Below are 144,179 nucleotides of genomic sequence, written 5' to 3'. Positions count from 1 at the left end.
ATTTAAAAGGTAGGACATGTACTGGTGTGTTTTACATGTCATGATAGTGAAATACTGCTAAATTTGGGTTTCAGTATTGCAAGGTCTGTCTCTCCCGTAGGGTAACATGTGGATTGCCTTGAAATATATTTTAAGTGAAATTTCCCATTGGGAACAGATAGAGATATGTAGTTTTGGACCTCTGAACTGACAATTTTAAAATACATCTTTTGGTGAAGGTAATTTTTAAATTGTAAGTTTGAAAAATACCACTTTTAGAAAGTGGGCATTTTCTTGCTTTACCATTCTGTGCCTTTGCCTGGCTGTGGAATACACGCCAGGGTCAGGATTACAGTTGGGCTGTTTGTGAATTCACTCTAGACAGTCACACAAAGGAAGGTGAGGTGTGCCCTACATATCCTGATGGGTCTACCTGAGCTTGAGTGGTGGGAGGAGCTGACTCTTGCACCTGAATAGGGCTGTGCCTGTCATTACACAAAGCAGTCTCCAATCCTCTGGTGTGTGTCTGAGGCCAGGGCAGGAAAGGCAGGGTCTTGTGCACTACAACGACTTTTCTTTGAAGCTTGCCTACTTCACAAGCAGAAATAGGTATAAGTACTGGACCTCTGGCCCCACAAAGTTAGAATCCTTCTGGACTGAGGACATTCTACCAGAAAGAAGAGGTGGATGCTGCAGGAGGGACTGCCTCTCTCACTATTGCTTTGCTGTTCTGGCCTGCTGCTTCCTGCTTCTGTACTGGAAGTGAAAGGACTACACTTTGCTTTCTACACCCTGCTTCCAAAGGTTCTCTAAGGGCTTGGACTGAAATTACCTCCTGTTAAGCAGTCTCAGGGACAGTACCTGGACCCACTTGCTGAGAGACCTGACTTGCCAAGTGGTGCCAATTCCAGAGCCCTTGGGAGTGAGTTCTGGTGCAGCCAAGAAGAAACCAAGGACATTGACACAAGCGACTTCGGAACCGGCGCCGCTTTCTGACTTCGCCCCACTGTTTGCACTAGCATTGCCGCAGCGCCTCCGAAGTCTCGCCACAGCATGAATCCTGACTGCTGTGTCACCAATGTCCATGCCACCCTACTCTGCTGCAGCACCTGCGGACCCGTGGTATGATCACAACACCACAAAGTTGATGCCTTGCATCTTGACCTGCTGGATTCATCTACCCCGCTGGATCGTAAGGAACCGATCAAGTTCTTCCTCTAATTCATCTCTGATACTGACAGAACACCTCTCAACTTATGCTTAAACGGTCCAGCATTCTCTTTGACCTTGATATTATGTTTGAAACCTTGAATTTTCCCCAGTTCACCAGAGAACACTTTAGGAAATTTGTTTAACACATTTTCTACTTCATCTGTGTCCCTGACCAAAGCCATTTGTTCACTAGTGCCTGGTCGTAACACCTTTCCAAATAAACCTTGATGAAACCACCCAAGAATGTTTAAGCCCTTTAATGCTACATGAATTTTTCCAAAAATGCATCTTCCCCTGAACTCCATAACTTCCTCAAAAAAAACCCTGGAGTTCAATCCTTCTCCCTTCATAGGAAACAGGGGCTCGGTCCGGAGGTAACAGGGTGCGCCCTTCCCATGTCTGACTGAAAAGTTCTTGCATGATCATGGTGATCCTAGCACCAGAATCAACTAACAGACATAGGGGGTCATTACAACATTGGCAGTAAAAGGTGCTTACTGCCGTGCAGAAGACCGCCAATACACAGCGACGACCGCGGAATCCCGCCACAGCTATAATGACCCACAGCACAGAATCCGCCGAAATTCAGACACCCACACAAGTCCGCCACACCAAAGGTCAGTGTTAAACTGTCGAAAACAAAACCTCCACCTCCACGCCAACAGAAACACGCCCATGCTATTACGACCCACGAATCCACGCAGTGGTCTTTCAGCCGCGGTATTCCATTGGCGGTACACACCGCCGCGCTCAAAATACACACACATCTCCAAAACACCGCCACATTGGACAATTCCAAATACACACACCTGATACACATACAAACAACACTCCCACACACCCAACACAATATAAAACACACACCCACATCACCCACAAACCCCTACGAACAAAAAATAGAGACGAAGGACAGAGAGAGCACAGAATAGACAACCCCACCACACAGAGGCACACAACACCATCACCCACACAACATCCACGCACAAAACACCACACACCACTACACATCACCACACTCATCAACACATACACCACCCCACACAACACCTACACCACCCCATGTCACGCCAAAGACACCCCTGGTTTTCCGAGGAGGAGCTCAGGGTCATGGTGGAGGAAATCCTACGGGTAGAGCCACAGCTATTTGGCTCACAGGTGCAGCACACATCCATAGCCAGGAAGATGGAGCTATGACGCAGAATCGTGGACAGGGTCAACGCTGTGGGACAGCATCCAAGAAATCGGGAGGACATCAGGAAGAGGTGGAACGACCTACGGGGGAAGGTGCGTTCAGCGGTCTCCAGGCACAACATCGCGGTTCAGCGGACTGGCGGCTGACCCCCACCTCCTCCCCACAACTAACAAAATGGGAGGAGAAAGTCTTGACCATCATGCATCCAGAGGGCCTCGGAGGAGTTGGTGGAGGAATGGACACTGGTAAGTCAAATCTTAACTATTATATCCCCACCCTACCTGCATGATATCACACCCCCCACCCTCAAACCCTCCCCTATCACTACAACTCCTCACTAATGTACTGATAACACAAACCACACATCCCAACACCAAGCCCTCAATGACACAACTAAGCATGGTCACCCATCACTAAAGCATGCTCACTGCACATACCCCCCAACCATCATCACACAAGCCCCCCCACAGGAATGCTTGCACTGGTGTACACGGTGAGACACCCATTGCACACCATGACACACACACATGCAATAATCATGCACTTATGCCCCTGCAGGATCACGAAGGACCCTCACCACACCGGAGGGTCCAGACAACTCCACTCCACCCACAGAAGAGGCCCACAGTGATGATAGCAGCTCTGCCCTACTGGATCCTGATGACCAGCCCGGACCATCGTGGGCCTCGGACAGTCAGTTCCCCATGCACGGGCACAGCCCAACACTGACCTTCCACCCTCTGGTAACACCAGCACAGCACCCACCCAGCGGGCCCATACCTCCCTACCCAGGACACGTCAATCAGCGGTGTGTCTACCACTACAGGGAACCCAGGAGAACCCACTACCCCAACAACAACAGGGACCTGGGGGCAGTGGTAGTGGGCACACGGTCCAGGGGACGGAGGCACAGGAACACAGGGGAACTGGGTGGGCTGCTGTGCGATAGGGGGCAGACAGGCCAAGGGAACCCACTCTCCATGAGGCCCTATCCTCCATCATGGGAGCATACCACCACTCCCAGGAGACAATGGCGACGGTCCTGGCCAAGTTTCAGGACACCCAGCGCCTGTAGGAGGAACAGTATTTGGGGTTCAGGGAGGAGCTCAGGACCATCAGCTCCGCCCTGGGCACCATCGTAGGGGTGCTGAAGGACATAGGACACCGTGGCACTCCAAGGGGCCCCTGACACTAGCCGGGACGATGAACTGCCCACCACCTCCGCCGGCGCTAGTGGACAGGACGCCCCGCCACAGGACCACCACACCAGCACCCCACCCCCTGCAGACGGAGAGCCACCCCGCAAAAGGTCACTGAGATCCAGGGACAGGACAGAGCAAGATGGCAAGACCCCCGCCAGGAAATGAGACCACCCTGACTGTCCTCCCACTGTCCCACTTTGTTACCCTGTCCATACTTTAACTGCCCCAGCTCCCCTTCCTTTGCCCATATGGCCAGTGCACCTGTGTGACCAATGGACTGGACTCTGCCATGGACATTCCTCCACCGTCCCCCATCACCATAGTACAACCCCCCTCCATTTTTTAGCACTTCAATAAACACCCTTGAACAACAAAAAAAATCTGGAGTCAGTCTGTGATTTGGTAAAATGTATTATCAATGCCAGTGTCAAAATGCGTTTCTAGTTGTAAAGCCAACATACCTATGTCACCCATCACAAGCCCTTGAAGGATGCAAGCAGATAACACACGTTGGTAACCACACCTGTGAAACCGTAATCGAAAGGTACAACTCAGTTACCAAATAATGCTATGAAGTTACACACAGGATAGAGGAAGACGTGTGACAGTGAATGTAATGGTAAAAATTAAAATGTTCTCACCTGTGTGTCACTGGAAATATTGCTGTATGACTGACTCCCTGTTGTCGTTGTCTTCTTTCTCAGCTTCCTCCTCATCACTGTCCACAGGCTCCACATACTCCACAGCTGCCACAACACCGTCATCTGGACCATCCTCCTGCAGAAAAGGCACCTGGCGTCGCAAAGCAAGATTGTGAAGCATCGAGCAGGCGATGATGATCTGGCACACCTTCTTCGTGAGTAGAATAGGGAACCACCTGTCATATGTAGGCACCTGAATCTGGCCTTCAGGAGGCCCAAGGTGCGTTCGATCACCCTCCTAGTCCGCCCATGGGCCTCATTGTAGCGTTCCTCTGCCCTGGTCCTGGGATTCCTCACTGGGGTCAGTAGCCAGGACAGGTTGGGGTAACCAGAGTCCCCTAATAGCCACACACGGTGCCTCTGGAGTTGACCCATCATATAAGGGACGCTGCTATTCCGCAGGATGTAGGCGTCATGCACTGAGCCAGGGAACATAGCATTTACCTGGGAGATGTACTGGTCTCCCAAACATACCATCTGTACATTCATGGAATGATAACTCTTCCGGTTCCTGTACACCTGTTCACTCCTGTGGGGGGGGGGGGGGGGGGGGAGCAGAGCTACATGGGTCCCATCAATAGCACCTATGATGTTGGGGATATGTCCAAGGGCATAGAAGTCACCTTTCACTGTAGGCAAATCCTCCACCTCAGGGAAAATGATGTATCTCCTTACGTGTTTCAGCAGGGCAGACAACACTCTGGACAACACGTTGGAAAACATAGGCTGGGACATCCCTGATGCCATGGCCACTGTTGTCTGAAAAGACCCACTTGCAAGGAAATGGAACACTGACAGCACCTGGACGTCAGGGGGGATTCCAGTCGGATGGCGGATTGGTGACATCAGGTCTGGCTCCAACTGGGTACATAGTTCCTGGATTGTGGCACGGTCAAACCTGTAGGTGATGATTAAATGTCGCTCCTCCATTGTCAACAGGTCCACCAGCGGTCGGTACACCGGAGGATTCCGCCATCTTCTCAATTGTCCCAGCTGACGGTGCCTAGGAAGGACAACTGCGACCACAGAGTCAACAAATTTCCAGGTATGTACCCACAGATACACAGAACACGACACCAAACGCAAAACCATTCCTGTATGTGTGTTGAGTTTAGGCCTAGCTATGTGTGACGCAGAAGTAAATGAAGCCATGTGGTGTAGGAGGCTGGACTGGCTTGTAGTGAGTACCAAGGGGTACTTGCACCTTGCACCAGGCCCAGTTATCCCTTATTAGTGTATAGGGTGTCTAGCAGCTTAGGCTGATAGATAATGGTAGCTTAGCAGAGCAGCTTAGGCTGAACTAGGAGACGTGTGAAGCTACTACAGTACCACAAGTGTCACTTGCACAATATCATAAGAAAACACAATACACAGTTATACTAAAAATAAAGGTACTTTATTTTTATGACAATATGCCAAAGTATCTTAGAGTGTACCCTCAGTGAGAGGATAGGAAATATACACAATAGCAAAAATATGCAGTATAGTCTTAGAAAACAGTGCAAACAATGTATAGTTACAATAGGATGCAATGGGGAAACATAGGGATAGGGGCAACACAAACCATATACTCCAAAAGTGGAATGCGAACCACGAATGGACCCCAAACCTATGTGACCTTGTAGAGGGTCGCTGGGACTATTAGAAAATAGTGAGAGTTAGAAAAATAACCCTCCCCAAGACCCTGAAAAGTGAGTGCAAAGTGCACTAAAGTTCCCCTAAGGACAAAGAAGTCGTGTTAGAGGAATAATGCAGGAAAGACACAAACCAGCAATGCAACAACTGTGGATTTCCAATCTAGGATACCTGTGGAACAAGGGGACCAAGTCCAAAAGTCACAAGCAAGTCGGAGATGGGCATATGCCCAGGAAATGCCAGCTGTGGATGCAAAGAAGCTTCTACTGGACAGAAGAAGCTGAGGTTTCTGCAGGAACGAAAAGGGCTAGAGACTTTCCCTTTGGTGGACGGATCCCTCTCGCCGTGGAGAGTTGTGCAGAAGTGTTTTCCCGCCGAAAGAACGCCAACAAGCCTTGCTAGCTGCAAATCGTGTGGTTAGCATTTTTGGACGCTGCTGTGGCCCTGGAGGGACCAGGAGGTCGCAAATTGGACCAGGAGAGAGAGGGGACGTCGAGCAAGACAAGGAGCCCTCTCAGCAGCAGGTAGCACCCGGAGAAGCGCCAGAAACAGGCACTACGAGGATGCGTGAAACGGTGCTCACCCGAAGTCGCACAAAGGAGTCCCACGTCGCCGGAGAACAACTTAGAAAGTCGTGCAATGCAGGTTAGAGTGCCGTGGACCCAGGCTTAGCTGTGCACAAAGGATTTCTGCCGGAAGTGCACAGGGGCCGGAGTAGCTGCAAAAGTCGCGGTTCCCAGCAATGCAGCCCAGCGAGGTGAGGCAAGGACTTACCTCCACCAAACTTGGACTGAAGAGTCACTGGACTGTGGGGGTCACTTGGACAGAGTCGCTGGATCGAGGGACCTCGCTCGTCGTGCTGAGAGGAGACCCAAGGGACCGGTAATGCAGCTTTTTGGTGCCTGCGGTTGCAGGGGGAAGATTCCGTCGACCCACGGGAGATTTCTTCGGAGCTTCTGGTGCAGAGAGGAGGCAGACTACCCCCACAGCATGCACAAGCAGGAAAACAGTCGAGAAGGCGGCAGGATCAGCGTTACAGAGTTGCAGTAGTCGTCTTTGCTACTGTGTTGCAGGTTTGCAGGCTTCCAGCGCGGTCAGCAGTCGATTCCTTGGCAGAAGGTGAAGAGAGAGATGCAGAGGAACTCGGATGAGCTCTTGCATTCGTTATCTAAAGTTTCCCCAGAGACAGAGACCCTAAATAGCCAGAAAAGAGGGTTTGGCTACTTAGGAGAGAGGATAGGCTAGCAACACCTGAAGGAGCCTATCACAAGGAGTCTCTGACGTCACCTGGTGGCACTGGCCACTCAGAGCAGTCCAGTGTGCCAGCAGCACCTCTGTTTCCAAGATGGCAGAGGTCTGGAGCACACTGGAGGAGCTCTGGACACCTCCCAGGGGAGGTGCAGGTCAGGGGAGTGGTCACGCCCCTTTCCTTTGTCCAGTTTCGCGCCAGAGCAGGGCTAAGGGGTCCCCTGAACCGGTGTAGACTGGCTTATGCAGAATTGGGCACATCTGTGCCCAAGAAAGCATTTCCAGAGGCTGGGGGAGGCTACTCCTCCCCTGCCTTCACACCATTTTCCAAAGGGAGAGGGTGTAACACCCTCTCTCAGAGGAAGTTCTTTGTTCTGCCATCCTGGGCCAGGCCTGGCTGGACCCCAGGAGGGCAGATGCCTGTCTGAGGGGTTGGCAGCAGCAGCAGCTGCAGTGAAACCTCAGGAAGGGCAGTTTGGCAGTACCAGGGTCTGTGCTACAGACCACTGGGATCATGGGATAGTGCCAACTATGCCAGGATGGCATAGAGGGGCCAATTCCATGATCATAGACATGTTACATGGCCATATTCGGAGTTACCATTGTGAAGCTACATATAGGTAGTGACCTATATGTAGCGCACGCGTGTAATGGTGTCCCCGCACTCACAAAGTCCGGGGAATTGGCCCTGAACAATGTAGGGGCACCTTAGCTAGTGCCAGGGTGCCCTCACACTAAGTAACTTTGCACCTAACCTTTACCAGGTAAAGGTTAGACATATAGGTGACTTATAAGTTACTTAAGTGCAGTGTAAAATGGCTGTGAAATAACGTGGACGTTATTTCACTCAGGCTGCAGTGGCAGGCCTGTGTAAGAATTGTCAGAGCTCCCTATGGGTAGCAAAAGAAATGCTGCAGCTCATAGGGATCTCCTGGAACCCCAATACCCTGGGTACCTCAGTACCATATACTAGGGAATTATAAGGGTGTTCCAGTAAGCCAATGTAAATTGGTAAAATTGGTCACTAGCCTGTTAGTGACAATTTGAAAGAAATGAGAGAGCATAACCACTGAGGTTCTGGTTAGCAGAGCCTCAGTGAGACAGTTAGGCATCACACAGGGAACACATACCTATAGGTCACAAACTTATGAGCACTGGGGTCCTGACTAGCAGGGTCCCAGTGACACATAACAAACATACTGAAAACATAGGGTTTTCACTATGAGCACTGGGCCCTGGCTAGCAGGATCCCAGTGAGACAGTGAAAACACCCTGACATACACTCACAAATAGGCCAAAAGTGGGGGTAACAAGGCTAGAAAGAGGCTACTTTCTCACACAACCCCCCCCCAAACGAAGGACAATAAGGCTAACCTTGGCCAGTTGAGACTTTATTGTCTAAGTGGTGATAAGTAGAGAGTAGCTCTGCAATAGACTGGTTACTCCCTTTATCATCCACTATATGGTTACTTCCCTGTGGGGATGTAAACCACCCTGTTTGAAGTTTTTTAGCTAAGCAACAATGTGAAGATGTATTTTCAGAGTTTCTATCAGTAAGTTTTAGTTTAGAGCAGTGGGAATTGTCCACTGAACCTATTTGTAGTGATGGAAATGCCAGACAGGGATGCTGTCTCAGAAAAGCCATAGCTGGGCTAAAACTTTGTCCATATGGCTGGAAGAGAGAACAGGGATGCTGTTTCTCTTGAGTTGGAGCAGGGCAGGGATGCTGTCCTATGAGCTCCACACTAGGACAGGGATGCTGTCCTAAGTGTTGTGAGGCAGTGCAGAGTTTCTGCACTAAAGTTTCTCTGGGAGGGTTGGAGGGATGCTCCATGTTAACTAAAATGGTGCTCTTTTTCTCACCAATGTTAGTTATCCCACAGAGAGGTACTTCTACCTCAGGGAGTACAGTTTTGCCAACTGATGATTCCCTTGGAACAGGTGCCACCCCAGGAGAGGTTTCTCCCACCACAGGAATGGTATCCTGAATGGTAGGGTGGTTAGGGGATACTGTGATACCCCTTTTACCTGTTGTTGGAGAGGGATCCTGAGTTTCCAGGCCTTCTCTCCTTTGCTTTTTCATTTCAGTAGAAATGAGAGGGAACAATTCCTCTGGGATGCCCAGCATGGCTGCATGGGCATAAAACTCTACATCAGCCCAACCTGAGGCCTCTAGGTCATTACCTAAGAGACAGTCTACAGGTAAGCTAGGTGATACCACCACCTGCTTAGGGCCAGTAACTCCACCCCAACTAAACTGAATTATAGCTAAGGGAAGAAACTTAGTGGAGTTATGGACATCAATAATCTTATACTGTTGTCCAATGATGTGTTGATCAGGGTGCACTAGGTTTTCAGTCACCAAAGTGATACTGGCACCTGTGTCCCTGTAGGCCAAGGCCTCAACACCATTTATTGAAACTGTCTGCCTGTACTTATCCATTGTAAGGGGACAAGCAGCCAGTGTGGCAAGGCCAATGCCACTAGGTGTGACAGAAACTGTCTTGGGACTGACTACCCCAGTTTCTACTATGGACCCATAAGTGAACCCAACTACACCCTTAACTTGACTGTTGCCAGCAGTCCCACCACTAGTACCACTACTGCTAGGGGCACTAGAGCTTGATGTATTAGTGGTGGTAGGCTCAGGGGGTTTACCTGGACAGGACTTATCCCCTGGCCTATGGCCTCTGTTTTTACACACAAAGCACCAAGGCTTTTTAAATTGTGTAGGTTGAGAAGAAGAGGAAGAATTTGTTTTATCCCCACCCACTGAAGAGTGTTTAAGATTTGAAGTGGAATCTTTGGTTTTACCCTTATCCCCATGCTTATCTTGAGATTTTTTACCATCGTTCTTCTTGTTGTTCTCTTTGTCACCCCCTGTATGAACTTTTCTGTTCACCCTTGTTCTGACCCATTTGTCTGCCTTCTTTCCCAATTCTTGGGGAGAGGTCAGATCAGAGTCCACCAAGTACTGGTGCAACAAATCAGACACACAATTATTAAGAATATGCTCTCTCAGGATCAAGTTATACAGGCTGTCATAATCAGTAACTTTACTGCCATGTAACCACCCCTCCAAGGCCTTCACTGAATGGTCAATGAAATCAACCCATTCTTGTGAAGACTCCTTTTTGGTCTCTCTGAACTTTATCCTGTATTGTTCAGTGGTTAAGCCATAACCATCCAGGAGTGCATTCTTAAGAACTTGGAAATTATTGGCATCATTTTCTTTCACAGTAAGGAGCCTATCCCTACCTTTTCCACTAAATGATAGCCATAGGATAGCAGCCCACTGCCTTTGAGGGACATCCTGTACAACACAGGCCCTCTCAAGTGCAGCAAACCACTTGTTAATGTCATCCCCCTCCTTATAAGGGGGAACTATCTTGTGCAGATTCCTGGAATCATGCTCTTTTGCAGGATGACTATGGGGAATACTGCTGCTGCCACCATGGGTATCTAAACCCAACTTCTGTCTTTCCTTCTCTAGTTCAAAAGACTGTCTATCCAAATCCAGCTGTTGCTTTTTAAGCTTCAGTCTGGTTTGCTCCACCCTCAACTTATTGAGTTCCCTCTCTAACATTCTGTCATCAGGGTTGGTGGGAGGGACATTCCTAGATACAGAGGTATGATGGGAATGAACAGAAGGAGACCTGTTCCTTACAGAAGCCACCCTAACAGCTTGGCTAACAGAAACATCACTACCAGTATGGTGAGAATAAATGCTTTTGCTATGATGTGAGACAACACTATTTGTATGGTGTGGCTCATCATCATTACCAACTATGCTAGACTGTCTAGTAATGGGCAGGCTAGGAAGTTTCTTTCCTGAATCTTTTCCTGGGGGAGTCCCTCAATCAGATTGGGAACTATTAGGTACTTTTTCAACAGATGGGGCACTTATAGCCTTATCTTGTTCTCTAAGCATGTTAAGTAACAATTCCAAGGAAGGATTCTTCCCTACACTCAAACCTCTCTCTACACAGAGACTCCTTGCTCCTTTCCAGCTAAGGTGGTCATATGCAAGTTTGGACAGATCAACATTTTGACCTGTGCCAGACATTTTTAGAGAGAGTTAAAGTGATAGAAAAAGAGAAAAAAGTTTGTCAGAGCTTTTTAGAAAGACAGAGAAAAAAACTTTTTAAACTTTTAAGGACTTTTTGAAAGTTTAGAAGTACTTTTCAGCACTTAGAAAAGAGTGAAAAGAGGAAATGCAAAACTTTTTGACTATGTGTATATACACTGACCTTGTTTTGTATATTTTTCTCTTATGAAAAGTACAATGACAAGAGTGGTAAGTAGTCTCAAAGCACTTATCCCACCACTGCACAACCAATGTAGGAGGATGGACTGGCTTGTAGTGAGTACCAAGGGGTACTTGCACCTTGCACCAGGCCCAGTTATCCCTTATTAGTGTATAGGGTGTCTAGCAGCTTAGGCTGATAGATAATGGTAGCTTAGCAGAGCAGCTTAGGCTGAACTAGGAGACGTGTGAAGCTACTACAGTACCACAAGTGTCACTTGCACAATATCATAAGAAAACACAATACACAGTTATACTAAAAATAAAGGTACTTTATTTTTATGACAATATGCCAAAGTATCTTAGAGTGTACCCTCAGTGAGAGGATAGGAAATATACACAAGATATATATACACAATAGCAAAAATATGCAGTATAGTCTTAGAAAACAGTGCAAACAATGTATAGTTACAATAGGATGCAATGGGGAAACATAGGGATAGGGGCAACACAAACCATATACTCCAAAAGTGGAATGCGAACCACGAATGGACCCCAAACCTATGTGACCTTGTAGAGGGTCGCTGGGACTATTAGAAAATAGTGAGAGTTAGAAAAATAACCCTCCCCAAGACCCTGAAAAGTGAGTGCAAAGTGCACTAAAGTTCCCCTAAGGACAAATAAGTCGTGTTAGAGGAATAATGCAGGAAAGACTCAAACCAGCAATGCAACAACTGTGGATTTCCAATCTAGGATACCTGTGGAACAAGGGGACCAAGTCCAAAAGTCACAAGCAAGTCGGAGATGGGCATATGCCCAGGAAATGCCAGCTGTGGATGCAAAGAAGCTTCTACTGGACAGAAGAAGCTGAGGTTTCTGCAGGAACAAAAAGGGCTAGAGACTTCCCCTTTGGTGGACGGATCCCGCTCGCCGTGGAGAGTCGTGCAGAAGTGTTTTCCCGCCGAAAGAACGCCAACAAGCCTTGCTAGCTGCAAATCGTGCGGTTAGCGTTTTTGGACGCTGCTGTGGCCCTGGAGGGACCAGGAGGTCGCAAAGTGGACCAGGAGAGAGAGGGGACGTCGAGCAAGACAAGGAGCCCTCTCAGCAGCAGGTAGCACCCGGAGAAGCGCCAGAAACAGGCACTACGAGGATGCGTGAAACGGTGCTCACCCGAAGTCGCACAAAGGAGTCCCACGTCGCCGGAGACCAACTTAGAAAGTCGTGCAATGCAGGTTAGAGTGCCGTGGACCCAGGCTTGGCTGTGCACAAAGGATTTCCGCCGGAAGTGCACAGGGGCCGGAGTAGCTGCAAAAGTCGCAGTTCCCAGCAATGCAGCCCAGCGAGGTGAGGCAAGGACTTACCTCCACCAAACTTGGACTGAAGAGTCACTGGACTGTGGGGGTCACTTGGACAGAGTCGCTGGATTCGAGGGACCTCGCTCGTCATGCTGAGAGGAGACCCAAGGGACCGGTAATGCAGCTTTTTGGTGCCTGCGGTTGCAGGGGGAAGATTCCGTCGACCCACGGGAGATTTCTTTGGAGCTTCTGGTGCAGAGAGGAGGCAGACTACCCCCACAGCATGCACAAGCAGGAAAACAGTCGAGAAGGCGGCAGGATCAGCGTTACAGAGTTGCAGTAGTCGTCTTTGCTACTATGTTGCAGGTTTGCAGGCTTCCAGCGCGGTCAGCAGTCGATTCCTTGGCAGAAGGTGAAGAGAGAGATGCAGAGGAACTCGGATGAGCTCTTGCATTCGTTATCTAAAGTTTCCCCAGAGACAGAGACCCTAAATAGCCAGAAAAGAGGGTTTGGCTACTTAGGAGAGAGGATAGGCTAGCAACACCTGAAGGAGCCTATCACAAGGAGTCTCTGACGTCACCTGGTGGCACTGGCCACTCAGAGCAGTCCAGTGTGCCAGCAGCACCTCTGTTTCCAAGATGGCAGAGGTCTGGAGCACACTGGAGGAGCTCTGGACACCTCCCAGGGGAGGTGCAGGTCAGGGGAGTGGTCACTCCCCTTTCCTTTGTCCAGTTTCGCGCCAGAGCAGGGCCAAGGGGTCCCCTGAACCGGTGTAGACTGGCTTATGCAGAATTGGGCACATCTGTGCCCAAGAACGCATTTCCAGAGGCTGGGGGAGGCTACTCCTCCCCTGCCTTCACACCATTTTCCAAAGGGAGAGGGTGTAACACCCTCTCTCAGAGGAAGTTCTTTGTTCTGCCATCCTGGGCCAGGCCTGGCTGGACCCCAGGAGGGCAGATGCCTGTCTGAGGGGTTGGCAGCAGCAGCAGCTGCAGTGAAACCCCAGGAAGGGCAGTTTGGCAGTACCAGGGTCTGTGCTACAGACCACTGGGATCATGGGATTGTGCCAACTATGCCAGGATGGCATAGAGGGGGCAATTCCATGATCATAGACATGTTACATGGCCATATTCGGAGTTACCATTGTGAAGCTACATATAGGTAGTGACCTATATGTAGTGCACGCGTGTAATGGTGTCCCCGCACTCACAAAGTCCGGGGAATTGGCCCTGAACAATGTGGGGGCACCTTAGCTAGTGCCAGGGTGCCCTCACACTAAGTAACTTTGCACCTAACCTTTACCGCCATTTTCTAACTATTCAATCACTCGATACCTGACCTTCGACAGGAGAGGACCTACACTGCAAGTGCTGCTGTGACCTCGGTCTGGAAGCAACGATGGCTGCTACGTCTGGGGAAAGGGCCCCTGCCTTCACTGCTCAGGAGTTGGAGAAACTAGTAGACGGGGTCCTCCCCCAGTACACGCTACTCTACGGTCCTCCAGACCAACAGGTAAGTACACAGGGAGCACGTTGTATGGGCTAGGCCTGGGTGGAGAGGGCTGGTTGTAAGAGGGAAGGGGGCAGAGTTCAGGGAACATGAAGGACTGTTAATGCATGTGCCACATGTCAAGGGTAGGGAGGGGGACACTTACATCGATGGTGTAGTTGGTAATGACTTCTCTTCTTCCCTTGTGCATGTCATGTAGGTCAGCGCCCACCAGAAGAAGGACATTTGGCGTGCCATTGCCAAGGAAGTCTGGACCCTGCGGGCCCACCAGAGACGGGGCACCCACTGCCGGAAAAGATGGGAGGACATTCGCCGCTGCAGCAAGAAAAAGGCGGAGGCTCAGCTGGGGATGGCCTCCCAACGTGTGAGGGGTGCCCGTCGCACCATGACCCCCCTGATGTTCCGGATCCTGGTGGTGGCCTACCATGAGTTGGATGGGCGCTTGAGGGCATCACAGGAGACACAAGGGGGTGAGTACCCTATCATTCTGGTGACTTTGCGCGCAGTTGAGGGGTCTAGGTGTGGGAGGAGGGCTGTGGGTTTCCCTAGGCCATGGCGACTTCCATAGGCTAGGCCCCTCCGTAATGCAGGCCATGTGGCACTCCACCCCACCGCAGTAGAGTGCCAAGTACAGGTATACATGCCCCTGTGGCATCCATGTGTGCAGATGTCCACCATAGCCATATAGGCCAGATCCCAGAAATTGCATCTGTAGAGGCCAGGAGCACGGCGTAGTGCAGGGGGCTGCTGTGTCTGTATTGTCCGCCAACGGTAGCGGTATGCCATGCACTCAACCTGTCTTTCTTCTGTCGTCCCCCCCCCTTTTTGTGCTCTCCCTGTTCTTTTGTGCATCAGCATCATCAGGCGGAGGTACAGTGGCACCGGAGCACGAGGGAGCTGCATCCCACATGGCCATGGTGGGCCACACCACGGACTCAGAATGCACCAGTGGGACGGAGGGCGAGGGGAGCTTCACGTCGGCCACCGGATCACCAACCAGCGACACAGACTCGTCCGCCGATGAGAGCTCCCTTGTGGTGGCGGCACCATCTGTGCCCCCCACTTCTACAGGTACAGCCGCCACCTCCCCTACCAGCACCGCCCTCCCAGCAGCCCCTCAGCGTTCGCCGTGTGCCCGCTCACCCAGGAGGGTGGGCATCACCTTCGCCCCAGGCACCTCAGGCCCTGCCCCAGTCACCCCTGCTGCCCTCAGTGAGGAGGCCATTGACCTCCTCAGGTCACTCACTGTTGGGCAGTCTACCATTGTGAATGCCATCCAGGGTGTAGAAAGGGAGTTGCAACACGGTAATGCATTCCTGGAGGGCATTAATTCTGGTCAGGCTGCCCTTCAGCGAACCCTGCAATCTCTGGCCTCAGCACTGATGGCAGCCATTGTCCCTGTGTCTAGCCTCCCCCCTCCAACCTCCTCCACCCAGACCCAATCCCCTGTACCCCAGCCCATCCCAAATACACCATCAGACCAGCATGCACACACCTCAACACACAAAAGTAGCTCAGGCAAACATAGACACCACACATCCCACAGGCACTCACACAAGCATCACACACATACAGACACAGCAACATCCACTGCCTCCACTGTGTCCCCCTCCTCATCGTCTCCATCCTCCCTCCTAGTGTCGTCTACACTCTCACCTGCATGCACTACATCTACAGGCACTAGGACTCGCTCCAGAACACCCAGCACCACACCCCGCTCACCTGCACTCACCACCCCCACCACCATTTACATGTCCCGTGTGTCCTCTCCCAGTGTGTCTGTGACACCCCCTCCCAAAGTACACAAACGCGGGAACCCACACACCCAACATCCATCCACCTCACGACAGCCTCCAGTACCTGCACCTGCACCCAAAACACCTAAAGTGACACCTCCTACAACCACCTCCTCTTCCTCCACTCCCAGACCCACTCCAGCTACCCATCCCAGTGTTCGTCAGAAACTGTCCCTCTGCAAAGTTGACCTTTTTGCCCCCACCCCTCCAATTCATCAGTCCCGTCGTAGCGCCTCAGCCAAAAAGCCTCCAGTACCAGTGGTGCGTGTTCAAGGTGTGTGGAGTGCACCGGCCACCAGGGCAGGCAGTGTGACACGGAGCCAAGGCACTGCCAGTCCACCCCCTGTAAAGGCTCTGAAGTTGGAAAGTGGACTGGCTGAAGACTCCTGGAGGCAAAACAACTCACAGGGGTCCCAGGGGGATTGCAGAGTCAGCTGTGACTCCTCCAAAGGTGGGGAAGGGCCAGAAGAAGTCTGCACAGCCTGGTGTGAGCATCACGGCGGAGAAGGGCGGCATCCTTCCCGGCGGCCGGGACGCCACTGCCAGCACCGTCGTCACTGGTCAGGAGGCCACCGCCAGAGTCATTGGCCAGGAGGGCCCAAGTAGCGTCACTGGTCAGGAGACCACTGCCAGAGTCATTGGCCAGGAGGGCACAAGTATCGTCACTGGTCAGGAGACCACCGCCAGAGTCATTGCCCAGGAGGGCCCAAGTATTGTCACTGGTCAGGAGACCACCACCAGAGTCATTGCCCAGGAGGGCCCAAGTATCGTCACTGGTCAGGAGACCACCGCCAGAGTCATTGGCCAGGAGGGCCCAAGTATCGTCACTGGGCAAGACCACCGCCAGAGTCATTGGCCAGGAGGGCCCAAGTATCGTCACTGGTCAGGAGACAATCGCCAGAGTCATTGCCCAGGAGGGCACAAGTATCGTCACTGGTCAGGAGACCACCGTCAGAATCATTGCCCAGGAGGGCCCCGGCAGCCACAGCCCTGCTGGGCAATGAGGGACCGTCATGCCACACACCAATGCCCAGTCCAGAGCCCGCCATGGCGAAGCACCGCTGAACAGTCCAGACACCGCCATGGCAAAGCACCGCTGAACAGTCTAGAGACCGCCATGGCAAAGCACCACTGAACAGTCCAGACACCGCCATGGCAAAGCACCGCTGAACAGTCCAGAGACCGCCATGTCAAAGCACCGCTGAACAGTCCAGAGCCCGCCATGGCAAAGCACCGCTGAACAGTCCAGACACCGCCATGGCAAAGCACCGCTGAACAGTCCAGAGACCCCCATGGCAAAGCACCGCTGAACAGTCCAGAGACCGCCATGGCAAAGCACTGCTGAACAGTCCAGAGACCGCCATGGCAAAGCACCGCTGAACAGTCCAGAGACCGCCATGGCAAAGCACCGCTCAACAGTCCAGAGACCGCCATGGCAAAGCACCGCTCAACAGGGCATGCACCGCAGAAGAAGGAAAAGACTGCCACATCAAGCATCATTATCCCATGTGCAGCTGGGACTGTGACGGGACAGGAACTGTCACGGGGAGTCTAATCCAGTCTGGGCACCATTCCCCCTCCAGAACCAGTGGAGAGATCAATCCACTACCTCTGTCCTTCACAGGATGAAACACTCTGGGCACCAGTCCCCCTCCAGAACCAGTGGAGGCTGTTATGTACTTGTGAGACTGTGGCTTTGCACTCCCCAGGATGAAACAGTGGGCAAACCACCCACTGTAGAGACTTGTGAGACTGTGGCTTTGCACTCCCCAGGATGTAACAGTGGGCAAACCACCCACTGTAGAGACTTGTGAGACTGTGGCTTTGCACTCCCCAGGAAGGAACAGTGGGCAAACCACCCACTGTAGAGACTTGTGAGTCTGTGGCTTTGCACTCCCCAGGATGGAACAGTGGGCAAACCACCCACTGTAGAGACTTGTGAGACTGTGACTTTGCACTCCCCAGGATACATCAATGGGCATGGAGCCCCATCGTGGATCTGGCGTGGTGCTGTAATCCGGCTGAGGTGCCCCCCCCTTCCCTTTCCCCTGAGGTGCCTGTTGTTTTTCTCTCTGATGCCCCGGCAGTGTTCTCTCTGTTTGTGGACAGGTTTCTTGTGTGGGCCTCGCCCATGCATTTTTGGCCTAGTGGTGCACAGACATTGAGATGTGCATATCTGCACTACTTCTCGTACTGTATATACCTTTGTATGAGTTTATATATATCTGTATATAATTGACACATGTATATTGATACATTATAATGTTTGCACTGATTTTGTTTTGTCTTTGCATTCTTCCGGGGGGGTTGGGGGTTGTTACTGTGATGTTTGTAAATGCATTGGTGTGTGTGTTGGAATATGCGAGGGCGGGGGTGGGGGTGCTGCGTGTGTGTCCCCCTGACTTTTGCCTCCCCCCTCTCCTATGTCGTAGGTGCAGTACTCACCGTTGTCTTCGCCACCGCAGGTCTTCGTAGATGAGTAGGAAGAGAAGGGCAGGTAGGATTTGTAATTCCGGCTCCATGGTGTCCTCCTTCCTCGTGGGATGTGTTAAGGTGAGCGTTTTCCCATTGCAAAAGCTGTTTCCGCCGTGTTTTTATCCACGGTGAATCCGCCCCGGAAAAGGTGGCAGATTGGCAGGTTGTGATACTATGGGCGGTACTTTGACTTCCGCCTTTCTGTTGGCGGTGACCGCTGCGCTGCTTGTCTGTACCACCGTGGCGGTCGGAGTGTTAAAGTGGCTGTCTATGTTGGCCATTTCCGCCACGGTCATAATTCCCTTTTTTTGTCCGCCGGCCTGTTTGCGGTATTACCGCAGCTTTAACACCGTCCACCAGGGTTGTAATGACCACCATAGTTGTTTATTGCCCACTTGTACATCTATGTAAGGGTCAATTCACTGTTTGGGATTCTCACTGTTTATTATGTCATCACTAACCACCAATACCATATCCCGCACCTCCTCCAATATTTTTCAGTGCTATCATCCTCTTCAACAACTGCCATGACTTCGTTGCCACTACGTTTCCCACCTTTACACACTTTGGCAAAATGACTATTTTTTCCACCACACCTGCATCGAACATTCAAAGCTGGACAAGATTTGATCCCATTTTGATGCAAAGCATTACCACACCTAAAAAATTTTTTTTGCTTGGTTAGTATACTTATTGTGGGACTGTTTCTGTATAACATATTGTAAGGATGCTTTGGTTGTCCTCTCCTGTCTTCCTTGGCCTTGACAATACTGACTTTACTGTCTATAGATTTCTCCAATTCTTTAGTCGATTTTATAGAGCTCTCAAAGCTTTTCACGATTTTGGTCATCTCTACCAACGATGGATTGTCCAAGGACAATAGCGTGTGCTTAATTGATCTTTCTCTACATTTACATATAAACTGGTCTTGAATCAGCTAGTCATTCAAAGTTCCAAATTGACATTCTGCAGCCAACGTTCTGAGGACCGAAATATAGTTATCCACATCTACACCAGGTCTCTGCTCATGTTTGAAGAATTTATGTCTAGATACAACTAAACTGGGTGGAGCATCAAACCTGTTGCTTAATTTTTTTATAGCCTCCTCATATTTATTCATTTCTTCTCCTTCGAAATTTTCAACATCTGGAAAATGTTTAAAAATAGCACGCCCTTCAAAACCAATTGAATGAAGAAGGAGATATGTTTTTGTTCAAGTCTAAATCGTGCTGCCCCTATTGCTCATACCATTGTTTCCACTGTATGTGCGGTTCTCCAGGACTATCAAGAAATGGTGGTGGAGGGTTTACGGACTGCATAGCCTGGATAATTAAATAAATCTCCTAAGTAACTAATATCCAAAACAAATTTACATTTATTAAATTGCCCTCCTCCACTGCATTCAAATATTTTTTGTTATGTCTGTGCTAGTCAACTGTCTCTGAAAAAAGGCTCAATGCATAAATGATGTGCACAATCACATCACAAAAAAAAAATGAATGAACAGTGACCAAAAATAATTAAAATTTATATTGCAAAACTAATGATTGAGCCACTGAGGTTGATTTCAGTAGGAAATAGTATTGTCTCATGAAGAGTGAAAACACGCCCCCAAAATGGCTGCCGTTTGCTTACTGTTCCTAAAGTGAGTGGAGCACAGAAAATCTCCTTGATGCTTGGTGTTGCAGACAGTCAAAACGGACGGTATCCGACATATCCACGGATGTTTCTAATGCCAACTAAATCTGAAGGTAACACTCGGATCCGCGTAATGTAAGTTGAAAAGGAAAAAAAACCTCCTTTGTTGCTCCGTCGCTCCGTTGTTTCGATCATGTTTATACGATACAGCATACACGGACTTGCTGGTTGCTGGGTTCATGTTCCTGAGGTGACCACTCATCGCCAAAAATATAGCACAAACACCATCACAACGCCATTTGATGAAAAGATTTATTCTAAAAACAAGATACAGACGTCACTTCAGAAGGGTTTTCTTTTCTGCTGCGTCCTCTCGTAAACCGTCATTCTCACACCATTCAATCATGCACGTTTCAACAGAACATTCCCTCCTTCTGCAGTTCATTCTACATTTGCCTATCTATTACAATAAGATACTACACAGTCTTTCTTCTTCTTGTCACGTCGCCAGGAATCTGGTTGAGCTGAGTTCAGGGAGGCCCTTCAATCCTGGATTTAGGGGTGTTTCCGAGGTCAGAGGGCAGTAGCCAAAGGCTACTGTCCCTGAGGGTGGCTACACCCTTCTTGTGTCAACTCCCTTTGGGGTGGGGGACACAAACCTAACCCTATTGTTCCTGTGCTCCGAACCAAGATGGAGGATTCTGCAGGGAGGGGATCACATCAGCTCTGGACACCTTAGGGGTGATCCCAGCTGAAGAGGTCACTCCTCCTTGTTTTTCTTAAGTTTCCATCCGAACTGGCCACCAAAAGTGGGGCTTTGTCCAGGGGGCGGGCATCTCCACTAGCTGGACTGCACTGGGGCACTGTAACACGAGGCCTGAGCCTTTGAGACTCACCACCAGGTATTATAGTTCCTGCAGGCTGAAGGTATGAAGCACCTCTACCCAGAGCAGGCTTTGTTTCTGGCCTCAGAGAGCACAAAGGCCCTCATCCCATGGGGTCAAAAACTTGTCTGCTAGTGGCAGACTGGCACAGACTAGTCCGTCCTACACTAGAGGAGTGGGTAAAATACAGGGGACATCTCTAAGAAGCCCTCTGTGTGCTTTTTAGAATATATCCAACACTGGCATCAGTGTGGGTTTATTCTGCTAGGATGTTTGATACCAAACTTCCCAGTATTCAGTGAAGCCATTATGGAGCTATGGAGTTCGAAATGTCAAACTCCCAGTCCATATACGTAAATGGCCACATTGCACTTACAATGTCTAAGAATGGACTTAGACACTGTTGCTCATGCAGCTATGCCCTCACCTGTGGTATAGTGCACCCTGCCTTAGGGCTGTAAGGCCTGCTACAGGGGCAACTTACCTATGCCACAGGCAGTGTTTTGTGGCACGGCACCCTGAGGGGGATAGCATGTTGACTTTGCCTTTTTCTCCCTACCAACACACACAATCTGCAATGGCAGTGTGCATGGAGTTGGTGAGGGGTCCCTTAGGGTGGCACAACACATGCTGCACCCCTTAGGGATCCTCCCTGGCTACAGGGCCCTTGCTACCACTGGTACCTTTTACAATGGACTTATCTGTGTGCCAGAGGTGTGCCAATTGTGGAAACAATGATCCATTTTTAGGGAAAAAACACTGGTGCTGGGGCCTGATTAGCAGGATCCCAGCACACTCTTAGTCAAGTCAGCATCAATATCATCAGCACCAACCCCTTTACTAAAATACCCTTTTCAGAATAAACCATCCCAACCTCTACAGTCCTTCAAACAAATATCCCAGGATGAATTTATGGATTTGGTCAAAGCAAGCAGACCTTCTGGTTGCCCTTCTGACCCTTGCCCACCACAAATCTTCAAGAACATCCTGCTATGTACTCTGCTGCCACACCTGTAAGAAGAATCATCAACAAATCTTTAACTTCAGGAACTTTTCCTGCAGACCTGAAAAAGGCATACATACGACCATTATTAAAGAAAACAAACCTAGACCCGCAAGACCCCAACAACTACAGACCAATCACAAATGGACCTTTCCTGGGCAAATTGATAGAAAGAGCAGCATTCGCCCAGATGTCACAATCATTGAAGACAATTCTATACTTTCAGACTTCCAAACTGGATTCCACCCAGGAAGAAGCACTGAATCAGCACTCATGGCAATCTGGGACGATCTTAAAAACACAGTCGACCGAAATGGAGTTGCTGCACTACTTCTCTTGGACCTCTCAGCTGCCTTTGATACGGTTGACCATGACACCCTAACTCAAAGACTCCACGAAGCCGGCTTACAAGGGATTGCTCTCGACTGGATTACTTCCTATCTTCAAAAAAGAGCAAATATCATTCACTCGCCCCCCTTCTCGTCCGAACCCTACCTCACAAAAGCAGGGGTCCCCCAAGGGTCAATCATCTCACCTTTGCTTTTCAACATCTACATGATATCTTTACCAGAACTGATCAATGATTTCCATCTCACATGCTACAACTATGCAGATGACACACAGATACTACTTAAATTAGAAGACCCCTAAAACATTAAAAACTCACAAATCTTCAGTTGCCTCAGAGCCGTTGATCAGTGGATGACCTGGAGCCATCTCAAACTAAATACCTCCAAAACAGAAATACTCATATGTGGTGACTGGAAAAATGATGACCCTCTGTGTGTCTGGCCTGACTATCTCGGACCACTTCCTCAATTATCCAAGGAAGTTAAAAACCTAGGAATCACCATGGATTCCAAGTTAACTATGAATGTCCAAGTAGACAAATTAGCACGCACAAGCTTCATCACCTTAAAGACTCTACGACGCATCTTCCCCCACCTCGGATTTCCACACAAGGTGCAAGCTACTATCTCGCTTGTACTATCCAAACTGGATTATGCCAATAGCCTCCACCATGGATCATCTCTATCTGTTATGAAAAAACTACAACGTATCCAGAATTCCGCAGCCAGGCTACTACTACATATAAAACCGCAAGCCCACATCTCCCCTGCCTTGAGAACACTACACTGGTTACCCGTTGCCAGAAGATGCACTTTCAAGCTGCTTTGAATCACCCACAAAGCTATACATGGAACAGGACCGCTTTTTATCAGAAAGAAAATTACCAAATACATCCAACAAAGAACCCTCCGCTCAAGACTGGCACCCCGCCTTAGAACACCACCATACAAGAAAAAGACTATAGGTAGTACATCCTTCTCCGTCCAAGCAGCCAAACTATGGAATTCATTAACCCCAACTATAAGAGCCACAGATAACTTTCTTGTCTTCAGAAAACTACTCAAGAGTTGTCTCTTTCCTTCATAACCACCTTTTTCAAACAACTATGAACTGCATATGCCTATGTGGATAAATATTTTTTTCAGAGTATATGTATATTTCTATTTATTTATAGTTTCGTTGGAAAATATGTATTGCTACTATGTCATAACAATAAAATACACACACACTCTTTAAACCTGTCTGACTAAGTATTTTTTACCCATGATTCTAATTATGTATTGTATGTGCATATGTGTCTGTATTCATGTGTGTGTGTGTGTGTGTGTGTGTGTATATATATATATATATATGTATGTATGTGTATATGTTGTTTCTGTGCTTGGCATGTTTGTGGATCATTGCATGGCTCCTGGTTTTTGGGTTGTTATACTAGATATCTATGAATTCCTGCTCTCATCTTATCACACTTATCTACTCATCACTCTTATGTCATGTCTCTATCAAACTATCCTCCATTCTCACTCTGACTCATCCCAAATCCCATCTACCACTTTCATCTCCTAAATATCTCTGCCTAAGCTCTTCCCTCCACCTCCACATCTAACTCACCAAACCTCACTCTACCTCTGTGACCTCCCACACAACCCTACTAAATTCTCCTGCATTCATCTCACCCTGCTACTATGCTCTCCCTAACCCTTGCACATACTCTTCCCTCTCCGCCCCCCTTTACTCATCCCAAGCCTTTGGGTTGAGTAAATGAAGGATATACTCCCAATTAACACTTCTGGATTTCTTTCCTTCTCCACCCCTCCATTACTCCAGTCAATCTAACTAACAAACTCTCATATCCGCGGCTCAAATTAACCCATAATAATACTAAAACTGTACTCATTATTTAACAATACTAATCCATCACTAATTCTTGTTGGGTTCCGGAGTAGCGTGCTACTCATCGAAAAGCACTTCAACGCCTCGTCAGGGGTAGTAAGCGCTATATAAATACGATTACAATACAATACAATATCAGGCAAAAATTGGGGGAGGTAACTGCAGCAAGTGCCAGTTTCCTACTATAGTCAAGTCCGAAATGTCCACCAAAATGACAGGAATATGGGCTGCATCCTTAGTAGAGATCAAAAAGCTCATGGCTCGCTCCCAAATTCCTTGGTCTTTTGTAGTGTTTTTCACCGTAGAAAGTAATGGGGAACTGGGCATTCAGCACTGGATGAGCAAATATAACTTCAGCCCTGGTTGAGCAAATATAACTTTGTATCAAAAAAATCACAGTTCAATATAATAAAACATCATATACCCACACTATACTAGCACTGTCCAATGAAATTGATATATTAAACTCTCTCTGACCTGATGGCATCAGTGATGGCAAAGCAAATGTGTTTCAATAGAAAGTTGATTGGTTGTTCTGTCTACAGCGTGCAAGCAGGAATCACCTTGAAAGTAGTCGAATAATACTTTATTTGACCTACTGGCCACAAAAGTCATAAAATAAATGTACATTAAATTCCCTTCATTTGTAAGTACATGAAACATAGTGGAAAAGCTACCCTACACTGAATTATACATAGCCTGAAAAGAGTAAGATAACTTTGGTGTGTGGAATTCATTCTCCCAGGAATTTAGCAAATGAGAAACGGATCTTTTATTACTCATGTACAAGAGATCCTCAGCCCCGGAGGCCTGTTTTAATAGACTTTAAACTCTGCTTTACTCACACCCATCTCATCAATCCCTCTTGTTACCTGTATATTTAGTAACTTGGCACAGGCCAGAATTCTTCCTCTAATCCCCGTGCCCAAGTTAATTCACTTTGCAGTATCTCCTTTATACATAACTGGGAGATTTTCAATATTTCTGCGTTATCAATTCTTATTCAGAATTTTAACATCTCTGCACAAGCGGTTTGTGTCCACCCTAATGAACCTGTCTATATTCTAATCGCTTGCACCATGGTCAAGGTGGGGAGGCCAAGTAGCCTTTTCAGACACTTTCCTTCTTCCAAATCCCATCTATTCTTACCACCTCTATCCATCACCTCTGCTCCATACATAAATTTCGATCTTACCATAGCAGTAATACTGGTCAGAGAGAGAGGCCCCTATATCGTTTATCAAATCTCCTTAGGCCCGCTATTGACGCCAGTGCTTTTTCTTGCGAGATGGTCCTTCCAACCTAAACTATGTGAAAACCATACCCCTAGATATTTATATGTGCTCACTCTCTCTATTTTTGTATTATTAATTGTCCAACTCATACTATTCCCTTGCTTCCCTATTTTGAGCACTTTAGTTTTTTTCCATATGAATTCTATTTTTTTCCTTATGCAATAATCCCCAAATGTATTCAGTTTCCATTGTAACCCAATTCCTGACCGATCAAAAATCACCAAAACATTTGCATACAAAAGAGAATTAATATTTCTGCCGTTCATTTTGGGACTGAAAGCATTTGGCAAACTTAAGACTTCAGGTAAGTCGGAAAGAAACAGAGAAAACAAAGTAAGGGCCAATACACATCCTTGCCGTGGCCATTTCTTAAGCTGATTTTCCTCTAAAGTAAGCCTGCACTATCCAGCTTGACGTGGGCCCAATTGTCCTTGTGCAGTTCCTTGAGAATTAAAAGCAAATCTTTCGGTATTCCATATCCCTTCAATACCTCCCACAGCAGTACCTGATCAACTGAATCGAACATTGAGCTAAAATCTACAAAACAACAATAAAGTACCACCCTGCTCTATAGATTTCTTTGCAATGGCCCACAAACTAAAACAGTGATCATTGGTTGAGTGACTCTCCTTAACCGGTTCTGTGCCACGGACGTAACAGTTACGTCCTGTGGCACATTGCTCCTATGTCTAGGACGTAACCATTACGTCCTTTTACTGGAGCATTGGGGGAGCCCTAGCGCTCTACCAATGTGCCTTTACCCCGCAGCCCCCCAGGGCAGGGATGGAAGGAGAATCGCTTCCCCTTCCACCCCTCCCATCTCCCCCCATCTAATGACACCACCGTGCGATCGCGCACTGACATCATTAGAGGGTGCCGGTCGCACTGGAAGCCATTTGCTTTCAGCGCGTGTTAGGAGAAACAGGTGAGTTTCTCCACCGGGCGGGAATTCCTAACAAAGAGGCTTCGGGGTAAAGGATAGGGTTTTGCTTTTCCTCTGTCTCTTTTAGCACTCCTGCAGGTATTGTATTTTCTTGTGTATTTGTTTACATGGAAGCGGCCCCTTAGGCAAGGGTCACTCCCCTTAGGGGGGCATATTATCTATGGATATTTCTGCCCCTCTTGGGGTCAGATCGGCCTATTTGTCTTAGGCCCATCTGCCCCCAAGGGGGGCAGAAGCCACTTAGGCACCAGGGATACAGGGATTGTTTTATTTGGGGGGGCCCTTGGGAAGAGGTCGCTCCCCGTAGGGGGGCATATTATTTATGGCCATTTCTGCCCACCTTGGGAGCAGATCAGCCTATTATTTTTAGGCTGATCTGTCCCCAACGGGGGCAGAAGACACCAGGGATTGTTTTAGTTTTTTTTGTGTGGGGGGCCGCCGCTTGGGCAAGGTTTGTCCCCCAAAGAACTGGTGGCCATTAATACCTCCCTTTGGGGGCAGATTGACCGTTTTGTTTGTAGGCCCATCTACCCCAAGGGGGCAGAATCCACTTTATTCACCAGGGGAAATTTCTTAATGCTTGGTGGCGGGGTGTTTGTCAACTGGTGAAGTGTTTGAATTGGTGATTATAACAGTTTCTTTCTCCTTTTTGTTCTAGTTCAAAGCTTGCGCTTCCTTTGCTGTGGCTCCTTGTGGTTTTGGCAGTGGTTGACCTGCGGTTTGCATACTTGCATGTTTTAGGTAAGTAAAAACAATTTACTCCAAAGGAGTATTGTTGCCATGCATGAATAACATGTTTGTAGGTGGCATACTTAATGCAGGATTCTGTGTGAAATTGTCCTTAGATTTGTGCACAATTATATTTGTGTTGTCTTATGTCTAATTTGCGTTTTTTTTTTCCCTTTAGCGGGATATCATTGGTGATTGCTGTGTCTGTAATAGCAATGGCAACATTTCTGTTGATGTGGCAAGCCAATCAAATCTCTCAGTCCACAAAGCACCTGACTATAAAAGAAAGCCCTCTTGACCAATCAGATGGCTCTATTTTTTCAATTTGTGCTATTCCAAAAAACGCTGAATAGATTTACACCAAATCATAAAAGGTATACTTTTTGAGTAAAGATCTAGCTTTCTGCCAGATTAGGGTGAATTCTGTTCAAAGTGATTTATTTTCTTTATTTCTGTCTAAAATTCATAATGGAAACGCCATGGCGAGTACTTATTTCGGGACCCCCCCTCCCCACACACTTTCTCAGTTGCCACTTGATAGAATACCCTGTAATTTCCAGGAAAGAGCTCAGGTGAATGCATTTCTTTTTTGTTTTTGTGAAGATTCATTAAACTGCACCAGTTACTGGCAAAACAAAAAAGCTCTTCCTATTATAACTCTGACCTAAGTATAACTTAAACGCTCAGCTCATCACACCAAATAGCTGAATGGCTGTCACCTATTTGCATAGCCAACTGCTTGACTTTCTAAATTTAGGAAGTTGTTGTTCTTGTAAATATGTCAAATGTAGATTTTCCTAGTAATTTATGAAGGAAAGTCTTAATTTTAATAAAGACACGGAGGCGAGTATTATGCTTTGTCTTTTCTTTATTTTAAATAGCAGCTGCAGTCAAGAATAAAACTACCAATCCCATGAGGCGAAACAAAAGAAGCCAATGGGAAACAAACATTAGTTCAAAACAATGCACCAATCACTGTCCAACCGCACTAATAATACCTATCTTGACTGAGAACAGCCCTCTTTTCTTGTGCGAGGTTAATAAGTAACAAATAACAAATACAAATTGCCAAACAAAATGATAACATTTCTTGTAGAATGAACAAAAGTCTATAAACAAAGTCCGGAAGAGTGTGTGGATCTGGAAACTGAATGTTCCCGAAGGCAGGTGAGGTTGAAATCCTTGTAGTTGAAGGAATGATGAAAGGATCTCTAGGAAGAGGTCTGTTGAGTTGTTGAAGATGCTGGAAGGGAGGGAAATAAAACAAGAGCGTAAGTACTTGTAGAGGCGGGATAATACTCGCCTCTGTGTCTTTAATAAAATTAAGACTTTCCTTCATAAATTACTAGTAAAATCTACATTTTATGGCAAGACCGGAGGCTCCTATTATGCTGTTTTAAAGCGCATCAATAACATTTAAAGAGGCATGTTGTATCGGTTTACAGTAGAAAACCCTAAAAACATTGTCATTAGACTAGTCAGCCAATCTGAGAATATCCTCAAGGCGAGAACCAGCCCAAAAGGCTTTGGACGCCATGGCTCCTTTAGCTGAATGGGCACCAAAGGAAGAGGTATCAATACCAGCAAGAGACATAATCCAACGGACCCAGCGAGCCAGAGTCGGGGAGGACATGGGATTGAAAGGTTTTCTGAAAGAAATGAGAAGTTGGGAAGCAGAAGAATTTCTCAAACTGGCTGCCTGTTGCTCGTAGACTTTCAAACATTGGCCTACACATAACTTAGAATGATCAGGGAAAAAGGGATAAAAAACGGATGAGAGAATAGTCTTAGTACGTCTAAACACATTAAAGAGAACACCAGAAGGTGTGAAATGACGAGCTGTAATATCTAAAGCTCTAACATCAGATAAACGTTTGAAAGAAACAAGGCATAAAAGCATGGTAAGTTTAGCAGAAAGTTGTTTTAAAGATAACATTGAATTGTCCGGCCAGGAAACAAACAGGTTCAAAACAGCATTAACATCCAATAACGAACTGTATTTAGGTTTCAGAGGGTTGGAAACTTTTACTCCCTTTAAAAGCCGGCATACCAACGGATGTTCTCCAACCGGTTTTCCCTGGATGTAAGAGTGGGAAGAAGAGATCGCGGATCTGTACAAGTTGCTAGTGCGAAAGGACTTACATTTGCTGGCCTCTGCTGCCAGGAAGTTGACAATCAGGGTTACATCTGTTGTAAAGGGATCAACGTGTTTTCTCACACACCAGCTATGCCAGAGAGACCAAGCTGATCTGTATGCTTTTTTTGATCCTGGAGCTCTTGCCAGGTCAATGAAGTTTGAAGCCTCTGCCGAAATAGGTAGGAGAGATTGGTATTCCCCGATATTTTCCAAGCCGAAAGGGAAAGGACATTCTGGAGTATCAGACTGTGGCAGAGGCCGAGGGGGTTGGTCAAGAGATCCGGGAATAAGGGGATTAAGAATGGAGAGTCGATTGACAATTCCAGGAGAGTAGGAAACCACACCTGGGAATGCCAGAAAGGAACTATGAGCATTAAAGAGGCTTGTTGACGTCTGACCTGCGCCAGAACTCTGGAACTCATGATGAAGGGAGGAAAGGCGTAATTGAGGGAGGATGACCAATCCTGAGAAAACGCATTGAAGGCAAGAGCTAGTGGATCCGGGTGCCAGCTGAAGAACCGTGGAAGTTGTGCATTGAGATGGGATGCAAAAAGATCTATGTGGAAAGGACCCCATTTGCCAAGTATGGTGTTGAAAACCTGTGTGTTGAGCATCCAATCGCTGGAGTCCCGGAAGTGGCGAGAATGCCAATCTGCTACGAAATTGAGGTTGCCTGGCAGATACTTTGCTTGGACTGAGATCCTGTTTTGAAGACAAAACTCCCAAAACCCTTTTGCTAATTCCGCTAAAGGTTTGGATTTTGTGCCTCCAAGATGTTTGATGTAACGAACCGCGGAAATGTTGTCCATTCTGAGGAGAACCGAACAAGAAACCCTGTCTCTTGCCAGGCTCCTGATCGCAAAGGAGCCGGCAATCTCTAAACAGTTTATGTTCAACTTTGACTCCTCTAGAGACCATGAGCCTCCAGTCGAGATTGGACCACACCGGGTTCCCCAACCCAGCAGACTTGCATCTGATTCTAATACAAGATCTGGGGCTTATGCGAAAATAGTCCTGCTGTCCCAGGCGTCTAAATGATCTATCCACCACTGAAGCTCTGAAAGAGAATCTTGGTCTAGTAGAATGGAATCTGAATAAGCGAGACCTTTTTGAAGATGACAAATTTTTAGTCTCTGCAATGCCCGGTAATGTAATGGACCTGGGAAAATGGCTTGAATTGAAGAAGAGAGGAGGCCTACAATCCTTGCCAGAGATCTGAGGGATAGACGAGAAATGCGTAAGATCAGCAGGATTTCTGATTTTATGGTCTTTGAAGATGGAAGAAGAAGAGTGGCCGAAACGGAGTCCAGAAGGGATGTACGATTCTGATTTATGATCAGGATATCGTCCAAATAAATGATCAATCTGGTACCTCGAGCTCTGAGAAGGGCCACTACTGGTTTCATTCATTTTGTGAAGCACCATGGAGCAGATGACAGGCCAAAAGGTAGGGATGTGAAATGGAAAGTCTGATTGGACCATTGGAATTGGAGAAATTTCTGAGAATCTGGATATATGGGAACTGTGAGGTATGCATCCTGTAGATCTAGCCGTACCATCCAGTCTCCCTGGAGTAATGAATCCCTGAGATGTAGAATAGTTTCCATTTTGAAGCGGCAATATATTACAAATTGATTGAATTGTTTCAGATTGATAACCGGACGCATCTTTTTGTTCTTTTTCTGAACTAGAAAGACTGAGCTGAGATACCCTGAAGGATCTAGAGAACAAGGGGCTACTGCCTGATTCTGTAGAAGAGACCGAATTTCTAAAGCGATTAATTTTGTCACTTGAACAGAAAACTGAGGAGGGTGAGAGAACCTTGACTGAAAAGGCTCTGAGAAGAGCTTGATAGCATAGCCCTGAACTGTATTTAAAACACAGGGATCTGCTGTGAGCGCTCTCCATTTTGGAAGGTACAGAGAAATACGACCCTGTACAGCAGGTAGACAAAAATGTTGACTTACCAGGTTGTGCAGAGAATCTGGAATTACGATTTCCTTTGTTTCTGATGCCCCTGTTCCTTTGGGGATAGAATTGCAGCCTGTACTCCAGGTATGAATTGTTGCTGTAGAAACCGCAGGAACCTTGATTGGGATAGGAACGGCCGGCAAAACGGTTCCTGCCTCTGCCGAAACTGGCGAAAACCCGTGCTGAAAACATCTTTTTCAGGGATTGTTGTGCCTTGTTGAGGGAGGCGAATGTTGCGACGTATTTACTCAACTCTTTGATGAAAGAGTCCCCAAAAAGTCAACCTTCCGCCTTGACACCAGGATCAATTTGGGATCAAGGTTAAGCAGGAGTCCCTTCCTGCGTTCATGTGTAATGGAAGAGTTTGCATTCCCAAGTAAACATAAGGCACTTTGAGCTCACAAAGGTAGCTCCACAGGGTCAACGGAAGCATGTTCTAGTCGGGCTGATTCAGCCAAGTCAAAAATGCGGGTAAGGGGTCCGACAATATCTAAAAGTTTGTCTTGGCAAGTAGACCAAGCTTTGTCGATTCCTTTGCGCAGGTCTTTGCCGTATTTGGTAAAGAAAGTAATTAGAGATGAGTCAATTGTAGGAATTGCAGTGATTTTGGAAGGTAAGGCAGGGCGGGGGCATTCGGACTTGAGTTTCGCCCGTACCTGTTTATCCAAGGGAGTATGTAACCTGGATGTTACATAATCTGCCACATGGTCGGCGGGAAAGCACTCGGTAGAGTGTGGATGTTAGATGTCACTTGGGTCAAACATTGGAACCCGCTGTGCATCCAATATTGTGCATGACCCTGACAAATCTTGAATTCCAGATTTGGGTTTTTTTATGAGGAGGAGGGGAGAGAGTATCTCCAATCTCCTTGTCGGAATTATCCGAATCCGAATGAAGGTCATGCATCTCGCCGTCCGTGTCCAATATTTTAGAGATAATGATAGGGGAAGATAAATATTTTGATTTTACCATGCATTTTTTATAGGATTTAGATAACAACCCCTCCCTTAATGGAGGACTTTGAGGAGCCACGTCTTTAGTCTTTGAAGAGCTCGATAATGTAATGGGCCTGGAAAAATGGCCTGGCTTGAAGAGGATAGAAGGCCTACTATTCTTGTTAGGGATCTGATGGAAAGGCGAGAACTGCTCAAAGTCTGAAGAATTTCTGACTTGATAGACTTTATTTTTGCTGATGGCAGAAGAAGGATGGCAGAAACGGAATCCACTAGGAAACCTAAGAACTTGATTCTTTGGACTGGAACCAGGGAAGACTTCTCGTCGTTGATAATGAAGCCTAGATCTGAGAGAAGTGTAGAGGTTAAATGAACGTGATCGAGAAGAGTTGAATGATTTTGGTTCATAAGGAGGATGTCGTCTAGGTAGATAATTAGTCTGACTCCCTGAGCTCTGAGGGAGGCTATCACTGGTTTTATAAGTTTTGTGTAACACCAAGGGGCGGAAGACAGATCGAAAGGAAGGGATGAAAAATGATACGTTTGACCGAGCCATTGGAATTGCAAAAACTTTCTTGAAGTTGGATGCATAGGAACTGTGAGATAAGCATCCTGGAGGTCCAAACGAACCACCCAGTCGCCTTGTAGAAGAGAATCTCTGAGATGTAAGATGGTTTCCATCTTGAAGTGACGATAAACTACAAATTGGTTGAAGAGTTTGAGATTGATCACAGGACGCATCTTCTTATTTTTCTTTTGGACTAGAAAGACTGAACTGACAAAGCCCAAAAGATCGAGGGAACAAGGGGCAATAGCTTGTTTTTGGAGAAGCGATTGAATTTCCGCGGAAATCATGTTTTCCATTTCCAACGAGAACTGGGGAGGATGAGGAAACTTTGTCTGAAAAGGCTCTGAGTAAAGCTATATAGTGTATCCCTGAACGGTGTTCAAAACCCAAGGGTCTGCTGTGAGAGACTGCCACTTTGGAAGGAACAAAGCAAGACGACCTCCCACCGGAAGAATAATGGAATGACTTACTGGGTTGGGAAGAGAATCTGGAGCCTCTGTTGCCCCTGTTCCTGACTCCTCGATTCTTTTGGGGATAAAACTCTTGGTAGAAGCTGGAGTAGGCACCACGGGAACCTTGATTACTGTACGATCGGCTGGCAAAGCGGTTCCTGCCTCTGCCGGCGCTGGAGAAAACCCGACTGGAAAACATATTTTTTAAAGATTGCTGGGCTTTGTCCAGAGATGTGAACGTGGCAATGTATTTGCTGAGTTCTTTGATAAATGAGTCTCCAAATAGGAAACCTTCCGCTTTCCCCCCCGGGTCTGAGGTTGCCAAACTGACAAGCTTAGGATCCAGCTTAAGCAGCAATCCTTTTCTACGTTTGTGGGTTATAGCGCAATTAGCATTCCCCAATAAGCAAATGGCCTGTTGCACCCACAAGGGCAATTCAACAGGGTCCAAAACAGCATTATCCAAACGGGCTGCTTCTGCCATATCAAAAATAAGGGACAATGGGCCCACCACATCCAAAAGCTTATCCTGGCAGGTAGACCAGGCCTTGTCCACTCCTTTTCGTGGGTCTTTTCCGAATTTGGAGAAGAAGGTAATGAGGGAAGTGTTAATGATAGGAGTCGTTGTAATCTTTGAAGGAAGGGAAGGACGGGGACATTCTGATCTGAGTTTTGCTCTGACCTGTTTGTCAAGGGGGGAACGTAATCTGGAGGTCAAATATTTTGCCACATGATCCGCAGGTAGCCACTCAGTAGAGTGTGGATGCTGGATGTCATTGGGATCAAACATGGGTTCTCCATCTGTGTCCATAACTTTGCATGATTTGGAACCCACAAAGGATTGCATTTTCACTTTATTAGGAGGAGGAGAAGAGACGGAGTCTCTATTATCTTTGTCGGAAAGATCCGAATCCGGGTAATTATCATGCAAATCATCGTCATCAGTGTCTAAGATTTTTTAAATTACTCTGGGAGTAATATGTTTTGTCTTCGATGCGCATTTTTTTGACGACGATTTTTTAGAAAGTATCCCCTCCCTTAAGGGAGGCCTTTGAGGAACTGCATCCTCTGCCTTGTGTGAGGGATCCTCACCACTCAATAGCGTGGTTTTATTGTTTTTTTAAATTCCCGGACGCTCTCTGCTTTACCCCGCAGAGTGGGCCAAAATCGTATTGGACATTAATTGTACAACAGAATTATCTAATGTCTTAGATAATTTATCTAAAGAAGCAGAGACTGCTTGTTCCACTGATGATTGAATAAAATCATTAAGATTTTCTTTAATCATCTCCTCCTCCTCTGTGGCAGCATGAGAAAATGGTGAACTATGCATAATATAATGTAATATTAATAGAAACAAACCTGAAGGAGACAGAGCACGGTGAGGAAAGGGTTAAAATTGCTTCAGGAAACCGGAGAGGCACTAGTCCGAAAAAACACCAGGAACCGAAGGCTGAGCAATTGGCACACAGAAGAAGCTGTTGGAAGGTCCGACGGCTGAAAACCGGAGCCGGTACCAAGGAAATGGGTGAAGAACTCTTTACTGAGGTGAGGAGACTAAAATAAACGCTGTCTCTTCACCACGACCGCAGAAGAAAAATGGCAGTCGCGCTGAAGAGAAAACGGTGAAACGAACGTTTTCACAGAGCGCGCGCACCGCGGGGAGAATGTGCGGCTACAAGCCGACTCGATATATGAAATGAAGCGTGATAAGATAACGTGCGCAGCCAGACATACAGAAATGTGTAAAGACCAATAAGTTGAAACAATCCAGATGTATATTAAATATAATGAATGAAAAATACTTATCTTGACTGGGAGCAGGAAGAAAAGAGGGCTGTTCTCAGTCAAGATACCTATTATAGGGTCAGCCTGTTAGTGATTGGTGTATTAGTGGTGACTACTTGTTTATTCCCATTGGTCAATTTTCTCTGGCCTCATGGGAATTGTAGTTCTTGACTGCACCTGCTGTTGAATTAAACAAGAAAAGAAAAGCATAATAGGAGTCTCCGGTCTTGCCATAAAATTCAAACATGTATGTCATTGTATTTTACCCCATGTTATCAATATGCGTTTCAGCACCAACATTGAAGTTCAGTAACAGCCAAAATGTCCTACCGTTAAGTCTCCATTGAGACAGGCAATTGCCGTTCTAGTCTTCTTTCCTCATATGTTGTCACCTAATTACCTATGTTATGGTGAAACAAACGATCTTGGCTAAGTAACTAGGCTCTTGCTCTCTCCATGTTATCAGAACCGCATTTGCTATTAGGTGCAAGTCCGTTGTACTCTTCCTGCACTCCGGAATAATGAATTGTTAAATAGATGCAAATTCTTAAGTTCGAGCAGCAAAGTAAATATAATTTGTTAAGTAGTGTATATCTCCCTAAATAAAAAATAGGCATGAGTTATAAAAGGGATTAAAGCTGTATTATGGTATGGTTATACGAAAGTTTAATGTTATCTCCTTCTGGCAGTTGTTAATTGTGGTTGAAGAAGTGGCAATTACAAAAATCTTTCGGTTTCGAAAGGAAGCAGAGTCTGACATCCGCTTCCGCTCTCACGCCATCTTGGAATGAGACAGCAACAGCAGCAGACTCGGCTCCGGGTTTAGCGGTCGATCCAGCGCGGGGTCCAAGAGCTTGTGAGCAGCAAGGAAGCAGCGCCGGGTGCAGTGTGAGCTGAGGCTGACAATGCTGTCCATCCCGCGGCACGAGGAGAGTCTGCGCATGGCGGACTATCACTACAGTGGACCGGTAGAACACAGGTTTTCCCCATACACCTTCAACGGCGGGTAAGGCTTGGGAGAGCAGGGTGAAATTTGTGTATTCGCCCTGTCACTTATAATGTGTATTACATCACGGGAGGTGTCAAAGGGAGTGGCTGTTGAGATCTTTCCTGCTCCTATCCCCTCCCCAATTATACTTTGCCTCTTCAAGCCCCCGTCCATCAATTTAATTTGTCAGTATTACAAGGACATTTATTTCCTTCTGCAAACCATTGTGTGTGCTAGTTTCGTTGATGGTTGAAACGTATCCTTTTAGAAAAAGCCAGACACTACGATTGCTCAGTGTAGTAACCATACCTGTACCCCACTAAAGTAACTTGGTACGTCGAACACGTGAACGATTGAAACTACAAGGCGTCGATAAACATTTTGATAAAACTTGAAGCGAAATTTCCCTAGAATACACCCCACTAGCTAGCACACCCACTAGCTAGCACACCCACTAGCCAGCACACCCACTAGCCACGCTTTGCTTGAATTGGTCTGGGAAGACCTTTGACAATTATACTCGCTCGGCAGTGCAAAAGTTAGATACTTTCCTTTCCGATCTTTCTTTCTGTAGAGATGCATTTTGGGTTTGTTTTTCTAATGCAGAGGTCTTTTGCATTTTTTGCTCAGAGCGCCCCCTAAGTAAGTGTTTTGCTAGAAATGTATCGAAAGAATAGGAGCAACAGTAGGGGCAGGACTGAGCGCAGGGGACAGAGCTTATGAGATCATTTTAAGGATATTTTTCTGTAGCCCATAAGCCACACTGAATGTGATATTCACAAAAGTGTGTGTGTGTGTATATATATATCAAACAGAAACTGACAAAACACTGGGTTCCATATTTGGGGTGTTGCGAGTTGCTTCGCTTATGGTAGCTGCAGCCCTAAGAAGTCGACTGTCTCCTCTGCCTCTTTCATCCCCTCATGCCTGGCCATCACTCCATTCTCAAAGCAGATTATGGGGGGAAGGGCTTTGCTGTGCTGTGAAGACAAGAGAGGGACAGAGAGCTAACTAAGGAAGAAACAGGCCTTCTTACCAGGGTGCCTGATATCTTACATGAAAGAAACGTAAATGTGTGCAGTTGGTTAATCACCAAATGTAAAGGCTACGTCAGAGCCAGTATAAGCTCTAATTGATGGAGTCACTTGCAGCTTCGTGGTGACAAGGAGGTATTTGTTTTGATATGTAATGTCATTGTGTTATCAGCTGAATTCTAGAAAGTGTACTTTTAATATACAGTAGAAATATTTACACTAGTTACAGTTTACATATTACTAAAATACTTCAAAATCACATGTTATCTTAAAATACAAATTCATTTTGTAGCAGCCTACCTAGTTTATATAATAATGATTTGCATATTCACGGTGATTTCTGTTTCAGGTTAGGACCTCGTAGCACTAGCTCCCACATCTCAAGTGATCAGGTCCACCAAAACTATAGATCAGAATGTGAAAAAATGTATTTCCAACAGATTCGTTTAACTTGCATCTATTTTTAATTTAAGGTTCCTGCAATATCTTGTATGCAGTTACCTGAAAGTGAAAAACAAGACACAGAATAATTGTGGCTGTAAAGAACAACATATATGTCTTGATCACTTAACTGTATGTAAAATAATACAGAAAATTAAGTGAAAAAGAAATGTATGGTAAGCTAATAGGTTCGAATGGTGTTATACCATTTCCCATACATTATTTTAGCACTTCAAGGACTGCATGTAGTGAAGCCTGCAAATGTGCCAAATAAACAAAGTTGAGCTTCCAGGCCAACTTCATTTTCAAGTATGCGTTGAAACGTCCATAGATATATATTGGCATTTTATACAAATATATGTTAACATATGCCTGCATTTAAGGAAGTATCATTCTGTTTTTTAACTCCTCAAGATCTGTCTGCTCAATGGCTGTTCCAGAAGTTATATAGGACAGCATGGAGAGTCCCTCACAAAAGGACAATTTGTATTTTTCTGCTTTTAAAAATAAAACCAGACAGTATACACGCTATTTTCTGTCTGTCTTTAACTGTAAAATTCAGTAAAAACAGAAAATTGGGAGCTTTACTCATAATACAGTTCTTTCTCGGGGCTGTTATCATACTTATCTAGCCCAAGCAGTAAAGAAAGCAGAACGTTTTGACACATCTAGAGGAAGTTGACAAGGGTATGCCCAGACAAACCTATGTTGTACTTACTGTATGCCCAAGCTGGGTTGGATGTTTTCCTCTGACCCATGCAAAGCTCTCAAGTTTCCCAGGTCCACGCATGAGTAGTTACCTCAACCAAGTTTTGTATTGTTTTGCATTGTAGGATATGTTTTCCAGATTTTTTAGAGTTGTTAAAATGACTACAAATCCAACAATGCAAATAAAGAAACATCGATTGGGTGAGCTTTCCTCCATATGGAACTGGAAAACTAGCGAGTTTTCACAAAATATACCCTGACATTGTCAGATGCTTCTTCTGACTCGGACACTACAAAAACATAAACTATTATGGCGATTTGCCAGTTTCTGGCAACCTTTTGCCGATGGTGGATACATGATGATAGGCTGATATTAAACTTTATTTTTTATTTTATATTCTTGTAAAACAGTGGCGTTCCTTTCATGCCACTTTACAATGTTTGCGAATCACGTATTGTGGACTGGTTTGGTGAACTCCAGTGACACCCAAGCCCTGATGCTGGAAGGCTAGGGTGGCTTATTGTTTGTGGGTTCCTGCTCCAATTGGCGAGTCCTGGTTCCTTACAAGTTGAGGTGACTTGTATCGTTTTTGTATTATTGTTAACCTCCTCCTAGAGTCCCTTTTTTTTTTTTTTCGATTTTTGTGGCAGCACAGCAGGCTGACTTGACAAGTTAAGACTTTTCAGAGGAGGAATCTGCGCTTTAAGTGGAGTGGAATTTTACAAAATAACCCCATTCTCAAAGGACTTGATGCTTCAGAAAACTACTTGTCCCTCGTGGTGCCATTCAGTGTCATGAGAAACAATGGGAACATTCTCATTATACACAAACTGATTATGTCAGGGGTCATATCCTTGTTAGATTCCAGCAAGGCTCTGATTATACCCTTTTTCAAAAATAGAGGGCTGATGTAGCTCAAATCTTTGCTTACTCACGGGCTCTGCATTTGCTCAGGATTGGTTTATGAATGGCTCCATTTAGACTTCATTTTTTATTATTAACTGTAGGACTCTGAATATGCCACCACTTTACTAATGCTGGAATTCAGATTACAGCTTAGTTCATTATATATAATTTCCCTTTTCTGAGTAGAGCCTAGACAGCGAGTGTGCTGTCTCTTCTGAGACATGCTGTAATCAGTTCATGGGCTTTCAACCCACCCAGTACCTTTTTTATTTGTTATTTGGTGTGTCCTTGAAAAAGGCTTTTTTGCTATTGGGTGATTTATATTTTTAGTTTCCCCTTGTGCTCATTTGTTTCCTCCCCTGGAGCAGGGACTAACTACTTGTATTGTTCCTATTTATTGTTTTCTTGCACTGTTGGTTACTTGTCAGCTTCTTTACTGGCTGTATTTGGAACTCTGCCTGGCAAATAATCCCTGCACTGATTTTGTTTCTTGTTTTATTTGGCAACCCGAAATGGATATGCTGTTTAGTAGTACTGTTATGAACTTCATTTGACAAACAGCCTTGCACTGCATTTTGTTCCAGAAGTCCATACCGTTTCCATACCAAGACTCAAACATGTCTCTCTAGCTCCAAGGTCGGCAGTTCTGGACACACTTTCTTCCCCTTCTCTTCTATTGTCACTACTCTTGTTTAGCAATCATGGCTGAGTCACTTTGCTGCTGCGCCTCCCAAACCCCCCTCAGAACAGCCCCGCTCTCGGACTATGGCTCGTATCCTGAGTGCCCCCCTCGCATCTGCTGATGTTGTTACATATAAACCCTGTTGTATCTCTTGTTCCAGTCTAAAGCTCTCTGATACCTTAATTTGTGTTTGCGTGCCATTTGCAACATAGTTAAAAATATTAGCAGTCAATGAATCTCACAAAAGCAAATCCTTTTTTTTTAAGCTTTTTGCTTAAATTGTACAACAGTTCACCAAGCTACAACTTGAAACCAAAAACAGCCTATTCATAATCACATAGAGGAAACCCAATGTAGTCTAGGCCGGTGCTGTTTGCTCTCGCAGGTGGTCCGCTTTCTTCAACTGCTGCTCCATTTTACCTGGTGACGCAGTATTTATCCCTAACCCTGCAACTGTCACAGGTCCATTCTGACCCCAATACATTCCATATTGCACTGCGTTCATCTTTTTTGCACATGAAGCTTAAATGAATGCAGTGAAGTACAGTTGATGACCTTTCAAGGGGCACATGGGGGAGCTTGCCTGTTGGCCCTATTTTTATGTCCAAAGTTGTCAGATTTATAAGGACTTAAATTTGAGCATGCTGTGGCCCCCTCTCCTCTCTGCAGTCGGATTCCAGTGCATTTTAAAGATGTTTCGCAGCGTTGACAGGCATAAAAGATTCTACATTGGGCCACAAACGTGGGCAACAATATTTTCACAATTTCTATAGGCACAGAAGTGTGCATCATCAGGTGGCCACCCTCAGGATCAGAGTGAGGCTAGAGCCCAGACTCATTTACATCTAAGGAACACAATAACTGCAAAAAAATTAAGATCCAGGTGTTTGCTTCCAGGAAGGGCATGCATGAAAAGTAAATCTAATCCCCTACGGAACAAAGCTAATCTCGGCCCAACACTGAAGGGCAAGAACCACATTTTTGTCTTGTGGGGGAAAAAGAGAAAGCTTTGTCCCCCAGTGAGGGGCCAGTGGGAACCCCGAAGTTGGTGGGTCCAAAGGGGTTATGCCACGAAGGTGTCACCTTACCCCCTTTCCCTCAGGGAGGGCTCTAGCAATTACATCCACCCAAGAGCTCTCCCTGCAGAAAAGAAGACCATGGCAAGCTTTTGGGGCACCCTAATTTCCCCTCTACACTTTGTTTCCCTGCACGTACAGAGTCAGGCCTCTTTTTGCCAGCCTCCGAGGTGGTGGCTAAGCCCTCTATAATCACCTGGGATGGGTGTCCCTAAAGCAGGACCGAGGGAGCTCAGAACGCAGGTTGTTGGGATGAGGTCTTTATTTAGCCAGATCTGGACATAGATCTATGCAGGAGATATGGGAAACATAAGGATCTTGAATCACACCTTGGTGGATGGAGGAGGGGTGTTACACCGCCCCTGCCTTTATCCAGAGGAGTGCATCTTTTTAGTAGTAGGCCTTTAACCCACACATCACTGTATTCCCATCTGTGTGACTCCAGCTCTGAATTGAATGATAATTTGCCAAGTCAATCCCCAGACCAAGGAGTTAAGGTCTCTGCTTCGTTACCGAGTCTAGAAAGACTTAGTTCCTCAATCATTATACTGTTGGAGAAATTTGTAGGGGGGTCTGACTGTATCTTTGATACAGTGACGGCAGTTCCGAAAGCACTGACTAATGAAGATAAAACCAGGGGCTCAAACCAAGTAAATCCAGTCTCTTTTGATGTGTTCTCTATATTAGCAAGATAACCTGAGAGAACACTCACTCGAAGTCAGGCTGATGCTAGCACTCAGCTCGGCAAGCCACTGTGTAGAGTCAACCAAAAAAAGATTTGGTTGAAAGCCCTATGGATTTTATGCACATAATTTTTAACTCTTCTGCTAGGAGAGGGCGGGTGGAATCAGTAACACCTGCTTATAAGGAAGTGTTTCGTTTCCAATTTTCAAAGCGCACACTAAGCAAGCAAAAAGTGGTGCTGTGACATGTCCTCCCCTTTCACATACTAAAAAGATGAGGAAAAACAAGAGACTGTTGAAAAGACCCAACCGTTGAATTTCAAAGAAAGGCCGAAGGAAAGTACACTTTAGTGAAGAGGCAGTCTCTCTTCAAAATCCTGAGAGGACTACTCGGCCTCTTTGTTCATCTCCCTGGCAAAAGGTACAGTTTCCAGCACCATAAGGGGATTAAATGAGGAGTCGGAAGAGACAGAGATTATCACTGCACAGCCTCCTGGGCCATTGCCAGCACTGAACCCGATGTCTATTCCCTTTGTGAACCCTGTTTTGAAGAAGGATCATGTTGACCTGCCCAAATTAATGGGGAAAACCCCATCGCTAGTGCAATGTGAAAATGTGACATTTTGCCCCTCTTAGATGCAGATTTCATTCTGAACAGATCAACCCTGCTTTAATGTTTTCTTTGAGGCTAATTCAAAGTAATGATTTGGTTTCTTTGTTGTGCTTTAGGTTGGGTTTTTAATCTAGGATCTTTTATTCGAAGCTCACGTCACTATGATTCTAAAAAATGCTGAATTTATGCGATGCAGGGGCATTGATATTGTCCCATTTCTAGGAGAGAATGGAAGACATGCTGGGGGGGGTTACTCAGGTTGTCGAAGGGGACCTGGGGGATAGTGGGTGGTATCCCCTTTTCCAGTCCTCCAGTAATAGGCCACTAGAGGATTTCCAGGGGCTAAAAGTCTCTTGGAGGGAATGGAACATAGGTGTTACTCAAGAAACCGTTAAAACCCTCCTGCCCAAAACCCAAGTGATGGCTTACATGGATTGGGTTGGCTGCCTGGTATTTTAAACGGGTTGCGTGGGCCCAGGTATTCACCATGACTTTACGATTAGCAGTAAGCTTAAGGTTGTATCTTGGAATGCTGCAGGGCGAAGGACAGTTGGGAGAAGCTGCATGTTTTTTTATACACTTTCGGCAGACGTGATTAGTCTCCAGGAGACTTTGTGTGATTGAGATCTACTGTGTGAGGATTACTACAATTTAGATTGTAATTCTAGGCCTTCTAGAAGGGGGCACTCAAAGGGGGGAGTGGCATGCTCGCTATCTAATAAACTTAAGTGGAGTATGAATGCTATCAAGATCCTGTGAACTTGTTTTAGGCTTTTTCTCTGTGTGCCTCCGAAAGGGTTCCGGGTACGGCCTCCCTCTTATTGGTTAGTGCTTACATTCCCCCTAATGTTGCCTATGATGATCTGCACAGGGTCCATTTTTTTTAATCAACAAGTCTTTTAATAGTGAGCAGGCCCTCCATGTTATACTAGTGGGAGATTTAAATTGCAAAGTTTCTTACTTTGCCTTGTACCAGTTGTGTGAAGTCGAGAAAGAGGAAGCCTTGCGAGTTTCCCCCAAACTCACCACCCAAACTCACCACCCCCACCTGAGCACTTTTCTGGAATGGTAAGCACAGATAAGAGAGGGAAGCTCCTTCTCGATCTTCTGGAAGGGTAATGATTGTATCATAGCTAATGGGAGGCTACCCTCGGACTCTCCAGCATCATATAAGCATACTTCCACTTGGAGTAAGGCAGTTCTGGATTATGTGATTGTAGGTTGTTTTTCATTCTTTTTGATAAGCAACCTAAAAGTCATAGATACCCCCTCCTTAGCGATCATAGTCATTGTTTTTTTTCCCCCCTGGATTAGAATATGCTGCCCACTTGGTCTTGGAAGTTTGATGGGGCGCTATCTAAATTTGATAGACTGGGAGGACTCTGTGGCATCACAGGATTATAACAGGATGACTTGGAGAGCTTTGGCAGGTTCATGATGCAGTTGCTAGCAAAGACATCTCGTAATTTGACCAAGAGTATGTCCAAGGCGATGTCTCCCGTACTCTCCTCCATAGCATACTCTCCAGAAAAGAACACAAGGTTGTCTCTATTTAACAGAAGGCCACAGGTATTGAAAGCCTGTATAAAAAGGGAAGCGTGGAACAAGCTTTGGATCGATTTAAGGGAGATCACAGTAAAAGGTCAGGTAAGGCGCTTTTGGTATCTGGTCATTGATGGATGCAGGTCAGGAGTACGATTGTCTCCCATAGCTGTCAGTGAGGCTAGCTGGTCTTGTGTTTATTTAGAATCTTTGTCTCCAATGGGGTGGGGAGGAAACTGCCCACTGTAAATGGGTGTCTCCTTCCTCCCAATTTCCTTTCTGGAAGTGAAATGGAGCCGGCCATTCGAGCAACATTTTCCCCTGCCCCAATGGACGCAGATGAAATACCAGTTTCAGTCATAAAACACGACATGCGCTCCTGGAGTAAGATCCTATTCTTGCTATTTAGAAGTTGTTTTGAAATATAAAAAATAAAAATAAAAACCCTCTCCTTGACGAGAATTGTCATAGTGCCTTTGTTCAAGAAAGGAGATCGGAAATCCCTAAGCAGTTATCGCCAGATCGCTCTGTTAGATTTTGATGGGTAACGTTTTTTCACTAAATGTTTATTGTCCCGGATAAGTAAGCGGGCAGAAGAAAATAAATTATAACCTTAAAGCAAACTGGGTTTAGGAGAAAACATGGCACCATAGACCACATAGTGGCACTTCAAGTGATCAGTGAAAAATATGTCTAAGCAAGAGGTGTGACTGCTGCGATCTGTATTGATTTTTCGACTTTATTTGATTGAGTGGATTGGGCCTTGCTATGGGGAAGGCTCTCTAGACTGGATATGCCGAGCACTTTATTGGATCTAGTAATTTCTTTACACTCTTCCTCCAGGTGTAGAGTACTGCTAGGTGGTGATAGGCATGTCCGAAGAAAGTCCTACCCCTAATGGGCTAAAACAAGGGTGTCTCTTAGCCCGTCTCCTACTGACACAGTTTGCTAATGTCAACGCAAATGGCTTACTAAAAAATGATTAATGAGTGTTTATGTATTTTGAATAATGACATGTAGAAAAATGAAATAACATAGAAAATGAACGTGCACGTTCGAAGCTGTGACCTCAAAGAATGGCCACCAGTGTTCACGAAATGTACTAAAATATGATTAATCCATATGAAATATTGAACATGTATTAGACTAATGTAGTAATATGTCATATTAAGAGTTATGTTATTGCTCATTAATTGTAGGCCTTAACTCAGCGAGTGTGTTGGCCTAGTTTTGCCGGGCCTCATGCAGAAGCTGTATTTCTTAGTGTTTAATGAAAAATGCTGACAGAGTGAACTAACTGTGAAATGCTGATTGTTTTAATAAAATGCTTAGTAGAAGCTTTCCATGAGAACCGACTAGCAGAAGTCAGTGTCCTTAAAAGTGCAAAAATCGTGTGTGAGAAGTTCTTTCCCAGGACACGAACAATGAAAACACTGACTGGAGACGAAGATGCAACAAAATTGATACCTGACGAGCCGGATGATGAGAACATCGTAAAGCAGACCAATCAATAACTTGTGAACTGTGAAATAATAGAATTCATAGATTTGTTAAATGGACATTATTGGTTAGAGTAATAACGTATGAATAATTGACCAATTGGAAATTAAGGGATGGTTTAGGAAACTTTGATATAGCAACATCACAAAGGGAAAAGACTTCAGATGAAGCCCCACATGCTGATGCTAATCTGAGATAGTTGAGATTACTCACATGACTGACAAATTATTGAGACAAATGGTTGACCATCTATTTTGCTGAACTTGATGCATGTCATAGATTTGCTTAATTTGGTTTTACTAGTGTTCTGCGTTGATGCATTAGAATGTCTTCTGATTCAAGCTTTGATTAGATCACATCTTCTACGATGTGCGGATTAACAAGTGTGTTAGGATTGTTTGATTTAAGTTGATGATTAAGATTCATGACTTGGTATTGTTAGTGAAAGGGAAATAAACTTACTAAACTCATAATTAAAGGTGTGGTTATTCATGGCTAAAGAGTCATGGTGTGTGAAACTTAGACTCCCTTTATTGTTGAATTGACTAATGGTTATTGATTATTGTGCGTTGATTATTGATTCCGTACAAAAAGGTTCACCGACCTATACGTGTCCCCTTGTAAGTTTACTTAATAAGGACTGATGTGCTAGCACTACAGACCATTTTCTACAGATTAACATATCAAAGTAAAATCGTATTTCCTTGGGAAAAAGAAACCGACATATAGCAACTTTCAATGGTTTTTGGAAGCACAAACACTAAAAGTTGTGAGATCTTGTACCTTGCTGTGGAAGATTGTGTGGTAACCTTAGCGACAAGGCCCATATGAGCAATAATGTGTAAAGTCAGGTTCCAAGCAAGAGGTGTAGGCTCTTTGTTTAGGGGGACTGAGAGTAGACACTAGCTGAGCCTTTTAGAGGTCTATAGATTTATTGCGCAAAAGTTCCTGCCTCGCTCCTTTTTTGGTCTGGAACAGATTGACATATCTAATTGTAGCTTCCTGGATTTGACAGAGGGACGAAACCTTGGGAATCTATTAATACAGCAACTTCAGTGGTGGCATTAAGGTTGGAGATGGGCCTGAGGAGTGCGATTGTTCAGGGCCTGGCAAGGGTGATACTTTGGGTTGCCAGCCTTGCAAGGAGTGAAGACGATACACTGAGCTCCCTATTGAACAAAAAAATCTGGACAAATAAAAAGGTAAGGTTCACAACCGAAAACTTTTCTTTTGCCTTAGATGTCTTAGAGTTAGATTGTGACCTAGGTTTTTACTTTAACATCCATACAATTAAAAGCCAGTTTAAAACAGGCTGAGTGGTCCTTAAGTTTTCGGTTAGACAAGGAAGCATTCCTAAAGAAACGTGGCTTTCAGATTGTAATTGACTCCCATTTTAGTAAGGAAAGCACAACTCTATATCACATGAAATGTGCAGCATGGGGTTAGATGTTCCTGGATTCTGCTGCAGCAGGGTCTGCTCCCATTGAATGTCCTTCTGGCCAAATAGTACATTGTGTCAGCAGAATGTAATCTTTGTCAATCTAAGGTTCAAGATTTGAATCATGTTTTCGTCTATCCAGCATTTTTACCATTCCCCCGGGGATGATTGAAACCCATCAGCCTTCGGCTTTCTATACGTTCCACCTCAGACCTTTTTACAGTCCTTGTATGTACCGCCCCCCATGAAATGTTTTGTGACAGGATTTTCAGTTTTTTTAGTTGCTTTTTAAAGTTGTCGATGGAAATGTATGCTAATATTACATTTCTCTTTGTTTAGGATTTCTTTGTCCCACTAATCATTAAGAAATATGACGTTTTTATGTATGTAGTATATGCAGTTTGGTTATGTATCTTTTTACGTTGATCTCTTTGAGAGTTCCTTATCATAAATAAATAAACTTGGCATTTTGTGGGGAAAATGATATTGAGTAACTTGATTGATTATGATCACATTTCCTACAGCAATAGTAAGGCCAACAGACTAAAGGCTTTTTATAATGCAGTTTGGTGACTGTACTTTCAACACCTACTTTCGGTGTATAGGGTACAAATCCCTTTAACCCTACTATATACAGTTACATTTATCAAAATGAGGAAACTGGATTTTTTTCTAGACAAAATAGAACGGTTAATTCTGAGAAAATTATGTGGTTTTAACAATTTTGCGACTATTTCTGCAGTTAGATAGGAATTTGGGTTAAAGAGTGGTTTTGTACAAGGCCTCATGGCAGTTATTCTCTGGTGTCATCGCCTGCTGAGAAGTGAACTGATGTCTTTAAGTAACCTTATGAGCTTAGTTAGGGATGTTTGAAATAAGAAAAGTCTGTTTTACTGACATTTTACTTGTGCTTTAAATATGTTTGATTTAGGCCAGGAGCATAAAATCTCTTGGTCTAAATCAAGCATACTCAAAGCACATGTAAAATGTCTCATCAGCAGTTGAAAGATTTTATCAATCATACCTCTTTCAACCTAAGCTTTAACGTAGATTCTGATTATTTTGGGAAACAATGTAAATTTAAGGTGATATTGAATTCTAGTATTCTGAGAAAGCCACAAAATGCATGTAACACTGATCATGGCGTTGGACGTTTCTGGTCCCTGTTGTGCTTTATTTTACCACTAAAAGATCTAACTGCTAGCTGGTCTTGTTTGCCCAACAAGGATATGGTATGTAATTTTTGTACCTATGGTGCTCAAGATTTAAAACGTGCACTATTTATTTGCCTGCACTGCTTTCTTTTTTGCAATAAATTGAGGCCCCCCCATTTTTTAGGTCCATCGAGCAAGTGCTTTTTGACCTGTTGTAAGTATCCTGTAGGTTTTTAACCTTGCTCATCACTTTCACTCGTTCGTGGGCTTGCCTCTCAAAAATCTCTTGGTGTCATTGTAAAATGCTTTACGTTTGTCACACCTTGGAGCGGTTTTGTTACCACCTTGCAGAATGACCCTTTTACTTGGATCATTACATAAAAAACAATGAAATCCACAAAGCGTCTCTAGGAACACAGGGGGAGAACTAATACTACAATATTCACTCCACTATGGAAAATCGTCCCATGAAGTTTTGCAGGCCATTACTTTTAGAAAACATTTTTGCTCATAACTCAGTCTGTGGTGTACCTAGGAGAATGGGACCTCTACCAGAATGTTCACAACAACATGCTCTTTCTGTCTACACTGTCTCTAGGTCCCCACACTAGGTTAGTGGGGACCCCCATATTAATAACCCCTCCTACCAATGTATCTTTTTAAGCTCTGTCATTGATGGAACATATGTTTTACAGCTGGGAGTAGTTTGTGCTTTAAGGGTCTTGTTTGTAATAATATTGCAGTAGGCCTCCTAACCTTCTACATGTGTAAGGCACTACACCCTTTAGGGGATAAATATATGGTTACATTACCATGTTTCTTACAAATTATATGTTCATTGTGGTGTCCACTAGGGGCTCTTCTAAGCATTACAGTCAATACACTACAGTATTCGCAGTCTTGAAAACTCGCCCATAATGCTTTGCAGAGCATTACTTTTACAAACATTTGTTGCTCATAACTCAGCCTCTGGTGGTCCTAGGACAATGAAACCACCTTCAAAACGTTTTTTCTGCATACATCCTCTCTGGTTCCCCATTCTAGGTTAGTGGGAACCCCAAAATAATAACCCTTCCCACCATTCAATGTCTTAAGTTCTTTCATAGCTGGAACTTTTGTTTTGCACCTGGCAGTAATTTTCTTTTAAGGTCCTTGTTGATGTCATAGCAGTAGGCCTCCTAGCCTTCAAAATATGTAATGCACTACGTCCTCCTTTCATGTGGTTATACCTTCTAGAGGCTAACTATATGGTTATGTGACCATGTTTCTTACAAGTGCTATTTTTATTGTGGCATCCTCTAGGGGCTGTTCTGAGCATTACAGTCAACATACTATAATATTTGCTGTCACAAAAATTTGCCCCATAATGCTTTGCAGGGCCAATGGAACCTCCTTCAAAACGCTCACCACATTGTGGTCTTCTGTCTACATCATTTCTGGCTCCACACACTAGGTTAGTGGGGGCCCCTAAATAATAACCCCTCCACCATTCAGTGTCTTTTTAAGCTCTCATGGTTTGAACTTTTTTGTTTTACAGCTGGGACTAGTTTGTGTTCTAAAGGCCTTGTTTGTAATTTCATTGCAGTAGGCCTCCTAGCCCTAAAAATGTGTAATGCACTATGCCCTCTAGGTTCTAAATATATGATTACAGTGCATTACTTTCTGACATTTTCTTTTCATGTGGATCCATGTTTCTTACAAATGCTATTTCCATTTTGGTGTCATCTATGGGCTGTTCGGAGCATTACAGTCTAATGCCAAAAGTTTCTTCTTTTCTGATAAAGGTTTTTATTGGGTCTACATGATAATTGTATGTTTTTAATAATCTCTCCTTATTGCAAATATGACCATGATTTAGGCAAATGTAACATCCTTAAATGTAAACCACCCCTGCAGGCTGTCCTCTTTAGCTCAAGGCGGAACCCCCAGTATCAAAGTAAGTGCAGGCTTAGGTGTTCTCACTGGGTGAGGCTTGGTTGCTCAGTAGGTTCTCAGTGCAATCTGGCAGCTACCTAGCTTGATCTGTGCATCTTTAACTGAGGCATCACTAGTAAGATTGCTACTTCAGTTTTCCAATGGCTGTAGGTTCCCATCTTTTCTCAGACAGGGATGGCATTCCCTCAGACGTATGTATCACACATGAAACATGTGGGCAGGTCGCTTCTGCAGTTGGCGTGGACTTGCTCGGGCTGATCTCATCTTGGCCTTGCAACACACTGGTCACCAAGGCTGTGTGGTTCCACACAGCAAAGCTACTCACTGGCCTTTTTTAGGCATGACCACTTGGTTCAGACTGCCATTTCTTCTGGCACGGTGTCTGTCGGAGCCGTGTTTTCCTCTTGCACAGCTGTTAAGGCCGAGTCACGGTTTCTTTGGGCACAGTAGCCAAGGACAAGCTGTGGTTTCTTCCAGGCACAGTAGCCTTGTACATTTCACTCTTCTCACGGTATGACAGTGGCATGGGTCATGCTGACCCTGATGCCAGCCCTACTTGCGCTTTTTTGATCTTCATGTCGTGTTCACGGTACTTACTGGTAACCGTGGGTATAGAGTCTGTTACCTGTTGCCACTGGGAGTAGACACCCTCTTCAGTCCTTGGAGAGAATCTTTAGTTAGGAGCTTGTTTTGCTTTACTGCTGACTGAGCCTAAATTCACACACTGAGAGGAATCAAAGATTCTCTGGGATGCACCTCTTAATCTGAAGAAGACATTAAGGGCCAGATGTAGCAAGCCATTTCCCATTCTGTGTCTATGGGGAAATATGTTCGTACATATGGCCCTAATTGTATCTTTTTGCAAGGCTCGTGAAGGAAGGCCTGTATAACCGAAAGTGTACTTTTAAAATGTGCAACAATGAAGTAAGTCCATGTACAAAGAATCTTCAATTGATACACAGCCAATATATTCATGCAAAGTTACAAACAACTATATTGATGTATGTATGTATATATGTGTATATCTATATATATTCATACACAATGCAAAGCAAATAATTAATAAAAATTCATCAACTTAGAGCCTGTCTGGTGCTCTTTCTTTCTCCTGCCAGCAAGCCATTGACCCTGGTTCGACCGCAATGAGAAAGAGGGAGATCTACCCTCACTGGAAGTATATCAGGCATTCAGTGTCTAAATCCTGATTGAGGTCTCTGAATCTCCCACTGTTGACTCTGCTCTCTCATATCTTAAACAAGGAAGGAGCTTTCTGGAAAAAAAACTCCCGCTCTGTAAGAAGGAAAAAAAAAATGCTGGCCATTTTAGGTGAGAGTTAAAAGAAACACGTTGGAACTTGACCAATATCCCAAGATGTCTCTCCCAAGCCCAAGCCGTTCCCTGCTATACCATAAACATCATTCTAGTACATCCTTATGTTGCAGACTGACTCCTCCACGTTACGTCCTAGCCCTTCGGAGAGAAAACACGCAGAATAGAAAACACGTTGCATAACATGATTTGTATGGAAAACTACTTACACCTTTAACGTGGCGGTGAAGCTAAGGCTAAGCTGAATACAAAATAGTCTGTAACTGGTGACCACTAATGTGACGGTGGACAGCTAAGCCAAGTGCAAAGTTGTGCGACACAATTTCAGTGGTCAAAACACAAATATCACTACAGAGCTTTATTACTGTGTGAAATAGTATCTCTGGCAAAGAATGTACTAGGTATCCTAAGCTTGCATTAGTTGCATTATGTTTGTGTATTAAAATCATTTCCTTTTTAAAGTAAAGACTGATTGGATATTCACCTTGTTGACTGTTAATACATTGAGTTTGTCTAACTTCACATCGCCTATTGGAGTAAGCCTCTGTCTTCTAACTCACTACACTGCGAGAGCTGGGTGCTATAGAGGAGTACTTGCTCATCCATATAGAGTGCATTAGTATTGTGGCCCCAAGACTTCAGTAGTACAATCAATCAGGCTTTTTCTAGCGCAGCTGCTTCACCCTTGAGGGTCCCGAAGAGCTGTAGGGACATGCTGCGGGATCACGCTGCCTGTTCTGTTGCTTGAACATCCAGGTCCTGAGGTCCTTTCTTATCTGTTGGAGCGACAGAGAGGCTCTGAGGTGCAGGTGGGGGTGTTCATGACCACCAGATGGAAGAAAGAGCGTCCTCCATTGTTTGCCCAGCGGATGCGCTGGGTAGCTGCTAGGGAGAGGGATATGGAGCAGAGTTCCCTGCGAGGGTGTTGGAAAATTACTCATTTGTTGAGATACACTGGTCCTTCGATGTGTAGTGCCATGCAGACATGGGCGAGCAGCTTGAACTGGCATCTCTTTGCGACTGGTAGCCAATGGAGTTTTCTGAGGTGAGGGGTGAGGTGCATCTGTCTGGGGAGGTCGGAGATGAGACTGGCTGATGTGTTCTGCATTGTTTGGAGTTTCCTCATAAGTTGGGTGGTGATTCCTATACAATGAGTTGCCGTAATCTATTCTGCTGGTGACGAGAGCTTGTGTGACAGTTTGCCTGGTGTTGGGTGGGGGGCCATCTGAAGACTTTCCTGAGCATTCGGAGGGTGAGGAAGGAAGCGGATGAGACGGTGCTGACCTGCTTCTTCATGGATAGCTAGTTGTTGAGGATGATGATGAGGTTGTGGGCATGTTTTGTGGGTTTGGGGATACGGCCAAGCTCAGGTGGCCAGCATTCGTTGTTCCATAGGGTGTTCTTTCCTTTCCCGAAGAGTTATTCTGTCTTGTGAGTGTTGAATTTGAGACCGTTGTTATTCATCCAGATGGTCACTTCCTTCGTGCTTCTTTGGAACCTGTCTTTAATGGTCATTGGGTCATTTGTCAGGGAGAGGATGTGTTGGCTGTCTTAGGTACAGGACATGATGTTGAGTCCGTAGCTCCTGACAGTGTTGGCCCAGGGTTGTTATGTTTATGGTGTAAGAAGGTTGGGTTGAAGGATGAAGCGTGAGGTCCACTGCAGGTGATGTTCTTAGGGAGCGAGGGGCAGGGCGGAATGATGTTCTGCTCCCTTCCAATGAGGTAGAAAGCGATCCACTTGAGGATTGCTCCTTAGATTCCGATCTGGTGAAGACTGTTATCAGTGTGTGCAGAGATACTTGGTTGAAGGCTGCTGAGTGGTTTAGGAGCATGAGGGCTGCTGATCGGCCGAGGAGCACGAGGGCTGCTGTTTTTCTGAGGCCTAGCAGCATTCTGTCATCCGTGGCTGCAACCAGAGCTGTCTCGATGCTGTGGTTTGCTCTGAAGCAAGCTTGGGGAGGGGCCCAGAAGGTTGTGGTTCTTGGTCTCTGGTTAGCTGGATGTTGATAGCTTTCTCGATTACCTTGGCTGATAAGGGGGGGTAGGTAGATAGTTTGGTAGTTCTTGGGTTCCTCTGGGTCCGCGGATGGTTTATTCACCAATGGCTTCATGTCCGCATGTTTTTATTTCTAGGGGAAGTGGGCTGTGGTGATGGGTTGATTGCTGAGGTTGAGTGTGTGTGTGTGTCTATTTGGGGGGGGTGGGGGTTTGTGCTGGGGCTCCAGAGTGGATGGATCTCATGACAGATTCTGTTTACTTCTCGGTGCAGGTGTTCCATGAGGTGAGCTTGGGTGGGTGGATGTCAGTCAGCGTGAAGAGGTTGATGATGTCTTAGGTGGGGGGTTGGGTTGTTAAGTCTTGGTAGATGGTGTTGATTTCGTTCTGAAAAAAAGTCAGAGGGTGTCGCACAGAAACTGGGAGGGTGTGATGGTGTTTTCAGTTGCAGAAGGGTTGTTTAACTCATTGACTGTGTTGAATAGTTTCTTACACGTGTTGGAGCGGTCATTGATGTGGTGGCCAGGGCTGTCTTGTTTTTTTCAGGAGGTGGTGGTATCGGTTGAGGGCGTCTTTGAATTGTTTTCGGTCCTCAAGAGTCTTAATGGCATGCCATCTTTCTTTCTTTCTGTCTGCAGTTGTTTTTCTGTTTTTTTCAGTCTGCTATGAACCAGTGGTGGTGTCGTGTTCATCTACTGGAGTTGGTGGGTTTCATTGGTGCGACTTTGTCAGCGCGTGCTGTAATCCAGTTCGCAAAGTTTTCTGCTGCTTGTTCTGTGTCTTCGGTGGTGGTGGGTAGGTGGGAGTTGAGGGTGTTGGTCCATCATGGCTCTGATATCTTCGGCTACTGATGCAAATTTGTTGTACAGTATCTTTTAAATATCCCCTCCTCCTTCTCCTCGTTGTGCTTTTCAGTCTGCTCACCATCGTAAAGATATTCCCTTGCCGTTGAAATTTATGCTTACATAATGGCCAAATACGTTGCTTTAATTGTTGAAATGTCTCACCTTAGGCCTTGCTGTCAAGCGCTTCATGATATGACTCCCTCAAACCAGTGTTTTGAAGAAATGCACCCACAACCACACAGTCTTTCCAAAACACTGCTGCAGTGCAGGGCTCTCAGCTGACCGAAGTCCATGAGAAAAATAGGAGGGTCTAGGTACCCTCTAAACTGACTGGCAGTTGCCCTTTCTTAAGTGGTTCACATCAATTTCCTTCGACATTTCAATCAAAATGCCAAAGTGACTCTTCCTGTCAAGTATCCGCCTCTGTGACCGTTTCTCATTAGCATTTATACATTGCATATTGGTTTGCTACAGTACATTGGCTTATCTTTCCACTTTGTGTGATAACACCTTATATTTTACTTGCCTGTTTCCTAAGTATCCCCTGGAGAGGGGGACGGAGATCAGAGTCCCAAAATATAATTTTTGCTCCCTTCATTGTATTCTGTTGTTCTAAATCAATCGTTCTTGGCTCTGTATTGCTCCCTCTGTTAGTTCTCATTATACTTTAAGGTCCTGATGGGTTTTAAAATAGATGCACTGGCCAGCGGTGTTTACTCATGTAAACAACATTGCATGCAATTTACAGATGGGGGACTGGTAGATCTACCTTCCACCAACTTAATCTACATATAAATCCTACCTTTCATAAACACATAACGCCACCCAAAGCAGGCATGTCCTTGTTAACTTCTGCCTACACTATGCCAATGCCCTATATGCAGGCATACCCACTTGGCAAATAAAAAGATCACCAAGGCTTCATGCATGTTTTATCCTCAGGCTTCAACAAGTCAGTAGCACCCCATTGCAGAAATATATATTGGTTGCAAGACTAGGATAGACATAATAAAACATTGTGCCTCATCTGCAAAAGCAGAGAGGGGTCGGCACCAAAGATATTTGCGTTGTAAGTGTTTTGTTTACTAAGCTGAAAGTAATTAAAAAAGCCCTATAACTCTGTCAGTGTGTCAAACAGTTTTTATTTTCCCTTTACTTCCAGCGATGCTCCGCAGCAGCTGCACTGATGTACCATATGGCTAAAACACATTGATAAAGCCAATAGCTCTCGCATAGAATAGCCCTATTGGCTTTGCCAATATGTGTGTTTTTTTATGATAGATATTTAAAGTATTAAAACTATACTGTGAAAAGGGCTGACACAGCTTTCAGAAATCCACTTGAGGCTTCCATATATTTTAATGAAACAGTATTGTTCAGTTCTCCAAACCTGCTGCTGAATAATCCCCTCCCCCCCCCCCCCCCCCCGCCCGCACCACACAAAAAAAAAGGAAACCCATAGCTGCCTGCACACAGAATGTAATTCTATGTCGAGATCGAAATCTTCAGAATATGCTTCTCCTCCTTCGCTGTTTATTAACTTTCAAACACAGCAGCCAACAAAAACAAACTTATACAAAAACTACATTACCCATTATTTTATTTTTTTATATACATCATAACATCAGTAGCATTGACGGCACAATATGTAACCATAAATCATCCTTTCTTTGCTGCTTCGCAGAAGATGAGTACTTTCTTTTATACTGATTTATTCAACGTGGTATAATCTAAAGAGCAATTTGCATGATGTATACGTAGCAGCGCACGCGACCACTTCAGTGTACGCGATTAGCATTTAGTCAGTATTGCCTCATGGAGTGATCCTAGTGGTTGGATTAAATGGGCTGTGTAGTTGCCGCAATCACTCCCTTGGTGACATGCTTCTTTAGCTTGGTGCACCTGGCGGGGAGGCTGGGAGACCAAGCGCATTAGCACAAGGACTGTACTCCTCTTTCTGGCTCGCTTTATGCCGCATGGAAGTTTCCAGATTTGAAATGGAGCGTGAGCCCAAACTTCAGACCCTGCAAGCTAGAGTCTGCTTCAGATGTGTTAATAACGCGGTAGAGCGCAATGTCCACCTTATGCCTGTGTCTCTGGGCTGTAATTTGGCCACTACAGGTTCTGTGTGAGAGGGAAGTAAAAGAAATCTTCCTTGTGCCTCCCTTAACGGGCTGAAAGTTTCTGCCCCCACTTTACAACCATCATAGAACACCTATTTTCATTCTTCTACTGATTTTAAATATAAAGACATGTTTCCCCCCCTACATTATTGCATTGCTTCCTTCACTATGGCAGAGAGGCAGACCGCTGATGGTGCTGCATATTATCAGGAGCAGTAGGACCTTCTCTTTGCAGAGGATTACAGGGTCCTAGCGGTAGCTCTCCAGCCAGTTGCCAGACAACTGAAGAAGTATGCCCTGGCGGGCCCTTCCTATGGTTAACCTAGCCCTGCAAGAGCGACTGATCCCCCTCCTACCCCAAAATGGTCCCTTGCATCTCCCATGGCCAGCCTTTCTCAAAATGCAGCCACGGACCATGAGTACTAGGTGCAGCCTTCCACCGGCACCCAGGCCTCCTCTTTCCCTCCCCCAGTTGACGTAACCGACTATTCACACTGCCCCCAGCCGGACTCAGACGACGACACCTCGCATCCCCAGAAACGACGGCACCATACCCCTGATGACCAACAGACGGCCACCCCGACAGGCCAGAATGGCCTAGACCCTACATAGTTCCTCACTTTTGATCCAGATGCGATCGTTCCCCCCAGGTCATCAGACCGGAGCACCGCCACCCCCTCCTCCTCACCCTGCCCACCCACAGTTGTGGAATAGGCCCAAGCACCACTTAGGAAGGCCCTAGACAAAGATGTTAGGAACCACCTCTGTTCCGAGTGCCCTCGTCCTGATATTCCCGGCAAGGTAGCCCTAACACCAGAGCTAGACCTTAACCTGGCGACCTTCATCCTGCGTGCTTCCAAAGACCCGAAGAAGGGTATAGATAGATCCTGTAAGTCCTGCAAGGTCAAAGTTCTAGGCCTTGCAGTCCTCTTACGCAAGATTTTAGACCTGGCAGTAGCCGCAAAGGAGTCTGGCTCCTTGATTGAGACCCCCACCCCCCTCTCCCCCGAAGCCCTGGCAGACTCTGGGCATTGTGCATGTTGGGTAATGTGAATTATGCCATCTCCATGGAGAGGAGGCGTTTGATTATATTGCGCATTGATCCCAAGCTAGCAGATCTATCCAGTGCTGAACAGGGACCCCAGGCCAATGGCCTACTGCTTGGGGACAAATTTGTTAAAGATCTGGGCAAGTTTGTCGATACATTCACAGCCCTAGACCAGACTCAAATCTCAGGTGTTCCAGCACCGCATTTTGGCCAGGGCCAGCAGAAGTACAGGGCATCCATCGCATGCAGCCCTCATACAGGCTACACCTCCTCGGGCAGGGGATATGTCTCAAGCCAGAGACTCCTTTTTTCCCACCAGAGCAGGACAGGCACGTTTCAACTGAGGTGGCTTCCACTCTCAGGGAAACTACAACTCTGGCTCTAACCCTCAATGTAAGCTTGATCCCACCCTCGTCCGTAATAGTGGGGGCAGAACCAGACATTTCCTACACAATTTGGTCCTTGTTAACCTCCGATCAGTGGGTACTGGAGATGGTTACGGGTTTCCATCTATAGTTCTTTGGGACTCCCCAACAGACATGCCTACCACAACCAATCCATTTTTTCTTACCAGAGCGTTCATTTATTCAAGAAGAAATACACCCAACTTTTGAACAAAGACGTGATCACCCATGCCAAGCCGATCCATCAGGTTTTTGCAGCAGTGTATTTGTTGTAAACAACAAAGGAGGGGGCTCCCACTTTTGGTGATCAGTTTGAAGGAATTCCACAGCTGGATTCTTAATTGCCGCTTCAATATGGAGGGGATCCTTCTCCTCAGAGACATTCGCCGGTAAGTCGATTGGATGATTCGCTTGAACCTTAAGCACTCCTACCTCTTGATCCCAGTATTTCCTATTCACAGTAGGATCCTACAATTCAGATGGAACAATCAATGGTTCCACTTCAAGGTTCTTCCCTTCTGACTCTCCTCCGCCCCTTGGTGCTTCATCAAGGTTATGCCCCCACTTACAGAGAGACTCTGCTCCAGAGGGGTTTGAATGATCGCCTACATAGACAACATCTTTCTCATTGCCCAAGATGTCCAATCCCTCACACAACACCTAGAATAGACCGTTCAATTGCTTCAAGATCTAGGTTTTTTTGATCAAAGAAATCCGATCTTACCCCTTCTCGTTGGATGGAATTTCAAGGATTCCAGATAGATTCTTCTACTTCTGGCCCAGAAATAACACTCAGTTCAGAAGGAGTTCCGCTCCACTCTCCACAAGGACAAAGTATACCTGAGGGTATTAGCCAGGATAGTAGGCTTATTAGCATCCTCTATACAAGCCATCTTTCCAGCCTCTTTACACCACAGGGCTCTCAAACACCTAAAAATCCATCACCTTCGGAAAGGCCTAACATAGACAGAACTCGTAGATCTTACTCCGGAGACCCGAAGTGAACTACAATGGTGGCTAGACCACATGGTGGCTTGGAACAGCAGAGCTATCTTCGGCTCTTGGCCAGTTATCATTCTGGAATCTGACGCCAGCAGGTGAGAATGGGGTGCCAAGTGTGGCATCATTTCCAAAGGCGGCCGCTGATCTTGCAATGAAATGCAACTCCACATAAACTGCTTGGAACTGTTAGCAGGCTCTTTTGCGATAAAGACCCTAGACCCATGCTCCAATTGTCTACTTCTGCGCCTGGACAGTATTTCTGTGGTTCATTACGTCAAGAAACTGGGGGGAACAAAGTCACGAGTTCTAGCAGAGATAGCAAAGTACTTCTGGCAATACTATCTCCAGAATAAGATTTCAGTGACATTAGAATACCTTCTGGGCCAGCTCAATGTAGTAGCAGATTGGAACTCCAGGTACTTGAAGGATACCAGCAGATGGAAACTCCATCAGTCTGTATTTTAGGCCCTCCAAATGAGATGGGGCCAATGACACAAAGACCTGTTCGCAACCTGTCTCTCGCACCAGCTGGACTGCTTCTTCTTTTGGAGACTGGATCCCATGCCCATGGCCACGGAAGCCTTTCTACACCAGTCAACAGGGCCACTTCCGTATGCCTTCCCCCGTTCATAATAGAGTAGCATCCCAAGCTCTGCAGCAGAGAGCAGAACAGATCCTTGTCACTCCGATATGGAGAGCTCAGCCCTGGTTCCCAGTTCTGTTGGAGATGTCCCATGACCCTCCAGTTCGGGTTCCCTCAACCCCTTAGGCCTTGTTAGATCCAGCATGAGAACAAACTGCAGCTCATGGCGTGGCTCATTTCTGGCAATGTAGGTTTGTGCCACACCGTTTGGAGCAATCTCTCTTTTATATCCACTTCCTAGTCAGATCCACTCAAAAATGCTACACGTCTGCCTGCCATAAATGGGTGGGTTGGTGCAACACACAGGACCTGGATCCCTTAGTGGCCCCCATTACTTCTGTAATATCTTTTCTGGCAGGGACGGCATCCGAAGGTTTATGCTATTTTTTTTCTGTCAATAATTACTACTCGGCTATCTCAGCGGGACACATTTCCACAGCTGGGGAAACCAGTGGTGGAACACCCTTCGGTAAGTAGGCTAATAGGAGGTATTCAGTTAGCCAACCCTCCTCCACCAAAATATTCTCATTTATGGAATGTTAAAATAATTGTAAGCTTCCTTCGGTGTTGGCCCGCAACTCTGATAAGTCTAGGAAGCAATTGTCAGCAAAATTAACCATTTTACAATGCCTGGTATCTTGGAGGGTTTCTGACGTTCTGGCCCTAGATATTTCTCCAGAAGGTGTTACTTTTTCCATCCCTAGAAGAACCAAAACATTTTCTAGGCAGGTTACTTACTTTAGTTTTCTTGAAGATCCTAAGTTATGCATTGTACATTGTACTCTCTCTTTCTTTAGAGAGAGTACAAAAATCAAACCAGGGAATACCACCAGTCTCTCGGGGTCAACTCCTGACTGGTCTTCAGAAGCCTTTTCATCCAGTGTCTTCAGCTACCCCAGCCTGTTGGGTGGGGTGGATCCTGGCTGAAGTAGGCATTGATAGTTCAGAATTTGGAGCTCATTCTGTACAAGGTGAAATGGCCTCAAACATTTACTCTAGGGTTGCACCTACAAGACATAATTAGAGCAGCAAATTGGTCAACAGACTCTACATTTAAAACATTTTATTATATACCAATTTTATATGTAGCTTCTTTTGTGTTACAACAGCTTTTAACAAGCATAATCCGAAGCCTTTGGTCATGACCTAGAATAAACATTTTTCTAACTTGCGCGTCTAGAATGTTCAGTTCTATTAAGGACCCAAAGGCAATGATTATCCCACCCAATTACTCTGGCTATCTCGCCCAGTTACTCATTTGATGTACATCGCCATTGATATGTTAGTAGATATTCCTTTATTTATATGATTGATTTTGTATCCCATATTTCTATATAATGAATGCTGCCATTTATGTACTTATGATTTGTATATATAATAATGACAGACTGGGTAATTGAGACAAGAATGGCTTTGTCTTCTCACTTTGGGCGTGCTCGCCCTCCAGTTTCTGTAGGAGAAAGTCAAACCCATGCTGGGAAACGGTGTTGGAAAAGTTCTTGTTGGGATACTTTCTGGATACTGGGACTTAGTCACCTCAAAGCAAAGAAAGAGGATGATTTATGGTTACTCATGGCACCATATTGTATGGTGTGCAGTGATTGGTACTGATGCTATGATGTCATATATAAAAAATGTATGGGCAATGTAGGGCCATTAGTCACGGCATTGCAAGACCTAAAATGTTAGTGTTCAAGCACATTTCCTACTTAGGTTACTGTTCTGTTCATACTTCATTTATCAGCACATAATATAACTGAGGTAGCTGAAAATTGAATGTTAGTATAGTGAACGACACTTTTGAGGCCAAGTGGATGCGATTCATGTACAACCTTTCTAACACTTAAAATGTTGAATCTGTGCTCCATGGTTCTTCATAGTAATTCTGGGTTTCAATTCCCATCATGTATTCTTGGTGATCATCTTTTTGGGCAGTCTCAAAGCCTGGCATGCAGCTGACACTTGGAAAGATGTTGGCTATAGAAACACACATGAATTACGGTAACGGAGCGCAAAGCATCATTCAAGGTGCCACCAAAAGATTTCATCAGTACCCAGGTTTGAACCATCGATAAGAGCAGAATGGTACAAAGCAGTACGTTTTGTGGAAATATTTGGAAATGGTGCATGAAGAACAACTCTGCTAAATTGTAAGTTTGGGACGTCTGCAGACTTTTATAATGAGTGTATTTCAGTGGAATGCTTGTCACAGAAAGAAATAATACAAGAAGGGATTTTGAGGGAATGCTCAGTAGCAGCACAACAAACCTCTTGTAGAAATAAAGATAAATACATTAAACTGACTACCAGCAGCAATGGTTGGGTTAAGTTAGAAAGTGGAGGTTTTGGAGTCCACTCTGTTGCAGCAGCCAGGTAAATGGGCAAAATAGGTTTGGCAAGTGTTTGACACATCACATTAATTTTTTTATGGGTAGAATACTGCTCTTTTCAGCAGGAAGTACGTACTCCATGACAGTAAATGCTTCCGCTTGTATTGATGTTTCAAGCACTGCCATTCCTGCTAATGAAACACTGTTCTTCGCACACTCCCTCAGCCTTTATTAAATATGTGGGCTCTAACCCTGGTTGTCTCTGCCCTCCTAGAAAGTTCCCTCCTTCCCACTTTTCCTTTCTCTTCCTCCCTCTTCACCAGTGGACACACAGGCTTCTGCCTCAACGGGTGTTTGGCCTGCCCTTGTATCTATTGAACAGTGCACCCATATTTATAACTTGCATCCAGTTCTACTCAATGTTCCCTCTTGCCCTTTATTGTTTGCTTTTATATTTCTTTTTACCCTTGTGTCTATATGTTGTTCAGGTGCCTCAGGCCAGTTAGCCCTAAGTGTTATCACTCTTATTCAGTGACAACTGAGGCCCATATTCACTAAGCTTTTTGTTTGCATGACCCAACACAGTTAATTATATATTTTGCATTGCACTGCATCACTCAATTGCCCCAATAAAGCTATACCATATTATGGGTCTCAATACTTCTGTGAAGGTGACACCATTGAACATGCTTCTTTTTTGTTTTGTTCCTCCTTGCTGCCTTCTCCACCTTTTATTGCTTTAAGGAAATCTTTTGATGGATCAACCAGGTATTCAAGTAAGTAGCATAACACCTTAAAAATCCCTTTGTACTTTAAATCACTGTTACAGTGTTTCTTTAACTTGCTCTCTCTGGGGTTGTCCTTTTCGGTCTTAAAATTGCGGATTCTTTTTCTCTCTCCGTGAAGTAATATTATAAGCTCTTGCAGAGGTGGCAGTGATCATTGAGCATCAGATGCCCTTGCACATTTGAAAAGGACAGAGATTTGATAGTGAGCTAGTTGGATCATGTGCATTTACCAGTTACATGAACTGGAAATTCGAGAGTTGGTTGAAGAAGCCTGGGCCCAAAGTCTGTTGATAGGTGACATCATCTTAATCTCATCTGAGATGGCTGGGGTGCAGTCATGTTGTTCCTGAGGTGGTGTTCCAGTATCTTTTGTTATTGAAATGAGGTGGTCTACAATGGTGATGAAGAACTCTTGGGATGATCCGCTCTGGGTTGCTGAATTCCATTAGAAGCCTGTGAAGTTATCAGAATGGCATTTGTCCAGGGATTTCTGATTGGAGAGAAGTTTTTCCTTGGTAGCTGCTAAATTATTTCAGTCATTAACATAAGAGTACAGTGATCTTCCTTTTTAGTGTGTTCAGTGGCCATAGGTCGGTGTTTTGATCCTGTAACTGTCTAGAAGAGAATGAAGTGTGTGTCAAGGCCTTCAGAAAGTTAGTTGTGAAGATGCTTCACATTTTGAGTTGAGTTTATTCCACTGTCTGTAGGTGGCCTTGTTGGTTATTATTGCAGTAACTGATGTTCTTATGGGACAATAAAGGAGATATACTGGTGGTCACTCCAGATGATGGGTAGGGTTCCTGTTAATGTATTTAGGCCAAATAAAAAACAAATTGCATCTAGGTTGTTAGCTGTATATGTAATAAGACAGTTTGGGAGAAGATAAGAGCTTATGAATAAGTTGGGAGCGATCTTGGTTGGGGATGTTGGATCAATTGAAAAAAGATGTTCATGTCATTCAGGATGCAAAGGTGCTTGTGGTTTAAGGTGATTTCAGAGATTGCATCCAGGATGGCATTTACAAACGTTCTCTTTGGTGGAGGTATAAAGGTTGACAGGATTGAGCATGAGAATGTTGGTGACGGTGACAAAGCATTCTGGACCTGTATTATAGATAGTGCGCATTTTCAATGTTTGTGTCTCAGTGGTCCTTAAAGCAGGTGCGTTGGGCGCCCTATCAGGAAGAATGTGCTGTGCGTGTAGATGGCAACCTGCCTGCACTTTTAAAAGGGATTAGAGATCCCCTTGCAGTAAGCGACTTCACCCTCCTTCAAGGGGATGTCTGAGGGGATCCATGGGACTCCCTTTCATCCCTTTAGAGGGCTGCATTTAGAAGGCGCACTGAAAAGGTGCCACCTTTTTGTGGCGCACTTTCAATGTGCCTTCTAAAATCATGTTCGTCTCCACCATTGTCAGTAAATTCCTCATTTGTATGAGCCTTACCCCATACATATGAGGAAACACCCTCTAGTGATAGTGCTATATCTGCGCCAGCGCTATCTGTATTATAAAATGAACAAGCGTTTGTGGACCCTTCTGTAAGACTAATGTGCTTCGGGAGCGCACAAAGGGAATGCAAATGCCCATTGTGCCTTCGGACAGTTGTGTAATACGGACCCTGGAGTGATTTATATTCAGTTGTGATGAAATATTAAAAACTTTACATTTGTAAGAAGTCCTTGAAGATAGGTTCTAATCCTCTAGTGTTCAATAGGTAGGTCCAGTATGGATTCCATAATTGGAGGGGTTGCCTCTTGTAAGACTGGAGATGCTTTCTCTCCTAACCAAGTTTAGGTGACGAAATGTAGGCCATGAATCTTATGGTCAGAGTCTTTTGTTGAATGTTTCTATAATTTCACAAAAACAAAATTATAAACATTTACAATACTTTAATGGACCACGCATTAACAGCACCAGACTTACTGGTTTTGCCCCGCAAGAAGCTAGTACACAAGTATTACAGGGTTGGGTACCTATTTCAAGTTTTGTTCTGGATCCAGTGATCTTTACACAGCAACTCTTCGGGACAGGACATAGTTTATTTATTTTTTCATTCTTGACCTTCTCTCTCTCATTACAATACCAAGTAAATGTTTCCAAGCCCTTAAGTAATCATCAATTTTCTTATTTGTGCATACTCTGTGCGTATGAACCTCTTCATATCCCAAAACCAGGCTTCGCTTGCAACCAGTAAATTGCTACACACCTCTTTCCAAACCATCGACCTAGTGCCAGAATTAAATAGGCAGTATTTTCCTTCATAGTTCGTATGTGCCCACTGTATATGTTTTAGTGAAAGAGTAATCACACTTCCAACTGCCTCTTTCAGTTAGTTGAACACCCGTGCACATTACTGCCAATTCGCTGCAGCAGCAGGCCAGAGTACTCCGTCAAGCAGACGATGTTCTGACTGTTGTATGTAGAGGTATTGTGGCTGAGCCGCTGACTGCCACCATAGAGTGCTCTTCCCAGCCTTCATGCTGGTGGGTTCCCGCTGCCCATATTTAGATGTTACAGTCCTACAAACAGTGTACTGGCAGCGGATTGCTGATGGAGGGTGGACGGTGCACGACCACATGGACTTCGAACAATGGCAGCGCCTGTGGTATAAAGGTAAGCCACACACTAAACCTTTGCCATGTGTCCCCCTGCATTACACACAACACACCATATACACACTATCCATTACCTTTTCACCTTAGCACAACATGTACATGCTGCAAACACACATTGCCATACATCCATGACACAACATAAGCACTGTTGACACTACACACACACATGTAAGAAACATGACAACCAACACAACTACACATTCATCCACACAGACACTCACGTAATATCACAACTACAGACAACTACCATCACACAACAACCGCAGTCACCAGAATGTCACACACAGCAGCACAACCAAACATGCACAATAACAGCAGACCCACATGCAGGTGGCACAAAGTGTGACACAACCCCATCACCCACTACAACTCCCTCCACCTTATCTAGCCAGCCAAATCGCAATCACATACACTTACTCACATACACAACTTGTAGCACAACAGTGCAGGTACATGTCCCCTTGCAATGTGCACACATGGACATAGTTGACAAGTGCGATTGAGGCGCCAGCATTCATTTGGCAATTAACACTGACACCATAATGACGCTTGTGTACCTGTGTGATGTGTATTGTACAAGTGTGCACCCATCCATGTCTGACACAGTTGTGTTCCCGACATATGCATGTCACAGTAATTTGAAAAAATGACAAACATGTATATGACTGCAGTGATCCCGAGCCTGTGTGCAGTGACCCCAGACTGTACACTGGCAATGCGTGTTCCCTACCTTCAAGTCCAGGGGTGGGGTGGGGACATATTTTCTCCGCCGTCCAGTGTCGGCAGCGAGGTAAGTTCAGTGGAAAACAGGAATGGATTTGGGAAAAAGGCATGTTTTACCTAATTTCCTCTCCAGTTTGCCAACAGTTGGCTGGGTGGGTGTGGGGGGTGGTGGTAAGACGCATCCAAATCCGTTCCTCGGTCAGAGTGGCTGGAGTCCCACTGCCAGACACTATTTCCAATGGCGCTGTTGTGGCAGATGAGGATTCCTGGAGCTGTCGAGATGTGGGCAGTCTGTTGCTTATGGGACCGTCAACATCTAAATCAGGCAGGCGGACGCCAAGCAGGTCAACGGGTTTTCAGTCAAAACTGACGGTGGGACAATTACCACCAAGATGTAAATCAGGCCCAGACTGTAACATGCTACATGGCCAAATTATATAAGCCTGCATTGTCAGGCTTACAGTGTTGGTGACAGCGTGGGAGTAAAGAAAATATCTTACGTAACACAAAAGGAGCGCGGTAAATTCTCATGTATACATTTAAATTGTGGCAATTGAAATCAAGGTATAATTAAAATGTTATTTTGTCCAGTGCAGAGTACCATCTCATTCTGCGTCATTTAACCACTTCATGAGAGTGTAGGGTATATCTTAAGTAAAGTGAAGTAAACCCTATATACACATTCAAATTGTGTTAATTGAAATCAAGCATTAATTGAAACCCTACTTTGTCCATGGCAACGCACCGTCCCATTCTATATCATTTAAACACTACATAGTAATGTTTCCACGAAATACTACGCCAAGTGGGATAACTGGGCTCTTTCCACAGACCACTCGATAAAAAGGGGACAAAAATGGCTGTCCCCAAACGTCCAACCAGTTCAGGACACATTCCAATTTCTGGGGATGGCCAGGAAATATGCTCTGTGTAATTAGGAAGGCCCTAACAATTCTAACCTAGAATGGAAACTAGCCGACTGCACTCAGTGTTGTGCTCTTCAATTTCAAAAAGTCAAGCGCATCATTTAGCTCACCATGAGTTAGAAACTCCATTCTATCCATCCCACACAGCTAGCTGGAATAGAGCATGAAGGTATCTCAGTCCCCCAGAAATTCCTCCACCATACCCAAGAAAAGGCTTTACAAGGAATAGCTCACGAGTCCCTAGTAGCTTTTCAGATACCTGTAATTAACTCCTGTGTGCAGACCAGCCACTGAATGATACGCTTTTGCTTGGTCATATTATTATATATATGCCAAAATTAAAAAGTTTGTATGCAAGACAAAAATGTATTTATTTTCATAATTCAATCTGATATTTGGTTGAATGGTCGAATTTCTAGTTTACGTTCAAAGCTGATATTTGAGTAATAAACCATTCAATTTTGTGTAAACATGTTGCTAACCAGTGCTCTTGTTTGATGTGGTCACAAGTACAACACTAATGATATTGGTAGCTCTGTGTGATTTTCAATGAATATAAATATTTTTAATTTAGAAAAGCATAGAGATCCCTATTCCAGAAGCATCATTTATGATCCATAGATCCCAGGACCCCCAAATATATCTGTTTTGCTATTGGGCTGATGGTAAGTCATCCAATCAGGTTTTTTAATTGTGATACTAAATATTAACATTGTATGTTTTGGATATTTAATCATCCCTGTGAAAACGGCAACATCAGAGTTTTCAACTTAACTCTAGGGCACTTCTGTGTCCAAATTATGCCATCAGTGCATAATTTTGGGTACACAGCTCTCACAAATGTGTCCCAGCAACAGTTAGAAAGCCCCCTGAAACAAATAAAGGCCTCGTCGGAGGATTTCCATCTTAATCAATGGAATTCTGCCCATCAATGATAAAGGAAACCTGGCCCAGAAGGGCTGCAAATCACTGTCCCCAACCAGAAATGTACCCATTTTCAACTCTTTATATGCATCCTAAGCTTGTTTTACCTGAAGTTCTGTTTTTCTTCCATTTTCTTTCCTGTCTGAAGATGAATAGTTTGTCAGCGTCTTTGAAATACCATGGCATTGGAGGCTTTGGCTTGCACTTGCATGTTTTAATTGGGGTGTGAGCATTCACACAGCTTTCTAAAACGTTTTTGAAATTGTTTAGAAGGGTTTTGGAGTTGCACATGGAGATAATGGGGTCAGAGTTCAAGCGTTAGCTTGTCCATGGAGACACCTTTGAAGGATCTAAAGGCTTGGTCTTTTGTGTTGACCTTGGTTTGTTGGTAATATGCTGTGCAGATAAACTGGGAGTTCAAAGTGGTCAGTCTGGTCCAACGGTATAGGTGGTTTGCATTGGATTCTTAATGATGGGAAGACAATCTTGAGGATGTGACCTTTAGAGCTTGTTAATTGTGTGGCATGTTGTGTACCGTTCAGTGGATCAGTGAGTATGAAGAGGGTATATCTTGTGTTTTTTTTTTTTTTCTTTTTTTTTTTTCGCAAGTGCCTTTGCCTGGGTCACCCAAGACAGTGCTATGGACATGGTGATGAATGAGTTGGTGAGGAGAATTCTTCAATAAAGTTCTCTTCTCCCCAGGAGGCCTTTAAAGGTGGTAGGTGGTGGTCTGAAATGCAGAGAGAGGGAAATGGCATGTCAGCAACTCCATAGAGTTGGTACTTGCTACCTTAGTGTGCAGAACCAGGAGAATGTATGAATGAAAGGGCGACCTTTTCCCATTTTATGTGCTTTAACCCAATGGACATTGATAAAGGTTGATATAACATGAAATCAGTCTTGTCTTAACCAGTGCTAATGAATTACTACACTCTTTTTGCCTCTTATGTAAAATAGGGAGTAGGCACAAGCTATTTACTGCTCAGACACTTCCATTGACCTAGGTAGCAGGAGTAACAGCGATTAAAGTCAATGGTGATTCAGTCATTGGGCTTTCCTGCAATGGATCCTTGCATGCAAGGTCGACACTTCCTCGTAGGTGGGACCATCCATTTCCATATGCTGTTCATCTGTAAGGCTAGTGTGGAAGCAAGACAGAAGGTGGAGTCTCCACCGCATCACAAATGACTTTCTTTACCTCAAATAACATGACAGTAGAGGGCCAGATGAGTTGAACCAATGCATAATGTCTTTCCTCTGACTCAAATGAAACCCACAACCAATACAAAAAAATCAGTCCGCCACTGAATGTATTAAACCCAACCACTGTAAGAAAATACAATTTGCAGGGTAGAAATATTTTACTGCACCAATGGCCACACCCAGTCATGGGGACTCTTGCAGCGCGCACACACTGCTTCTGGCACAACTGAATTTGAATCATAAGGAGGGGAAGAGTTTCCCCTGTTAATGCTGGCTACTGTCCCCTTAACCTGGCAACGTAACTTAGCTTATGAAGGAAATGGCAGACTAACTTGGGAATGCACATTCAGTGAATTATCGCACATCACAATCACCCTACTCTAGAGGTCATCTGTTATCATACGAGTAATATCAAGGCACGGATTCGCCAAAGGATCCTTAAGTGCAGCACTCTGTGTCTACTGCATAGCTCTCACACAAAAGGTGCACAACCTCGGATAAGCCATAGCAAGTACTTTCATTCTCTATAGGACTCCAGGGAGAAGAATGGTGCCTGTCATCATGGATCGAATGCTGGAATATATTTAAAAAAAAAAAAAAATGGTGTGCCCATGTAACCCCACTCCTCCCCATATCTTGGGCAGATAATGTAAAGACAAAAAGAAAAACTGAACATGTAGGGATTGATTCTGTTAGCATATGCAGCCATCACAATGAAAAAAGTTACTTTTTACTGAGTCTAGTTTTTAATATATCATTTTTTGTTATGTCTCTGTAGCTGCAAACATTCCTACTCGAGACAGTTTTGTATAGGTCTTTGTCACTAAGTTAAGAGAAAAAACAATTACAAACTTTAGACAGCATTAACAAAAGAAGAATTATATTATAATACAACAATTGCTAGGAGTAAAACAAACTTATTGTCCATCTCCTTATAGGGTGATTATGGAAAAAGTACACATTTCAGTCAACCCGGACTGCACTGTTCAGGTGGACCGGTACAGCTGTTGTGCCATCTTAAGTGTCCTGGGAACAAACCCCCTTCACTTGCTCCTTAGGCGGAATGTATTCTATGATGATATATGTAATGATACTCCTCCCAAAGAACGTGGACTCGTTAATGCCATAATCATTTAAGGCCTCCTCAGGACTAAGGGAGATGTATGAAGAACTCAAGTCTAGAAATACAACTGTACATAGACATACACCTTAAAAATTATACATACAAAGATACTATGTTTATATACAAAGTGTACTTCAAGCGTCCGCATTCCATAAAGTCAGACCATTAGTTGGCATCCACCCGTGGAATTCAAAAGCCAGTGGAGCTGCTCATGAGATTGGATCGAAAGGCATGTGCTGAGACCACGTGCAAGAAATTACGTTGACTTATTGTGACTAATTGTACAACGCAAATGATCACAGACCATGTCTATCCACATCCGTGAGTGAACTTCCTCCTAATAAAAACACACTCCCTGTCCACAATGACTACCCCCGCATTCTGATGACGCTTACTTTCAAACTCAGGGCATCATGCAAAACAAGATAACTATACAAAAGGCTCATCCAGCTGTACAGAATAGCCTTATGAAGTAGATTTTTTTTCGGTAATGGTCCGTGACTGCCTGTCGCCGTCAAACCTGACCTAAAGGGAAAGAAATACAAGTTGCGTGACCAGGGCTTCAGAGGACCGCTCTCCCAAGTGCACTAAATCAGAAAGCCATTACTGTACTGAATTTTAATTGCCAGGCTTCTAAAAACAAGCATTGGCAATGCCAGTAGGTTTTGCCTTTGGGACCTTATAAGTGTGTAGCCAAGCAACACATTATAAGACCATCCATATATCAGACTAGCCAAGGCGCCATAAAACCTAACACTTGACTTTGTTTAATGTTTAAAAAAAAAAAATGTAGCAACAAACTTCCCCAAACCTTTCCGTAGTACCCATCACAACGGACACAAATGAATGCTGAAACAAAATGGTGTTAAAGTAATATGACCTCAAACTGCAGTGCCTCCGAGCACAACACACTGACTCAAAGGGCGCAATGTCAGACAATGTTAAACAGTTGTAAAGTAAACCAGCAGGAGATCCTCCAAAGTCTTTGGAAATGCATCGAACTTCTTGAGCCTATACAGTTTGTCCATGACCAGCATCAGCCTTGGAAATGCACTCACTTCCTGTACTGAACAGCCAACCACATGCCCTCCAAGCGCACATACAGCCAATTCTCATACTCCTTACACGCTTCAGACACTATACCTATTGTGTGGGCTTTGTTAATTGGAGATTCATGTTCTGGCACAAGCCGTGTAAGTTGAGGAATGAGAACCACCCTACTTGCTTCTCCCACAAAACGAAGGTTACAGCTTAAACCCAACTTGGTCTCTGTGGACAGTGCATTTCACGCATGTGTGGTACTGCCAAGTGATTTTAAGCAATATGGTTAACAGATGCGATGGGAACTAAAGTCTTACAGTTGTAAAGTAAACAAGCAGGAGAGGGGAGGCAGCTGCAAAGACTAGATGGCGCTGCGGGCTTCTGCTGCACTTTGCCAATATCTTACAGATTATACAAGCACACATGTACACTTTGTTTTTTCGGGCACCTAATAGTCCTGGGAGGACCTGACTCGCTCTGTGGAATAAGGAGTTGGTATTAAAAGCCATGTCCCAGAGTCCAGTTGTTTGCGACAACCCTGGAAAAGGAACCGATCTATGTTGGGAGAGTGTGCTCTTTGACATGGTCAACTCCTGCTTCTATGGACAAATTGTTAAAATGTGCTCAAGTGACTGATGTCACAGACTTCCCATTTCCAGACACATACCAGATAGTTTAGTTTAATGAGACCAACACGCCTGAAAACAAATCACTTGTAAAAGGAAAACCTGGGACTCAAAAGAGCTTCCAATTGTCTGTTCTCTGTTGGGAGCAGGGAAGGGAGCAGCTTTCAGCCACATCCTGCATCATGTTTAGGCCGTGAACTGGGTGGGGGAAATACAGGAGGCCACTTCTTGCAACACGCCTTCCTTGGGAGTTTTTAAATCCTTTCCCCACCTCCCTCCCCCTAAATTTGAGCACTCGCCTCTGAGCCAGCATAAGCTATTTTACCACAATGAGTTATTTGGTCATTCAAATGATACTTTTTTTTTTGCCCACCAGAAGGTGGTTTTATGTTTGTCGAAGGCGAACCAACCAAAGCAGCTAATGTGTTAGGAGTTACAGCTCTACACAGAAGTGTGGATTCGGGGACCTCTAATGAGACCCTTCAGGCAAACACAAGCCATAAAACATTGCGTTTGTTTCAGAGATGGATTTTAATTTCATTATTCGTTTTACCACACAGCCAAAGGAGAGGGAGGGAGTTTTTGTGTGTAAAGGGTTGTTCTCAATCTAAAAAAAAGTTCCTGAGCTGGTAGTAAAATACAAACAATGGGAGGAGGACAGGAGTGAGGATTTTACAACATGGACACCATGAGGAAGGAACGAAAGGGCTAAAGGCAACGCAGACAACGCTCAAATGAAAAGCAGGATGCAGGGCTGCGCTGCGAGATACAGAGCAAAACACGAGCAGGAAACTAACAAAACAAGCCAAGGCAAACAAAAAAAATAGTGTGTCGACATGAACATATAAGGCTGATCGTGTAATAATCCATGTAACAGGGTCAATCTCCAGGGCCGGGACAAAACAGCAAAAAGGCAGGACAAATCTAATGCATTCACAAAAGAAACCAAAGGAATTTTGAAAGGCAAGCCAGTGATGGGTGTGGTGAAAGTTCCCAGGAGTAGATTTCAGCATGTTGAGAGACCGCATTTGCTTGCGTGCTGCCTCAGCTCGACCTAATCAGCGTGTAGCTTGTAACAAGAACAAATTATTGTCTCGAGTGATCTAAAGGTGGACCCACGCTCACCATTACTAAGAGAAAGGCAAGTATATACCTTACATTGTGTACTACCAGGGCCTGATCTCTTGGTGGAACAATGGCTGTGCTGCAGCTCTCCAAATGCAAGATCTGCTGGGCGATCAAGACTCCTTAATGTTGCATGCTGTCCTTCAAGTGTAATGCATGCTAGGGGCATGAAGGAATCACATGACACTATGTGAGCGAGCAGCTGCCATCTTAAAATGGCTTACTTCACAGAATTGTACCTTGAAACCTTGTCAGTGATATCTGAGCCCTATACTTACAGAACCTTGTGTTATTTAAACGTTTTTCATCTCACACGGTCTCATTTGTACTTGATTTATACATATTAACACACAAACTAGTAGAATTATTGATGTAGAGACCAGTACCTTTCATTATACACAGCGCTAATATACATTGTACAAAACATCATTATTACTTGCTGTATGGGAGTAGTAACTCAAACACCAACATCATTTAGGTGTCAAAACAGTACCGCTCATCCTACAAGAGCTCTTATGTACATCATTAATGCCTGCTAGGTCTAGGTCACCTAGACTTAGAATGTACTTGTAAACATGTAATGTTATTTCATTGCCTGTTATAGTAGATTAGCATGAAATAGTGGTATTCACACCATAAGCAAGGAGAACTGGTAAACAGGTTTTTGGTACAGAAGTCATGGTCACATTGAAATAGCATAACGTCTCAAAAATGACCCCCAAAGGCACAGAAGTGTACACTTCTAGTTACACAGAAGGAAATAAACATGCTATAGGAACATATTTAAATCGAGGATCACATTTTGGTCATGCAACATGTATTTCTATCCCTTAAACCCACGTTTGACTGTGACACAGTCCCGTACAAGTATGTAAAAATTCGAATTCTTGAGGCTGTTCTGTGCAGCTGGATGTACCTTTTATGTAGTTATCTTTTTCTTGCATGACATGTTGAATTCGGGAGTAAGTGTCGTCATCACAATGCGTTGGTGTTTTTTTTTTTTTTTTTGGCCAGGGGGCATGTTTTCATTTAGAGGAAGTTTACTCACAGGTGTGGGTCGCATGCTCTGGCATCATACTCGTTTGACAGTCATAAAATGTACAGGGTAGTTTCTTGCATGTGCTCTCTGTGTATGTCTTATGACCTAATCTCATGATCGACTCCACTGGTTTTTTAATCCCATGGGCGGCACCCAACTAATGGCCTTACGTTATGGCACACTTAGTCTCCGTATAAACACTTATTCATATAAACGTTGTATGCATGCTTTTTGAGGAATGTGTCTATGTACATTTCAGTTTATAAGCTCGAGTTCACACATCTTCCTTAGTCTGGAGGAAGCCTTAAATGAGTATGGCCAAAACACATTGACTTTATTTGGGAGGAGTCTCATTACCTATATTATCTTAAAGTAAATGCAGTCTAAGGAGCAAGTAAAGGGGGTTTGTCCCCAGAACTCTTAATAGTGTGCAACTACCTTTGCCTGGATTGAAATCTGTACTTTATCCACAGCTACCCTACATAAAGAAATGGACAATGAGCCTGTTTTTCTCCTAGTGGGCTGTTGTAATATAGTGTAATTCTTTTTTTGTTAATGCTGTCTAATGTTTGTACTTGTTTTTCCTATTATTTTTGTGTCTGAGACCCATTTAAGATTGTCTCGGTTGTAATGTGTGCAGTATATAAGGAATGTAAGAAATCTTATGATAAATTAAGAACTGTCCAGTGAAAATTGTTTCATTGTGACCACGCATCAGCCAAAGACCCCATACACCCAGTCAATGGACCTGGCAAGGCACATGGATGCAGGTGCAGGACCATGCCCCGTGATCTCTAGAGCATCCCCAGGCTTGAGAGGTGATCTGAGGCAGCCTCAGGCTCGCCCTTGTAGGCCCAAACAGAAATAAATTTTTGAGGGAACCGCTGCTTTAACTAGCGTGGAAGTACCAACGTACAATGACCAGTGGAGGATGAACAGTTGTCAACGTATTTCACTGTCAATCTCAGAAGGATGAAAGGTAAGATGCCTCAGTAGGGATTCATGCCTTACCCTGCAGATTGCACCTATGTGCTTGCAGGAGGTGCAGTAATGGCACACATATCCACATATACGCACGTTTGTTATGTACATTAAACAGGAAAGAAAACAGTGAATTAAGGGTCAGGTGTACAAAGATTGTGCTGTTGTAAACCATGTGATTCACAAAACCAATGGGTTTGCGACTGCAAAATCCCTTTTTCTAATGTTGAAAACTCATTTATGACCTGGCCTCCCTCTCCAGTTTACCCAGGCCAACATCCTAACCATTCCAAGAATTCACTGCAAGTCACAAGGTCTTAGTCAGGGGCCTATGACTGTGACTAAACTCTAATTGCTTTCTACAACCTTTTGCAATAACGCCGACTGCATGCACTTAGTTTGGTTAAAATGGTAATTTTTTGCTTTTAACCTGAAGTGTCCCTACTTTGAGAACCTTGGTTCATGGTAACACAGAAGCAGTCAGCTCAGTAGACAAACAATGAAGAGACAAATAGAACACTGAAGTTGACCAAGGAAGCCAGCATCTCACACAGTTGATGCACATTCTTTCACAAAACATTGATGACTTGTAATGAAATGTGATGATAGCTGAAATGTAATTCTCATCCTCTAGCATCAGTGTTATGAACAGTGTTTAATCTGCTCACACTGTTGTTTTCGGAACCGCCTGGGAGCAATTATGTTAAGCAATGTGCAATATACCACCAAATCAATGTAAACTTGCAAAGGGCACACTTTTAAAACAAATCGACTGCTCTAATGTCGGCGCTCTCTGCACCAATATAGAGTAATCTGAGTCTAGCCTTGAGAAATTATAGATGCTTGCCCACGATTTATTTGCACAGCAGAATGGAACACGAGAAAGTGTGAACAAAAACAGTCTTGCATCAAATGTTAAACTTTATGCCAACATTTACCCGGCTCTCCAAGACCGACTTTGCAGAACCCTGCCCTAGCCCTTAAAGGACAACAGTGTAGTTGTAATTTACTAAACCACTAATAGATAAGTATTACCTTTACCACGTTTAATGTGATGTGGGGTTTCTTTTTTGGTTTCTGCGGCAGACTTGTGAAATCTGTAATGAACTGGTATAATTCCCCTACTTGCTATTTTAAGTCTTATAAAAAAAAATATATATATATATAAAAAAAAATCAAATGATGTATGTCAATCACTCCTAACAAGTCTTAAGAGAATTAAGTATTTTTTAGATTTCGCCCACACAGCGCTTGCGCTGTACTTATAAAATCTTTCCTAATAAATAAAATCTTAAGCCCTCCCATTACTTACCATTCGTTGGCTTCACTTTTTTTCATTTGTTTGTTTACCACCCCCTTCCAGCTGGTGATTCATTTTTTTAATACTTTATATTTTTGCGGTTTTGTACAGTGCGAACTTGTTTCATCTTTGTTGTTGAGTCAAGAAATATTAGGACATTCCTATCAGCTCTTATGTGGAAACAGCTCAGGGGCCGCTTACACCAAACTCCTATTTCTGCCAAAGCAGAAGACATCCTGCCTCAGCCCGCCTGACATATCTTGCTGGCTCAACATCTGTGATTTATAAAGCTGCAAAAAAATGTTACAAAAATGATGGCAATGCTCGAAGCTTTTACAAAAGGGAATGTCAGTATGCCGCTATAGCGGGTCTGAAATGTCGATAATTTTAACTTTGTAATGTCTCCGATGTGTTCAAGGCACACTTAAATCATAGGAAGAGTTAACAAATGCCCCCACATCGAATAGACAGTCCCAACGAGCTTAGCTCCTCAGAGCTGAAGAGCCCATAAGTACAGCCCCGACTACTGAGCTCTGCCCATACTTTTTCATCACAACAGAAGTAATGTATAATGGATCTGCGCCCGTGCAGACTGCAGACTGTCAATTAAGGGAAAACCTACCCTTTTAAACAGTCTTCACCACCCTACCACCGCAAAATGCTAAAGATGGTGCTGAACTAGGACACTGCAGTGTCGGACTGCATTTTTTAATATTGTCCACTAAAATGAGGTCCTGGACGTTGTGTTCATAGTTTTCATGGTGTAATTCCCTCGAAAGTTTTAGAATTACCCTGAAAAGTGTAGCGCAATCCAGTTGCAAACCCTCGCAACCATTTAATAGGGACATGCATTATTATCACAAACATGTGAACATGAATGCAGTTGTATTTCCTTAGCGTTTAATGCAGTTTTCTTTAAGGGGTTTCGTTACATATTGACTGCCGAGGAGGTCTGTGTATTTCATGTGTCAACTCTCTAATCTTGCCCTGCTGTCTACAAAAGACAGGCCTTTCATCCTTCCCAATAAAGATAGTCACAATACTACAAATGGATTCACGAAAGCTTTTTCAGCATTCATACGGCTCGCAAGGAAGTATCTTATCTGCAGCATGTTTACAATTTAATATTTGCACCAAGCAGTGAAAAAACGTTCATATTAATGGGTTTAGTTTACTGTAGGAAATCCGAACCGGCCGAGTACCCCTTGATGACCTCTACATCAGGGTTTATGATGCGACCACTTTCCCTCAGACGCATGCTGTACGATACTTTTAAAGAACATTGACAACGTCAGTAGGTCTCATGTAAGCGAAACCTATTGGCTTTGTCAATGCTTGTTCTTTCTTAACACCAACTTAAACTTGATTTCTTAGGTAAATGTTGACCAAAATTTGAAGTTTTCCACTTTTGCCAAATTTTACAAATGTTTTACTACGTCCAGAGCACACTTCAGATGATTTTTAAAAGGCTCTTTTGTTAATATAAAACTGTATTGCTTGAACAGACTTTCAACCTGACTTCCTGAGCTCTCAGTCGACCACCTCAGGAAATGAAGGATCTTTACAGATTGGCAGTCTGAAAAAGAGTGGCCACATTTCTCCATTCTCAGATAGCTTGTATTTATTCTCAATTCGTGCTGGTTTATAATTATTCCTCATCTCCTGTTAATGTTTGTCTTGATCAGTACCTATTGTCTTAAGATCATTTTACAACAAAGACGGGCGAGGTAGAAATTAGGAGTTAAGGCGCTGATAGTGAATGTAGTAATGTGTTAACAAAAGTGGAAATCATAGTAGGATCTATGAGAGATGCTTACTGTCATATCTTTCTTCTGTCTTAAAAGTTACCTCCCTTTATCTAGCTTGCTGCATGGCAGCCATTTTACAAGCCTGCATCTGAATTTGGCTTTACTGCTATAATCAGGTGACTTTTAAATTGTGCAGATGAAAATAAAATCTTGTTTTTTTTTTTGGTAAAATCATCTTCTATTGTTTAGCTGGAAAAACATTTTCTCTCATTCTCTCAAATAATTTTAACTAGATGCATGTTTCTTTTGCACTTGCTTTCGAATTGTTAGAATAGTTTATGTGCTGTTTCTCATCAGTATAATATATTCATTTTTTTTTTCTTCTTTTAAGAACGGTGCTGGCACTTGCCGGAGAAGACTTTGCCCTTGTTGCGTCAGACACACGATTAAGTGAAGGTTATTCGATTCACAGCCGGGACACGCCAAAATGCTATAAATTGTAAGTGATTGATTCATGTTCTTTTGTGGACAATTGTGCTTAGTATAAAATATTACTGTGCTTGACTGCAGGTTGACTGCCATAGTATATATTTTTTTTGTAATACAAATTTGATTTATTTGCGATGGGTGTTACATCATGTTAAGAGTAGGTCAGTTGCTTCTGCACATGAAGATTGTAATTTGTTACTCTGGGATCTGTGTGGCTGTCTGTTTTTATTAATCTAAGCCAGGATTTTTCTTACCTCTTTTAAAGTCTGGTATCATAATGGACAGGTGTAAACATTATTTTACAGAAGCCTTTTCTGCTTGCGCTCTGTTACCTTTAAGTTCACGCATTGGAAATGGTAGCTACAGGAGCTTAATATATTATTTACTTAAGCCATTGGTCAGTTCATCCTTACTGACCAAGCAGCCCTGTGTTTGAGGCAAACACACAAACTTTTAACTCTGAGATAGCACATTCCCAGTTTAAAGGGGAAGCATGGGTGGTGTGGTTTGAGGTACAGGTGAAGAAATTCATTTTTTTGAGTTAGTAATTGAGAGGGAGTCATTTTAGATCATCCGCCCGGTTTCTATGAACATCTGGATTTGTATTTATTTTGTTATTAGACTGAGCCATACGTAGTATGTTTGAAGTATACATGCTTTTGTTTTCTAAATTACTGCAAGGCGTCACCTGAGGCCCCACATAGAGACATATGGCATAACAAGAGAATTGAAACAGTGGATTTCAAGTCAACCAACATACATGATGTTTTAGATTATAGGAGAGGGCCTATAAATTCCAATATCATCAGTTTGCAAAGAGCCCGGAAAAATACTGCTTTTACTACTTTTCTGTACATCCCTGTGTATCTATTGAAAAGCTAAATAGTGACAAGACCGATAAGGTCTCCATAGTCTCTCCTGGAATGTTGCAGGCCTAAAATCTAAATTGAACTTACCAATTTTCGAACAATTTTGTTGACGAGTTTGACATCTGCTTATTCCAGGAATCTTGGAGTATTGAGTCTGTTTTTGGCTGGTTATGGAAAATATTGCATTCCAGCAAAAACAAGTCTTTGCGGGTGGCCGTTTGGAGGGTTGAAAACGTGGATGAGAAGTTCACTCAACTATACAATTGTGAGACTATAGATTGATTTTTCAGATATTTTGGGATTAAAAATTAGGTCAAACAACAATCTTAACCTGGAATTTTATAAGATCTTCAAGAGAAGGGCCAAAGGAGGCAACCATTAGAAATTTATTGGGAAAAGAGGACACATTCAGTATATACTGTTCTGGCAGGGGATTTCAACACTGCGTTTGAACCTTTGGACTGGATGATATGAATCTGACTTACGAAGATGAGAAATGAGCCTTCCCTCAACTTGACCTAGCCCCTGTTAAAAAGTGGACCCAAGCTGCCCTACAATTCAAGGCCCTTACACTAGAATATGGGCTTAAGGCAGCGAATGGCAGAACAAAATCGAATGGCAGGGGGTATTTACATAAAATAAACCCTATCATGAGAGCTGCATTGATTTATATTGATTGACCTCGGACTGTGGCAAAGTGTAGAAAAGATATGGTTGTTAAGAAAAGAATGGACAGCGATCGCAACCCTTTATACCTCTATGTGCTAACTATTCTGGGGAAAATTGCCCATCGATCACCTCCCATGCTGCATCACAAAAGATGTCCAGCTAGCTAATAACAAACGCCATCTTAAATGGTGCCTGCTAGCCGCACATTGACACACCTTGACTTCCATAGGGTCTGATTTAGCAACTACCTTACTGAGTTTAGAAGCTGTAATGGTTAAAGACAATAATATATTGGAAGCAACAAGTATACATTCATGTTTTTTCTAACACATAGTTTCTTACCTTTAAGTGCCAAATACATACAGGAGTGCAGACAGACTAGAAGCTAATTAACATTAGCAATAAGGAAAAGGGACCTAGGGCAAATAAGTTACCGAAGGAAGAAATATAAACAAGTCCAAAATACAGCTAAAAGGGAATAGAATGGTAAATGTGGCAAGATCTTTTAAAAACATGCGTTGATAAAGATTTTTGCCAAAGTTGGTCTTTGCTGACAATGGGTGGAAAGGGTAAGCCTCACAATCAGCAAACAACTTCTCGTTTATTGATTGGGTCAATCACTCTAAGGCATCATATAATGATGAAACACAAGATCTTGATCATGATGCATGGCATACCCCTGAAGCCCAGGCACAGAGTTATATGGCGTTCTATTTAAGTGATGTAGAAGTCGCCATAAGTGCTATTGTCCAGGGGCTAGCTCAGTGGCCTGACGGTTTACCAGGTAACATTTTCATCTACGATAAAGAAAAGTGGTCCAGATATATCATAGCGATGAGTAATGCTATATCTAAGGGAGTGCCCATTAGCAGCTGGAAAAGGAGCTGAGGTTGAATTCATTTTTAAAAAGGGAGATCGGACGTTGCCTACTAATTACAGAACAATAAGCCTGATGTACTCCTTCCAGGAGGTTTTTTTGTTGGGGTGGTATTGGAGAAAATCCATGGGTGGATCAACGAAACAAAAATACTTAACCAATATCAAGCTGGGTTCAGGAAGGAAACTAGCACAGTAGACCAGGTCTTTCGCTTTCTTCTCCTGTATAGGAAAACTGTGCTAATCGGCAAGGGTCACTTATATGTGGCCTTTGTCGATCTGAAGTCTGTGTTCAACGTGGTACCCCGGTAGAAGCTGTGGCAGTTGTCCTTGAATCTTCTATCAATCATAGTTCACTTCCACAAGGGCAATTTTGCCAGAGTAAGATGGGGGAAGCAAGGCCTGCTTACCAGCACAGTTCCTGTTAGCAAGGGCACCCCCACCCCCACCAAAGGTATGTGCTTACTTCTCTGTTTTCATTCCATTTGAATGAGGTAGTGCGTTTCCTTTCACTATTCCCCGTCGAAGCCCCACCTTTGGTCAAGATAAAAATACCCACGCTACCTGATACTTTTTTTAGTGTCTCAAACACAAAGTTGGCTGCTGAACCCTGCAAGACCTTTTGTTGTATGTGTGGTTTAGAGGTGAATGCAGCTAAGACAGATTATACGTTAGTTATTAAATCCTATAGAGGAAGAATGACCTAGGGTGGAGTGGAGCTGAAAAGAGTAGATGCCTTCGGCTATCTAGGTATTAGGCTAACAACTCTCAGCATTCTTTTTCCATTCCATACCAAAGTGACTAAAGCACAAACGAATTGTAGGTGCTATTCTGAAGGAGCATTATGCATCTCACAGCAAACCAGTAGCCCCAGCATTGCAGGTCTATGGGCCAAAAGCTTTGGGCACCATGATGTATGGTGCAGAACTCTGGAGCTTCCACAACCTAGCAGATGTGGTAAAATCTGAACATAAGTTTGAGAACTTTCGTTTCCCTCCCATCTGGTACTAGTCTGCTAAACCTGGATGTGGGAAGCAAGTTAATCTAGATAAACCAAGAATTAGTCTCCTCCAATAGTGAGCCAGGTATCCATCCATTGGGCTGGGTGTTTATTAAATGGAAGTGCACTGAGGGGCAGCAGAGGGAGAGAGGGTAGGTATCTTGAAATGGTGCCGCCTTCTCAAGGTCTCCCCGGTGGTACCCCTGGGGCTCCATGCCTTCAGGTTTTGGGTGGGGGGGGGGTTAGTAGTGGGGTCAGGCATTGTAACAGCTATCTAGTACTTGTGACCCAGAGGACATCCTGGTTCCATCCCCAGTTATCCTCCTCTCTAATCTGTGGTGTGAGCTGGTCCTTGGCAGCTGGGGGAAGCTTGAAATTCAAGGTGGGCGGTTATCATTCTTCGCCTCAGATTTTGATGTTTGTTTCCCAACACCCTCCAACTGTCCTGCTACGTCCCTTTTCTCTTAATACCATGAGAGGATCTGCCTCAGTACAAGCTCATTTCAACAGCCTGAACAACCAGCGCTGGACATCGTAGGTTGCAAGCTCCTTCCAGGATATCCGGATTTGTCACTGGAAGGTGGCAGAAGCGAGATCTATGAATCTGTGCAGGTGTTTGTGCCCTGTGGCCTTATGGCAAAGACCCAGTAGGTAATACTCAGGAGTGCATGTTCTGCAAGTTCAGTGGTGATACTTGTGACCTCATGCCAGGATGCTAGTAACACCGGGCAGTCCCTGACCATGTGATAGAATCTGGTGGCAGGTGTCCTGCATCTTCGGCATTCAGGGCACTATGCTGGGAACATGCGTATAATTTGTTTGGGGGGGGGGGGTTTAGGTAGGCCTGATGCAAATAACTGAACTGCATAAAACTGAATTGCAGGTTATGGGACACCTTATTTACATGCTGGAGCACCCCGGACCAAGATTTGTCAGTCAGTGGTTGTAGGAGAATGATTTTCCATCTGGTCCACGCTCCCTCAGGTGGAGTGGAGTTCAGTGCTGTGTACAGTGTAGAAATGGTACAGCATATGCCTTCATCTACAAGCAGGATGCGTAGTTCGGTGATGGGGTAAGGTACTCGTCATTGCAGCCCCAGGTGGTGTGGATCGGATATTGTATGGAATGGCATGTCAGGAAGTGGCCCGACTCTATACTGAAAGTGTCAATGATATCTTGGAAGGGCATGAGGACAGCGTTGTGAAATAGGTCTCCTAGATAGTCAATCCCTGCATTCCTCCTCACTTCTGTGTCAAATCTCTGTGCCATCCCCCAGTCAAGCAAGTGCCATTTATCTGTTAGTGGGGAATACGGGATGTGTGACCCAACCGTGCAAGTATCTCTGCCAACACTGCTGAGCCCCCGTCCTCTGCAGTGTTTCTCACTTTGGGTGAATCCCTGGTCCAGTCAGCCATGTATATGTGCTAGTTCCCTCAAGGATCATGCGAACGGCCACCCTTTTGGAGCGGGCAGCTGTGCCCAGCCATTGTAGCTGCCTTTGCTGTTGCGCCGCCGCATAATACAGTTCGTAATGAGGTGCTCAGAGTCCTCCCTCAGTCAGAAGTTGTTGGAGGATGCAAATTCTACTAGTCTCCTGCCTTTACCCCATATTCCAGCAGGAGACAAAGTAGCATTCGGAAAATGCACCTGGGAATTGTAAGCAGGAGTGCAGTGGAAAAAGTATAGTAGGTGGGCAGTGCGAGAATTTTGGCGATTGCCTCTCATCCTAGTGGGGAGAGAGGCAGTGAGAGCCAGAAGGGAAAGGATTTACGGATCAAACCTAGCAGTTTATCTATATTTCCCTCCTTGGTGTCCTTTTCTGTGTGATAGATCTGGACTTCCAGATACCTAAACGTATCGTAGCACCATTTAAGCCAGTGTCGGGCTAGAGTATAACTGGCTGGCCCTGGAGTTGGGAACCAAAGGGAACAGACACAACTTGGGCCAGTTGATTCTAAGTCCTGAGACAACCACAGTTTGATCTAGTAAGAGCATCAAGCCTTGGAGGGAGGCACTGGCTGGTCTGATGGCGGAGCACCCTCAGTCCTATGTAGGGTCTGGTACTAGTCCCTGAATGCAGTGTTATTGGCGACATGCATGGTCACCAGTGTGCCATCTTTCAATCTTGTTGCACGTATCTATGAGTGCTATTAGTCCTCTTTAACCAGCCACGGCAGCAACTTGACAGAGCAGTCGCCCTTTGTGAGCAGTAGGGCAAGGCGCTGCTTGTAATCATGCCTCCCCAAACAAGTCTCTGTATGTTTGTGCTGCTTATGCAGCAGTTGGAGCCTCTTGACTGACGTAGTCTATTAGCCACCTCTACCTCAAGTCTGCCTGCAGGAGTCAACGGACCTCCCCATGTGACAGCCATGCAGTGACCTCGCATGACCACTTTGTGTGGATCCCATTCCATCGTCCTGGTCAGGTTGGTACCCTTATTGAGATCAAAGTATCGGGGATACATGTCAACAGGTTGTCCCTGAAAGGGGGTGGGGCAGTGTGTCAAAGAGTGCCTCGGCCTACAGTCTCCAAGTTGGTATGCTGGGGTGCAGTCTGCACCACCGTAGGGTTAATTGTAGAGGACAGTGGTCCATGAGGGTGCACACTAGATAGTCCGTTCGGTCAATCTGCACCCTGTTGCTCAGTGCACAAAAATATGTCCAGTCTGGTGTGTACGTTGTGGATGGGGTATAGTCTGTGAGCCATCCAGTCACAGAAGTGTTGTGCAGTTTAAACGCATGGGGCATTACACGGGGGGAGAAACGGAGGGATCACAATTCACATCTGGATCGCAATAAAAATCACTGCCGCATGGACCAGGGGAGTGCAGGTCTTGGAAGAGCAGAGGTGTAAGAATGTCTAGGAAGGCAGCCTGGTTAGTGTTAGATGCATAAACACCCACTAATGTTCTCAGGGCTCTGTCAAGGTGCTCCTCTATTATTACATATCGTCCCTCCGCATCCACACTCTGTGCGTCTACCACATAGGGAACCCATGGGGCAGTCCAAAGCAGAACATCCTGGGCATAGGCTGACAAGGAGGTGCCATAAACCTGCCTCCTGTATTTTGCACGGACTCTGTGTAGCTTTTATAGTGTTAGGTGTGTCACTTGTAGCAATGTGTGTGTTTTGGGGGATGAGATAAACTTGAATTCGATAGCGTTTTGCAGGGATGGCCATGTCACACACATTCCATGTCATGAAGTTACATTGTGTGATGTTACGTACTGGTGTACCCATTGATTTATATCAGTGAGGTATGCCTGCGGCGTGAACCAGGTGCTCAAGTACGTGTGTATACACTCACTCACTCCTTCCCTCACTCACTCTCACGCTCTCTCACACACACACACACACACACACACACACACACACACACACTCTGTCTCCCCCCCCCCCCCCCCCCGTCCCAGCCAACTAGGCCAAGCACAGCTGGGCCGCAACCCCCAGGCACATCTGAGAGACTCCAGTTAAACAATAATAGAGTGAATGAACCATTGCAAAGGGGTTTGTGCTTGTTACAAGGCCTCCGCCATAGTTTGTGCTTGTTACAAGGCCTCCGCCATAGCCTGCTTGGCAGCCATCTTGTTCTGAGTGGGACAGTTTCTGACATTTCTTTGTTTCCTGCACCTTGGTTAGGGCACCAGCCATTTACCAGCCCTCTGGTCATCAGTGGGAATTTGTGCCAGCCCTTTAGCATGGAACCAGGTCCACGCATCCTCTGGAGATGTAAAGATGTTGGAGCACTAACCAACAGACCCCTTGAGCTTTGCAGAGTATTAGAGTGTGTATTCGAGTTGCAGCTCCCATGGGTGGTGTTCAACTTTCACATAGGAGTTACGGAGACTTTGCACCTCCATCATGAAATCAGGGTAGGCTGTGATCGCAATGTTCTCATAGCTCCAGTGGTCTTTCATGTGGAACAGTTGTAGCACCACATCTTGATCAGTCATTTAGAAGATGGGCAATGACTGTTTGTGTCGGGGTCTCGGATGGGGCAGGGGAGGGTTAGGCGAAATGCCAGCTATGCAGTGTGCTCACTCCACAGAAAAGAACTTGGGGACTCTTTTCTCCATTATTGTGCTCAGCCAATTTTACAGTAATGGTTTCATGCTGCATCCTCTGACCTTTCAGAGAAGCCCAGAAGGCAGATGTTGTTGCACCTCAAGCACCCTTTGGCATCTTCTACTCTGCAGTGAAGTGAGGCCACTTCCTCCCTCATGGCCTTTAGTTACGTTTGAAGATTGTGTACCATGGGACTCGCAGACGTCAGGGCAGATTCAGGGTCATCCATGCTGTCAGTTAGTTTTTGATGGCCTGCCTTTAGTAAGGTCATGTCCAGGAAGACAGCATCGATTTTGGCTCAAGCATGGGTTTAGTGTCTGGAATGGCAAGGAGCACCTTTTTTAATTTGGGTGGAGTGCGTGTGGAAGGTGGCTTCCAAGTAGTTCAAGGTGCCCAGAGTATGACCTATATTAGGGGGTTGGCGTGGTGTGGTATTGCTGGGTCACGGGGTCTGATTATTATTTGGATTTCCCCATCATGTCGCTGTCCGTTGTGGCAATGCTAGCTGCCATGTGGAGGCTGTACAAGTTTATCCGGCCTCCCAGTTGCTCCATCTCCTAGCAAACACAGTCAAATTCCAGGGGAGCAAGGGGCGCACCTAGTTCAAATCACAGGGCAGCAATACAGCAGCAGAGGGCCCACCAGTCGGCAGCACATCACTGGGTTTATTAAATTACAGATCAGGCAGCCTTCAACGGTTTGAGACTGGCGCCCCGATTCACTGTGGATCTCCAGTGCTTAGTGCTGTTGCACTCACTACCTGAGAGTCCTCCGACAGACTGGTTGTGTCAGATGTGGCCAGAGGGGAGCGTGCTGCCAAAAAGAGGCCTTGCGTAGGTCGCTTTCAGAAGTGCCTCACTTGCATGGAAGATAGTGCTGTGGGTTTCCCCCGGCCTACCGTGCGCACACTTAGTGTGCAGCGTTTGCACCCCTCCTTCAGTCCAGAGGGGTCTACTGGCCCGGATGCCCCAGGGCAGGGCTAGGACAAGCAGACAGTAGATGAATGTGAGGGGCCCGTGTGGCCTACTGCCGCTGGGCCCCCTCACATGCAGGTGTCAAGGCAGCTGTCCCCCACTCCAATCATGGCTCTGTCGGAGCCGCATGTGTGACCTGTGCCTGAGCAGATGTCTGGCCGCTGCTAACCCCCTCGCGTCGCTGGAGAAGTTCGGCTAGGTTCCGGGGCTTCTGAAGTTGCAGTTACTCCTGTAGTTGTGTAGGCTTCTGTGGCAAATGCTGCAGGCCGAGATGGAGGCTGGGGGGGGGGGGGGGGGGGGAGACAAGGCATCAGGCTTCCAGGGTGCACCCCTGATGCAGGTGCACCAGGCCCAGTATCCCTTCTCAGCGGTACACCCCAGGGAGCAGGAAGGGAGCCGTTAGCAGGGAGGTTTGACCACCGCTCCCTGTGGTCAAACCAGTCCCTCTGAGGTCCTCGTGCACCTGTCTCCCAGGCATCTGCGGCACACTGGCTGATATTTAGGTCTTCTGATTTCAGGAAATCTGTTTTTGCATGCCTCCCCTGGTCTATGCCCACCCCGGGGAAGGGTGGCCCAGGCAATTGTCGGTGTCTGACAGGCCAGATGGCACAGGAAAATATAGGCTATTACGCAGGCCGAGGATGAAGCTCGATGCAGTGGGTCTAATGCGGCCGCCATCTTGGCCACACCCCCATGAAGGTTTTGATGTTGGAGCGGTTTTTGTTTATTTTTATTTTTTTTAATGTGTAAACATTATGATTTTTATTGTATCGCTTTTAACTTTTATACCACCTGATGCTGAATAAAGTTAATTTGAAATTACCATAAGAGCAACTCTAGTATAGTAGCTGATGTGCCTAGAACTCCCTCTCAGCTGCTAAGAACAAAGATATGGGAAGTGATAGTGAAGGATATTTTCGGGCCATCATGTTGCAGTATACAGCATGTTAGAGAAAATTATTTTGCCATTAATTTGTAATGTTTCTGAATTGTTAATGTAATCCAAGTTTGCAGCATACATGTAATATGGTTATAAGCCAGCTGAAAGTTAAAACCTGTGCATCAGATACTACAATGTGCAACATTCTTAGTGTTCAGAAACTAGGAAGCCTTTTGATAAATTAGAATTGCTGCCTGTGTCCCAGAGACCTGTCGAGTGATCTCCCCTGGACTGTTTTGTACTAGCATTTGTCTCCTTAGCTGGAAAAGCCAGTGCCTTGCTTTTAGGATAAATGGAGTAATTCGAATCCCTGCAACCCCTTTCAGAATGTAGCCTGACTGTGCTACAAGAAGCATGGGTATAGTAGCGTTAACCAGAACCTGCCTCCTGGAATAAGTTTCCTTTAAAGAAATCCTGTTCCCACGGTCCCATTCACTGATCACAGCACCCACTACGGCTCACAAAAATGAAATCCTTTATAGTCTGGTTTCATTTACTTTTTGTCCAGTAGACCACATCCCTTCCAAAGAAACAGTCTTCAGCTTACGACAGTGGAAGCACTGGATGACACACACTACAGTCTGTGTGTTCTCCTAAATGGGCAACTGGGCGTCTGCGCAACTGCAGTATAGTCTATTCTGTGGCACTGATAAAAGAACCAAAAGTTTTGAAGTATTCAAAATCAGTTCTACTATACATTTGATAGAACTAATTCACGTCTGAATTGTGTATACAAATAACATTTAATGGAGAAGATGTACAATACATTGCTACCAGTTGCACAGCAGTTTGTTTCCCAAAATCAGGCAGCACAAAGACATTATTCAAACTACACCCATGGGGCAGAGCTGATCGCCGAGGAAGATGGCGACTCCTCTTTAGAGCCAGAAAAGACAGACTATGAATCAGGCCAATTATACCTTCCCAAACTCCTCAATACACAAAAATAAGATACTTATGATGTCAGAAGGGGGGAGGACATTGAATAATTCATGATTTCCTGGCAACATGCTCTGCAGTTGAATTTGAAGCTTACTGAAGTGAAGCTCTGAAATTTTTAAAATGGTGATGTGCAGACAGGGACTACGAGGTGAAATGCTCTTTCATTCTTTGACAACAGACTTCAGCTGGTAGGAAAAGTAAGCGTTGGAAAGTGTCTCCTTATATGTTTGTGAACTTGTTTTTTTTTCTTTTTCCCTCATGAGAAGCTTGAACTTTATCCCAAAAATATTTGATCATTAGACACAAGGTATATTTTCTGAGTGATAACTCAAGGTTGTATGGTTAGTGGGTATTTTTTCAAATTAAGAGGAGAATAGAAAAGTGGGAAAGAAGAGTGCTTATTTTTGGGCGTGTCGCTTGCGTCTTCAGATGTATTAATCACCTAAAACTGGAAAAAGTCTGGAGGTAAGGGCGAAAGATATTTCCTACGTCAGAAATTAAATCTGTAAGACAATTATATAGTGCAGCCCTGCTATCTAAACCCGGTATTGATGTCTGAAAGTGTATGATGGCTGAATCCCCAGAATTACCCTCCTCCGCTATGGACACAATACTGAAAGAATTACTAGATATAAAATCTTCACTTACGTCCGTAAATAATGCAGTCTCTGCAAATACAATAGAAGTTCAAGGATTAAGAAGTGAAGTTACTAAATTTCACTCCTGTTTGCAGGCAATGGATAGTCTCATTACGGACATTTAGTCTCATCTTGATAAAGCTCCTGATACAAGTCATGATATCTGGTATTTGCAGCAGAAAATTATTGACTTAGAAGACTCCCGTAGGAGGAGCAATGTTAGAATCCTAGGTCTTCCAGAACAAATAGAGAGAGACGACATGTTAGGTATTTTGACCAATTTAATACCAACGCTGAAGAACATCACTTTTACCGTCACACTGGAATTTCAGAGGGCCCATCGTGTCTGGTCCCACACATCTGATCGTTTTACAAATCCTCGACATATTTAGCCTGCTGTTTGCGGCATCAACAAGCTTGTCAAATGATTATGGAAGCAAGGAGACTTGGTCCTTATGCATATGACAAATTGCAAGTCATTATCACTGCAGACTTTTCGGCACCCATCTATCTTAAAAGGACACAATTTTTAAATTTGTGCACTAGAATGAAGAGAGACATCAAATATGGTCTTTTAGAACTTGCCACTATGATTGTGACTTTTTCAAGGGAAAACCAAGGAGTACTTTGATCCTCATTACTTGGAATCATTTTTTTAATGACTTGGATTAAAAGGATTCAGAGATGGAACCCAAATCTTCATCTCCACCACCCACAAAAGAACCTTCTGTATCTACTACTCCAGACGATGCTGATCAACGAAAATGGGACTCTGTTCAACCGCAATGGTCTCATGGTGGTAAACTTACAGCATGGAAGAAACATCAACCTAGAGATAAAGCTAGATCACCTTTGAAACCTTGATCATGATAGAGACAACAATTTATGTAATAATGCTTTGCACTCTTCTTTCCTCCTTTTCTTATTTCAGAGTTTTGTGCATCATATTTTCCCACTGTTTGGATTTAGATCACTTTTAAATGATGTCCCTCCCTTGGTTTCTTTTCCTTCCTCTATACGATTATATATTAACGTCATTTTGGAAATGTTATTTTATTTCGAATTGGTAATGGCACATCTACCCTCATTTCTGTTTACCACTTCAGTGTAATTTGTCTATTCCCTCAGTTCAAAGACTTAGTTGTTAAGTGTATGTAATTGTCTTATCACTCAGTGTTGGACAATTTAAATTTGCACTGATAGTTTTCTTAAATAATAAATTCTTATTTGAATCAATGCCTAATATTTAACTTGATTTCATATCTATATCTTCTTTCCTCTCTTTTCCTTTTTTTCATACTCATTCACCTGTACTGAAACATTCTAATTTTTGTATACTTTTTTGTCCTACACTTTCCTTTTCCTGCATCTCAACCGTTTTCTGTACATTTATAATCTTGTGTTTCTGTTCCTATAAATTCTAGATTCTTCTAAATTCTATCAATATTATTTTATTTTTTCTTTTAAATATGTCACTTCATTGGATGAAACCTTTGAATGTTGTTTCATTGAATGTTAATGGCTTAACACATTTTATTAAGAGAAAGAAAATGCTTCATTTTCTTGGACAACAAAGACCTGATATTGTATTGATCCAAGAAACTCATCTCACAGTGTCAGAAAGCGAAAAATTGAAGAGAGACTGGATTGGTCCAGTTATGCATGCTAGCATAATCCCTACTAATAAAACTCCTACTCACAAGTGTGGAGTAGCCATTCTTTTTCATAAAAACCTCCCTTATAAAGTTATTCAAACATGGATAGTTGATAATGGTAGATATGTACTTGATAACTTTTGTGTTAGACATTCATTCAGGATTATTGGTACAATCTACGCACCCACTGATTCCAAAACTTAATTTATTTCAAAGATTAATAGGTTATTGTCCTCTTTTGAATCTACACGACTAATAATTGGGGGAGATTGGAATGTCATTGTAGATCCATTCATTGACAGATCAGGTAAACCAGATACCCATCACACAAGTGACAGACTTATTTTAAAAGATCTTATGGAAGACTTCATATTACAAGGACCATTGAGATTATTACACCCAGATGACAGAAATGATACTTTTACGTCTTGTTCTTATTGAATTTGTTCTAGAATAGATTACTTCCCGATGTCTTCTACAACAATACAGTTAAATAACACATGCAAGAATTACTCCATGCAGCCTTTCAGATCACGACTTAATAGATATACACATTAATGTTGGACTAGCGCAAACCCCAAAATCCAATTGGAGATTTAATGTTTATTTATATAAAACATCTGAAGCAAAACTAAGCTCATGTCAACATGTTGAACGATTTCTTAAAGAAAATGACAATTCAGTTACGAGTGCCAGTACACTTTTTGGGGAGCTGGCAAGGCAGTAATCAGAGGTATGGTCATGAGAGATTCATCTCTTTAAAAAAAAAAAAAAAATAATAATAATAATTAAAAAAAATACAGAGGTTATCGTTAGAAAAAGAGGTTATATCCCTTACGAACAGGTAAAATAAAACAATCTCCGGAAATATTAAGGAAATCACTCTGTTAAATTTAAACTTGAAAATCTATATACATCTCATGCTGAAAAATGCTTTTTCCTAATTTGTCAACACAATTATGAAAGGGTGAGAAAGCTGAAAGACTTATCATATCAATTGCCCCAACAAGAATCCTCTAGAACTATATCTGCTATTAAAAATCCTTCTGGTAGTTTATTTGCACTACCCTCTGATAAACTGTCGCAGTTCCAGACCATTATGAAACACTTTTTACATCATTACAGTGTTCAGATGCTAAAGAGGAAGACTCATTTTTCAATAATTTAAATATTCCTAGATTATCTCAAGAACAGAAAAATAGTTTTCAAGGAGAATTAACATAATAAAAAATTACAAAGCTATTGATTGTTTAGGTACAAGTAAGGCCGCCGGTGAAGATGGCTTCCCTATTCAATTTTAAAAGATTACTAAAACCCATTTAACCCCGCTGTTAAAAACTTTAATGAAGCATTGAAAAATGGACACTTCTTTCCAGAATTTTTGCGTGCATGTATCACTACTATTCTTAGTCCTGGTAAAGATTCACTAGAATGTTTTAGCTACAGACCTATTTCTTTGATAAATGCTGACATTACAATTTTGGCAAAAATATTAGCGATTCTTTCTAATATAATTGTGTCATCACTTATTCACCCATCTCAAGTCGGTTTTAACCCATCCCGTTCTTCTTCGAACAATTTTACATTTACTCTGGCAACAACGTAATAAAATAGAAGAAAACATAACATTATGTTCGATGGCATCTGTCGCTGTAGATACACATGTTTTGCAATAGCTCGCCATCTGGTGTTGGGCCGGAGTGTTACAAGTTGTTTTTCTTCGAAGAAGTCTTTCGAGTCACGGGACCGAGTGACTCCTCCTTTTGTCTCCATTGCGCATGGGCGTCGACTCCATCTTCGATTGTTTTCTTTCCGCCATCGGGTTCGGACGTGTTCCTGTCGCTCCGAGTTTCGGAACGGAAAGTTAGTAGATTTCGGAAGATTTTCGTCGGTATTGTTGCGTTCGGGATCGGCGTAGTTAGATTCAACACCGCATCGAAGATCGACGCGCTCCGGTGCCCTTCGGGGTAGTTTTCGAGCCCCCGTTGGGGCCTGGTCGGCCCGACCGCGTGTCCAACACCGCCGATGGAACGGACCTCGTTCCGTTTTTGTCCCAAATGCCACAACAAATACCCGTATACAGACCAACATTTGGTCTGTAACCTGTGCCTGTCACCTGAGCACAGTGAAGAGACTTGCGAAGCCTGTCGCGCGTTCCGGTCCCGAAAGACACTCCGTGACCGTCGAGCCAGGAGACTTCAGATGGCGTCCACGCCGACAGCGCACCGAGAGTTCGAGGAACGAGAGGAAGAAGAAACCTTTTCGATCCACGAATCGGACTCCGAGGAATTCGACGATCAAAGAACCGTGAGTAAGACGTCGAAAACAACACATAAAAAAAGTGACAAGGCCCAGGGGACGCCACTGCCACCAGGCCATGGCTCCACCCATAAGTTCGGTGACCGACCATCGGCACCGAAAAAGGCCAAAACAGTGCCGAGATCGTCCGACTCCGGTCGAGACACCGGCACGCAGCCTTCTCGGGATCGAGAAAGTGCTGGAGAGAAGCAACGACACCGAGATAGCGGTGTAGAAACGGCTCGACGCCTAGACAGCGGCACCGACGAAGATCGACGCCGAGAGGTTTCGACTCCAAAAAAGAAAAGAGCCACCTCGGAGCCGAAAAAAGATACAGGCAGGGTTTCGGTGCCGAAACAACCCGTAACCGACCCAGGTCCAGGCTCTTATACAGAGGAGCAATCACTGTCCTCTCAGATGCGAAAGCATAGGTTTGAGGAAGAGCTGCAATCCACCGAAGTGGACCATACGCAAAAACGTATTTTCATACAGCAGGGAACAGGAAGAATAAGCACCCTTCCCCCTATTAGGAGAAAAAGGAGACTGGAGTTTCAAACAGACCAGGCGCCACAAACAAAAATGGTGAAAAAGGTGACTCCGCCACCCTCTCCTCCACCTGTACTTAACATCTCACCAGCGCAAACTCCGTCACATTCCCCGGCTCACACCACCATGAGCCAAGGTGACCAGGATCAAGACGCTTGGGACTTATGACGCCCCAGTGTCGGACAACAGTCCGGAGGCATATCCAACAAAGCCCTCACCACCTGAGGACAGCACAGCATATTCTCAAGTGGTGGCTAGAGCAGCACAATTCCACAACGTAAACCTCCACTCAGAACAAGTCGAGGATGACTTTTTATTCAACACCCTCTCCTCCACCCACAGCTCCTACCAAAGCCTGCCTATGCTGCCAGGTATGCTTCGGCACGCAAAGGAAATCTTCAAGGAGCCGGTCAAAAGTAGGGCAATAACGCCAAGGGTGGACAAGAAATATAAAGCACCTCCTACAGACCCTGTTTTCATCACCACACAGCTGCCACCAGATTCCGTCGTAGTGGGAGCAGCTCGGAAGAGAGCCAACTCCCACACATCTGGGGACGCACCACCCCCAGATAAAGAGAGCCGCAAGTTCGATGCAGCTGGGAAAAGTCGCAGTACAAGCTGCAAACCAGTGGCGCATCGCTAACTCAAGCACTACTTGCGCGCTATGACTGTGCCCATTGGGATGAGATGCAACACCTCATCGAGCATCTACCCAAGGAACTTCAAAAAAGGGCAAAGCAGGTGGTTGAGGAAGGACAGAACATATCAAATAACCAGATACGATCTTCTATGGACGCAGCAGACACAGCTGCAAGAACAATTAATACATCTGTGACCATTAGAAGGCACGCATGGCTAAGAACGTCTGGGTTCAAACCAGAGATACAGCAGGCAGTGCTCAATATGCCATTCAACGAAAAACAACTGTTCGGGCCAGAAGTGGACACGGCAATCGAAAAACTTAAAAAAGACACTGACACTGCTAAAGCCATGGGCGCACTCTACTCCCCGCAGAGCAGAGGAACCTACAGCACCTTCCGCAAGACACCCTTTCGAGGGGGGTTTCGGGGTCAGGCCACACAAGCCAGCACCTCGCAGGCAACACCGTCCAGGGACAGTACAGGGGAGGCTTTCGGGGCCAATACAGAGGAGGGCAATTCCCTAGGAATAGAGGAAAATTTCAAAGCCCCAAAACCCCTACAACCAAGCAGTGACTCAGATGTCACTCACCCCCTCCACACAACACCAGTGGGGGGAAGAATAGGTCATTATTACAAAGCATGGGAGGAAATAACTACAGACACTTGGGTCTTAGCAATTATCCAACATGGTTATTGCATAGAATTCCTACAATTCCCTCCAAACATACCACCAAAAGCACAGAAATTGTCAAAACAACATTCCGACCTTCTGGAAATAGAAGTTCAAGCACTATTGCAAAAGAATGCAATCGAATTAGTACCAATCACACAAACAAACACAGGAGTCTATTCACTGTACTTCTTAATACCAAAAAAGGACAAAACACTGAGACCAATCCTAGACCTCAGAATACTAAACACCTACATCAAATCAGACCACTTTCACATGGTCACGCTACAAGAGGTGTTACCATTGCTAAAACTACAGGACTACATGACAACCTTAGACCTCAAAGACGCGTATTTCCATATACCAATACATCCATCTCACAGAAAATACCTACGGTTCATATTCAAAGGAATACATTACCAATTCAAAGTATTGCCTTTTGGTTTAACAACCGCACCAAGAGTCTTTACAAAATGTCTAGCAGTAGTGGCTGCACACATCAGAAGGCAGCAAATACATGTATTCCCGTATCTAGACGATTGGCTAATCAAAACCAATTCACTAACAAAGTGCTTACAACACACAAATCAAATCATACAAACCCTCTACAAACTAGGTTTCACCGTCAACTTTGCAAAATCCAACATTTTGCCGTGCAAAGTACAACAATACCTAGGAGCCATAATAGACACAACAAAAGGAGTAGCCACTCCAAGTCCACAAAGAATTCAAAATTTCAACAAGATCATACAACGCATGTATCCAACACAAACAATACAAGCAAAGATGATATTACAACTCCTAGGCATGATGTCTTCATGCATAGCCATTGTCCCGAACGCAAGACTACACATGAGGCCCTTACAACAGTGCCTAGCATCACAATGGTCACAAGCACAGGGTCACCTTCTAGATCTGGTGTTGATAGACCGCCAAACTTACCTCTCGCTTCTATGGTGGAACAGTATAAATTTAAACAAAGGGCGGCCATTCCAAGACCCAGTGCCACAATACGTAATAACAGATGCTTCCATGACAGGGTGGGGAGCACACCTCGATCAACACAGCATACAAGGACAATGGAACGTACATCAAACAAAACTGCATATAAATCACCTAGAAATGCTAGCAGTTTTTCACGCATTGCGGGCTTTCCAACCAGTTATAACTCACAAATACATTCTTGTCAAAACAGACAACATGACAACTATGTATTATCTAAACAAACAGGGGGGGACACACTCAACGCAGTTGAGTCTTCTAGCACAGAAAATATGGCGATGGGCAATTCACAACCACATTCGCCTAATAGCGCAGTTTATTCCAGGGATCCAGAATCAACTTGCAGACAATCTCTCTCGAGATCACCAACAAGTCCACGAATGGGAAATTCACCCCCAAGTTCTAAACACTTACTTCAGACTCTGGGGAACACCTCAAATAGACTTGTTTGCAACAAGAGAGAACGCAAAATGCCAAAACTTCGCATCCAGATACCCACACAGGCAGTCCCAAGGCAATGCCCTATGGATGAACTGGTCAGGGATATTTGCCTACGCTTTTCCTCCTCTCCCTCTCCTTCCTTATCTGGTAAACAAATTGAGTCAAAACGAACTCAAACTCATTTTAATAGCACCAACTTGGGCAAGGCAACCCTGGTACACAACACTGCTAGACCTATCAGTAGTACCCCACATCAAATTGCCCAACAGGCCGGATCTGTTAACACAACACAACCGACAGATCAGACATCCAGATCCAGCATCGCTGAATCTAGCAATCTGGCTCCTGAAATCCTAGAATTCGGACACTTACAACTTACCCAAGAATGTATGGAAGTCATAAAGCAAGCCAGAAGGCCGTCCACTAGGCACTGCTATGCAAGTAAATGGAAGAGGTTTGTCTGTTACTGCCATCATAATCAGATCCAACCTATACACGCAACTCCAAAGGATGTAGTGGGTTACTTGCTTCACTTACAGAAATCTAGCCTAGCCTTCTCTTCCATTAAAATACACCTTGCGGCAATATCTGCATACCTGCAGACTACCTATTCAACTTCCCTATATAGGATACCAGTCATTAAAGCATTCATGGAAGGGCTTAAAAGAATTATACCACCAAGAACACCACCTGTTCCTTCATGGAACTTAAATGTTGTCTTAACAAGACTCATGGGTCCACCTTTTGAACCCATGCACTCTTGCGAAATACAGTTCCTCACCTGGAAGGTTGCATTTCTCATCGCCATTACATCTCTAAGAAGAGTAAGCGAAATTCAGGCGTTTACAATACAAGAACCTTTTATACAACTACACAAAAATAAAGTCGTCCTAAGGACTAATCCTAAATTTTTACCAAAGGTTATTTCACCGTTCCACCTAAATCAAACAGTGGAACTACCAGTGTTCTTCCCACAGCCAGATTCCGTAGCTGAGAGGGCACTACATACATTAGATGTCAAAAGAGCATTAATGTACTACATTGACAGAACGAAAAACATCAAAGACTAAACAACTATTTATTGCATTCCAAAAACCTCATGCAGGAAACCCAATATCAAAACAAGGTATAGCCAGATGGATAGTTAAATGCATCCAAATCTGCTACCTTAAAGCAAAACGACAACTGCCCATTACACCAAGGGCACACTCAACTAGAAAAAAAGGTGCTACCATGGCCTTTCTAGGAAACATCCCAATGCAAGAAATATGTAAGGCAGCCACATGGTCTACGCCACACACGTTCACCAAGCACTACTGTGTAGACGTGCTATCCGCACAGCAAGCCACAGTAGGTCAAGCCGTGTTAAGAACGTTATTTCAAACCACTTCCATTCCTACAGGCTGAACCACCGCTTTTGGGGAGCTAACTGCTTACTAGTCTATGCAGAACATGTGTATCTACAGCGACAGATGCCATCAAACTGAAAATGTCACTTACCCAGTGTACATCTGTTCGTGGCATCAGTCGCTGGAGATTCACATGTGCCCACCCACCTCCCCGGGAGCCTGTAGCAATTCGGAAGTTAGCTTCAACCTTGTATATTTGTATATATATTATTTTAGCCTTAAATAGGTACATACTTAGTCACTCCATTGCATGGGCACTATTACTACAACACAACTCCTACCTCACCCTCTGCGGGGAAAACAATCGAAGATGGAGTCGACGCCCATGCGCAATGGAGACAAAAGGAGGAGTCACTCTGTCCCGTGACTCGAAAGACTTCTTCGAAGAAAAACAACTTGTAACACTCCGACCCAACACCAGATGGCGAGCTATGCAGAACATGTGAATCTCCAGCGACTGATGCCACGAACAGATGTACACTGGGTAAGTGACATTTTCAATCTAGATGCCGAAAAGGTTTCCGAGAGGGTAGAGGGGTTATGTATTCCGAAATATAGAAAGAATGGGATTTAAAACAGATTTCATTACTCTAACCAAAGGAATGTATTATTCCCCAGCTGCTACAATTAGATGCAATGGCTTTACATCTTCCTGTTTTAGAATGTTTTGGGGTACCAGACAAGGATGCCCTCTCTCCCCATTGCTGTTTCTTCTTGCTTTAGAACAACTGGCTATTGCTATCGGGTATTGTAATTCCTAGGGGAGAAGTAAAAGCTTTTTATTATGCTGATGTGTTATTACTGACACTTTTAAAACCGTATTCTTTGACTAATACTCTATCGTCCCTTTTGAATTACTTTTCGAAATTTTCCAGGTTTAAAATTAATTGATCTAAATGTGAAGCTCTACCAATGAATACGAGTACTACACTAGCTTCCCTAGGTAATCTTCCTTTTAAGTGGAGATCTTCCCAACTTAAATATCTTGGGATTTTACTTAATCCTGGGTTAAACAATATGGTGATGGATAACCTGAATCCTATTGTAGCTAAACTTAAACAGGATTTTATAGGATGGTCTCAATTAAATCTTAAATTATGGGGTACAGTACAAATTATTAAAATGAATACAATACCAAAATTTAACTCCGTGTTCAGCATGCTATGACTCCCTGTAACAAATACTTTTTTCAAAAATACCTTTTCTTTGATATCTCGTTTAATTTGGGGAGAAAATAAAACTCGTATAAGTAGCTCCAAATTACACTCATCCACATTAAAAGGAGGTTTACAACTTACACAGGTGGAAAATTGTTGGGTGGCTCAACAGTTATCACTTTCGATATACATGTTATCCACGAATCCCAATATCTCTTTGCGGTGAATTTTGAACAGTTTTTATTGAAAACTACCACCCCCCATGGCCATTTATTATACCAAAAATCCAAAATATTCACAATTTTCAAATCCAGTTATTTATTCTTCTCAATTAGCATGGCAAAAAGCTAATAAAATAATGTAATGCTTACATTCAGTTACACTCTCCAATTTGGAATAATTCTGCGATTACTTATAAGGGTAAAGAACTTAACTGGTACATTTGGAGTAATCATAAAATAAATATCAAATCAGACTTACATACACAAAATAATTCCCTGAAATCATTCTTGCAATTGCAGGAGACATATTGCCTTCCAAACTCATTTTAATAATTTTATTTTATTATCATCCATTTTTAACTCTACAACATACTCCTGTATGTGGACCTCATTATGCAATCGTTTGTTGCTTATGCATGGAAAAATATGGAAGGTATTGTATCTGGTATATACTCTATATTAGTTGATAAATCCTTCTCAATCGATACGTCTGACAACTTGTAAACTTGGTGGTCCATACAACTTAATACGACCTTTTCGGACAAAGACTGGACTACGCTTTTAGAAAATTATAATCAAGGTCTTCAAGACACACAATTGAAATTTAATGACTTTAAAATACTTAACTGTTGGTATTGGTCACCCGCCAAACTTCATTCAGCGAAACTCCGCCCTAATTCCACCTATTGGAGAGGTCAGCAAATCAATTGCGATATTGTTCATTTCTAATGGGAATGCCTCGGGAGTCATCCTTTTTGGACCCAAATAGTCAGATATTTAAGGACATTATTACCTGATATTGGTTCTCTTTCACCCCGTTTGTCCTTATCATATGACACCTCTAATTTAAAAAAGATCTTTCCACAAGTATTCAGATGGTTATCTACAGCTCTTAGTCTGGCTAAAGTTAATATATCACAATTTTAGAAATCTAATGTTTTACCAACTATTCAATCTTGGTTGAAAGATATGATTGAAATAGCACAATTTGAAAGAATGATATACAAGCTGAACGATAATTACTGTTTGAACAGGATTTCTCTCTTTTATTTCTCCCTTAACTACTTAATCTTTTTATTCTCTTTTTTTAAAATTATTATTCAGAATGGAATGATTATGGACATTCATAACTGTACACTTATGTTCTAACTCTCCAGTGTATGTTTTTCTTGAGTTAATATGTCTCAGAATATTTGTTTTAAAAAATGTAATAAAGAATTGAAGCAAAAAAAAAGAAACTACACCCACATGAAACACCGGGGGTGGTGAGAAACGTAGATTTGACTGAAGCCTGCATTGCAGGTCGCATTTGTCTGGTGTCTCTGCTGGGAAAAACAAAAATTCTCAGCCTTATCACAAATCTGGATATGAAGGTGGCACTTGCTCCTCCTAATCTTCTTTCTGTGTAATGCAAAAGAGGCTGCAAGAACAGCATTTCAATTTGTAATCTTGAGGATTTCATTGCATAGTTCCTTTTTATCTAAGGGTTTTATTACCACAGTTTTTATTTTTTCCTTCACGTGCTGCTGAGCTAAAACCTGTGAATCAGGAGGATAAGAGTTTATTTTTTAGGTCTAATCAGATGCGCAATTAGTTTATTGTCGAAGTAATGAAGTAGAAACTCTTGTTGATATGGTGATCATGCTAGCCAATTCTTGCCTTTTATGGTAGAATTGATGTTGAGTTACGTGGCCTTGCGTATTTTAGTCAAACCAATCACTCCCATAAGTTCTCAATTCGCATTGATCGAATGTAAAATTATGTGTCTGGGAAATTATGCCAGTGCATCATTACGTCTGCAGTAAACCAAATGCATCAAAATATAGGCAGTTGAGGTGGTTAAATCTACTTATTCTTCTGCCAGTGGGAGATTCTAGCATATTCCAAGGAAAACACCCTTCCTATTACAAATGTGTTCAGCCAGTTTGGTTTAAAAGACGTAGCACCAAGGCCTCTGAGCTATCGTGCAGTGTTTTATTAAAAAAAAAAAAAAATATATATATATATATATATATATATATATATATATATAATGTAAATAAACCCCCTCGTGTGCAATAGTTTTTGCATTCGTATGATCCCACCAGCACTTTTTAATTTGAAATAGTTGTCAAATAATTTTCATACAAATCTTGTACATATTAATTACATTTTGTGCCAAAAGTATACTTGTTTATTACTCGGTTAATTGTCAAAATTCAACTTGGTAAAAAAGGGATTTTGTTTTTTATATAATACGGGGCGGTTCTCCTTCCACGTATATTTCCCAAAGGAGGCATCGATAGTTGTAGTTCGCTGGTTGTTACACACCCGGGGGAATACCAGGAAAGCTGTGTGGCGAACGTCTGTCAAGCAGTAGAAGTAATGCAGGAATTCAGACACCCCTATAATACACGGGGAACGAAACTAGCAGAAACAGAGAAAAGCTTCATGAATACAGTAGGTGTGGAAAAAGTTATTCACAGCAAAGAGTGAGGAGCTAGTTGGAGATTTGCATGGCGTGCAATGCCGGCACCTGAAGGCGAAGTATATGTTTTTCTACTTAACACAGAGACTTAGATGGAATAGCATTTTGTACTGGAAAGCAGAGAGAGACTTTTTGAAGGGTTTTTTGATGTGCCCTGTGGGACTGAGCGCATGCCGGATGATAAAAGGGGTGTGGTAGCCGCTGGGCTGGTGAGGAAAGGAAAGGGTTGCCATCTGGTGGTGGGCTTGGGTACCTGGGATTCCCATGTACCTACAGTACGTAGGAAGATACGTTTACCACCAAGCAGCAGGACGAACGGTAAACATGCAAGCCAAAGAAACAGGCGATAGTAGTTATACACAAAAACACCATGTGAGGCTGTGGATAGTCGCAATTGCTTTGAAAAAGGCTAAAGGAAAAAGTCCTGAATTGTGCCAGTTCTCCTTCCCGTTCTACGTTTGCAGTCTAGGTAAAAGGACTGATTAGGAAGAGTTTATTTTTTGGTGGACGAATGAGTACACGTTTTGTCATTCTCTTCTTAGTTTAACGTTTCAACTAGAAGGTTCAGTTTATATGATAAATACATTTCTATATGTTTGTCATTAAATATCATAAACACTTGCCGTGGTGCATGATTTCTGATTTGAGAACTGGTACACTGTGATAATATTAACCATGAAACGGATTGAGGTGAGAAGGTGAGCATGAACAGTTTCCAGGCATCCTTCTCATGTCTGTATGGCTTGCTGACTTTAGCAGCTTTCGATGGTTTTGTTGATTAATTAGTTTTGGTGCTCTGCTAGCAGTTGTAATCTGTTGCTATTTTTGATCGATAATGATAACTTTGTATTTTACAGGACTGACAAAACAGTTATTGGATGCAGTGGATTCCATGGTGACTGTCTCACTCTTACCAAGATTATCGAAGCCAGATTAAAGGTATTTTAGATGTCTAATTTTTTTCAGTGGCCATAGGGTATTTAAATCTATTTTAATTTTTTTATGGCATAGTTTGCTGCTTCCTATTCCTTTGTAAGCAGAAGTAAAAGCCTCTGTGCCGCATTATCCCTGCCACTTATGCCTGTAGGCGCGCTCTTAAATGCCAGCACAAAACGTGCAATGTGTGTCCCTCCATTTTTTTAGGTCTCGGTTTGACACAGCACAGCAGTCTAAATAGGAATATTGTTTCCAATTAATTATGGCGGGTTTTGTGTTCGACACTTTTTGGATCAGACTCCGTCAGCCATTGTCTTGAAACTTTGAGACTCATGTCTTTGCTCAGCCCAGAGGAGCATAGCTCTCACACATAATGATGTTGACTAGCGAATCCTTCGATATCCTACTAAGCGGTTCCATTGCAACAAATGAAATGCATTGTGGTTAACTAGCAGGCACTACCTACTTAAGTTCCAAGCCATCTTAAAATGAATGCTTATCCACGAAAAGCAACACATTATGGTGATGCACAATAATTAACAAATTTAGGGTAATTATGTAAATGCACAGTAATAACATGTCAGAATATATTCTGTTAAGGTTTGCATGTGCGAAAAAACATTAAATCAACAATGAAATCCATGTATTCATAAAAAAAAAGTAAGTATTATCATGGTTTACCTACTCATCTTTATCCAGTTTCACTTTAGTGGTGAAATCCACCTTTGAACTGCAGCCTCCGTGGTACATCGTTTTGTTTCTTGTGGATCGCTTGCAGCTACTAGTCAGCAGAGTGAGTCTTTCCTTATTGCAATAATTAGCAGCCTGTACACTTTTTACCTAAAACACCCACTGGTGCGGTATTAAAGACGTGGTATGAAATTAGATTGAGTTAAGAATGAAAAATCAATTAAGGGATGATATCGAGTCAATAGAAGCACAGTATTTATTCGTGGAATACTCCCCAAGCATTTGTCCCTTCAGGGAGTTCAGATTGCATATGAACCTGTCGTATCTGCCATTGTAAATCTGTTGTCCGCTTACAGTACATTTTACAGATGAAAAGAATGTGTTATTTGAAATGCAGCAAGAACTGCACAAATTAGTAATGCACAAGCCATGTTGTTCTCTAAAAAGGCACCATAGCTCACTTCAAAAGTCTTAAGACCCTAGCTTTTTTCGATTCATTTTAGTGTCCTGCTGAAAGCAGCATCGCTTATCTCCTAAATTCATTATTTTTCCTCCCGCCATTAGCGCTGGCTTTAATGTTTTTACTCATGCCAGCTGCATTTGTCCATATTTGTTGTTGTGGCCAGGCCTGTGGACTTTGCCATTTTTTTATTTTTATTGAGGGGTCAGACCCAAAACTGTTTAAATGTGAACTTTGCTGGCTAGAAAAACCTCTGCTTGATCAAGCTCAAAATCAGTTATCCTAACATTTTAGGATATTTTCTTGTGACATTGCACACTTTAGAAGTATGTATTGTAGTACTATTGTACATGGGCCAGAGACGTCGGGGGTGGTGGGGGGGAGGGGTCATATACAGCCAACACTACAAAGAAACTCCACAGTGGCTATTCACAATGCTTTTTGAAACATTAAGAGTAAATGACTGGATTGAACAACCTTCACTGGCCCAAAAGTTAGGTTTTCAGCATGGGTCCCCCTACTGCTAAATCTGAAGCAGTCCTCTGTAAAACCCCTGCGAGCATGTAGCAGGGGAGGACCAAATTATATGTCGTGGTTGAATAAACTAGGCGGCAAGAAAAGTCACAATGCAAAAAATGTAAAGAAGTATTACCTTCACTATTTTGGATTTAAAAAAAAAAAAAAGTTAACTCTATATGAGCAAAGGTTTCACATCATTATTACCAGTTTAACAACTAAATGCAGAAGCTGAAACTGGAAGGTAATCTGCCTCTGGACAGCTAAAGCCCTGACACTAAGCTGTAACCTGTGGTAGCATTTTTAGTTACGTTGACCCGTGTCACCTAAAAACAAAAGATGATGATTTGGCAGGTGTGCTAAATCCAAAATTAATGCAGAATATGCCACAACAGCAGAAACAGATGAATTTAGTGACCCTGTTTATATGCGAGTACATGTAGCATATCTGGTTATCTTTTGTGACAAGCCTAAAGGCATCTGTACCTGTTCAGTAATCATTTACTTCTAAACCAGTGACCAGATCAAACCAACAGTGCCCTAATTTAGTGTTTCGTTGGAAGTCATTAGAGGGCCTATCTTTGGAATCAGCTGGCTTTGGCTAAATGTTCATCCCAGTGGCAATAGTTACCACCACACATTCATGGTCCTTGCCTAGTTTAGTAATGGGCTTAGCCACCAATATTTGTTTGTGGAATGCAGCGCTAAATCTTCAGTAGCCACCAAAAGTGAGAACAGTGCATGCATTTGAGAAACCACAAAATGCAGTGGTCAAGGTACCATCATTTTGCGTTTGTTTTTTCTGTCGCAACACTTTTAAAATTATCAACTTGGGGTACTCTGTGATGTAAGGTTTAGAATTGTTTGAAAATTAAGTAATCTCTGGATTACAGAAACGACCCCCAATACCAAACCACTGGCACATTGTGTGCTATTAAAATGTGATGGTATAACTTCTTGGAGTCTATAATAAATTTCCTTCAAATCTTTCAGCGTGTGCAAGCAAATTTGTCAACAACTGTTAACCAGAAACCACCACACATTTGCTGAACATCTCTTAAAAGGGCAGGCAATTGAGCTTCCAGGAGACAGATCAGTCCGACTCTTAAAATCATTTCAAAAGTCATAGTAATGTTCATAATGGGGCCAAAGTCTGTCATGTTTAAGGGCAAATACTGTTATTGACTCCGTAAACTGGACCAAACTAAGTGGCAGCATGGTGGATGTGTAAGGTAATGGAGGGCTTGTCAACATATGACTACAGAGGGGAAAAAATGGGTTGGACTTAAGTCCATAAGTTCCAGCAAAGATCATTACTATCATCTAAGTTAAGTGACCTGACTTGATGTATTGCTTTCTTGTAGTATAACATTAGAAAAGAGATGATACAACTTCTCCTAAACATGTTGAACATTGCACCTGTTAAATCAAGTGGATTTGGGGAATTTCACTCCCATCTAGCCAAATTCCACCCTGGGGTAAAAAAAAAAGAAGTTGGCACCAACTTGAAAGTCTGAACCCCTGGTATTGCGTTTTTTTTCTTCATTGTTTTCATTTAAATTTCCTTGAAAAAGTTAAATATTAATTGAAAAGACTTCCCCCGTCCTGTTAAGCCATTGTGTTTTTAGAGCATTAGTAGACAGATGTGTTAATTTGTGATTTTAGGTCGAGCGCAGAAGTGCTCGGACGTGTTGTAATCTTTCTGTGAGCTTTTAACCACGCCCATCACTATCACTTGTTCAAGAGCTTGCCTTTCAAAAATCCTTTATCATTGGTAAATGCTTTACGTTTGTCCTTCCTCAGGTCAGTTTTGTTACCGCTTTGGCCATCGACCATGTTACATGGATAATTGCAGTTTTGCCAATACAGTTGAATGCAAGTGAACTTCTTTTTCCTTTTGTGTCTCTCCTTCGGGCTCATGCTCATGGCGGCAGTGGCATTTTGAATCGGCTCGCTTATGTCAACTTCTTAACTTTTCATTGTCAATTCATATGACAAGAAAAGTCCAGTTAGGAATTTACAACGCTAATCGCTCTAACTCGAGCAAACGCGAGGCCCATTGCATTGCAAATGCTTGTTTTTCTTTCTAACCTGTCCTTTCCCTCTCACCTTTCCATCTGTCATAGGGAAGATGGATTCACACATCATTTTATCTTCAATTTGGTGGTACCAAATTTAATCTGTTGATTTCATCATAGTCTACATAATCTGCAGTTACTGCTGTATAAAAGCTAAGCTAGTTTAGTTTAGTTTAAGAATTTATAAAGCGCGTAGTGACCCGAAGGCATCCCAGCGCTAACCTAACCTGACCGGTGCTGTCACTAGGAGAGTTGAGAGCGCTACCTACAGAAAAGAATAGTCTTGAGTTTTTTCCTAAAAAGTAGTTCTGAATGTTCCTGACGTAGATCGGAAGGAAGATCATTCCAAAGACGGGCGGCCTTGGTAAGGAAGGAGTTGGCCCCCCAAGCTCTCTTAGACCTCAAGATGGTCACAAGACGAGAGGAGGAGGACCTCAGACTTCGAGAAGGAACATAAAGACATAGCCGCTTTCTAAAGAACATTGGGCCCTTATGTTGAAGAGCTCTATGAACAATGCATAGGGCCTTAAAATAGGTACGTTGCTTGAAGGGGAGCCAATGAAGCGAGGAAAGAGCAGGTTTAGCGGATACATGTCTGGGAAGATTGACAAGAAGCCGGGCGGCTGCGTTCTGGACTGTTTGTAGCCTTTTTATAACATAAGCCGGGGCGCTGAGAAAGTGAGTTCCCATAATCCAACCGGGAGAGGATAAGAGTTTGAACGAGGATTCTTCTGGCCATAGGGGGAAGAAGAATCGAGATTTTCCTAAGAACTCTTAAGATGCCAAAGCATATAGAAGAGACTCTTTTTGCTTGATAATCCATGGTCAGACGAGAATCCACCCAGAAACCAAGGCTTTTTACCTGGTCCTTAGGGGGAGGAAGATTATTGAAAGCCTCAGAGTACAGCGGAAGCGAAAGAGCTGGGGGGGAATTGCCTAGTACGATGACTTCTGACTTTCTGTCATTGAATTTGAGCTTAGACTGGACCATCCAAGCTCCAATGTCTTTCATACAGCACGAGAGGTTAGCTGCTGACGAGTCCCCGGAGCTGGATAGGGACACCACAAGTTGAGTATCGTCGGCGTAGGTGACCAAAGACAAATTGTAGGGAGCGATCACCTTAGCCAGCGGGGATAAATAGACATTAAAAAGAGTTGGGCTCAAAGAAGAGCCCTGGGGAACTCCACAAGTCAAAGGAAAAATGTCAGAGAAGTAGGCTCGATCCAGGACTTGAAAAGATCTGTCTTTGACAAAAGCAGACAGCCAGGACAATGCCAGGCCTCCTATCCCCAATTCTGAGAGCCTGCGGCAGAGAAGGTTGTGGTCCACTGTATCAAAAGCAGCGCTGAGATCAAGCAGAATCATGGCCACATGGGACCCTTGGTCCAAAAGCTGCCTGGCTGACTCAGTCACTGCAAGGAGAGCTGACTCCGTGCTATGATGGGCTCTAAAACCCATTTGGGTGGGGTGGAGGAGTTCATGGGTCTCTAAGTAGCTGGTTAATTGGTGATTAACGTGTTTCTCCAAAATTTTTGTTGAAATAGGGAGAAGAGCAATGGGTCTATAATTCTCCAGCAGAGATGGGTCCAGTTTCGTTTTTTTTAACAGAGGCTTAATAATGGCATGCTTAAAAAGAGGGGGGAGAAGACCTAACGATAGGGAACGATTCAGTATTTCTGTGAGGGGAGGTACAACAATATCTGAAACTCGCGAGAGGATGGGGGGAGGAGCGGGGTCCAGGGGGGAGCCCGATTTAATCTGAAGAAGAAGTTTAGTGGCAGCAGTATCAGTAAGAGGTGTGAAGACAGTTAATGTGGTTCCGGAGAGGGAGGGATCCATCATTTGGTGCTCTACTGTACCTGGGGGAGGAGGAGAAGGGAACCCAGAGTATATCTTAATGACTTTGTCATTAAAATGAGATGCCAAAAGATTACTATATTCAGTGGAGGGTTCTGTGGGAGGAGAGGGCATAGGGGTTATAGTTAATTCCTTAAAAATCTGAAAAATTTCCTTTTGTGAACAGGAGGAGCTTTCTATTCTTAATCCATAGTAGGAGGACTGGGCGGCTTTGATGTTTTGATGGTAGAGTCTGACGGATTGCCTATATATTTCTCTATCAATGAGACTGTAATTCTTTCTCCAAGCTCTTTCTAACCTTTTGCACATTTTTTTTAGTTCTAGCAAACAAGGTGAAAACCAGGGTTTGGCCTTATGGGGGGGCTTGTTAGATCTCAATTTGATGGGCAGAATACTATCCAAAGAGGAGGAAATCCATTTATTAAATGAATCTGCAGAAATGGAGGGGGTGCTGGCCCCCAAGGAGGTCTGGAGAGCAGCCCGCCACTCCACAAGGGCCAGTTTTGACCAAATGCGACCAAAAGTAGGGGGGGTAGACTGCACAACTGGAGTAACATTGCAGGGGAAAAAGAAAGATAGAAGGCAATGATCCGTCCAGGTTAGAGGCTGGGATGGCAGAGTGGTGAGTACAGGGAGATTACTGAATAAAAGGTCCAGCGTATGGCCTTTGGTATGGGTAGGTCCTATTACGTGTTGATTTAAATCAAGCGCAGAGAGAGACGCAAGTAGAGACCTTGCGTGTGGACAATTTCCATTATCAAGATGGATGTTGAAATCCCCAAGGATAGTAAAGTTAGGGGATTTACAGATAAGACTCGCTGCAACTTCCGGCAGGGAATCTAAAAAACAGGTACAGGGTCCTGGGGGTCGGTAGAGAAGCAAACCTGAGAAAGTAAAGGTAGGGGAGAGGTGAAGGGAGAAAATTAAGCTTTCACACTCCGGGATATCAGAGGGGAGGGTGGTACACCGAAGGTTATTTTTGTAGATAATCAGCTACTATAGAATCAGTTGATGAAATTGATTGAATTCATTTATGGTCAGTTTTGCTACGGATTTCTTAAGTGGCTGAAATCCCTCTACGAAGATTTTTTTACTTTCATCTGCTTACCTTGTCAGACTGAAAATTATTCAGCTCTGTTCCTGTCCTTGTGTATTACTTCTTGTTCAGATGGTGGTTACGCATGTTAATGAAGCCTGGTGATTAATAAGATCTTTTCCTCAAAAACTGACCTTATTATCCTATTTTCTCGAAGTACAACTTGCAGCCTGATTCAGTTTAGAATGTAAACAGTTTAGGAGCTGTACCTTGTGTCTGCATTTATATGTTCAATGTTAGCATCACACAAAATCTTTCATCCAAATCCCTAATAATGTTTTTGGCAGTAGTGTTATACAAAGAGAAAAGCTCCACTCTTGGTCCCCAGTTTATCCGCGTATATTTTCACCTAGTGAAAAATTCTCTATTCTTTAGTGCCAGCATGCACAGACAAGGGTGTTCAGATCTAAGAAGACTTATGCCATGTTTGTGAAAAAAATAGGAAAATAATTGCTCCAAGACTAACTGCTACAATATGCATATTTGCAGTTAAGTTCCTGCAGTGATGTCCACCAAGTTTACATCTTTCATGATATGCACACAGATGAAACAAAAAAAGGATGACTGCAATCTGTGCATTGTCCTCAACTGCTGGTAACTGCTTTGGTCAGCATTGCATTCAGTCTCTTGTTTGTGTGCTGTCAGTGCTACTAGTGATACCTACTTAGTATTTGCACATCAGTCTTGGCCACACCTCTAAAAGACAGCTCCAGTCAATTTGCCAGGCCACCTGGCCTCATTAGGTGAACCAATCGAACCACAGTTTTCTTTCCAAACCTCTAGTGGGATCGGCTTGTGTCCTATGGAACAGATACCTGTGATACTTACCTTTGGACCTTACTTGTGTTCCTACCTGATGATCTATACAGTGGGTCTAATGTAACATTTAAATTGCTTCTGATTTAGATATGGACAGTTAATTCAAGACAGATGTATTGTATTGTAGCATTTAACTAGTGCCTCATACCCAGGATGAGGCTACCAAGCAGGCCAACCTGCATTGTTTGTCGATTGCTGGATAATGCTAGAAAATAAATTGATGTAAAGTGTTGCTTAGATCAACCTGAATAATTGCTCCTTTTCCTACCTTGTTTTTTTCCTCTTTTCAGGACTTGCACCCTTAGGTGGACTTTAAGGCACTGAGTGACAACTCTCCTAGATTACACATTTCCTTGATATGCTGTTAGGGTTGCAGTGAGTTTTTGAGGACCAGAATAACTGCAGTCTTGGCTTGATACTATTAAGACTTGACACACTTCTGACTGTTCTTAAGCCCCAATTGATTTTTGTCCCCTGCTGAAGCTCATCATATTGTATTTCGACACTACTGTTTTTCTTTTCACCCTTCAGAACCCCGCCACAACCCCCCACCACCCGTCCATATACTTTTGGAATTTGCATCCACCGAACAAGAGATAATATGCCTCTTTTTTTCGTCACTCATCTTTCCTTTCGAGCACGAGCCCATAGCTGTTGTGGATTCTTACCCAGATAGCACACATTATGTTGTGAAAAGCAGAAGTAATTACCCCCTTTCTCTACTAATTTCAAAACACCAGTGTCTTTATGGTGTTCTCTCCATTAATTGGGCAGCCCTTAGGGACACACACCAGTTATACTTTTGACATTGAACCAGTCTGCTGTCCTGAGGACTCCCCAGAGGGTGTATCCATCCTTTTGGCCCTGATGAAGACCCTGTTTGCCTAAATCATTATTTAACTGGTCAAAACTTCAGCCGTATTCTTGTTTAAAAGGGCTGGATTTGGCATTCTAGGTAAAGAGTGGCTGTAGGAAGCCGGCTCTCTATGTACTGTATCAAAATGAGATCTAGTGTGCACAAAGGCTTAACAGAGGCTAAAGTAGATAATACTAATGTTGTCTTCTGTGGTAGTGTGGTTGAGCAGTTAGGCGTATCAGAGGGTAGTGCAAAGCATTTGTTGTACACACACAAGCAATAGATGAGGCACACACTCAATGACTTAACTCCAGGCCAATGGTTTTTATATAGAAAAAATCTTTTATTTCTAGAACCACAAAATTCAAGTTGCAAGTAAGCACACCTATATCAATAGTACTTTGTTTGAAATCAATAAGTTATACAGTTTTTGGAATATTGGCAATTATCTGTTTTAAAAATTGACACTGCAATTTTCAAAAACAGTTCCTTGGGGGAAGAGAAGTTAGTATTTCTTACAGGTAAATACTTGACTTACAGTTCCAGTCTCCGAGGGTTAGGAAGTTATTAGTTTGGGGTTCAAGTTAACCCCAAACATCCACCACCAGCAACATGGGGCCGGCCGGGTTACAGAGGTCAAAGTTGAGGCAAATTTAACATGGGCTCCTATGGAGACTGGGGGCACTCTGAATCAGGCCTGTCTGCAGGTAAGTACCTGTGACTTCGGAGGACAAACCAGGGGGGTGGGGGTTTAGAGGCGCACGGGGTGGGGAGGCACAAGTAGGCACCAAACACACATTCTCCGTGGCATTGGGGCAGCTTGGTGCAGGGTGCAAACAAGGCATCAGGTTTCCAATGCTAGTCTGAGGGGACCCCAGGGGTCACTCAGATGGTGCAGGCGAGGTCCAGGGGGGTCAACTTGGGCAAACCATAGGCTGGACAGGGAGGAGGATATCTGTTGGGTATCTTCGTCCTGAGCTTTCACGGTCACGGAGTCCTCAGGATTACCTCTGTAGGCGGTGTTGTGGAGGGGTGGAGAGGTCAACCCAGGGTGGGGACTTGCTCACAATCGCCTGGGGATTCGATCTATTTTGTTGAGTCACCGGCTAAAGGCATTGGTGCAGGGTGGTCAGGACTCATGGATCTGGGGAGGCTCTGGAGTCCCTTGGTGTAGTTCCTTTGTGGACACGGCCACTTTCCTCTGGTGTTCTTGGTCCTTTGTGATGTAAGGGTTGGGGGGGGGGGGGGGACAGGCATCTCCACTAGCTGGAGTGCCCTGGGACACTGTAACATGAGGCCTGAGCCTTTGAGGATCATGCCAGGTGTTACAGTTCCTGAAGGAGGGAGGTGTGAAGCACCTCCATCCAGACTAGGCTTTGTTTCTGCCTCAAGAGCACAAAGGCCCTCACCCCGTGGGGTCAGAAACGTGTCTGCTGGTGGCAGGCCGGCACAGACCAGTCAGTCCTACACTAGAGGACTGGGTAAAATACAGGGGGCATCTCTAAGATGCCCTCTCTGTACTTTTTAGAATAAAACCAAAACTGGCATCAGTGTGGGTTTATTGTGCTGAGAAGTTTGATACCAAACTTCCCAGTATTTAGTGAAGCCATTAGGGAGCTTTTGAGTTCGAAATGACAAACTCGCAGGCCAAATACTTAATATGGCCACACTGCACTTACGTCTAAGAATGGACTTGGACACTGTAGGGGCATATTGCTCATGCAGCTATTCCCTCACCTGAGGTATAGTGCACCCTGCCTTAGGGCTGTACGGCCTTCTAGAGGGGTGACTTGCCTATGCCACAGGCAGTGTTTTGTGGTCATGGCACACTGAGAGGGATGCCATGTCAACTTTGCCTTTTTCTCCCCACCAGCACACACGATCTGCAATGACAGTGTACATGTGTTTGATGAGGGGTCCCTTAGGGACCCTCCCTGGCCACAGGGCCCTTGGTACCACTGGTACCCTTTACAAGGGATTTGTCTGTGTGCCAGTTGTGGAAATAATGGTACAGTTTTAGGGAAAGAACACCGGTGCTGGGGCCTGTTTAGCAGGAGCCCAGTACAGTCTTGGTCAAGTCCGCATCAATATCTGGCAAAAAGTGGGGGTTAACTGCACAAGGGCCAGTTTCCTACAGTAGCACTCTCTGATCTTAAGGGTCACTATATACCAATATGCTTTGATTCAGTTCGTACCTGGGTTTTTGTCGTCTTGATTTTAGTAGTCCCCTTTTCACAAGCAGTACACCGTTGCACTACCGTTAGGTTATTTCATTTTATTGTTGGGCATCTGTGTTTACTTCCAATCCTTAGTGTTTCAATTGATTGTCCAAATCAGCATTAGGTTCACAATTAGTGGACTATCTTTATCATGTACATTGCTAATTCATAACACTGAAGGTTATCTCTTCTGGACACCGCTTTGCAAACTTCAAATTGTTCTTGCTCATAACAGGTCCAACCGGATCATTTTTCTTTGACTGGATTGCATGACCGGATTCTGAGGGAAACGAGTAAACTCTGTCATCATAACACTCAGTGCTTGTCAAGTGTCAACTCCAGCAACCCGTTTCTTCTACTCACCTGTATTTGGTTCAGACATCTCCTTATTTCCATCCTTGTTATTTCCAACAATAAAATGCACCTGAAGGTATAATAAACATTTGAGGATAGAGAAAGGGGTATATCAACCACTTCCACAGATGCACACGCTGCATCAGTGCATCAAAATCCTGTCAGTACCTCCTACTTCGCAGCTGTGACCCTTTCATTAGGCCTCTCAAAGCCCTTGCCTGCAAGTCTTTGAGAATGCTTTGCAGCTGTATCGTTATGCGAGCATTCTTAATGCTAGAGTTGGTAGATCTTACTACAGTTTGTTTCTGGGATGTGGGAAGTTCTGTTACTCTATATACGGGAACAGCTGCTCTCATTGTGGTATGTGAAACAGTATTTTTTTCCCTTGTAGCGGACATCTGGAGATTGGGATCGTTGTCTTATACCTGCCTGCTAGCCTGTACACCCTTTACTTAAACACTGCGGTTTCCTTCCAGTTAACACTTAAAAAAAAAACAGGTAACGGAGTTTACCAGCCTTGCAAATTACCACCTGTAAAGGTAGTAAGATTTTGCTAGAGTTCGTAGATGTTTTTCAGACCTAACTGTTGGCTGCCCCATGATTTGTATCCCTGTTGTATACAATCTGACAGAGATTGCAGCACCGGGATTCGAAAGATATAAAAAGAAAAAGGCCACACAAAAGCCCTTACATTGGCACTCACTAATCCAGCATAATGTGGAACATTACTTGGATTTGCTTTTTCAGTGAAACGGAGGCTGCATGCAGCCTCTTAGCAGGGCTCCTGATAGTCCTGGCTTATTTGGGGATAATTCTTATTTAATATTGATGGGACAGACGTCCCTTCATGATGAGCTGAAGCGAGACAATGAAAATACAAAGTTCTGGCTGTATGGGAAAATACATTTGGAAAAGACATCTGTGCTTTCAGATAGTTAGTTGTATTTATTAAATGTTCATCCCTATTCCCTTTTCAGGGACAAGGTTTTTCGGTGGGGTAGAGGTCCTCAAAGGTGGCATCACAGTGAGTCAGTGGAAGTTCTTCAAGGTGCACACCACCAGACTCCCAGAATTTCTTTCCAGTTCTGGATGCAAGATTTTATTGATTTGAGGTCAGATGTTATTTTAACAGGACATGGCACTGGTAACTTGCTTTGTCAAGCCAGTGTGTGGTCGTAGGTGGCAATTGCCTGAGCCAGATGAGTCTGCAGTGATTCACCCAGGATTTACAAAGGGCATTAAGTGTTACCATTTTTGAAAGGAGGAACTCAAGGATGAGTGCCTACTTTTAGAGACACAAATACTACGTCTCTAAAAACTGCTCGGGAAAGCAGGATGCTGTATATGAGTTGCAGTCAGCTCACAAAGTGTGAAATTCCAGGTTTTCTGTGCTGCAGATGCGGTCACCTTCATTTCAAGGGCTGTCTAATTTTTATGCTTTCACATTATGTATTGCATCTTAACCCTTTGGTCTCACTTAGCACTGGGCAGAGAAATTCACCACAATCTTGTGGCAAACAGATATTAAAGTGGTTACACCAAGGGGGTTCTTAGTCTGGGAACAACAATATGAATTCAAGGATCAGGAGACATACGTTTTTTCTGATTTTTTTTGGTTATTCTGTTCCATAAATGATCTAATTGGCCTGACTCAGAAGCTATGAAAACCTTGAAATTTAACGTGACGTATATTTATTGTTAGCAGTTGTAAGGTTGAATTATTATATGCAAACATCAGAGCCTCCTTCCTTTAGTCCCAATATTGAATTATTACTTTGTACCTCGAAAAAGCACCCTAGTGCATTTCTAATGAGCTAAAACGTTAGCTTTGTAGAACGTTGTTCAGCATTTGAAGAAAATGTCTGTCTCTGTGTTTTCTACAGCATGTTATAGGTTCTGGGCTTAATATGGGATTTGACCTCAGTGTTAAAAAAAAATTAAGCTCTGTTGTGTCATTACTGTCATTTTAAAAGTTGAGAGGGCTAAAAAGAAAAAAAAGAAAAAAAGTAACAAGGTATCTCACTACGACAATTGGATATGGGATGTTACCAAAGTCCATCCCAGCAGGTCTCTCCACATGTCTTCATTCAATCTGTGCCTGCTTAGGACCATAAACTTAAAATCTCAGAATGGAGATCCCGGTGCAGTAACTAGCTAACTGGATGGTGATCGTAGGAAACATAAGCGGGCCTGCAGAGTGGTTTCAAGCTGCTAGCTTACTGAAAACCGTACACTCGTCACACACGACATGGAAACACTTTGTGCACAGGAGCAAAACAGACCACAGAGTTCCAACCACACTGTACATAGTGTATCATGGTATCCATGTAGGCAAGCCCTTCAGTGCCCCCACATAGGCAGACATAGCACTTAGTAAATGTTACAGTACAGTACAATAGATATAAAAGAAGGCACTTAAAACCAAGTGTGGTAACCCGGTCAGATTTAATTGCCTACAGTCTAGGTGGTCCACTCACTCGCCCTTTATCTAACAGTATATGAAGTCTCTTCTTTTGTTCTTGCTTCGACTATATTTTGCCCCTTTGCATTAGATCTGTCTGTACTCTGCTGCACTGTGCTGAATACATGTACAATCACACACCTCAAAATATAGTAGCTGCTTTATTTAGCTGTTGGATATGGAACTAGTGCTCTTCATAACATTGAATTCCTGCCCATACTGCAGTCCTGTATTCACTTTCTTAAGTTTCACAGTAATTGACTATGGTGGATGGCAAACCTTGAGCAGGATAGGGACATAAGTTTTGATAAAATATATCTGAGAACATGTTTTGAAATTGCTCTGTTTACACCTTGTTAACTGTAACAGATATACACTACTGTAAATCACAAGACTTCTGAACAGGAAATCATTTTCATTCAAAAGCTCTCTGCAAGATGCGTGTGGACATTATGGATTTTATAACGGATAAGCTTCAATGTTGTGATTGCCGTCTTCTGTCTGACGCCCATTCTGACAAGTTTGAAGCTCATTTGACAAGTATTTGCTTTCTTCATAGATGTCCACGAAAGGCATGAAAAAAGGATACTAAGGACACTGTATGTGGCCATAAGCACGATATTCATACCTGCAAGCATCTCCTGGTATTCACCCCAAACATGTACTGTCCTATTCCATAAAGAAAGCAAGGGGATCCTCTCTCCGCACTTCTAGCACTACAGGATCTCGTTCATGTTCTTCTTTCTTGCATGCACCAGTGTAAGCTGTAAGGCTTAAATAATAGACTGACTTTCCCTTTGCACATCTGTGTTACCTCTGCTTCTGCATCTGAAGAGAAGTCATTCAAAGATTGCATACATTTGGTTTCTGACTGGATGCATATCAGCGAGCTGAAATGTAATTCTGATTAATCAGAAATTCTTCTTTTTGGCTTTTCTACAGCCAACTGGTGTGAAGTAGCCTGGCCTTCCCACAGACTGGTGGATCTGTACGTTTCAAAGAGTACAAAGATTTGGTCGCTACTTTTTTAGATTTTGAGATTACTGAACGTTTTTTCAGCCTTGGCTACTGTTCACCCTTTGTTAGCATGAAGGATCCGAACCATGATGGGTATCAAAATTAGGATGACGAGTAATATTTTTGTTTTCTTTGAGCCAACAAACTTCTACTTTATTATTATGTGTATAGGATCAAGGGCATGTGGCAAGTGGATCCAGTTCATTAATGTTACGGGACACAAGCTTAGCAAACAAGGTGTGAGCAATAGCTGATTGGCTCCAGATTGTATCACTATTTGTACTGTTTGTAATGCTAAATAGGGAGGCTTCAACCATCTTTTTGTTGTGGTGTTTGTAACCTCCTCTTCCAAATAATCAACTTCCTCGTAAATAAACTTTACATTTGAGCTAAATTTATTGATGACATTTTTGCTTCCTAAACATTTTTCTGTCATGATAATTTCAGATGTATAAACATTCAAATAACAAGACGATGACAAGTGGTGCCATTGCAGCAATGCTGTCAACAATCCTCTACTCAAGACGCTTCTTTCCATACTATGTCTATAACATCATTGGTGGACTTGATGAAGAAGGTAATGCATTGTCCTTTTTTTTTTTTTTCTTCTTCATACTTCGCTTTGTGCATAAGTGTATAGTTCTCTAATGGTGGAATCTAAACATGATCCCTGTGCATGAGAAGTATTGTATGCAGTTAACTCTTCTGTTTTGCAGATTAGCTAAAACATATGTCGAAGAGTTCATTTCTTCATCGCTGTTTGAAAGTTCTTTCAAAGATGCATTTGTCTAGGACTTGATTCTAGAAGTGATGTTGTAAGGAAAGCAGCAAAGTCCATAGTAGTACCATAGAAGACACTGTGGTTGGCCATCGACTGTCGCCATAAACTTTGAAAGAGACACTGGGTGTTGCAGTGGACTGAACTGAAGTGAATAACCCCTCCACTTTCACCCTATAACTTACCGGGCCCGTTTTGCCATTTGCACAGATATAGGCATCAGTTTTGGAGGAAACTAATGGAAAGCCTTGCAGCTGCCAATTAAGCTAAATGCAAGTGGTGGTAATTAAATGGTTCGGTATGTCTCAGCCGTAGCCAACCCATATGACACGAAGTCAGATTCTGGATTCCTCAGAGTCCAAAATCTTACTGACTGAGAGCATTTACGATGAAAGAGAAGTTGGAGAACTGTTTCCTTACCCCCCCCCCCCCCCACCTCCCCCCCACCAACCCAATGGCTTGCTTCTTCAGTCTTAATTTATATTGTTTTTTTCACACATGGTGAGCGTTAGTCAAAGAAACTTTATTTGACCAGAGGCCATAAAAGCATAGCACAAAAATAAAAATATACAGCAAGATTAAAACCTACAATCCACTAAGAGCAGCTGAAAACACAATATAATTAAATCGCTATACACATGTCCAGGGTGCATAAAGTGCATAAGTCAATCTCAGAATAAATAATACATTATGTACCTTTTCTCTTCTGAAACTGAAAGGCTGTAGTTCTAAAGTTTAGTACAGAGTAACACACCTCCCACAAGCTTAGTGGAACCAGAAAAGAGCATCTCTGTTCCGAGTACAGGTACAAAACAAAATAAAATGACTAGTGCTCTGTGTCGAAAGGCCACCGTACCTGCAAGGAGGGAGATCCCTATTCCAAACCCCTGCTTTATTGAAAGCAAATTTAAAATGCAGGGTTTCCATCCTTAAAGTTGTAAGCCAGTGCTGGTGGATGGGGTTCTCAATCCACCCCAGGCATGGCTCCATCATGATGGAAACTTTGGTTTGGGCGTACTCTAATCATATATTTTGGCTATATTCCAGATAACAATGTTAAAAACATAATTTATATTCTGTATTAATTGTGACACGGTTATCGGACAAGTTCATGAGGCCAAATATGCTGAGTGTTTTTTTTATGTAAGATAACCATGGGATCTGAGTGGCTTTATCGAATGGCAAACCATTGGTTATGCATGTTTTAGTCACACAGTTTCAGGTGGGCCCCAAATTTTTACCCAAAGCAATAGTGGCGCCAGGCTGATCAGATCTTCCATATGGCAGCCCCACTTCCTCATGACCTTTTAAGGTAGCTGTATTACCCGGGACTGCAAATATTCTGCAGGTAAATTTATTTTCTGCACTTTGAAGTAGCCCAGCCTTATTGTATCCCTATATCCTGCACTATAGGTTCCTGCTGAGATACACTTAGACCTATAAAGGATCAGCAATTCAGGTAAAGACTTATATTGAGTTTTTAGGCAAATCTAAATATGTCCTTTGAATTTCAATAAAATAATTGAGGTCTTGATGTTAAGAGGGGTGCCCAACTAAGTGACTGATTAAAAAGAATTCCTAAATAATTAAAATTCCTTTCCTTTGCTAGAAGATGATCTACGATTCTAAAAGACTATTATGAGTTTGGCGGACGGGCATGCCCATCTGCCAGACTCCTGGCGGGTGGTTGCCTCCATGCTTTCTACCTCCCTGCTGGCCCCATTAAGACTTTCCTGCTAGACTGACCGGTGAAAACTAAGGTTTCTGATCGTCAACACAGTGGTAAAGTAGCAGCAGCATTGTCGCCGGCTCATAATTGAGCCGCTGGCAATGCTGCCCACCTGCAGGGGGCACCAGCACCCTCGTAATGCGCACTGTCTGCAGAGCAGACCGCATTACGAGAGTGCTGGTCAGGGGGACCCTGCATTGCCCATGGCATGGGCAGTACAGGGGCCCCCTGCATTGCCCATGGCATGGGCAGTACAGGGGCCCCCTGCACCTGTTCTCCACCAGCCTTGTCATGGCATTTACACTGCCATGAAAAAGCTGTCGCAGAACCACGTTGTAATCAGCAAGGCGGTGCTGAGTACAGTGCCGCCCTAGCTCATTCCAACCTGCATGCCCACCGGGATCTCTGATCCCTGCAGAGACTGCAGTAGGTTGGCGGGGCTACCTCCCAACCTCTAAATGTGGCGGTTGGCCAGCCACAACCACGGTGGTCCGACAGCCGCCACGAGTGTGGTGGTCCAAGGACTGCCACACTTGTAATTAGGCTCTTAGTCTTTGTGCTAAATCGGCCACACATCATAATAAAGGATTTTGAGAAATTGACTTGAAGATCCAAGTCTCCCACAAAGACCAGAAATAAGTCCAAGAGTCTGCAACTTTTGACCTATCTCCCTTTTACTTCCTTCAAGAACTTTTGGGTAAGCTGTTCTAGCCTGTTTAATGTTGTAAGCTACACGAGTGTGACTCTTCAGGGCAAACAACAGTTGCTTATGAGCTGCTCATATTGCCGACTGAATGTTAGCATTGCACAGTGGCGGTATTGTAGCCAATGAGGTCGGACCAAGGCATGAGCGTTAGTCATGTTTTATGACATGCCAAGTGACACCCGTGTATAGAGTTGATGGTAACACAGTACATAGGGGTAGTGGGACCCGTCGGGTACAGCCCCGATTGCATCTACACAAGTCCATATTAAAGTGGCATTTCATAGCAAGTGCAGTTTTCAGACCATTCTTACCATGTTTGGTCAGTCAGTCAACATGCTTTATTCTTTTATTTAAAAACAATAATGGAATCTTTACATACATCATTATCACTTATGATTAAACATTTAAATACACCTTAAAAAGCAAAACAAAAAAGAGGGCTATATCACAGTCAATGAGTTGTGTACATACAGTTGACTTAAAAAAAAAAATCCCAACGTAAAAACAAATCAAATGATTTGAGAGCTCATGCAGGAAATACAAAGCATGCTTGTATTGGCGAAAACTGCATAGCTTAAGAACTGGTTTTAAAAATGTTTTAGTTTGAAATAATATTTACAGAAGAAAACAAAATGATCCTGGGGTTTGTACAGAGATCTCATCACACTGACAAACTAAAATGGATGATTTTTCATGTTGACCCAAGGGAAAGCAAACCGAAATTTAGCTAAGTAAGCTCTTTCCCAAGGGCTCAAGACCCAGGTCAAATATGGTTTAATGTAAGGTGATGTTTATATAATAGCATAATCATGCAGCAATGGTTTCCTTTTGCTCCTTAGATGCCGCCCTATGGCTTGTGAGGAGCTTTTTAACTCTGGGGATATCTTCTTTGGTCAAGCCATTCTTACCTTGTTTGGTCTGCTACAGCCATGAGTAAGGGCACACTTTTAATCGATGCTTTTGGTTGTGCTGGGTCTCATAGTGGGTAGGGCGGCGCTACTAGCTCTAAGATGCAGCTGTATTTAGGAAGGCAGCTGTTTTCACCTCTTAATTTTACTTAGCACCTTAATAACACACGTCCAATGTAATTTGTTCCAAATCGGAGTGTGCATGCACTTTGTATACCTGTACCTTTTAAGCCACATTTTTTTTAATGCTGTTTCATGTGAAGTATTTGAATTGACGTGTTATGTTATTTGCTTTTGGAAGGGAAAGGAGCGGTTTACAGTTTTGATCCTGTTGGGTCCTACCAACGAGATGCCTACAAAGCTGGAGGCTCTGCAAGTGCTATGCTTCAGCCACTTTTAGACAACCAGGTACGCCCTCTGCTTGTAAATGTAATGAATTCTTCGCCTGTCATGAAGAGAAGTAGTGCATAACAACTGTAGCACAGTTCATATTTTGGTGTAATTAAACTCACACCAGGAATACTTCGGATGGTGGATGCATTTGGGTACAATCTTCCGAAAGGTGCCTTTGGGGCTAAAGTGAATCTGGAGTTAAGTAGAAATGCAGACAAATTTACCCTTATGCTAAAATCCTATTAAAAAGACAAACTTGTAAGGGGCAACCCTACCCTCAAACCTAAAAATAAAATGGTACGCAGAAACAAGTATGTTTTGAAGCGTGAAATAAAATTCTCATTTTTCTTAAAACGTCACTTGAGAGGCAGTTAAGTTTGGGTATTATTTCCAAGTAATCCAGATAAAGAAAACGGCACTTTCGGATCTTCCTTAGTCAGTGTAAAGAAAGCATTTGAAACAGTCCACTGGCGTCAGGTAGCGCTCTTATCTGTTGTGATGCTGCAACCCATGCATGTAACTTTCGGCTCTTGTCTGGCGAAGGTTTGGAATGGTGATCTAGTTTTCTTGATTTTCTTTTTTCACCATATGCCATAGAAATCTGAAAGTGATGACACTGAATACACCAAGTGAACAATAATTTCTTATGTCAGTTTCCCAGTTCTGTTGTTATCTGGTTCTCGGTGACCCAGCTGGCAAACACAGCACTTGCGCTCTGTTTATGGCGTAGAAACTTTGCTTTTCATAAAATATGTAAACTTAACTCTGTGACCTGTTTCAATAAGAATTCCAGGACAAGTTTTTACAGTCCATACAATTGATGTTAGCCGCTTATATTCTTGCTCTCACTTGACAATTTAATTTTATGTGGCTCAGAAATAGACAAATCATCCATTAGAAAAGTTAATATTTTGTGACGGTGCTCAGAACCTTACCTTTTTTTGTAATTTCTAGATCGGTTACAAGAATATGCAGAATGTGGAGCGTGTGGAGTTGACTCTGGACAAGGCTATACAGCTTGTTAAAGATGTCTTCATTTCAGCTGCAGAGAGAGACGTGTACACTGGTGATTCCCTTAAAATTAGCATCGTCACGAAGGATGGTGTAAAAGAGGAGACTTTCTTGCTGAGGAAGGACTGATTTATTGATCCATACCGAAGGTTTAGTCAAACAAGTTCTCCGCTCTGATCAGAAATGTACTGTTAAGTTTTTCTAATGTAAAAAATAAATAAATAAAAAAACATTTTGGTTGTTGGGATTTAAACGTGCATTCTATGGTCCGTAAGTTATTGGTGGCTATGCTTTCTTCTAATAAATTAAAATCGATGAAAAATGTAAACGATGCACATGTAACCATAGTAACATGTAACAATACCAAATTAAATATATCTTTATTCGGTCAGTTCCGGCTACGGAAAGGATTAAAACACATTTCAACAATAAAATACGAGTAAAACTATAAATTATGTCAAAACAAAACATCCTTTCGCTTAGTAGTGCCTTGCGTATATTGCATAATCAATTCAGCTGTATATAAGTTGAAGATACATTTAGGAAATAATTAGGACCAGCAACAATTATTCCTTCGAAGACGCTCAAGGAATTAACAGCACAAATCTCTTTATCCGGCCTTATATAAATTTACACAGCAGAGTACAGTGCAATGTGCTTGTGTCATAAAAAAGTCGAAATCACACATCTTACACTCTTTGTTCGGTGGGCTACCCATCTTATAAATTATGGGGATCACTATTAGAAAATACAAACAAAAAGGCCCATTATAGCTATAGAATTGGATTAAAAAACATACTTATTACAATTAAAGTATTCAAAACAATCTACGACGTTGCATTGCAGACTGATAAATGATACGATCGATGCTGCAATAAACGGTAAGGGGAGCATCTGTAAAAAGATCAGGGCCGGGCGGCACTTTCTCAGAGGGTGAGGCGGTGTTTTTTTATTTTTAAATTATTTTTTTTTAAATCCCAACAACATATAATACCTACTTTCTGCCCGAAGCCACTTGGCTGGTTGGGAAACAGGTGGTGAACCAGTTGGGTAAAACCTTGCTTGGGTACCAGTTACACACTCGAGGTAAGGTGTGATGACAAAAGAGGTTGAAATAATAGTGTTTGACAAGAATGTCGACTTATTAGATTCTGACAACGAACCAACCCTTTAAAAAAATATATATATATATCTCTAGACAGGTTTACCAAACCTGGGCTAGTAAAAAATCTACAAACCCTGACTTATGAAAACAACTCGCAAGAATTTTTGGCCATGGGATTGCAAGGCCCTTGTCTAACGACAGACAGTTCGTCACTGTTGCTAGAGTTAGATCTACGTCTCGTTTCACCCATAGTGTCATCCATAGAAGCAAAGGTTTGTTTTAAAACATCCTCTATGTATGGTGCCCCCAGCTCCTCATTACACACAAAACTGAGCATGATTTTGAGATGGCCAGTAATTGCATTAGAAAGTGCTTTTCAGTCTCCTATATTAAACAGGAGTCAGAGGTGCCCCATACCCCGCAGGTCACCACTGAAGTACATTTAGATTTCTGCTACTTCAATGTCTGAGCGAAACATTTTTGTCCCTATTCCGCTGCAAATCGTAAAACTGTTTCAATTGATGTAATAAGTGGTGATTATTGACTTTAATTTCATTACCCCATGCTAAAGTGTTATTAAAAGTGAGCCATTTAAATAAAAGAACAGTGCTCAGTCTAGTGCCACTAATATTGTATACTCTTGGTTTGGTCTTTTCTGGGCCACATCTCATCACATATGATTTAGGCTGGTTTGATGAAAGCCCTATATTTCCCGTAGACAAATTAAACGAATGCAGTAAGTTTTGCAACCTATTTGGGGCCCTGGCCAACTGTATTGCTTCATCTGCATGAATAGTACAAGAATTGATCTTCTGCCCACCTGTGGGAAGTCTCCTTGCTGTAAAATAAAGTTCTCTGATTTATGTGAAGGGTGAACAAGAAGGGGGCACTACTCACCCCTTGGTGACTGCCATCCGTTTATGTTAAATAATTAATACCCCATTTTTGTTGTAGCACACTCTAACTTAGACTTCCCCATGCATATCCTGGAGTAGGTTAACAGTTGAGCGCTCAATCCCCATCTCTAGCATAATTCCCCCAATTTTGATATATCAATGTTGTCAAATGCTGACCTGAGGTTAATAAATGCCAGATACACAGAAGACTTCTTTGCATGTACATATTTATTAGCTGACAACTAGAGGTTCAGAGGTTGCTCTACTGTTCCACCCACAGGTTTAAACACGTACAGGGTATCTGACAGAATTCCTTTATATCCCCCCCCCACCACCCACCCAAGTTTCTAATCTGTTCAACAGGAGTCTCTACGGGATCTTTACTGCAGAGTGATGAGACAGTAACAAATTGGATCTTTCCTGGCTCCCTTCTAAAAAACAAACAAAAAAACAAAAACAGGATTATGATTTCCCTTGACACAGAACTGAGCAGATCGTGTGTAATAGTTGCCCTGGACACATTTGTTATAATGGAGCCCAAAGTTCTGCATTCCCTTTAAAGATACCTCCCGGGACCTTATCAGGGCCTCGTGTCTTATTACTGAGACTTGGTTTTATTGCCTATTCAACCTCATGGATTAGAATAGGACTTATGTCCAACTCCCTAGACCTTCTAAAAGTGCTCCTAGTTTCACTTGACAGGTTTAAAGAATATGCAGCCTTAAAAAAGTTAACCTAAATTTCGGTTGGAATGGAGTTCTTCATTTGGGGGAGTGGGAGGGGAGTAGTCATCATCAGCAAAACAAAGAGCATTTATCACCTTCTAGAAACTCTGCTGATCTTTTACCTCACTTGCAAACAGCAGGGCCTCTTTGCTTCCTTCCTAATAACCTACCTTCTTGCAGCCAGTGTAACTTTATATGCTTTCCTATATACCTGTATCTGATGGTGTGCGTGGTTCTCTTATTAAAGCCTCAAAGACACTATGTTGTGCTTGTGTGCAAGAGTGATCAAACCATTATTATATCCTGCCTTGGGCTACTTGTGGGGCGACGAATAGGGATGACCTAACTAGCCCTCTTAGCAGTTTGAAAGTGCTATGGATTCCAGCTGGATTAAGTTCTTCCTCAAAAATGTCAGTTCAGGACCCACTGTGCGATTAAAATCACATGTAGCATGGTGGATTGATCAATATTTGCCCATTTTCTCATTACTATCTAGGCTAACTTCGGTTTTAGTGGGGGCTAGTGTTCTATAACCTAAATGCAATATCGCCGTGATAATGTCAAGATCATTTACGCAATTAGCACCTTATACGATGCAATATACTGCAATAATTTAGAAGATAGCAAAATAAAATCTTTTGCACTAAATGCACCACTACCTTTGTATATTGTATTGTAATAGTATGTTCAATGGCATCTGTCGCTGTAGATACGCATGTTTTGCAATAGCTCGCCATCTGGTGTTGGGCCGGAGTGTTACAAGTTGTTTTTCTTCGAAGAAGTCTTTCGAGTCACGGGACCGAGTGACTCCTCCTTTTGTCTCCATTGCGCATGGGCGTCGACTCCATCTTCGATTGTTTTTTTTCCGCCATCGGGTTCGGACGTGTTCCTGTCGCTCCGAGTTTCGGAACGGAAAGATAGCTAATTTCGGAAGATTTTCGTCGGTATTGTTGCGTTCGGGATCGGCGTAGTTAGATTCAACACCGCATCGAAGATCGAAGAGCTCCGGTGCCCTTCGGGGTAGTTTTTCGATCCCCCGTCGGGGCCTGGTCGGCCCGACCGCGTGCTGAAGAACGCCGATGGAACGGACCCCATTCCGTTTCTGCCCCAAATGCCACAATAAATACCCCTATACAGACCAACACTTGGTCTGTAACCTGTGCCTGTCACCCGAGCACAGTGAAGACACCTGCGAGGCCTGTCGTGCGTTCCGGTCCCGAAAAATACTCCGAGACCGTCGAGCCAGAAGACTTCAGATGGCGTCCGCGCCGACAGCCCACCGAGAGTTCGAGGAACAAGAAGAGGAAGGTACCTTCTTGATCCAAGAATCGGACTCCGAAGGATTCGACGATACACAAACCGTGAGTAAGACGTCGAAAACCACACAGAGGAAGATTTACAAGGCCCAGGGGACGCCACTGCCATCAGGCCATGGCTCCACCCATAAATTCGGTGACCGAACGTCGGCACCGAAAAAGGCCCAAACAGTGCCGAGATCGTCCGACTCCGGTCGAGACACCGGCACGCAGCCTTCTCGGGACCGAGAAAGTGCTGGAGACAAGCCTCGACACCGAGATGCCGGTGTGGACACGGCTCGACGCCGAGACAGCGGCACCGAAGAAGATCGACGCCGAGAGGTTTCGGCCCCGAAAAAGAAAAAAGTCACCTCAGAGCCGAAAAAACACGCAGACAGGGTTTCGGTGCCGAAACAAACTGCAAGCGACCCAGCTTCAGGCTCTTATACAGAAGAGCACTCGCTAACCTCCCAAATGCAAAAGCATAGGTTTGAGGAAGAGCTACAATCAACTGATGTGGACCATACGCAAAAGCGTATTTTCATACAGCAGGGGACAGGAAAAATAAGCACCCTTCCCCCCATTAGAAGAAAGAGAAGGCTGGAGTTCCAAACTGAACAGACACCACAACCAAAAGTGGTGAAAAGAGTTACCCCACCACCCTCTCCTCCGCCCGTGATTAACGTCTCACCAGCACAAACTCCATCACACTCCCCAGCTCACACCACCATAAGCCAGGGTGACCAAGATCAAGACGCATGGGACCTATACGACGTCCCAGTGTCAGATAACAGTCCGGAGGCATACCCTACAAAGCCATCTCCACCAGAGGACAGCACCGCGTATTCTCAAGTGGTGGCTAGAGCAGCACAATTTCACAACGTAAGCCTCCACTCAGAACAGGTCGAGGATGATTTTTTATTCAACACACTCTCCTCCACCCACAGCTCATACCAAAGCCTGCCTATGCTCCCTGGTATGCTCCGGCACGCAAAAGAAATCTTTAAGGAGCCGGTCAAAAGTAGGGCAATCACACCAAGGGTGGAAAAAAAGTATAAGGCGCCTCCTACAGACCCGGTTTTCATCACTACACAGCTGCCACCAGACTCTGTCGTTGTAGGAGCAGCTAGGAAAAGGGCCAACTCCCACACATCTGGAGATGCACCACCCCCAGATAAAGAAAGCCGCAAATTCGATGCAGCTGGTAAGAGAGTCGCAGCACAAGCTGCAAACCAGTGGCGCATCGCGAACTCCCAGGCACTACTTGCGCGCTATAACAGAGCCCACTGGGACGAGGTGCAACATCTCATTGAACATCTGCCCAAGGACTTACAAAATAGGGCAAAACAAGTGGTTGAGGAGGGACAGACCATTTCCAACAACCAGATCCGCTCCTCCATGGACGCTGCAGATACAGCTGCACGGACAATTAATACATCTGTAACTATCAGAAGGCATGCATGGCTCCGAACGTCTGGATTTAAACCAGAGATTCAACAAGCAGTTCTCAATATGCCGTTTAACGAAAAAGAACTGTTCGGTCCAGAAGTGGACACAGCGATTGAGAAACTCAAAAAAGATACGGACACTGCCAAAGCCATGGGCGCACTCTACTCCCCGCAGAGCAGAGGGAATTACAGCACATTCCGTAAACCACCCTTTCGAGGGGGGTTTCGGGGTCAGAGCACACAAGCCAGCACCTCACAAGCAACACCGTCCAGTTACCAGGGACAGTATAGAGTAGGTTTTCGGGGACAATATAGAGGAGGGCAATTCCCTAGGAATACAGGAAGATTTCAGAGCCCCAAAACCCCTACTACTAAACAGTGACTCACATGTCACTCACCCCCTCCACACAACACCAGTGGGGGGAAGAATAAGTCATTATTACAAAGCATGGGAGGAAATCACTACAGACACTTGGGTTCTAGCAATTATCCAACATAGTTATTGCATAGAATTTCTACAATTCCCTCCAAACATACCACCAAAAGCACAAAATTTGACAACACACCATTCCAATCTCCTGGAGATAGAAGTGCAGGCACTATTGCAAAAGAATGCAATCGAATTAGTGCCAAACACACAAATAAACACAGGAGTTTACTCACTGTACTTTCTAATACCAAAGAAGAACAAAACGCTGAGACCAATCCTAGACCTCAGAGTAGTGAACACTTTCATCAAATCAGACCACTTTCACATGGTCACATTACAAGAAGTATTGCCATTGCTAAAACTACACGACTACATGGCAACTTTAGACCTCAAGGATGCTTATTTCCATATACCAATACACCCATCGCACAGGAAATACCTAAGGTTTGTATTCAAGGGAATACATTACCAATTCAAGGTACTGCCTTTCGGATTAACAACCGCACCAAGAGTCTTTACCAAATGTCTAGCGGTAGTCACTGCACACATAAGAAGGCAGCAAATACATGTGTTCCCATATCTAGACGACTGGCTAATCAAGGCCCATTCGTTAATAGAGTGCTCAAATCACACAAATCATATCATACAAACCCTCTTCAAACTAGGGTTCACCGTCAATTTCACAAAATCCAAAATTCTGCCGCGCAAGGTACAACAATACCTGGGAGCCATAATAGACACATCAAAAGGAGTAGCCACTCCAAGTCCACAAAGAATTAAAAATTTCAACACCATCATACAACGCATGTATCCAACACAAAGGATACAAGCAAAGATATGGTACTACAACTCCTAGGCATGATGTCTTCATGCATAGCCATTGTCCCAAACGCAAGACTGCACATGAGGCCCTTACAACAGTGCCTAGCATCACAATGGTCACAAGCATAGGGTCACCTTCTAGATCTGGTGTTAATAGACCGCCAAACTTACCTCTCGCTTCTGTGGTGGAACAACATAAATTTAAACAAGGGGCGGCCTTTCCAAGACCCAGTGCCACAATACGTAATAACAGAGGCTTCCATGACAGGGTGGGGAGCACACCTCGATCAACACAGCATACAAGGACAATGGAACGTACATCAAACAAAACTGCATATAAATCAACTAGAACTTCTAGCAGTTTTTCAAGCACTAAAAGCTTTCCAACCAATAATAGTTCACAAATACATTCTCGTCAAAACAGACAACATGACAACAATGTATTATCTAAACAAGCAAGGGGGGACGCATTCCACGCAGTTAAGCCTGCTAGCACAAAAGATTTGGCGTTGGGCAATTCACAACCAAATTCGCCTAATAGCACAATTTATACCAGGGATCCAAAATCAACTCGCAGACAATCTCTCTCGAGATCACCAACAGGTCCACGAATGGGAAATTCACCCCCAAATTCTGAACACTTATTTCAAACTCTGGGGAACACCTCAGATAGACTTGTTTGCGACAAAGGAGAACGCAAAATGCCAAAACTTCGCATCCAGATACCCACACAAACAGTCCCAAGGCAATGCCCTATGGATGAACTGGTCAGGGATATTTGCTTACGCTTTTCCTCCTCTCCCTCTCCTTCCTTACCTGGTAAACAAACTCAGTCAAAACAAACTCAAACTCATATTAATAGCACCAACTTGGGCAAGGCAACCCTGGTACACAACGCTGCTAGACCTATCAGTAGTACCCTGCATCAAATTGCCCAACAGGCCAGATCTGTTGTCACAGCACAACCAAAAGATCAGACACCCAGATCCAGCATCGCTGAATCTAGCAATCTGGCTCCTGAAATCCTAGAATTCGGGCACTTACAACTTACCCAAGAATGTATGGAAGTCATAAAACAAGCCAGAAGGCCATCCACCAGGCACTGCTATGCAAGTAAATGGAAGAGGTTTGTTTGCTACTGCCATATTAATCAAATACAACCATTACACACAACTCCAGAACATGTAGTGGGTTACTTGCTTCACTTACAAAAATCTAACCTGGCTTTCTCTTCCATTAAAATACACCTTGCAGCAATATCTGCATACCTGCAGACTACCTATTCAACTTCCCTATATAAGATACCAGTCATTAAAGCATTCATGGAGGGCCTTAGGAGAATTATACCACCAAGAACACCACCTGTTCCTTCATGGAACCTAAATGTTGTCCTAACTAGACTTATGGGTCCACCTTTTGAACCCATGCACTCCTGCGAAATACAGTTCCTAACCTGGAAGGTGGCATTTCTCATCGCCATTACTTCCCAAAGAAGAGTAAGCGAGATTCAGGCGTTTACAATACAGGAACCTTTTATACAACTACACAAGAATAAGGTCGTCCTAAGGACCAATCCTAAATTTTTGCCAAAGGTTATTTCACCGTTCCATCTAAATCAAACAGTGGAACTTCCAGTGTTCTTTCCACAGCCAGATACCGTAGCTGAAAGGGCACTACATACATTAGATGTCAAAAGAGCATTGATGTATTACATTGACAGAACAAAAAACATCAGAAAGACTAAACAACTATTTATTGCATTTCAAAAACCTCATGCAGGAAACCCAATATCAAAACAAGGTATAGCCAGATGGATAGTTAAATGCATCCAAATCTGCTACCTTAAAGCTAAACGACAGCTGCCCATTACACCAAGGGCACACTCAACCAGAAAGAAAGGTGCTACCATGGCCTTTCTAGGAAACATCCCAATGCAAGAAATATGTAAGGCAGCCACATGGTCTATGCCTCACACATTCACCAAGCACTACTGTGTAGACGTGTTATCCGCACAACAAGCCACAGTAGGTCAAGCCGTATTAAGAACATTATTTCAGACTACTTCCACTCCTACAGGCTGATCCACCGCTTTTGGGGAGATAACTGCTTACTAGTCTATGCAAAACATGCGTATCTACAGCGACAGATGCCATCGAACTGAAAATGTCACTTACCCAGTGTACATCTGTTCGTGGCATCAGTCGCAGTAGATTCGCATGTGCCCACCCGCCTCCCCGGGAGCCTGTAGCAGTTTAAAAGTTACCTTCAACTATTTATATATGTATCATCTCAACCTTAAATAGGTGCATACTTACTCACTCCATTGCATGGGCACTATTACTACAATTCAACTCCTACCTCACCCTCTGTGGGGAAAAACAATCGAAGATGGAGTCGACGCCCATGCGCAATGGAGACAAAAGGAGGAGTCACTCGGTCCCGTGACTCGAAAGACTTCTTCGAAGAAAAACAACTTGTAACACTCCGGCCCAACACCAGATGGCGAGCTATTGCAAAACATGCGAATCTACTGCGACTGATGCCACGAACAGATGTACACTGGGTAGGTGACATTTTCATTATATAGCGCTTACTACCCCTGACAAGGCGCCAAAGCGCTTTTTGGCGAGTAGCACGCTACTCTGGAACCCAACAAGAATTAGTGATGGATTAGTATCGGGAAATATGAGTACAGTTTTAGTATTATTATGAGTTACTTTGAGCCGCGGATATGAGATTTTGTTAGATTGACTGGAGTAATAGAGGGGTGGAGGAGGAAAGAAATCCAGAAGTGTTAATTGGGAGTATATCCCTCATTTACTCATCCCAAAGGCTTGGGATGAGTGAAGGGGGATGGAGGTGGGAAGAGTCTGTGGAAGGGTTAGGGAGATCATAGTAGCAGGGTGAGATAAATGAGGGAGAATTTTGTAGGCTTGTGTGGGAGGTCATGGTAGTAGAGTGAGGTTTGATGAGTTAGATGTGGAATCGAAGGGAAGAGCGTAGGCAGAGTTATATAGGAGATGAAATTAGTAGAATGGATTTGTGATGAGTCAGAGTGGGAATGGAGGATAGATTGATAGAGACATGACATATGGTGATGGTTAGATAAGGGTGATATAAGATGAGAGCAGGGATACATAGATATCTAGTATAAGAACCCACCCAGGAGCCATGCAGTGACCCACGCACGGAACAACATACACATACATACATACATATATACATACAAATATATATATATATATATATATATATATATATATATATATATGTGTGTTTGTGGCATGTGTAGCTGCAGATACACATGCTGTGCATTATCCTGCCATCTAGTGTTGGGCTCTGAGTGTTACAAGTTGTTTTTCTTCGAAGAAGTCTTGAACTTTTCGAGTCACAAGACCGAGTGACTCCTCCATTTCGGCTCCATTGCGCATGGGCGTCGACTCCATCTTAGATTGTTTTCTTTCCGCCATCGGGTTCGGACGTGTTCCTCTTTGCTCTGTATTTCGAATCGGGAAAGTTAGCTAAATTATCGAAAATTTGACGGTATTATCGTTCGGTACCGGGTTAGTCTCGGCACTGACATCAAGAGCGCTCCAGCGGCCCTTCGGGGCTTCCACTCTTCACCGTGGCCTGGTCGGCCCGAACACACCCATCGTCCCAGACTAATGGACTGGACCCCCTTCAGTTTCTGTCCTAAGTGTCATTGGAAGTATCCTTATACAGACCAGCACCAGGTCTGTAATCTGTGTTTATCACCTGAACACAGGGAGGATACTTGCGAAGCTTGCCGATCGTTCCGATCGAAAAAGACCTTGAGGGATCGACGCGCAAGAAGACTACAAATGGCGTCGAAACCGAAAGAACAGCTCGACATCGGAGAGGAGGAAAGCATCTCCATCCAGGGGACGGACTCGAATCCAAAAGTGAACGACCCTCGACGGTGCAACGAACCATGAATAAACCTGCCCCGTCCAAAACTCAGGGTCACACCAAAACAGTTAAGGCCATGGGGATGCCACTGCCAGCAGGCCATGGCTCAACCCGCCGAAAGGAAGGTGACCAAACATCGGCCCCGAAAAAGGCCAAAGAGTTGCCGAAGACTTCCGACTCCGGTTGAGATTCCGGCACCGAACGATCTCGACACCGAGAGTTCGATTCGCCCAAAGCAAGGAAAATATCTTCGGAGCCGAAAAAGACTGTAACTGAAACCTCGGTACCGAAAAAAGCGGTTTAGGAGCCAAGAAGAAGCTCTTATACAGAAGAGCAAGGACTTTCCAGCCAATTTAAGGAAAGACATCGATTTGAGTAGGAGTTAGGTATAGAAGAACCGGACCATACATAAAGGAGGTTACATATCCAGAAAGACACTGGAAAAATACAAACTTTACCTCCACTCAAATCTAAAAGGAAACTTGCATTTCAGGAGACAGAAATGCAACCTAAGACAAAAGTGGTTAGAGACAAATCACCACCAAGGTTCTCACCACAACAGTCTCCACCGCACTCACCACAACTGTCACCAGTGGGAACACCTATAATGCAGTCACCCACACATACTAGGATGACACAGGATGACGCTGATGCATGGGACTTGTATGATGCACCAGTATCTGATAACAGTCCGGATTGTTATCCAACAAAGCCATCACCACCAGAAGACAGTACTGCATATACGCAGATACTATCCAGGGCAGCTACGTTCCATAACGTAGCAATGCACAAAGAGCCAGTGGAGGATGATTTCCTGTTTAACACTTTGGCATCCACCCACGCTTCCTATCAGAGTCTGCCAATGCTCCCGGGCATGCTCAAGCACGCAAAACAGGTCTTCCAGGAGCCTGTAAAGGGAAGGGCTATCGCGCCTAGAGTTGAGAAGAAGTACAAACCTCCCCCAACAGATCCTGTGTTCATAACACAACTTACATCAGACTCAGTGGTTGTAGGGGCGGCAAGAAAAAGAGCAAACTCTCAATCGTCAGGAGATGCTCCACCGCCTGACAAAGAAAGCAGAAAATTTGACGCAGCGGGCAAGCGAGTGGCAGCACAAGCAGCCAATCAATGGCAGATTGCAAATTTGCAAGCCCTACTAGCATGCTACGACACGGCACACTGGGACGAGATGCAACACATCATACAGCACCTGCCCAAGGAACACCAAAAACGTGCCCAGCATGTAGTGGAAGAAGGACAGGCCATATCTAACAACCAGGTAAGGTCCGCACTAGACTCGGCAGACACGGCAGCACAAACTGTCAACCCGGCAGTAACCATTCGCAGACATGCATCGCTGAGAAGTTCTGGATTCAAGCCAGAGATTCAACAATGTTGTTGAATATGCTGTTTAATCAACAACAGTTGTTTGGGCCGGAAGTCGATACAGCCATTGGAAAAATTGAAAAAAGACACGGACACGGCTAAAGCCATGGGCACGCTCTATTCCCCACAAGTCAGAGGCACCTTTAGAAAACCACTATTCAGAGGAGGTTTTCGGCAACAAACATCTGAGCCTTCCACCTCTCAAACAAGACCCACCTATCAGGCAAAATACCAAAGGGGAGGGTTTCGTGGTTCCTATAGAGGACAATTCCCAAGAGGAAAGGGAAAGTTCCAATCAACCAAGCCAGCCCAAACAGTGACTTCAATGTCACAACACCCCAACACTTGTCACCAGTTGGGGGGAGGCTAACCACATACTACCAAAACTGGACACATATTACCACAGACGCATGAGTCCTATCAATTATCCAACATGGTTATTGCATAGAATTCCGAAATTTCCCACCAGATGTGCCACCCAAAAAGCACAATCTGTCCCAACAATACTTAGACCTATTACAAATAGAGGTCCAAGCACTACTACAAAAACAAGCAATAGAGCTCGTACCCAATCACCAGAAAGGAACAGGCGTCTACTCACTATATTTCCTGATTCCAAAAAGGACAAAACGTTAAGACCTATCTTAGATCTCAGAACACTGAATCTCTTCATCAAATTAGACCACTTCCACATGGTAACACTTCAAGATGTAGTTCCCTTGTTAAAAAAGGATGGTTACATGACAACACTGGATCTCAAGGATGCGTATTTCCACATACCCACCCATCCTTCTCACAGAAAATACTTAAGGTTTGTAATGCACGGCATACACTATCAATTCAAAGTGCTACCGTTCGGAATAACAACAGCCCCAAGGGTATTCACAAAATGCCTAGCAGTAGTAGCCGCTCACATAAGGAGACAGCACATGCACGTATTCCCATTCTTAGACGACTGGCTAATAAAAACCACAACAGTCTTCTTCACACGCAATACGTCATAGAAACTCTACACAAACTGGGGTTCTCTAAATTACAAGAAATCACATCTGCAACCATCCCAAATACAACAATACTTGGGAGCAACACACAAAGGGCAATTGCCACTCCAAGTCCACAAAGAGTCCAATCATTCCAAAATGTAAGATCAAGCATAAAATCAAACCAACACTACACTGTAAGGTTTGTAATGAAACTTCTAGGCATGATGTCCTCATGCATAGCCATTGTCCCAAATGCAAGATTACACATGCAGCCCTTACAACAGTGCCTAGCAAAACAATGGGCACAAGCACAGGGTCAACTTCAAGATCAAGTGTTGATAGACCGCCAAACACACTCCTCGCTTCAATGGTGGAACCCTATAAATTTAAACAAAGGGCGGCCATTCCAAGACCCAGTGCCTCAAGCTGTTATCACAACAGATGCTTCCATGATGGGGTGGGGAGCACACCTCAACAAGCACAGCATACAGGGTCCATGGGACAATAAAAAAAAAACAACTTCACATAAATCATTTGGAACTGCTAGCTTTTTTTTTTTTTTTTTTTTTTTAGCATTAAAAGCATTTCAACCACTGGTAGCCCACAAACACATCCTTGTCAAAACGGACAACATGACAATGTATTATCTCAACAAACAAGGGGGGGACACACTCGTCACAACTGTGTCTCTCAGCACAAAAGATTTGGCATTGGGCAATTCACAACCACATTTGCGTAATAGCACAATACATACCAGGCATTCAGAATCAGTTAGCCGACAATCTCAGTCGAGATCACCAGCAAACTCACAAATGGGGAAATACATCCCCAGATCCTACAGGATCACTTTCACCGCTGGGGAACACCAAACATAGACCTATTCGCAACAAAAGAAAACGCAAAATGCCAAAACGTCGCATCCAGGTACCCACACCCTCAATCCAAGGGCAATGCACTATGGATCAGTTGGTTAGGGATATTTGCTTACGCTTTTCCCCCTCTCCCACTCATTCCTTACCTGGTCAACAAACTAAGTCAAAACAAACTAATACTAATAGCACCAACCTGGGCTCGCCAACCGTGGTACACAACACTGTTGGACCTATCGGTAGTTCCCCACATCAAATTACCAAACATACCAGATCTGTTAACACAACACAAACAACAGATCAGAAACCCGAATCCAGCATCGCTCAATCTAGCAATCTGGCTCCTGAAGTCTTAGAATTCGGACATTTAAATCTTACACGAGTGTATGGAGGTCATTAAACAAGCGAGAAAACCTACAACAAGACATTGTTACGCAAACAAATGGAAAAGGTTTGTTTGCTACTGCCACACTAATCAAATTCAACCACTACATGCCTCCACAAAGGACATTGTAAGCTATTACACTTACAAAAGTCTAATCTAGCATTCTCTTCCATTAAAATCCATTTCACTGCAATATCTGCCTATCTGCAGATTACACATACAACATCACTTTTTAGAATCCCAGTCATTAAAGCATTTATGGAGGGACTAAAAAGAATCATACCCCTAAGAACACCACCAGTACCTTAATATTGTATTAACACGACTCATGGGCCCACCATTCAAACACATGCATTCTTGTCAAATGCAGTATCTGACTTGGAAAGTAGCCTTTCTAATAGCTATCACATCACTTAAAAGAGTAAGTGAAATACAAGCATTTACTATTCAAGAACCCTTTATACAAATACTTAAACAAAGTGGTTCTCCGTACCAATCCAAAATTCTTACCAAAGGTCATATCACCATTCCACCTTAACCAAACTGTGGAACTCCCAGTCTTCTTTCTGCAACCAGACTCAGTAGCCGAAAGAGCCTTGCATACATTAGACATAAGAAGAGCACTAATGTATTACATTGACAGAACGTAACAATTTCGTAAAACAAAACAATTGTTTGTAGCTTTCCAAAAACCTCATGCAGGTAATCCTATATCCAAACAAGGCATCGCCAGATGGATAGTTAAATGTATTCAAACTTGCTATATTAAAGCAAAAAGAGAATGACCTATTACACCAAGAGCACATTCCACTAGAAAGAAAGGCGCCACAATGGCTTTTCTTGGGAATATACCTGTGACAGAAATTTGTAAGGCAGCTGCCTGGTCTACGCCTCATACATTTACTAAGCATTACTGTGTAGATGTGTTAGCAATGCAACAAGCCACAGTAGGACAGGCTGTATTAAGAACATTATTTCAGACAACTTCAACTCCTACAGGCTAAACCACTGCTTTTTGGGGAGATTACTGCTTGGCAGTCTATGCACAGCATGTGTATCTGCAGCTACACATGCCACCGAACGGAAAATGTCACTTACCCAGTGTACATCTGTTCGTGGCATGAGACGCTGCAGATTCACATGCGCCCTCCCACCTCGCCTGTAGCCGTTTTTAGTTGAATGAAAATTGTAAATATGTACATAAATATTATTTTAACAGACATTAGGTACATACATAACTACTCCATTGCAATGGCACCTCTAGTATACTCACAACTCCTACCTCACCCTCTGTGGGGAAAACAATCTAAGATGGAGTCGACGCCCATGCGCAATGGAGCCGAAAGGGAGGAGTCACTCGGTCTCGTGACTTAAAGTCTTCTTCGAAGACAAACAACTTGTAATACTCCGAGCCCAACACTAGAATAATGCACAGCATGTGAATCTGCAGCGTCTCATGCCACGAACAGATGTACACTGGGTAAGTGACATTTTCCATATATATATATATATATATATATATATATATATATATATATATATATATATATATACACAACCACACACACATGAATACACACACGTATGCACACATACATGACATGTACATACAATACATAATTAGAACTATGGGTAAATACACTTAGTCAAAACAGGTTTAAAGAGTGTGTATTTTATTTTTATGACATTAGTGATATATATTTTCTAAAGAACTATACATTACTAGAAATAAACACAATCAGAAAAAATATTTATCAACATAGGCATATGCAGTTCATAGTTTTTTGAATATGGTGGTTATGAAGGAAAGAGCCAACTCATGAGTAGTTTTCTGAAGACAAAGTTATCTGTGGCTCTTATAGTTGGGGGTAATACATTCCATAGTTTGGCTGCTTGAACGGAGAAGGATGTGCCACCTATAGTCTTTTTCTTGTATGGTGGTGTTCTAAGGTGGCAACCCATTTACTGGCGGATCTACTAGGTTTACCATGTGTGCAAGATTATGTTTTGGTATTAAAGTATCAAGAAAATCTCTGTACGGGTGATGGTCAAAATGTTTCAATTTCCTTCTCATCAGAACCACAAAGCGGATCACAACTAATTGTTTTGCACACCTTTTTTAAAACTAAGAAAATCCAAGTCATTGTTTAGTACGTCTATTACATCCACAGAACAGCGATCAAATACATCATAATAAAAATGCATAAAAAGAATATCAGTTGGGTAACCAAAGTGTAAATGCAGCAGCTAGTACAATGTAGAATCTGTATTTGACTGTACAGTCTTGGACTCTAAGGGAGTTGAAACAGACCACCAGGATTCCTTTTGCTGTGTCTCTGGTGGAGGGGGCAGCAGAGGAAAACATGCATTGGCAAAGCCATTAGGTCCCTGTTAGAAATTAGGGTCTCTGATTGGTAGTGGTTTGCACCCTGTCAAACGTGCAAACCACTAACAATCAAAGCGTCAAATCCAACATAGATACAGATATGAATTTTCAAATATTAAATCTTAGTATAATGCTTAGAAAAACAATAGCTCCAGCTGGGGCTAGCACAGCATCTTAACGGAGTCACTTACACAGTCTGACACCACTCACGAGGGTCCGCTGGCCAGTCACTGAGTTGCATGGACACCGGGTGCAGTACCTTTGAAAACAATTTAGAAACAAAGATGCATAAAGTCAGGGAGGTGAGGTGGTGCAGGGGCGGTTCCTTACTGCTACTGGGAAGGTGAGGGGCATCAGTTCCTAACTGCTAGGCACGGGAGGTGAGGCGTCTGTTCCCTACGGTTGCAAGGAAGGTGATGCGGTGTTGATGGCCAGTCATCGGTTCCTTATGACCAGGCGGAGTCGATGAATCCAGCAAGTGAAGGTAGGAAGCATCAGGTTTGTGGTGTCCTGATCACACCACAGGTGCTGCGGCAGTCGGGTGTACGGTTGTTGGTGATACAGCACTCGGGGCTCACTGTGGTGCGACTTAAGAGACACTGCAGTAGTATTGAGCCTGTTTTCAGGTCAAGGTCTTAGCACTCAGCGGGGACCATGCCTCCAATGCAAGCGGTGGTGTGGAGTTGGAGAGTGCCACCGGTTCCGAAGTCGCTCTAGAGTCAATGTGCTTTGTTTCTTCTTGGTTGCACCAGAACTCACTTCCAAGGTCCCAGGAACTGGATTTGGCAACACTTGGCAAGTCAGGACTCTCAGCAAGGGAGCCTGGATGTTGGTGGTAGAAGTCTTTGATGGCCCTGAGACTTCTTAACAGGAGGTAAGCTCGGTTCAAAAACCCTTGGAGAACCTTGGAAAGCAGGCGGAGTGGGAGTTCTTCCTACAGCATCCAGCTGTTCTTCCTGGCAGAATATCCTCAGTCCAGAAGTGTTCTATGTAGTGTCAGTGGTCCAGTACTGATATATCCATTTCTGTCTTTGAAGTAGGCAAACTTTAAAGAAAAGTATTTGTAGTGCACAAGATACTGCCTTTCTCTCCCGATCCACAGGCACACTCCAGGGGGTTCTAGACTGCATTGTGTGAGGACAGGCACAGCCCTGTTCAGGTGCAAGTTTTGGCTCCTCTACAACTCTATCTCAGGAAGACCCATCAGCCTACTGATGGGCATTCGGGATATGCAGGGCACACTTAATCTCCCCTTGTGTGACTGTCTAGAGTGAATACACAAATGGCCCAACTGTCATCCTGACCCAGGCATGTATTCAGCAGAGACACAGAATGGTTAACAAGAAAATGCCCACTTTCCAAAGGTGGTATTTTTAAGCTTAAGATTCAAAAACCAAATTCACCAAAAGATGTATTTTTAAATTGTGAGTTCAGAGACCCAAACTTCTTATCTCTATCTGCTCCCTATGGGAAATTAAACTTAAAAGATATTTCAAGGCAATCCCCCTGTTAACCTATAGAGAGAGTCCTTGTAATAGTGAAAAACAAATTTAGCATTATTTAATTATCAGGACATGCAAAACACACCAGTACATGACCTACCGTTTTAATGCACAGCACCTTCCCCCTAGGGCTGCCTTGGGCCTACTTTAGGGGTGACTTACATGTAGTAAAATGGAAGGTTTGGGACTGGCAAGTAGGTGCGCTTGCCAGGTCCAAATGGAAGTTTAAAACTGCCCACACAGACACTGCAAGGGCAGGTCTGAGCCATATTTAGAGGCCTACTTGTGGATGGCACAATCAGTGCTGCAGGCCCTGTAGTAGCATTTGATTTAGAGGCCCTGGGCACACAAGGTGCATTTTACTAGGGACTTACTAGTAAATCAAATATGCCTGTTTGATAGAGACATTTTCCTCGAGCAGTACCCCTGTGCGCCGTTAGCTGGCATCTGTCAACTCCACGTCTGTCATTGTGTTCGCTCGATATGACCTCGCGGATCATATATAGGCACCACCCCGGTGCGCTTTCATCAGTTCTTTGCTTTCTGCTCCAGCCTGCGTGCAGATACGAAGAAGAGTTACCCCACAGTCACTTTTTGACTGTTCTTTTGTCAAAGATTTTTTGATGTTCTGTTGCGTCAAGATGTCATCACGGAAGACTGGCTTCAAGCCCTGTGACTCCTGTCATCGGATGATGTCTATGACATATAAGAAGTCATCGACATTTACCATGTTGATCAGATGATGCGATACGGGACAAGGAGCGTCGTCTCTAGGCCTTCGTCCTCAGAGCCTACTTCTGTGTCACTCCGCTCCTGCTTGAGTTTCTGGGAGGCAGAGCCATCCCTGCCCAAGCTCTGTGAGATCTGTGAGGCCATGCCCCTCATTTTTTGGCAGTCTGACTCTGCTGCAGCACCTTCGTACCCCACAAGTTCAGAAGGGGCCCCCTCGGGTTCTGCTATGGCGGCTTTGACCTAAGCTCCGGAGGGCACCGAGGGATAAGTTTTCAGATATGCACCTTCATTGGTTATGCCAATGCGACCTTCCGTGACCACAGTTCAGACTTCAACGCACCCGACGCTGCGAGGGCCCACGGTGGGTGTTGATCCCATACTTTACTGCGAACTCCAACACAGAGCCGTACCGGCACCACCAATTCCTACTTCAATGGGGACCTTGCTCACTAGGTCAGATCCTGACGGTTATTCTTACGTGGACAGGTATGGTGAAAGTATGGAGGGGTCGCTGTACTCTTTAGAATACCACCTGGATGACCCCATGGACTGGGCTTAGGACCTGGGTAAAGCCAGTGGTCTAAACACTTCCCCTGATGCTGGAATGCCTTCTCCCCCTACCGTGGTTAGAGGAGGGAGCATTGTATTCAATGGTGGTGAAGAGTGCCTGAGGTCCTGGCCCTCGAGCTGCCTTTTTTGGTGGCCAGGAACAACCTCCTGACTGAGGTGTTTCAGCCTGGGGCTTCCTCTTCAGAACCCCTCATACATTTCAATGAGACCTGCACTGATGTTCTGTTTTGGGACTTGGTCCAAACCCAGCACAGGGGCTTCTGTTAGTAAGACAATTGCCAGGTGCCATAGGCCTGCGCCTAATGACCCAGTATTCCTGACCCAACACCCCACCCCTGAGATCTTGGTTATCTAGGCCTCTACATCCCCAGGCACATTCTCTTCCACACTCCCAGATAGGGAATCCGAAAGACTAGATCAGCTTGGGAAGAAAATGTTTTCTTCCTCCAGACGGGCATTGTGGTCCATGAACACCGCTTGCCTTTTGGGTTGTTAATCATATACATTATGGGACACGTTGCACAGGTGTTGCAACAGGTCCCATAGGATACCCAGGCCATTGTCTCTCAAGCTGTTGTTGATGGGAAAGACACAGCTAAGTTCACAATACGATGTGGACTGGATACAACTTTGAGGTGCCACTCTTGGTTGAGGACGTCTAGCTTTTTGAGGGGCCGTCCAGGCTGTACTTATGGACGTTCCCTTCAGTGGCACCTGTTACTTAGGTGACGAAGCAGACTTGGCACTTGATGGCTTTAAGGAGTCCAGGGCTGCAGCTGCCCCTCTCCCCCCTCAGTCTGCTTTTTGCCCCTTTGTGCCCCTTTGCCCAACTACATCCCTTTCCCTCCAGCCACTGTGCTGCGCATGCTGCCAAGCTTTTGCATGGTCGGGTAAGTGTGATCCAACCTCCTCGTGGATCAAGAAGCCAGAGGTCGATCCAGTCCACCCCCGTCCCGATAAACCTTTCTAGTCTGATGTTTCCCCGTCAGGGACCAGTCGGAGACAGGGTTCGCCATCACCTGCCCTGCTGGGAATCCATCATGTCAGACAGGTGGACTTTGTAAATGGTCTGAAGGGGCTACTCCCTCCTCTTGGATACTTTCCCTCTCTATCCATATCACCATCCTATGATCGATTGACAGAGGATCACCTGGCCATTCTCCACCAGGAAGTTACGGCTCTCGTGGCCAAGAGAGCCACCTGTGCCAGAAGTAGGTTGTGGTTGTTATTTCCACTACTTTCTTGGCCCAAAAAAGACAATGGTCTTTGGCCAATCCTAGACCTTGAACACTCCATCTCCTCCCCAAAAAGAAGTTCAAAATACTCACTCTGGCTCAGGTCCGATCTGCCCTCCACCCAGGAGACTGGATGGTAGAGTTTGCAGGACCAATATTTCCATATTCCCATCCCGCCTGCCCACAGATGTTACTTGCGGTTCATGGTAGGCCATGTGCATCTTCAGTTTACCGTGCTCCCCTTTGGCCTTACCTGCGCCCCTCAGGTGTTCACCCACGTGATTGTTGTGGTCGCAGCTCATTTGCGGAGGTTAGGGTTTTCAGTGTTCTCCTAGCTCATCGACTGGCTGCTGAAGGCGGGCTCACCCTAGGCTGTCGTCTTCCACCTCCAGACTACGGTGGACCTCCTGCATTCGCTAGTATTCACTGTAAACATACCAAAGTCACACCTGACTCCCTCTCAAACACTCCCTTTCATCGGCGCTGTTTGAGCTGTACTGGACACAGTGCAGTTTCGGGCCCATCCTCTCGAGCGGCAAGTCGAGGATATTCAGGTTATGATACCGAGGTTTCAGACTCTGTCCTGGAATTTGGTGAGAATGACTCTGAGGCTGCTGGGCCTCATGGCCTCCTGCGTCCTGCTGGGGGCACATGGCAGGTGGCATATGCGGGCCCTGCATTGGGACCTGACGTTCTGGTGGTATGGTGTACAGACAAGCCTGTTGACTCCCCCTCTCTGCTCCTCTTTTGAGGTCCTTTTGTTAGTTCTTTCTGTAGCCCAGCAGGGCTCTCATTTGGGCACCTTCAAGCCACCGTCCCCTGCATCCATGTGTACCACAGCCGGCATCAGATCCTTCTCCCACCTCGCTGCCAAAACCTGGAACTCCCTCCCCGTTGACCTACGTCTGACCCAGGACCTCCTGACCTTCAGGAAGCACCTCAATACCA

The 144,179-nt window shown here is 44.0% G+C and overlaps 1 protein-coding gene across 1 annotated transcript; it reads left to right on the top strand.

The window, feature by feature from the left end:
- Positions 1 to 35,869: 35,869 nt before the first annotated feature.
- On the top strand, positions 35,870 to 122,764 carry PSMB1 (proteasome 20S subunit beta 1). Its single transcript, XM_069235021.1, has 6 exons — positions 35,870 to 36,101; positions 78,071 to 78,178; positions 102,505 to 102,586; positions 117,455 to 117,584; positions 121,430 to 121,536; positions 122,476 to 122,764. Exons 1-6 carry the CDS (start codon positions 36,001 to 36,003, stop codon positions 122,659 to 122,661), a joined length of 714 nt encoding a protein of 237 aa, XP_069091122.1. The 5' UTR covers positions 35,870 to 36,000; the 3' UTR covers positions 122,662 to 122,764.
- The last annotated feature ends 21,415 nt before the right edge of the window (positions 122,765 to 144,179 follow it).

The sequence above is a fragment of the Pleurodeles waltl genome, chromosome 5 (genome assembly GCF_031143425.1).
Source record: "Pleurodeles waltl isolate 20211129_DDA chromosome 5, aPleWal1.hap1.20221129, whole genome shotgun sequence".
NCBI classification, from domain to species: domain Eukaryota; kingdom Metazoa; phylum Chordata; class Amphibia; order Caudata; family Salamandridae; genus Pleurodeles; species Pleurodeles waltl.
This window is presented reverse-complemented; position numbering and strand designations above follow the sequence as displayed.

What these genes read in the sequence shown, in the direction of transcription:
- PSMB1 (XM_069235021.1), top strand. Translation starts at nt 36,001, where the DNA reads ATGCTGTCCATCCCGCGGCACGAGGAGAGTCTGCGCATGGCGGACTAT. An exon ending in CCATACACCTTCAACGGCGG is followed by an intron (nt 36,102 to 78,070) that starts GTAAGGCTTGGG and finishes TCTTCTTTTAAG; the next exon opens with AACGGTGCTGGCACTTGCCG. An exon ending in TGGTGGACTTGATGAAGAAG is followed by an intron (nt 117,585 to 121,429) that starts GTAATGCATTGT and finishes TGCTTTTGGAAG; the next exon opens with GGAAAGGAGCGGTTTACAGT.